This window comes from Petromyzon marinus, unplaced genomic scaffold, assembly GCF_048934315.1.
Source record: "Petromyzon marinus isolate PM22_M1 ecotype Great Lakes invasive population unplaced genomic scaffold, UKy_Petmar_22M1.pri1.0 PM_G_Scaffold_228, whole genome shotgun sequence".
Classification (NCBI taxonomy): domain Eukaryota; kingdom Metazoa; phylum Chordata; class Hyperoartia; order Petromyzontiformes; family Petromyzontidae; genus Petromyzon; species Petromyzon marinus.
This window is the reverse complement of record NW_027422793.1, coordinates 2,501-138,626: the sequence shown is the minus strand read 5'-3', so window position 1 is coordinate 138,626 and position 136,126 is coordinate 2,501. Positions and strand designations below refer to the sequence as shown.

Below are 136,126 nucleotides of genomic sequence, written 5' to 3'. Positions count from 1 at the left end.
TAATGTTCCACCTCCTGATGGTCCCACTTCCCCTCTTAATGTCACCTGATGATGTCACTTCCCTCGTATTCAATGCAAACATGTCCAGGGCCCCCGAGCCCTCCACCTCCGTCTGAAATGTCCAATGTGCCCATCGCAGAAAGCTGGTGCTACACACAGGTAACTTGTTCCCCTGTTGTGGCCAATCACATTCAACGGGTCTCCCGTCTTGTGCCGATCAAAGTATGCGCATGGCTAATGTATTTAACTTTTTACACGTTTTTTGTTTCATCGCGCAAAGCCATCCAAAATGGTTTCATAATTATGTGTAAGTGCAATTATGGATTATCATTGTACAGGCTATTTTTGTACATCAGATTGCAAAGTTCATAGAATTGCACTAACAACATTATACTAGATAATTGTCTCTGATTTTGACTGGTAGTGTATTTTTACAAAAGGGGCAGCAGTTTTTATCAAATAAAAAAATAAAAAGGCCTTTTATTGCACACTCTAATCTATGACATGTTGAGACTTGTTGTGTTAACGCTGTGCAGTAATGAACATGCAAGGTAATCCCAGAACACTAATAAGACCCTTTCATTTACAGTAATGTTTCTTTCCTTATAGACAGTTTGTGTTTTTTGAGCACAATATTCAGATGTGTGGGTGAAATGCTTGAGGGTTTGTCAATGGTCATGTATTTATGGTAATGCATGAGCTTTATAGCTGTTATGTGCTCGTGTGTTTCAGGTTAAGGTCGTAAAGTTCTCTTATATGTGGACCATCAACAATTTCAGCTTCTGTCTTGAAGAAATGGGCCAAGTTCTCAAGAGTTCTACATTTTCAGCAGGCACCAATGATACATTGAAATGGTACAGTAAATTCTGGCTATTTTATGACATTAAAAAAAAATCACAATGCTCACGGAGGTGCTTTACTAGAACAATTTTGCATAGTGCATGTTTTAGTTCATACTATATTGTTTTAGTAATGTAGTCTGCGCGTACATACACACCTAATATTAACGACCATGTCTTGTTCATATGTTCAATCAGGTGCCTACGCATAAACCCCGAGGGTTTTGACGAAGAGAGCAAAGATTACCTATCGTTGTCCTTGTTATTGGTCAGCTGTCCCAAGAGTGAAGTCTACGCCAAGTTCAAGATTTCTATTCTTAATGCCAAGGGAGAGGAAACCAAGGCTATGGGTGAAACTACTTGTATTAAAGTATCAATTCACGTCATATGTGTATTTGGTAACAGGATTATATCATAATCAGCCATTATTTATCGACTGCTTGAAACATTTTATAAACCTTACGAACACCATCCCTCATCCTTCACATGAGCTGATCTAATATCTCCTTGTCTACGTTTGACATCGTCTTGGGCATGTACTTTACTTTTCTTCCTATTCGACCACTAGTCTCATCCATCAACCATCCCATTTAGCGATGTGTCCTGTCCAAGCCCAATCTATATTTACAACAGTGAATATGATGTCTCTAATTTGCCGTTTTGATTTGACCAACGTGTTCCTCTTTCAGTTTCTCACTGTAATTCTCAACATACTTCTCTCCACGCTTTGTGTACTTTGTAGTTTTATTCCATTTGTCAGTGTTTCTATTTGTAATCAGTGTTTCATAGTAGGTAATATGCACTAGATTGGAATCTTTCATCCTGTAGCACATTGCAACTTTTCATTATCAAATTCATATTCCAAAAGTGATCTTGATCCTGTTCCACCTTCAGGAGTTTCCATTATGCATATTTTTGTGTTTTCCATGATATTGACCCTCCAATAATAATTTTATTTTGCTTAGTGTACCTGGACATTGTCATTCACGGACATTTCTTTTCCTAGTTTTACAATCTTCACCATGTGTTATTCCATTGTAATTTATCAAGTGACGGCTTTATTTTTTCTGCTTGCACTCACTGTTTATTACAACTTCATTATTTTTGTTTGTATTCTCATCCATTTTTTTATTCATTTCTGGTGGTTTTACAAAGGTTGGCATTTTCATCCCATTTCACACTTCTCCTTTACCTTGCTTTAGTGGTTCATATTGTTTGTTTTATAATTGCCTTATTACTTTCAGGATACTCTTTCAATGCGCGATAACTATTTTAAGTGATGACATCCATACATTTACTGTGCTTTGCTAAGGCTATTAACATTTCTCTGAGAGTCTAAATCTATCTTTTTGTTTTAAACTTTCATGTTTTTTTCTTAGTATTTGCTTTGGTGTTGTCTTTGGTAATGTTAACATGTAACTCACGTCACACAACCATGTTTACAAAGACAAGCATTATTAATACACAAACACATTCACCTAATCCATATGAACTATATCTTCATACACTTAAATCCAGGTCTGATTTTCATCTACCTTGAAGTTAAAAGCTAAACTGAACTATTTTTATTTTACCAGGCAAGGCCCACTGAGCTACAGTGTGGGAAAAAAGTATTTGATGCCCTGCTGATTTTATACGTTTGCCCACTAACAAAGAAGTGATCAGTCTATAATTTTCATGGTAGGTTTATTTGAACAGTGAGAGACAGAATAACAACAACAAAATCCAGAAAAACGCATGTCAAAAATTGTATAAATTGATTGGCATTTTAATGAGGGAAATAAGTATTTGACTCCCTCTCAATCAGAAAGATTTCTGGCTCCCAGGTGTCTTTTATACAGGTAACGAGCTGAGATTAGGAGCACACTCTTAAAGGGAGTGCTCCTAATCTCAGCTTACCTGTATAACAGACACCTTTCCACAGAAGCAATCAATCAGATTCCAAACTCTCCACCATGGCCAAGACCAAAGAGCTCTCCAAGGATGGCAGGGACAAGATTGTAGACCTACACATGGCTGGAATGGGCTACAAGACCATTGCCAAGCAGCTTGGTGAGAAGGTGACAACAGTTGGTGCGATTATTCGCAAATGGAAGAAACACAAAAGAACTGTCAATCTCCCTCGGTCTGGGGCCCCATGCAAGATCTCACCTCGTGGGGTTGCAATGATCATGAGAACGGTGAGGAATCAGCCCAGAACTACACAGGAGGATCTTGTCAATGATCTCAATGCAGCTGGGACCATAGCCACCAAGAAAACAATTGGTAACACACTACGCCGTGAAGGACTGAAATCCTGCAGCGCCCGCAAGGTCCCCCTGCTCAAGAAAGCACATATACATGCCCGTCTGAAGCTTGCCAATGAACATCTGAGTGATTCAGAGGACAACTGGGTGAAAGTGTTGTGGTCAGATGAGACCAAAATGGACCTCTTTGGCATCAACTCAACTCGCCGTGTTTGGAGGAGGAGGAATGCTGCCTATGACGCCAAAAACACCATCCCCACTGTCAAACATGGAGGTGGAAACATTATGCTTTGGGGGTGTTTTTCTGCTAAGGGGACGGGACAACTTCACCGCATCAAAGGGAAAATGGACGGGGCCATGTGAGAACCTCCTTCCCTCAGCCAGGGCATTGAAAATGGGTCGTGTATGGGTATTCCAGCATGACAATAACCCAAAACACACGGCCAAGGCAACAAAGGAGTGGCTCAAGAAAAAGCACATTAAGGTCCTGGAGTGGCCTAGCCAGTCTCCAGACCTTAATCCCATAGAAAATATGTGGAGGGAGCTGAAGGTTCGAGTTGCCAAACGTCAGCCTCGAAACCTTAATGACTTGGAGAAGATCTGCAAAGAGGAGTGGGACAAAATCCCTCCTGAGATGTGTGCAAACCAGGTGGCCAACTACAAGAAACGTCTGACCTCTGTGATTGCCAACAAGGGTTTTGCCACCAAGTACTAGGTCATGTTTTGCAGAGGGGTAAAATATTTATTTCCCTCATTAAAATACAAATCAATTTATAACATTTTTGACATGCGTTTTTCTGGATTTTGTTGTTATTCTGTCTCTCACTGTTCAAATAAACCTATCATTAAAATGATAGACTGATCATTTCTTTGTCAGTGGGCAAACGTACAAAATCAGCAGGGGATCAAATACTTTTTTTTCCTCACTGTACATAGCTCTTTTTCAGAAGTGCCCTGGCCACAAACAATAGCCTAACGAGATGGCTTATTGTGTGGAAATGCATAGCAGCCAAATACTCTGGATTTTTATAAATATGGAGGGAAAAACCGGAAGACCTGGATAAAAATACATGCAAGCACAAGGAGAACATGCAGACTCCAAATATACAGGCATCAGGGTTGAGATCGAACCCATGACCTATATACCAGGCGAGGTAGTTGACTGCCACCGTGGCGCAGGGCTTTAGAATACATTGCTATCTTTACATTTTGAAAATATAATGAAGTTTTTTTTTTCCCATTACATGAAATTACCACAGTTTATTGTAAGAACTGGTGAGTATTGTTTGAAACCTATTTTTTTACAGAGACCCCGCGAGCATACCGCTTTGTCCAAGGAAAAGACTGGGGATTTAAAAAATTCATTCGAAGAGATTTTTTGCTTGATGAATCTAATAGCTTGCTTCCAGATAACAAACTGACACTCTTTGGTGAAGTAAGTATGACATGCTGCGGCTATTGTGTAATTTTCTATTTTATTCATTACAATTGCACAGTTGGAGTCAATATTCTACTTAATTGAAGATTGTAATAATTACTTTCCCTGTTCCATACAAGGAAATTGTTAACATGAGTTTTCCAAGCACTTTTTTCCTCCACTGGTGCTAGAGTTAACATAGCACAACAATTAAATAATCAAGCTTAATTTTTTTTAGGTTTTCTCCCTCTGGATAGTGTTTATATTTAAACCTTGACATTTTTATAAACTAGAATGTCAGGTATTACATAATGTGTTTTGTTTAAATGTCGCCACATGAATTCCTTTTCCTATTCTCGGACATCAGCCAGTTTGATGTAAATGTTTATTGTCCTTGGGGGGGTCCTTTTAATCACCAGATTAAATTTTTTTACCTTTAAAATCCTTTACAAAATACAAGCATTTTTGATAATGAAAGGAAGCACATCAAGGAGGGCTGTTCACTTCCTCTGTTGCTGTGCAGAACCCATAATTAGGGGCCTCACTACCTGTTGAAACTGTTTATACAGTGTAAAATAACTTGACAAAAATATAGAATGAAAATTGATTAATATGAAAAACATTTCACGGACCACTATTTTGGCATTATTCACAACACTTGTTCTGATATAGGATGTTTGTGCAGATTTGCTTGCTTGATTGAACCAAAGCCTACATCTTCATGCAAAATGTGAAGTTAAGTGAGGATTTGTATAAAAAAATCATCAAATGCCTTCTCAAAGCTGGTTGATGTTTATGCAGGTTAGTGTGGGGCAGGATTCCGTGAACATTTCTGGTCAATCCAGCATGTTTAACCACCCAAGATGGCGCCGATGATGGCAGCCTCGGCCGGTTGGTGCGCCCTGTTTTGTCCAGTTTTGTCTTGTTTTGTCTTGAGAGGGGCTTGCTGTTCAACACACTCGTGCTGGTGAGAGAGGCCTGCTGTTCATCACACCCGTGCTGGTGAGAGAGGCCTGCTGTTTTGGGGCCTGCTGTTCATCACACCCGTGCTGGTGAGAGAGGCCTGCTGTTCAGTACACCCGTGTTGAGGGGCCTGCTGTTCAGCACACCCTTGCTGGTGAGAGAGGCCTGCTGTTCAACACACTGCTTTTCAGCACACCCGTGCTGGTGAGAGGGGCCTGCTGTTCAGCACACCCGTGCTGGTGAGAGAGGCCTGCTGTTCAGCTCACACGTGTTGAGGGGCCTGCTGTTCAGCACACCCGTGCTGGTGAGAGGGGCCTGCTGTTCATCACATCCGTGTTGGTGAGAGGGGCCTGCTGTTCAGCACACCGGTGCTGGTGAGAGAGGCCTGCTGTTCAGCACACCCGTGTTGAGGGGCCTGCTGTTCAGCACACCCGTGCTGGTGAGAGGGGCCTGCTGTTGAGGGGCCTACTGTTCAGCACACCCGTGTTGGTGAGAGTGGCCTGCTGTTCAGCACACCCGTGTTGAGGGGCCTACTGTTCAGCACACCCGTGCTGGTGAGAGGGGCCTGCTGTTCAACAGACCCGTGCTGGTGAGAGGGGCCTACTGTTCAGCACACCCGTGCTGGTGAGAGGGGCCTGCTGTTCAACACACCCGTGCTGGTGAGAGGGGCCTGCTGTTCAACACACCCGTGCTGGTGAGAGGGGCCTGCTGTTCAACACACCCGTGCTGGTGAGAGGGGCCTGCTGTTCATCACACCCGTGCTGGTGAGAGAGGCCTACTATTCATCACACCCGTGCTGGTGTGAGGGGCGTGCTGTTCATCACCCCCGTGTTGGTGAGAGGGGCCTGCTGTTCACTCCCATGCTGGTGAGAGAGGCCTACTGTTCATCACACCCGTGTTGGTGAGAGGGGCCTGCTGTTCACCACTGCCATGCTGGTGAGAGGGGCCTACTGTTCAACACACCAGTGCTGGTGAGAGAGTCCTGCTGTTCAGCACACCCGTGCTGGTGCGAAGATGGCGCTGATGATGGTAGCCTCAGCCGGTCGGTGCGCCCTGTTTTGTCTTGTTTTGTCTGTCAATTCAGTGTTTTGCCAAGATTTTCGGAGTTCTCTAACAAGAGATGAACTTTTAAATATCAGGGAAACAACTCCTGTGGATTTAATTCCTACTTTTCTGCTTCCAGCGGCAGAATTAGTAGGCATTCTAGTCAATGCCGCGCTAGGCTTTGCTCAAGCAACGAAACGCCGCCCAAGGGGTAAACGGTCGGGGGCTCTAGTACGGCTACGCAGACGCGGGATCCGAACAGTGCTTCCGAGCTTTTTCCTCTCCAACGTACGTTCACTGTACAACAAAATGGATGAACTTCAGCTACTGATGGTAAAAAACAAAGACTTTCTTTCAGCTTCTGCATTGTGCTTCACGGAAACATGGCTGTGTGATTTGATTCCGGACACTTCGCTACAACTAGCAGGATTCCATCTTGTAAGATCGGATCGTGACATAGCACTCTCCGGCAAGACGAAAGGCGGTGGTATTTGTTTTTACATTAACAGTGGCTGGTGTGTAGATGTCACAGTGATTCTGCAACATTGTTCTCCACTCCTTGAATCAATTTTTATAACCTGTAAACCGTTTTACTCGCCTCGCGAGTTCGCGTCGCTCATTTTGGTCGGAGTTTATTTGCCGCCTTGTCCTCAGGTTAAAGAGGCCCAACGCATGCTCGCCGATCAGATTCTGAGTGTGGAGCGAGCAAATCCAGATTCGTTGGTTATCGTACTTGGCGACTTTAACAAAGGTAATCTCAGCCACGAACTCCCCAAATACATACAATTCATTAAATGCCCAACCAGAGAAGGGAACACTCTGGATCACTGCTACACTACAGTCAGTAGAGCCTACCACGCCGTCCCCCGAGCAGCACTAGGACACTCTGACCATGCCATGGTCCACCTGATTCCTGCATACAGGCAGAAACTAAAACTCTGTAAACCTGCTGTGAGGACATCTAAACAGTGGACCAGTCAGGCTGTGGAAGATTTGCGGGCGTGCTTAGACTGTACTGACTGGGATATGTTCACGACTGCTACCAATAGTCTGGATGAACTCACAGAGGCTGTGACGTCCTACATCAGCTTCTGTGAGGACTGCTGTATCCCAACACGTACCAGGGTGAACTTTAACAACAATAAGCCCTGGTTCTCAGCAAAGCTCAGAAGGTTGAGGTTGGAGAAGGAGGAAGCGTTTAGGAGTGGAGATAGAGACAGATTCAAGGAGTCGAAGAACAGGTTTAGCAAAGCGGTGAGAGAGGCTAAACGACTGTACTCAGAGAGACTAAAACACCAGTTCTCTACAAACGACGCTGCTTCTGTCTGGAGAGGGCTCAGGCAGATCACCAACTACAAACCCAGAGCCCCCCACACCACTAACGACTCCCGCCTAGCCAACGACCTGAACGAGTTCTACTGTAGATTTGAAAGACAATTGGACTGTCCTGAACCACCCCTTCCAACCCAAGAGGCCCCATCCCCCACCAATACTACAGAGACGACTATCTCCTTTCAGGAGGGAGAAGTTAATAGACTTTTCAAGAGGCAGAATCCACGCAAAGCAGCCGGGCCGGACTCTGTCTCTCCAGCCACCCTCAGGCACTGCGCTGACCAGCTGTCTCCGGTGTTCACCAACATCTTTAACACCTCCCTGGAGACATGCCATGTACCAGCCTGTCTCAAGTCCTCCACCATCATCCCTGTGCCCAAAAAACTAAGGCCAACAGGACTAAATGATTACAGACCGGTCGCCCTTACATCTGTGGTAATGAAGTCTTTTGAGCGCCTGGTCCTGGCACACCTCAAAGCCATCACAGACCCTCTCCTGGACCCCCTTCAGTTTGCCTACAGAGCCAACAGGTCTGTGGACGATGCAGTTAACATGGCCCTCCACTTCACCCTACAGCATCTGGACGCCCCAGCATCCTACGCCAGGATCCTGTTTGTGGACTTCAGCTCTGCCTTCAACACCATCATCCCTGCCCTGCTTCAGGACAAGCTCTACCAGCTGAACGTGCCATACACCACCGGTAAATGGATCACAGACTTCCTGACTGACAGGAGGCAGTGCGTTAAGCTGGGAACACAAGTCTCTGGCTCCAGGTCCATCAGCACCGGAACTCCTCAGGGCTGCGTCCTTTCCCCTCTGCTCTTCTCCCTGTATACCAACAGCTGCACCTCCAATCATCTGTCCGTCAAACTATTGAAGTTTGCGGATGACACCACCCTCATTGGGCTGATCTCTGGTGGGGATGAGTCTGACTATAGGTGGGAAGCTGACAATCTGGTGACCTGGTGTAGCCAGAACAACTTAGAGCTAAATGCTCTAAAGACAGTTGAGATGGTTGTGGACTTCAGGAAGAATACAGCACCACTCACCCCCATCACCCTGTTAGACTCCCCAGTCAAAATTGTAGAGTCCTTCCGCTTCCTGGGCACTATTCTCTCCCGGGACCTCAAGTGGGAATTGAACATCAGCTCCCTCACCAAGAAAGCTCAACAGAGGATGTACTTTCTACGGCAGCTGAAGAAATTCAACCTGCCAAAGACAATGATGGTGCAATTCTATACAGCGATCATTGAATCCATCCTCACCTCCTCCATAACCGTCTGGTACGCTGCTGCCACTGCCAAGGACAAGAGCAGACTGCAGCGTATCATCCACACTGCTGAGAAGGTAATTGCCTGCAATCTACCGACCCTCGAGGACCTGCACACGACAAGGTCTATGAGGCGAGCGAGGAAGATTATGGCCGATTTCTCCCACCCTGGACACTCTCTGTTTCAGCTACTCCCCTCCGGCAGAAGGCTTCGGTCCATCAGGACCAAAACCTCACGCCATAAAAACAGTTTCTTCCCATCTGCTGCTGGCCTGTTAAACAAGGCCAAGGGCTAACACTGTTTTTAACATTTGATCTACATAACGACACGTTGCTGATATTAACTATGTTTCCCTATTTGTATTTTTAAATTATATCTTAAAGCTATTTTATATTCGATATTTATTTAATTTTATATATTTCAGCCCCTTAATGTTAGACTTTTAACCCTTATTATAGTAAGACTTGTTTAAAACTTATTTAAGATTTTAGATTCCTATATGTTGAATGTATGCACCATCCTGCCAAAGTAAATTCCGTGTCGGTGTGAACTTACATGGCGAATAAAACCCTTTCTGATTCTGATTCTGATGAGTACATTCAAAGTACCAGATTGCCGGCTGGCAGTTGACTTCGGGGAGATCTGGGACAATTCCCGCTTCACTGACTGCCTGCTTCGTGTTGGTGGCCAGGAGTTTAAAGCCCACAAGGCCGTATTGGCAGGTCTGTGCCACAACAAGCAACACATGCGTCGTTTAGTGTACAATAGAACCATATAATTAATGATACTGTAATTAGTTTGGGGTAATCAACTACAGCCATTTCCTGTTTTACACTGAATTTAATTAACTAACACTGGCAAATGCTTACGTCAATTTGTAATGCTTTTTGTTAAAGGATACATCAGTAAATATGTGTAATGAATTCAACTGAGTCACAGACGCACTTCTTCAACCAACACACGGGGTACTACCCCTTAACACATGAACAACCTATGGTGGTGGACCACCAGGCTATCTACACTAATTACACGGGGTCCGGGTCCACGTGTTGGTGACTCTTGTAGGACGTAGATTCTTAAGGATGAACAACAGCAGCCGGTCCCTCTCAGGGACCCGGCTTTTATCCTCTGTGGCGGGGGTGGCTCCGCCCTTAGCCACGACCATCTTCTGGAATCCTCTAGCGGGTTCCCGGCCCTGACACGTGACCACCCCTAGCCCCCACCTGGGGGCCCTGTGTACACTTTACCGGTCACGTGTCCTTCGGGGTCAAGTGCCATGGCCCTTGGTAACCCCATTCCCATGGCCAGCACTCTCACACCCTATCCTGTAGGGGTCGGCACCGCACGCAGAGCGTGGTGCCACTCAGCACTGTCAGACAGCGCTCACCATGCCCCTCTCGGGCCGGTACTGCACCCACATCCACGTGGTGCCCTCGATGTTAATACGATGTTAATACATCGCACGCCGTGCCTCTCTATAGCCGGCATTACACAATGACATTCGCGATGTCACTACATATATATAAATGTAATATTGTATTATGTGAGAGATAAACATATTTAATAATCCTGTTGCTAAAGTTTTTATTCCGTTTTTATTTACTTCACTATATCATCGTTGTGCAGGAATTCATTTTACACAATGCAATTATGGTGTAGGTTTTGAGCCTCTAATTTGGACATTTATTTGCGTCCATGTTTGACAAATCTGTAATGGATATGCCATATGAAATAAAATATGGATCTGGATTGTACCTCTTTTGTATCTAGATTATTTGATCTCTAGATATAACATCTAAATGTGTCTGTACCACATTCCGGTGTTTTTCCAATTAACTGTACAGTAAAACCTTGAATTGCGAGTAAGTTCGTCTGCAAGTGTTTTGCAAGACGAGCCAAATTTTTTAATAAATATTAATTTGATAAACGAGTGAGGTTTTGCAATACGAGTAGTACGTATACGCTTTGTCTGCCGAGCGTCACGTGATCACAACTGATATACGAGTGCTTTGATATACGAGTGCTTTGGATTACAAACACGTTTCCGGAACAAATTATTCTCGCAATCGAAGGTTTCACTGTATTTGTTAACAGTTGCTTTACCTTTTTCAGGTCGGTCACTTGTTTTTAATGCTATGTTTGAACATGAAATGGAAGAGAGCAAAAAGGTATCTTTAAATGCAATCTTAATACAGCACATTAATACTGTGATCATACATTTCCAAGGTGCATTTGTCACAATGGATCGGTTGATAAGTATCTCTTGAGAGTGCTGTCAAATGTTGAACTATTACCCTAGTAACTCTTTTGGCGCATTGCACATTTATTATCAAAAAGTATTCATTCCGAGGGAATGTTAGATTGTATTTTATAGCTATTTTTTATATAACATTTCACAGAAGGCCATTGCATGTGTGTCAAGAATGGATTTATTACGCGCAATAAATAGTCATCGGCAAGTTGAATACAACTTTAATGGAGCCACTTTACATGTGTTGTGTAGATATAACGGATGTTTATTTTATTTAATTGAATGCTATATTTTCGTCTCCCAATATATGCCGAAGTTAATTTGAATATATTGTGTTGCTACCTTGCAGAATCGAGTGGAGATTAATGATGTGGAGCCTGACGTGTTCAAGGAAATGATGCGTTTTGTCTATACGGGAAGGGCTCCAAACCTCGAGAAGATGGCCGATGACCTGCTGGCCGCTGCTGACAAGGTTACACGCTTAAAATGTTAACATGAGATCGCACCACCTTGTGATGTATCGGTATGCAGTTGTAGGTCGCAAGTGAAATTAAAACAGCATTTAGGTATTTTCTAAAGCTCATGTCACAAATAATATGAATAGCAAATGTATATGATGCAGACGTTCACATTAGTGCTTTCAGGTTTTGGAATTGATGTCCTGGGAGATGATTGAATTTTCAACAAAAAATATAAATTGTCATGCAATTTCACAATGGAATTGAATGTCAAACTGGTATTAGTCCATGCTAGAGGCTAGTACGTGTGCATTGAAGTGCATTCACATGCAGCATTTTTATCCTAAGTGCAACCATTTGGCTGTGTGTTCTTGTATTGAGGGTTTTTTGTTAATCACATTAACAATTGATACAATTAGTAATAAAATAAAGGGAAGTGTTTTAAAAGATTGTTTGATGTGGCATGGCTGTATAGAAATAAATTGGAACAAATATACTTTTATTAAGGAAACGGATATCCTGCTGTTCCTGAAGATCTGCCAGATAATCAGTTAAGAGTCATTACTCTCCCTTCTGGAACATCATATTCAATAGTTCCTAAAGCGATTGTAATAAAATAAGAATACAAATCGTATAAAGTCGCATGTTTAAGCTTTGTTCATTAAAGTTTCATATTCTGCTAGAGTTGAAATATGGTGGCTTGCAGTTGCATTGTTTATCAGCTTAACAACCAAACTCTTTAAGCTCTTGGAAAACAACATCTCACCTCCTTTGTAATTTGCATGACTTTGTAACCAATATAATCAAGTTTAGGACAAGGACCCCTAATTATAGTAGAGATCAATAAATACATGACTTAAAACATAAATATGCTGAAAGGTTGATGCCATGTTTTAAGAAAATTATCAAACATTTGACTGCTGTATACTGCGTTTATAAAGTAGTTGATGGGGTGAGGGAATATTAAACAAGCGAAATAGGTAGAGAAAATAGTGTTCTTAATACTGAAATTGCACTTTATTTTTACTTTTCTCAAGTATGCATTAGAGAGGTTGAAGGTGATGTGCGAGAATGCACTATGCACAAACTTGTCGGTGGAAAATGTTGCGGAGACTTTGATCTTGGCCGATTTGCACAGTGCAGAGCAGTTGAAGGCCCGGGCCATTGACTTCATAATAAACAGGCAAGTCTAGTGAGAGTGTGACTGTCACTGAGCTGCGTAACATTGATGATGCTTACATGGCAATTTGCATTACAGTCCCTTTTAATGGAGACTAACCGTTTGCCCCAATCCTTATAGACACTGCTTATTAGGAGCTCGCTTAACCCTGACTTGTACTTGCAGTCATGCGATGGACGTAATGGAGACGGCGGGCTGGAAGTCCATGGTTCTGTCTCGCCCTCACCTGGTTGCGGATGCTTTCCGTGCCTTGGCCACGGCCCAGTCTCCACAGCTGGGACCTCCATGCAAGCGTCTCAAACAGACTTAACGGTGGCAGGCAAAGAACATCTATGACCAAGAAAACTTGGGCTGCACGGTGCGGTTATTTACCTGTGGCCTCCATGCAAACAACCGTGAAGACTTTGCATCAGACTACCAACTTTCCTCTGCTTTGAAAATAATGTTAATTTAAGCAAATTTATTTACTTTCACAAAAAGGTGGCCAAATTCACTTTACCATGTAATATAGTGCTACATCTATACATCTACAACTCTATAAACAAGTACATATGTAGAAAAAATGGAAAACTACAGCCTAATAAACACCACGACATATCCCAATTGAGAGAGTGTAAAATAAAACGTTCGATGTGATTGTCCCTAGGTGGCAGGACAATTTGGTTCAATTGTTTAGTTAAGTAAAAACAGAATGGTCTAAAACCCTGCAATGTCTACCTTAACATGAAGGATGAGTATTCGTCCAGTGTCTGTGTACTCAAGGTTACAGATAGTGGCATAGAGAACAACCAGTTCTGAAAGATAAGAATGTGCCAAGCCATATAAGGCCTTAATTCAAGAGGTAAACTTTTCAGATTGATTTTTCATTGCACAGACAGCTTATGCATTGACTAGAACAGGAGTACTATGATTGCCGAGTTTGAAGACTGACAAAGATAATATTGCAGTCGTGTATCCTGCGTATAACAAAGCATGGATGGAGTACTCGGTGTAAGAAAAGGCAAGGCACAGCATCAATTTGGCCATGTTACGCAGTTCATAACATTTCACTTTTTTGCTTGTATGGGCTTTCATGTATGACCCAAAGATTTTTGACTTACAACAAAAGTAAATCTTATTTCCATCAATTTAGTAGTTTGTATTCACGGAAACAAGATGTGCTGTGTTTCTAAGTTTTGTTTCGTATTATATTGTAATGATTTGTTTTTATTATGAATTTCATCTATTACCAACTCGTAGCATCATGTCAACCCAGAGTTTTACGTGATTGGAAGGACCATAATTTTTGCATCAGCGCTGTTTTACGTAACCTCTCACTTAAAATTAAATTGTACATAAAATTGCATAAGCTTTGAAGGATTACACACATAGATTTGGAAGCACAGATTTAAATAATATTCAAAGCTGCAGGATATAATATGAAAGTACAACAAATGAGCAGTGTCATGGATTTGAGTCGATTTGAAGAATATTACAATCTAATGCAATGTGTTGGGATATGAACAAATGCAAACGACGAGAATGTTGGAGGTTTTTTTACGTGTTAAACGTACAAAACAAGTTGGATAATACATGCAAAATTAAGGATAGCCAGTGTTGTAAGCAGTCTATTTATTTTGTTATTTGTTTAATATTTTAGTTTCGTCCTTATATATATTTGATGCTAAAGATGTATATGGTACATTGCACTCTACCTATTCAATTAAAAACTGATTAGGTGATTCGGGGAAGTTATTTGTTGTCATGGTGAGAGTTAAAGCATTGAAATCTGATTGGGGTTCTAATCTGCAGCAAGTCTATGCTGTCGTAAGTGAGTGTGACAAAAACTCTTAGCAGAGTGCAGCCAGTGCGGTGGACTAATTGAACCCTGAAATGTATCAGGCAGTTACCGATAATGTACTCTTCAAATTGTTGCCTTGTATGACTTCCGAAATTGAAAATACTTTGCGCCAAATGTAAATGTTTATTGGAAAATGGATATACTGTAACTGCCAAAAAAATATATATAATTGCAGAAATAATAATGTGGTCTTTGTAAAAAGTGTGTGTTTTGAAAAAGTGTGATTGCATGCAAGACAGTTTTGGGTTCTTCCCACGAGTTTTTATGCATATTCAGAGATGAAAATATGTTAATTGGTTTAATTAAAAAATGTTGCTACAATTGTAATACAAAAATATAAACTTGAAGCTAGTAATGCGGTATAGTGCCCCAATGTTTGACCTTTTATCTTTTTCCATTACAGATAATACTGTTTTGGATGTAATATAAATGTTTTGTAAGGCCCTTTTACAATGAATTGTCAGCAGATGATTGGAATTGCAAAATGAACCATTCTTTGTATATTACGTGTTTTCTAAATTGATTTGCATTATAAATGGCAATATAAACCCTTTTCATATGGTAAATATATTACTGTTATCTGATCTCTTCTAGAAATCAGTATTTGGATATAAGAAAAAAAGCTGCTTTTAGCTCTGCACCACTTATTCCACATTTTTTTCATTAAAATTGTTTTTGATAATGTTAATATTTTCATTTATGACATTTTGCAGTGTTACACTTTTTTCGGTAAAGTCTCGTCGAAAGAAATTACTACACGACTTTACCCGAAAGAACCAAAGAGTCATTCCTGCAGTCACGAAAGCTTTGAATCTATTTTGCAGTGTATTTAAAAGTTGAATAAACATGAATGTACCTGGAAATATGTCCAGTTTAAGTTGTCATGTTCTTTACTCTGGGAATGTTACAGATATGTGGATATGTAAAATTTCAATTGACACCCAACAGCAACATTTTAACAAGTTGTATTTTGGAGCCAAAGGTAAACTTAAGTGTATATTTCCTTGCCACTTTTAAAGGCATGTTTACCATGTGTTGATAAACAGTTCACTGGAGAATTGTAATGTGTTCACTGTTCATCATTTACAGCGTTTTGTCAACCCACTGCTTAAACGAAGGCCTCACCACACCATGTCGGTCATTCTTCACCCACTGATGTTAACTGTGGCTGGGAATTGAACTGGTTGTTTCGTCAGTTTCCTAGTGCCACCACTCCATTCAATTACATCCTGTTTAATGTGTATAATTATAAGTGGCATTCTTACTCTTTGGTTCTATTCGGTAAAGTCACGTAGGTAAAAAAATTAAAACAACAAAAATCACGACGTTTCGGCCACAACACAAGCGGCCTTCATCAGGTGAAGGGACCAACCTGTCCAGCGGGCAGCGTTGGAGTGAAGAAAGCCAAGCGCTGGTCGCCTCCCTTTAAGCTGTGAGGGGGCAAACAGCAAACGCTCTGACAAAGGAAATTAGCATGAAACGCACCACTGACAAAGCTTGGAATTAGCACAAGATGATAATACACCACCCTGGGAGTTTGGAATACCACTATGCATGTTGTTGTTGTTGCAACGCAACAACAACATGCATAAATACAAACTGACAATTTCATCCTTGCAGTCACGAAAGCTTCAAATCTAGAAGTCGCATTCTATTTTTGGTGGTCATACGTTCAGTATTTTCTGCTGAACTGAGTGTTGGATTTATTCATTTTAAATGTACTTTTTGCTTGGTTACATTTTGCTCAGGTAACAGCTCGCATTTGCGGTAATTGGTGCCATACATCAATGTCTTGTCTGGCATTAGACACGTCTGTACGAACAGTGTTTTCATTAGCCTCCATTTATCAGTTAGGGGAACAACTAAGCTCGAAGGGGCAGTACGTGTCGTTCTGGTCACTCAACACGACGTGTACTGTTCACGGACCACTGAGAAAACGCGTTGCAACAACAACATGCATAAATACAAACTGACAATTTCAGCCAGTGCAGCAGCTTTATATAGCATGACCACATCGATTCAAGTTTCACAAACATCTTATTCGTATGTGCAGACGTGTAGCAACTACAATAATGTTTCTTTGAGGTGGTAGAGCCGGATGACTGCGTCAGCTGTAGCAGATTGTATCACTGTAATGCCTCCATTATGTTTGTGAATCGGGCATTGAATTGTTATATGTTCCATGGTTCTGGGTGAGCCCAGTCGCACACTGGAGAGTTTTTTCTATTTTCCTTTTTTGTGCATCGACCGGATGTTGTTTAAGGTAGCCCGTAAGCTTTACGGAAGATCGAAGCCAGGTACCTTTTACATCGGGTCTTTCATGAGGTGTTTGTGTCTTATGGACTTCATTCGGATTTCCAAGAATCACGTTTGAATGTTGACTTAAAGCTTTCGTGACTGCAGGAATTCACATTATTGGGTCTTTCGGTAAAGTCACGTAGATAGGTTCAAAGAAAATAACAAAAAAACTACGACGTTTCGATCACAGCACAAGCAATCGTCATCAGGAGAGCAATCTTATTATCCCTGAGATCAGGGCTAGGCCAGCCCTGAACAAGATCCGTTTACCATTGGGAGAAGTGACAACAGCAGATGTCAGTGTGAAGGCAATCGGTATTACCTTAGTGTTGCGGCATCTCTTCAGAAATGTGAGTCACTTGATCGAGTCGACGGATCTTGTTCAGGGCTGGCCTAGCCCTGATCTCAGAGATAATGAGATTGCTCTCCTGATGACGATTGCTTGTGCTGTGATCGAAACGTCGTAGTTTTTTTGTTATTTTCTTTGAACCTATCTACGTGACTTTACCGAAAGACCCAAGAATATCACGTTTGAAGTTACATTGTTGAAGGTTAAGCGCGTGGGTCCAAAAAGGCTTGCGCGACTCGAGTGCTGGCGAGGGACTGTATTGAGATCCGAGTGGATGGGGAGACGTTCGTTTTTCCACGATTTGCTGTGCTTCCCGGACAGTTGCAGTATTGAGGCAAATGGATGGGGAAGTGATGCGTGGCAACTCGAGAAGCCAGGATTGTGGATCCTGCTTTAAGGTTCAAGTGCCACCGCATTGCATCGTTCAATTGGACATCAACAAGCCGGGTGTGTGCCGAGCTATTTATGGTCCATGCCATTGCACAGAATACACAAGGACCATGGCTTATACCATAGCACCGGTGATAAATAAGAATTATCAAACAAGAACATGGAACAAAAGCTGAAAAGTATTTAGGAAAAAAGCGTGGAGCGGTGCATGCTGAGAGTTACTCCGGGATGGAAAGAGGAATGCAGATGTACTGACATCGCAGACGTCGCTGTGTAATGCCGGCGGTAGAGGGGCACGGTGTGCGATGTACTCACATCGTGGACACCACGTATATAGTGACATCGTGGATGTCACTGTGTAATGCAGGCCCTAGAGAGGCACGGCGTGCGATGTACTCACATCGTGGACACCACTTGTATGCGGGTGTCGTGCTGGCCCTAGAGGGGGCTCTGTGAGCGCTGAGTCATAGCGCTGAGTGACACCACGCTCAGGTGTGCATTGCCGACCCCTACAGGATGGGGTGTGAGAGTGTCAGCCATGGAATCGGGTTACTTTAGGCCATGGCACTCTGGTTGACCCCGGAGAACACGTGACTGGTAAAGTCTACACAGGGTCCCCAAGTGGGGGGCTAGGGGTGGTCACGTGTCGGGGCGAGATCCTGCTCGAGGATTCTAGAAGGTGGTCGTGGCCAAGGGTGCGGCCAGCCACGACCACGGAGGATATAAGCTGGGTCCCCAGAATTGCTGTTGTCATCCTGAAGATCTACATTCGACGTCCGTGAAGAGTCACCAACACGTGGACCTGGACCCAAGCTGGGGTCCTGTCCGTTGTAGCTACTCCCAGTGTAGTTACGGTGTAATTAGTGTAGTTAGCCTGGTGGTCACGTAGCTAGTTACGGTGTAATTAGTGTAGTTAGCCTGGTGGTTATGTAGCTAGTTACGGTGTAATTAGTGTCATTAGCCTGGTGGTCACGTAGCTAGTTACGGTGTAATTAGTGTAGTTAGCCTGGTGGTTACGTAGCTAGTTACGGTGTAATTAGTGTAGTTAGCCTGGTGGTCACGTAGCTAGTTACGGTGTAATTATTGTAGTTAGCCTGGTGGTTACGTAGCTAGGTACGGTGTAATTAGTGTAGTTAGCCTGGTGGTTATGTAGCTAGTTACGTTGTAATTAGTGTAGTTAGCCTGGTGGACACGTAGCTAGTTATGGTGTAATTAGTGTCGTGATTCATAATAAAGGTTTTTGGGTTAGATCGCGTTAGGTATAAATGTGTCGTAACCCTCCACCACCCGACACGGCCAATCAGCAAAAAAGTGTCACGTTGACAAAAGACAAAAGAGTTCACTACATCAGCCCACCGCTGTGTTGAAGGGTGAATCCACAACATTTACAGTTTGAATACGACGTTTCGCTGGTAATTACATCCAGCATCATCGGGCAATTCGCCAGAATGGTAAAGCCCTCACTTGCTCCCGGTCTTAAATAGAGCAGCAGTAGGGTGACGTCTTCATTTAACTCATTCAGGTGCAGTAATTATATAATCGATTGGTGATCAGTGACAGCACCGTGACTACACGGGATGTCGCGCTTGGCCTGAGCAAAAGGCAGACGGCACAAAGAATGAAGACGCACAATATGACACTGTGAACTTGCGAGACAATTTCGTTTTGCGCGTGCGACACTCACCGCCATTCTGCTGGGTAAAATGTGTAGTACTCTTTGGTTCTATTGGGTAAAGTCACGTAGGTGAAAATAACATAACAAAAAATCACGACGTTTCGGCCACAACAAAAGCGGCCTTCATCAGGTGAAGGGACGAGACTGTCTGGAGGACAGCGCTGACTTTACCCAATAGAACCAAAGAGTATGGATCCTAGCAGTCACGAAAGCTTTAAATCTAGAATTAAAATGTGTAGTCCAATCACTTGGCACTAAACATTTTATTTAAATGTGAAGACCTTTGTCGATCCACTGCTGGATAAATTCCTCCACCACGATGTTTCTGCCATGGGGGTTGTTTGACCATCATTCACCACATTGGTCAGTGTGGATTGGTGGACAGGTAGGTGCCCAGAATTAGTTCAGATATCACTCGCTAGTGATGTCATCCATGATCAGTAATCAAACTTGAGTCGCTGCTGGGTTCATAGTGCATTGCGCTAACAATTGCACCGCTACTACACCTTAAACATTGAATGTCATCATTGACCACGATCAATCCACAGCTGGATGAAGACCTCCCGGTGCTATCCGTGTATCTGCTTGAGTCCCGAGTGGTTGGGGTCATCTGAGTGGAAGTGGTGTGTGGTTATCCACGTCGGGTGAGTTTTCTCACCAACCTGCATTGACCAGGGTATAATGACTAACGGTCACATATCTTTCCCACAATTTTAACGCATCTTGATACATTAACCAGAATCTGAAAATATGAAATATTCATCATTACGAGGAAATAAAACAGGAAGGAGACAGACTCCTAAACATGGATTTCTCTTTTTCTTAGTTCTTTCGGTAAAGTCACGTTGAAGGGAAACAATAAAATAATCAAATATATATATAAAACAATAAAAATTCTTACGACGTTTCGACCATAACACAAACGGTCGTCATCAGGTGTGTCGGTTTGCATATATTTATTTTTAAACGGTGTATTTATTTATAAAAACGTTAGCGCCACACGCAGTGATTTGGCAGTATATTTAGAAGGACTAGTCCATCTATGTTCTGAAAAGAGGAGGGGGGAGACGAAAAATTTTAATGTATGCTGTCTGAAAGCCACTGTAAGCGTGAACAATCAATTAAGACCTGAAATGGTTTATCAAATCTTTCCAATGATTGCTAAGCCAGAATCCATCTTCTCGGTTGAAATTGTCTCTGTGCTTGTATATGTGGATAGCCTCATGAACGAATCTCTCATGGTAGCCAGATGGCTTACAAAGAACCTCTGTCTTGAAAAAGTCAATGTCATGTGAGCCTACTGAATTATAACAATGATCTGCCACGGCCGAGGTGTTGGTCCTACCGTGTTTAAGGTCTGCTTTGTGTTCACGAATGCGGTCCGAGACATGGCGTTTGGTTTCTCCAATGTAACTACTACCACAGAGGCAACTTAGTTTGTAGACACCGGGGTATTGTATGTCCGGAATCACATCTTTTACAGACGGAACCAGATCACGGATTTTATGTAATGTGTTGAAATGGACCTGGATCTTGTGTTTATTCAAGATTTTGGACATCTATTTTGTGATCCCCGCAATGTAGGGTAAAGTGATGGTTTTGAAAGGCTCCTCAAGTGGGTCCTTCTTCATGGTTTGAGTGATAGCTATGCGGATTGTATAGTCGGAGTAACCATTAGCCTTAAGAGGTTGGTGTACGTGCTTGAGTTCACTGTCTATGTGTTCCTGGTCGGATATGCATTGGACTCTTTGATACAGAGTCTTGATGAGAGAATTCTTCGGTGATGGATGGTGGTGGGAATCCGGCTTCAGATAAGCATCCGTATGGGTAGCTTTCCTGTAGACAGAGTGGCTCATTGAACCATCAGGTCTCTTTTTAATTAGGACATCCAAAAAAGGTAGCTTGCCATCTTTTTCGACTTCCATGGTAAATCTGATGGCTGGGTGTATGGAATTGATGTGGTCGAAGAATTGGTCTAGAGCAGGCCGGCCATGTGGCCAGATGACAAAAGTGTCATCCACGTACCTCTTCCATAAGGTTGGGCGCAGAGTGGCAGTCTGGATGGCGTCAGTCTCAAATTTCTCCATGAAAATGTTAGCTATAACCGGAGATAGGGGGGAGCCCATTGGGGTGCCCTCAGTTTGTTTGTAGAAAGTTCCATTCCAAGTGAAGTATGTATTGGTTAAACAGTGTCTCACCAGGGGGGGTACCTCAGTGTTTAGTCCTTGATGAACCAAGTCTTCAATGATTGCGATGGTGTCAGGTACAGAAACCTTGGTGAATAAGGAAACTACATCAAAACTGACAAGCAGGTCGTCTGGGGACAGGGAAATACCCTTGATTGTCGATACCAGGTGAGTAGAATTTTGTACCGCAGAGGTGGTTTTTCCAGTGAAAGGATGCAGGATTTCAGACAAAAAACGAGCCAGTTTGTAGGTGGGGGAGTTGATAGTAGAGACGATGGGACGAAGGGGTGTATCTACTTTATGTATTTTTGTTAAGCCGTATAATCTTAGTGGCCTGGCAGCAGAAGGTTTCGACGAAAACTGTTTAGATTGATCAATTAATGCGGTTGAATCAGAAATTATTTTGTTGGTTTGTGTGACGAGGCTGTTGGTGGGATCTCTTTTTATTTTTGTATAACTACCATCGTCGAGTAATTCTTTAATTTTGTTGTTGTATTCTATTTTATCCATGATGACAGTAGCATTGCCCTTGTCAGCTGAGAGGACTACAATATCATCCCTCTTTTTTAATTTATATAATTCAAAACGCTCATCTTTGCTGAGGTTGCTAGCTGGCATCTTAGCGTTTTTGAAGGTTGCAGCGATTTCAGATATTTTTGGCATTGCCTTTGTCGGCTGAGAGAACGACGTTCTCTCAGCCGACAAAGGCATTGCCACTGTCATCATGGACAAAACAGAATATAACAACAAAATTCAAGAACTACTCAACGATGGCAGCTATACAAAAATAAAAAGAGATCCCACCAACAGCCTGGTCACCAAAACGAACAAAATTATCTCTGATTCAACAGCATTAATTGATGAGAACAAACAGTTCTCGTTGAAACCCTCTGCTGCCAGACCACTAAGATTATATGGCCTTCCAAAGATACACAAAGAAGATACACCCCTTCGTCCCATCGTCTCTACTATCAGCTCCCCCACCTACAAACTGGCACGTTTTCTGGCTGATATACTGCGACCTTTCACTGGAAAAACCACCTCTGCGGTACTAAATTCTACTCACCTGGTATCGACAATCAAAGACATTTCCCTGTCCCCAAACGACCTGCTTGTCAGTTTTGATGTGGTGTCCTTGTTCACTAAAGTCCCGGTACCTGACACCATCGCTATCATTGAAGACCTGGTTCATCAAGGACTGCATACTGATGTACCCCCCCTGGTGAGACATTGCTTAACCAACACATACTTCACCTGGAATGGAACTTTCTACAAACAAACTGAGGGCACCCCAATGGGCTCCCCCCTATCTCCGGTTGTAGCCAACGTATTCATGGAAAAATTTGAAACTGACGCCATCCAGACTGCCACTCTACGCCCGACCTTATGGAAGAGGTACGTTGATGACACCTTTGTCATCTGGCCACATGGCCAGCCTGCTCTAGACCAATTCCGCGACCACATCAATTCCATACACCCAGCCATCAGATTTACCATGGAGGTCGAAAAAGATGGCAAACTACCCTTTCTGGATGTCTTAATTAAAAGGAGACATGATGGTTCAATGAGCCACTCTGTCTACAGGAAAGCTACCCATACAGATGCTTACTTGAAACCGGATTCCCACCACCATCCATCCCAGAAGAACTGCCTCATCAAGACTCCATACCATAGAGCCCAATGCATTTCCGACCAGGAACACATTACCAGTGAACTCAAGCACGTACACCAGGCTCTCAGGGCTAATGGCTACTCCGACTACACAATCCGCAAAGCCATCACTCCAGTCATGAAGAAGGATCCTCTTGTGGAGCCACTCAAAACCATCACCTTACCCTACATTGCAGGGGTCACTAAAAAGATCTCCAAAATCCTGAATAAACACAAGATCCAGGTCCGATTCAACACAGTACATAAAATCCGTGATTTAGTTCCATCTGTAAAAGATGCTGTTCCAGACATACAGTACCCGGGCGTTTACAAACTAAAGTGCCTCTGTGGTAGTAGCTACATTGGAGAAACCAAAAGACATATCTCGGACCGCATCCGTGAACATAAAGCAGACTTGAAACACGGTAAGACGAACTCCTCTGCCGTGGCAGATCACTGTTACAATTCAGTGGGCTCACATGACATTGAGGTTCTTTGCAAACCAACTGGCTACCATGAGAGATTCGTTCATGAGGCCATTCACATATACAAGCACAGAGACAATTTTAACCGAGAAGATGGATTCAGGCTTAGTAACCACTGGAAAGATGTGTTAAATCATTTCTGTTCTTAATTAATTGTAATTTTACGATGACCTTCAGACCGCAGCTCTTTCGCCAGCATTGCCTCTTAATACCTCTCACACCACGGTTAATGGTATGGTTTACAACATGGAGTATACTAGGGCTTCGCAGCTGTCTCTCTCCCCCTCCTCTGTTCCGACCATGGACGAACTCGTCCGTCTGAACGGGGCCCGTAGCTATCCGTGGTACGGAAATTTGAGGGTAAGAATCCACCCATTTTTTCACCATATAGCATTGTGATATATAACGACTTATGGTTGGTAGCTTAGCTGATTGGAGAATATAGAGTTTATTGATAACATGAAGGTAATTTATATTTTAGTTTTTATTGGTTCACTATATAGTACTGTGAATAGCTCAGATGTGTAGTCATTTCTGTGACCAGTCACTAGCAAATCACCCAGTTATTTCAATGCTAAATTCGCCTAGTTATTTCAATGCTAAATTCTCCTGTTTGATTTGTACTAAGTGCCTCGGTGAATGTGTATGCTCTGACTTCAACGTAACTATTTCTGTAGCAGTTACAAGCGAATCACTCAGCCATTTTAATGCTAAATTCTATGCTAATCCCATTATCAAGGGGTGCCTCTGCGGATGTGTATGCCTTAATTTAGCTATTTCAATGCTAAATTCTATGCTAATTCCTTTTAACAATGGGTGCCTCTGCGGATGTGTATGCTTTAACTTTTAACATAGCTATTTCTGTGACCAGTCACAAGCTAATCATTCAGCCATTTCAATGCTAAATTTTATGCTAATTCCTTCGTCAAGGCTCTTTGTTCCTCTCACACAGCTTAAAAGCCGTGATCTGAACGTGGCTCTCTCACTCCAGCGCTGTCCTACCAGACAGTCTCGCCCCCTTCACCTGATGAAGGCCGCTTGTGTTGTGGCCGAAACGTCGTGAGAATATTATTGTGTTATTTTATTTTATCAATTTATTATTTTATTCTCATTCTACGTGACTTTACCGAAAGAACCAAAGAAGATAGATGGACTAGTCCTTCTAAATAAACTGCCAAATCGCTACGCACGGCGCTAACGTTTTTATAAATAAATAAATACACCGTTTTAAAAAAAAAATGTATGCAAACCGACACACCTGATGACGACCGTTTGTGTTATGGTCGAAACGTCGTGAGAATTTTTATTGTTTTATATATATTTTATTATTTTATTGTTTCCCTTCAACGTGACTTTACCAAAAGAACTAAGAATATGAATTACTCCAGTCACGAAAGCTTTAAATCAAAATGGATTTCTCTGTTAGATGCAGTCATTTGATGCCACTATTTGTGATATCTCAGGGAACACGATGTGACAAATCAAGCATACCAGCTTATATGGAAGAATGTCTCGATTCCAGCTCTCAAATCAACAGATAGACACGATGCTTATATAAATAACCACATTGTACAGCTTACCGACCTGCCAAGGAGTTAACCAGTTCTTTCGATGTCCTCTAGTACACAGGTAACTATAGGCTACAACAGGTGTTTCGTAAAGCCAGTAGATACACCTTTCTGCGGCCCACTTTTCAACTCCCACAAAATCAGCAGCCTGCAATACAATGCAGCGATACGGTCCAATTAACACTTCAATGGCGACTAATGGGAGATGCGAATGGACCGTGGAAGACTGGCCCACAAACTTCAGTTTGAGAATGCAGAGGACTAGAGGGAAAAATGCCAAGGAAATCCCAATCGGATACCCCCCCCCCCAATTTCTCTCTACGAAGAGTTGACGGCGGGGATTTGAGAGGCGGCAGCAGCAGCAGCAGATGGTGGCCGTACGCTTGTGGCAGCGAAGCCCCGAGTAGCCGTCCCTGCAGGTGCACACGCCAGGGAGCCGCGCAGCGCCCGCCGTTGACGCAGCCATCTCGGCACAGCGCTGTTCGGGGGGCATCGCCAGAGGCGCACGGGAGGAGGAGCCTTTATCCGTCGGCAGAATCCTTGCATCGGGTAGAGCTGCCCCAGACATCGTCGTCGTCGTTGTCGTCGGCCGCCAAGTGATCGGAGTGGCGATGATGACGCATTGGCGAATGTTCGTGCGTGTGTATGTGGTCACAACGGTGACTTCCTGGGCCTCAATTATGTCGGCGCAGACTTAAATGAGTACCTGGTGTGCTGTGGATACAACGTCAGCATTGGGGCGACAAAAGCGGCTTTGGGGCCGTCCATAAATGACGTCACGCGATTTTGGACGATTTTTGACCCCCCCCCCTCGTCATTGTCACAAATGTCTGACCCCCCCCCCCAAAAAAAAAGATAAAACATCTTCTTTGGTCTGGTAGGACAGCACTCCAGCGCTGTCCTACCAGACAGTCTCGTCCCTTCACCTGATGAAGGCCGCTTGTGTTGTGGCCGAAACGTCGTGAGAATATTATTGTGTTATTTTATTTTATCAATTTATTATTTTATTCTCATTCTACGTGACTTTACCGAAAGAACCAAAGAAGATGAATCATTGCAGTCACGAAAGCTTTAAATCGAAAGATAAAACATGCTTCAAATCGCTTTAAACTATTGTCATTGTAGTGCGTATTTATTGTGCCGCTGCACTCTGATGTTGTAGGAGAAAACATTTATTAACAAGTCTATTTAATTAAGTGGAACGTGTTGTCTATATTTATTTAAAGTTGCGCATTTTGATGTGACGTCACATTTATCACCCCCCCCCCCTCGTCACGCATCGTCACAAATGTCTGACACCCCCCCCCCCCAGGTGCGTGACGTCATTTATGGACGGCCCCTTTGGCGTGGTGTTGGCCACACCACCTACTCGATACAAGACGTACACAAGCTGAAGAATCAGACTGGCGAACGAGAGGCACAATTGAAATAAATACATCGTGACACGGTTGGCATAGATGAGGTGAGAAGGAAAGGAGAGCACCCCATACCTCTGAAGAGTGGCATAACCTTTCCTATCATAGGGGCACAGCTGACAGTAATTCTAGAGGAATGGGATTATATTATTGCTGTCTCTGAGAATCGCGCTTCGTGTTTGATCGCTCTCATCGGATAGGGCGACCTGAAAAACTGGCGGTGTACTTTCGGGTTACCAGAGCACAGAATGCAAGCTCACATTCACTCGGGTAAGATGGGCTGCAAGCACAGTGGCCAGATGTTAACTATCTCGCCTGGTATACAGGAGGTCGTTGGTTCGATCTCGACTGATGCCTGCTGCTGTATATTTGGATGTTCTCCCCTTGATCGTGTGGCTTTTTCTCCGAGTCCTCCGGTTTTTCCCTCCCAATTCAGAAGCATGCGTTTGGAGTATTTGGCTGCTAGAAATTTTCACACGATAAGCCACTTCGTTGAGCTATAATTTGTGGCCAGGTCGCTTCTAAAAAAAAAGAGCTTTATAGCTCAGTGGGCCCCGGTAAAATAAAAAATAGTTTTAATTTAGTATGAGAACGCAACATTCTCGTCGGCAATGGCATAAGACAGGAGGCGGCAGTGTATACGTGGTGCATCTGCATTCGAGGCTTAGCCAATTTTCACAGCCTCAGATCAATCCACTGCTGGATGATGCCTTTCCCCATATTATATGGGTTGCTTCACCATACTGCACCACACTGGTCAATGCGGTTTGTTTGAAGGGGTCCAGATATCACTTCCAATTCATGTTATAGTCATTCCCTGTAATCGAACTTACAGTGAGGGAAAAAAGTATTTGATCCCCTGCTGATTTTGTACGTTTGCCCACTGACAAAGAAATGATCAGTCTAAAATTTTCATGGTAGGTTTATTTGAACAGTGAGAGACAGAATAACAACAACAAAAATCCAGAAAAACGCATGTCAAAAATGTTATAAATTGATTTGCATTTTAATGAGGGAAATAAGTATTTGACCCCTCTGCAAAACATGACTTAGTACTTGGTGGCAAAACCCAGGAGTGTCCCACTTTTGTAGAGGAAACCTTTACAGCAAAATCATCAAACACCCACCACCCCCACCACACTACCGTTCCCAAAGTCCGCCGAGTGGAAGGTCATGGCAACGCAAGAAAGTCGACTGATCTTTCACGAGGCCAGGACTCCCCACGCCCGTGTCTGAGGGTTCTAAGGTCAACTGTAGTTTAGATTAACAAAAATATCTGAATGCAACTGCAACTCACAAAATAACAAAATTAACCCAGAATGCACCAAATCTCGTCAGATCTTTGAAGCTCAACCGGGGAAGAGCCTGGGTTTAGTGCTTAATTTGAAGACTGTCTGGGAAAAGCAGACGTTTTATGCCTTGCGCTGCAAGTTGGCCAACAGATGTCGGTGTACGGTGACGCTTTTTATATTCTTGGTTCTTTCTGTAAAGTCACGTAGCAGGGAAACAATAAAATAATAAAAATATAAAACATCTATGCAGTTGTCGAGTGTTACCCCCCCCACCACCTTTCGTATGCACAGGTAATCTCCGAGTTACTCCGGTTTCCTCTCACGAGCCAAACAAGCTACAAAGGAATTGGTCGAACATCTGAACGCTGGAACTTCATGAATACAAAATCTCAGAAACAGTCAGGATTTCCTGAGTAAATGAACGGGAAAAAAATATTCTGACAGTATTATTATTATTATCACCCACGGATGCGCATGTGAATGCCGTTTTGTCAACAGCGCTGGATGCAGCAACAATACGTTCCTAACCTGAAGCTACGAAAAACCTCCCCTATGCATTAAGTGCCTGGCATGAGCAATTCACATTTTTCAGATTCCGTATTCAAAGATCGCACGTGTCCAAAACCAACGGCGCCACGTTCAAGTTGAAACCGGTTCCTTGCGAAGCCTCGGGAGGTACCGATGGGGCGAGTGGGAGGACGTGTCTCACGGTGGGCCCCCCCCGACCCCAAACTCCCCCTTCTCTCTCCTCGCCGTCCGTCTCGATTTCCACCGCGGTTCTAGTTTCTGTACCGTGCCGCAATATCGGACCACAGCCTCTGCATGTCCTCCAGGCCCCTGGTCCAGAGCTCGCGTAGCTTCACCCAGCCGGTGCGCGCCGTTATCAGCAGGTAGTCGGCGTTCTGCGGGTATCGCAGGATCGTGTAGCGGGCCATGACCAGCGACTGGCAGAACCTGCGGGGAAAAGTAGACCATGTTGTTGTTGTCGCCGTTGCTGTCGTGACGGTTAATATCGTTTGTTATTCAAGAGGGTTTTTGCTGCCGACTTGTTGATCGGCTGGGATTTTAGCGTCCAGGAATTTCAGCCATAGTTGGATCAAGTCTCGTGGTCAGCAGCAGAAGTGCCAGCAGAAGGAAAGTCGCTGTCTTCATCTTCCTCGTCTCCAGCAGCAGCAGCAGTGTGATCAGCAACATGATCGTAAACAACATCGCTATGAGTGTCTTTTCTATAATCATCATCACCGTCATCAGCAGCATCCGTAAAAGTGCTGTTAGCAACATCATGGTAATCAGCATTATTATGTCTTAACTGTTACTGATCCCCCCCGTTCACCAACACACATTAACCAGCATGGTGAAGTATGGTCAACTACCGCGACGATCGACATGGCATTGGCAAGACCTTCATTCATCATTGGTCTGATGAAGAGCTTTAAATAAATAATAAAGCACGTTTCGATTTAAAGCTTTCGTGACTGCAATGATTCATCTTCTTTGGACTGTCCTACCAGACAGTCTCGTCCCTTCACCTGATGAAGGCCGCTTGTGTTGTGGCCGAAACGTCGTGAGAATATTATTGTTATTTTATCAATTTATTATTTTATTCTCATTCTACGTGACTTTACCGAAAGAACCAAAGAAAATAAAGCACTTTTTTTTTGCCGCACAATCATCGAGTTTATCGGATTCTCGCCAGACCTGGATTAATTCTCGTTACGCAACCGCCACAGGTTTTTGAAGCCAACGTTTCCCGATGCGGCCAACGGCGATCCGGGCAGACCCGACCCGAACTGCCCCGGCCCCCCTCCGCTCTTACCTGCACGCCACCAGGAAGTAAACGGCCCTCCTCTCGTCCTCGGTGAGGGCCTGCACGCTCTCGTAGCCGGCCAGGACGTGACCCCCGGCCTCCATCGCCTCGCCGCTCTCCACCATCATGTACATGATGGCTATGGCCAGGTCGTACACGTGGTAGCCGAACATCATCGAGTTGAGGTCCACAATGCCAGAGACGCGGTGCCGCGGCGCTCCCTCCGCCGACTTGGGCCCCTGCTGCTGCTGCTGCTGCTCGCTTCCTGCGGCCACCTCCTGCACCAGGATGTTGTCGTCATTGAAGTCACCATGGATTATGCCTGCGGCGAGGGGGGAAAACGTCGAATTTGATTTCGTCCGTTGTCTTTTATTGTTGACCGTCCTCCCCTCGTCGCCGTCGTCATCGTTCGTGCCCGTGACGTTTTTATTCCGGCTGCACGATTGGGGTTGCGCAAGCCGCGTGTGCGAGTCTAAGAATGGCCCCCGCAGAGTCTCAGTGAATCACCAACTTCTTCTCCTGCCTTCAAAGGCACAGAATTACAATAACCCACCAGCGTCGTACAACCCTGCACGGGGGCGAGATATGGAGCGGTGTGTAGTGGTATGCACACCGCATCACGAGCCCTTGATTCCCGGCCATGGAGAACATCACTGATATCTGAACCAGTCCTGGGATCCTACCTACATCCTCACCGACCAGCATGGTGAAGGTGGCAAAACAACCCCCATGACCCTACACAGCCTGGGAAAGCCTTCGTCCAGATAGTGCATTGACAAAGGGCTGTACATTATTATTAAGAGTATATGTGTAACAAAAACTGTTGAACACAATTTAGCATGCATTGAAAAATGATTTGGTAGTCTGAATGTAATAACCCTGTCATTTGATTTCACCTGTGATCAGTGTCTGTGCGAGTGTTCCCCATTACATGCATGCCTTGTAATGCATCTGTGTATGCTGGGTAAAAGTAATCACGTAAAGCACATTGCAAAGAAAATGCTTGCCACAAATGAATCACAATACCTTGCTGATCTCGTCAAGCAGCATAAACCATCATGCGAACTCGGGTGATCCTCGCAGCGGCTTTTGGCTAACCATCGAACAAACAAAGACGGTCACCGCATCGCGCGCTTTCAGATGCACTTCTGCGGCCGTCTGAAAAGCTCTTCTTTCCGATATTAGGAAGGCACTGGAGCTATGCACTTTTAAACCTAGATTGAACACTAATTTATTTTTGAACTGATTTTTTGTGTTTAGTTTGTTGTCCTTCCCCCGCACCTCCGATTAGCACGGTTGGCTACGTACGGTGCAAAAGAAGTTCAACGTACACACGTACGCGGCACCCGTCGTGGCTTCAAGGCCTCGTCGGTGGCCTGAAGCGCCCCTCGCCCCCTGAGGCATGGAGCTACGTCCCGGGTGAAGCTGCGAGGCGAGCGTACATCTGGTAAACTTGTGCAGGTTGGGTTGGATCTCCTCGCGGAACTTGGCGATGACCTCCCTGACCAGACCCTGGTTGGGGTCGCCGTCCAGAGTGAAGAGGTAGGACTCGAGCAGGTGGGTGTTTGATAGGTTCCAGATGAAATCGTCTCGTTGCAGGGAGTGCAGGAACGGGTGCTCAAACTATGCAGATGTTTAAAAACGAAGGCGGTAAGATGACAAAAAATGCAATACGAGATTAACATAGCATTGGCCAGTTGAGTACACATGTAAGTTAAAGGCAGCAAAACGTCAAGCTAGCAAAGGATAGTCTTCGTTTCAGAAAAGATGTTCTCCTTGACTTATTATTTTCTCTTCGGTTTTTTTCGGTAAAGTCACGTAGGTAAAACTATAAAATAAAAGAATAAATGAAAAAACTACATTTTTTTTCATTCTATCATTTTATAGTTTTACCTACGTGACTTTACCGAAAAAACCAAAGAGTATGAATCCTTGCAGTCACGAAAGCTAAAAATCTAGACTTATTATGCAGCTGAGGGTGGGGCTGCCCAAGTCCTGCGTGCGGCTGGCAAATGTTTGATTGGTATTTGTGAATAACAGGACACTTGAATGGATCTGAGAAGTAGTTTTGTGAGATCACCTTCTGTGGGCCATTCTCTAACCAGAGGTGATGCACAGAATGAGATGTTTTTTTCCATCTCATGACATGGCACCAATTAGCACAACTCATACAGCCCTTATCAAGGCACTGCCGTATTCAGTGTTGGTCATGTAGGGTGTTTGACCATACTTCGCCAAACTGGTCAGTGTAGGTTGGTGAAGGATAGAGGACAAGGGGGGGTGGGGGGGGGGCAGGACTGGTTCAGATATCACTTGCCACGAATGTTAGCCGTGGCCGGAAATAAAACTCAGGTGGCCGGGTTCGTAGCGCAGTGTGCGCACAACTGCGCCACCGCTCCACCCCGACGCTTGGAATAAAATTTGGGGGGGAAACAACAAAAATACGTTGTTCATAATAAAGGTTTATGGGTTAGATCGCGTTTATTTATAAATGTGTCGTAACCCTCCACCACCCGACACGGCCAATCAGCAAAAAAAAGTGTCACGTTGACAAAAAGACAAATAATTCACTACTTTAGCCCACCGGTGTGTTGAAGAGTGAATCCACATTTACAGTTTGAGTACGACGTTTCGCTGGTAAATACATCCAGCATCATCGGGCAATTAGCCAGAATGGTAAAGCCCTCGCTTGCTCCCGGTTTTATATAGAGCAGCAGGGTGACGTCATCACTTAACTCATATCAGGTGCAGTGATTAGAGGCGGAGGGGGGGGTATTGTAATTATATAATCGATTAGTAATCAGTCATTGGTTATGATTAGTAATGAGTTGTAGATTAGTAATTCTTTAAATCAAAATGTAATGTGTATTATTTAATAATACGCTTCCAGGCCGCACTAAGCCTGTAGCTGTCAGAGCGATTAAAGTTATTCTTGTTCCTCTCAATTTCAATGGATTCTCTAATTAGTCTTTGCCAGTAATAATTAGTTTTACACACCACTGCAACATTGTCAAAATCAATTGAGTGTCCTTGTTGACAAGCATGTTCTGCCACTGCCGACAGTTGTGTTTGAGATAATTTAATATTTCTCTGATGTTCTTTTAGTCTTACGCTGATGTTACGTCCCGTCTGCCCAATGTAGCAGCTGCCACATAAACAATTAATCCGATATACACCTTCTGTTGATAGTTAGGTAATGCGTCTTTAGTGCAAGATACTAGTTTTTGAATTTTGTGTATTGTACCAAATCTTACTGTAATGTTTTGCTTTTGCAAAACACGGGCTAATTTGTCAGTTACTCCTGAGATATATGGAATTTTTATTGTTTTAACAATCTGGTCGCTTTCAGCAGTATTGCTTTGCAATCGTGATTTGGCATTTAGTGCTCTGTTAATTTGAGCATTATTGTAGCCATTCTGTCGTAGTGCGTCTTTAACGTGTTTAATCTCTCTCACTAGACTCTCACCATCTGACACTGTTTTAGCCCGATGTATGAGCATCTTGATAAGAGAGGATTTCTGAGCTGGATGATGTGATTCTGCATTCAGATAGGCATCAGTGTGCATTTGATTTCTGTAAACGCTGTGTTATTTTGTGTTTTGCAAAAGCAAAACATTACAGTAAGATTTGGTACAGTACACAAAATTCAAAAACTAGTATCTTGCACTAAAGACGCATTACCTAACTATCAACAGAAGGTGTATATCGGATTAATTGTTTATGTGGCAGCTGCTACATTGGGCAGACGGGACGTAACATCAGCGTAAGACTAAAAGAACATCAGAGAAATATTAAATTATCTCAAACACAACTGTCGGCAGTGGCAGAACATGCTTGTCAACAAGGACAGTCAAATGATTTTGACAATGTTGCAGTGGTGTGTAAAACTAATTATTACTGGCAAAGACTAATTAGAGAATCCATTGAAATTGAGAGGAACAAGAATAACTTTAATCGCTCTGACAGCTACAGGCTTAGTGCGGCCTGGAAGCGTATTATTAAATAATACACATTACATTTTGATTTAAAGAATTACTAATCTACAACTCATTACTAATCATAACCAATGACTGATTACTAATCGATTATATAATTACAATACCCCCCCCTCCGCCTCTAATCACTGCACCTGATATGAGTTAAGTGATGACGTCACCCTGCTGCTCTATATAAAACCGGGAGCAAGCGAGGGCTTTACCATTCTGGCGAATTGCCCGATGATGCTGGATGTATTTACCAGCGAAACGTCGTACTCAAACTGTAAATGTGGATTCACTCTTCAACACACCGGTGGGCTAAAGTAGTGAATTATTTGTCTTTTTGTCAACGTGACACTTTTTTTGCTGATTGGCCGTGTCCGGTGGTGGAGGGTTACGACACATTTATAAATAAACGCGATCTAACCCAAAAACCTTTATTATGAATAATATTGGTCGCGAAAGCCTACATGTTAAACTGACTAACTTCTATGGGGAGGATACTTTTCTTAAAACCAGAAAATTGGAGAAGCTCCGCATTAAGCGGATGAAATTGATATCTTCACTGGCGTTCCTCAAAAGGTGCAGAGATTCAAAGGTAATACCAAACGCAGTTAAAATAACACATCACATAAAGTCTTCTAAAGCTAACCAAATACTACACAAAGCTAGCGAATTATTATTAATAGAGAGAATACAGCACAATAGGAGTGAATTATCTTACATTTCGGAATCGCTAAAGCAGTTACACTTAGATATAAGCAATAGTGTATCTATGCATTATTGGAATATAATCGATAACATAACACAACAATCGGCTCATAATGTGTTTAAACTAACAAAAACTAACCAAATTAATACATTTTCTAGACTACATAATAAACAAATCCCTACTGAAAACCAAAAATTTAAAAACAAAACCGTACTGAACTTGACTAACACTGTATTAACCGGTGACATGGTCTCTATCCTTTCTAAAGGCCTTAACTTTGCCGTTACCCCACACACAATTCCAGTGGATGAGATAATTGCTGAGGTAGAATCAGCAGTTAGACTCCTTCCACATAATGAGGCAGAGATGACTAGACATGAGATTGCTAAAATAATTGAGAATAGCAAAGTTCCAAAAGTAAATATTAGCTCTAACGAGGCAAAAGCCTTAAGAGAGCTGCGTGTAAACAAGGATATCCAAATCCTAGCAGCTGATAAAGGCCGCACTACTGTAGTGATGTCACGAGCCGATTATGATAATAAAATTAGAAATTTACTAGAGGAAAGTACCTACATTAAAATTAAACGAGATCCAACTAATACTTTAGAACGTAAGACCACTGCAATAATTGCAAATTCATTAATCCCTAAAAATGAGCAATACCAAATTAAGCCAAGGGCCTCAAAACCACCTAGAATCTATGGGCTACCAAAGATTCATAAAATCGGCATCCCATTACGACCCATAGTCAGTACAATTGGCTCTGCCACATATCAATTAGCAAAATATATAACCCAACAAATACAGCCCTACATCGGTAGGACATCTTCATTCATAAAAAAATAAATTCAGAACATCTTGTGAATGTGCTTAAAGATATTAAACTTACTCCTGATGATATTCTGGTAAGTTTTGATGTGATTTCTCTATTCACTAAGGTTCCAGTGGACGAATCGCTTAAATTACTTGATACACTAGTAAAGAATACCGGTTTACCAAAAGATATTCCGAAACTTGCTGGCCATTGTTTAAATAACACTTACTTCTTATGGAGAGGGAATTTCTTTAAACAAAAGGAATGAGCAGCAATGGGTTCTTCTTTATCCCCTGCTACAGCAAATTTGTACATGGAAAACTTTGAAATAAGAGCACTTGCCTCGAGCACATTAAAACCATCCTTTTGGTTTAGATATGTGGGTGACACTTTGGTTGTCTGGCCACATGCTAAAGATACACTGAATGATTTTCTAAATCATCTCAATGCACAAAACCCGGCCATCCAATTCACCATGGAAATGGAGGTGAATAACACACTCCCATTCCTAGATATTTTGCTTGGACATGGCCTAAACGGTAAAATAACACACAGCGTTTACAGAAAGCAAACGCACACTGATACCTATCTGAATGCAGAATCACATCATCATCCAGCTCAGAAATCCTCTCTTATCAAGACGCTCATACATCGGGCTAAAACAGTGTCAGATGGTGAGAGTCTAGTGAGAGAGGTTAACCACGTTAAAGACGCACTATGACAGAATGGCTACAATAATGCTCAAATTAACAGAGCACTGAATGCCAAATCACGATTGCAAAGCAATACTGCTGAAAGCGACCAGATTGTTAAAACAATAAAAAATCCATATATCTCGGGAGTAACTGACAAATTAGCCCGTGTTTTGCAAAAGCAAGATTTGGTACAGTACACAAAATAAAAAAAAACTAGCATCTGGGACTAAAGACGCATTACCTAAATTATCAACAGAAGGTGTATATCGGATTCATTGTTTATGTGGCAGCTGCTACATTGGACAGACGGGACGTAACATCAGCGTAAGACTAAAAGAACATCAGAGAAATATTAAATTATCTCAAACACAACTGTCGGCAGTGGCAGAACATGCTTGTCAACAAGGACACTGAATTGACTTTGACAACGTTGCAGTGGTGTGTAAAACTAATTATTACTGGCAAAGACTAATTTGAGAATCCATTGAAATTGAGAGGAACAAGAATAACTTTAATCGCTCTGACAGCTACAGGCTTAGTGCGGCCTGGAAGCATATTATTAAATAATACACATTACATTTTGATGGAAAGAATTACTAATCTACAACTCATTACTAATCATAACCAATGACTGATTACTAATCGATTATATAATTACAATACCCCCCCCTCCGCCTCTAATCACTGAAGCTGATATGAGTTAAGTGATGACGTCACCCTGCTGCTCTATATAAAACCGGGAGCAAGCGAGGGCTTTACCATTCTGGAGAATTGCCCGATGATGCTGGATGTAATTACCAGTGAAACGTCGTACTCAAACTGTAAATGTGGATTCACTCTTCAACACACCGGTGGGCTAAAGTAGTGAATTATTTGTCTTTTTGTCAACGTGACACTTTTTTTGCTGATTGGCCGTGTCGGGTAGTGGAGGGTTACGACACATTTATAAATAAACGCGATCTAACCCAAAAACCTTTATTATGAATAATATTGGTCTCGAAAGCCTACATGTTAAACCAAAAATACGCCGCTTGAAAACCAGTCATTCGATCACTTGGAAGGACTCTCACGTTGCTAATTATGAACAGCTGCGTACGTTCCGAGCAAGTGGGCTCGTTACGTCACATTACACTTGCTTACCGAGAGAAAAGGCTCGCCGAAACTCAAGAGTTTTTTTTTAAGATTGTCGCAGTAAGGGGTTGGGGAAACTATCGCTCCGCATTTCCCAATGAAGTAATTTGCGAGTTATTTCTTTTTTGGCTTTTTACTTTGGCGAATATTCTCATATTCTTGTTTCTTTCGGTAAAGTCACGTAGAAGGGAAACAATAAAATAAAACAAATATAAACAATAGAATTTTCACGTTTCGACTGCAACACAAGCAATCATCATCAGGCGTGAAAACCACAGCAATAATTTTTTTTTTCAAATTTCCTTGTTGTGGTTTTCACACCTGATGACGATTGCTTGTGTTGCAGTCGAAACGTCGTGAGAATTTTATTGTTTTATATTTTTTATTATTTTATTGTTTCCCCCTCTACGTGGTGACTTTACCGAAAGCAACAAGAATATGAATCCCTGCAGTCTCACGTCACCTGTCAAGAGGCGCTCGTGCGCTCGTACCTGCTGCAGGGCTTGGTGGATGCTCGCTGCCAGCTTGCCCACCTGGTAGTACAGGCTGCCATCCACCAGCACCCTGGACAGCAGCACGCCGGGCAGGTTCGTGAGCAGCCGCACGTTGAACTCCTTCTCTCCTTCGCCGCAGTCTGAGAATTCACAGCAGGAGTCGCCACCGAGGTCAAGAGGTCACCACGGTTAGTGAAATCTCACCGTCGCTTCCTTTTGCTGGAACATAAAAAGCTGTTCGGAAGCTGATATCGGAACCTCCAAGGTCTGGCCAAAGTGTCAACTCACCACTTTGCGCCCTGTGTTCATTACCCACGTGCTATACTACACAGGGTCTCTAATGAATTGCTCAACTGATAGCCAAGGCTACTATTCTTTTTTTAGGAAATTAAGCGACAATTTGCTGCTCAGCATTAAATGGTTAATAACAATAATGAACGTGCCAAGTCCGATATATAACGCACATAAAATTCGTGTAGTCTTTAAAACGCCAATCTCTCAAGCAACTTGAAACGAGTATTTCTGTTCCCCCCCCCCCCCCCAAAAAAAATAGTAAATTGGAGTGATTTTTTTCTCATGACTTTCTTTCACGGTACTATTAACGCAGAAATTAATAACACGAACGCATTCCGAAATTCGCATTCCTATATGGCCTTGTTGTCTAAACCGCTATAGCTAAATAAAGCATTTGAGAGGAATAATACCTCGCCACACCCATGCGTAAGGCATCGGCCAAAGTTGCAACGTGGCATGCAACCCTCGTGCCTTAGCGCACGCTGACCGGAACCGCGGGCAATTCGCCCAGGTTCGGGCCAGAATGGATACGTCAGCACACGAGTCTAGCTGAATTCCCTGGGTTCAGCTTGAGCAAATTACTTAGGAGCAGGGTGAATGGGGGCCCATCTGCATCAGGAGGCGACTTTTATCGCTCGTTCCATCACGTAAATATAAGGGTCAGCGGCTTTCCGTGATCTTCGCATTCCAAACACGGCGTTGGGCGGTGATGTCAGCTCACGCGATGAACCCCGAGCCTGGGTTTAAAGGAGCGCTGCTAGCCCAGGCATTATAATCAGAATATGTACTTTTACTGGAGGAATCTGATGAGCTATGAAGCACTTTGCTTTACAAATGTTTAGCAGCCCAGTGTTGTCCCAACTACAGCCCGTGGGCCAAGCCCGAACCACCAAAATTAATTCATTCTGGTCTACAGGACAACTATCCCGCCACGCCTTACAGGAACTAATTAAGTACATGTCTCAGTCAGCAATACTCACTTGAAATTACACACGACAACCGTCGCCCCCACGCCCGCCCCCCAACTGAAAAGTTTGACAAGACCCTCCCGATATTCAGTGAGGCTCTGCTGTGAAAACAAGTGTAACGATGATGATTACAATAATAATAATATTAATAGAAGTGATGCGATGCAGGTCGAAGTGGGTGTGGGGGAGAGATAAGCTCTGTATCGACATGTTTGCATTTCTCTAAATCTCTCCTCTTGCGGATAGATCTTTCTCCTATCTCTTCCATATAAATATCATATTTCTGATTAAATCTCTCTCTGAATGAGTTAAATGATGACATGACCCTGCTGCTCTATTTAAGACCAGGAGCAAGTGAGGGCTTCACCATTCTGGCGAATTGCCTGATGATGCTGGATGTAATTACCAGCGAAACGTCGTATTCAAATATTGTAAATGTTGTGGATTCACTCTTCATCACACCGGTGGGCTAAAGTAGTGAACTATTTTGTCTGTTGTCAACGTGACACATTTTTTTACTGTTTGGCTATGTCGGGTGGTGGAGGGTTATGACACATTTATAAATAACGCGATCTCACCCAAAAACCTTTATCATGAATAAATCTCTCTCATATCTCTACAATATATCGCTTGTGACATATCTTTCCCGTCTATGCTTGTTCATGTAATACATGGTTTTGGTTTGACGTGTTCCCCTTGTCAGCCAATCCGGAACTCGATGCAAAGAGTTTGACGTTTGCTTCTCAGGGTCTCGTGGGAAGATAAGCAGAAACAAAAATTACGATTTAGGTTTTGTAAGTATGTTGAAATTCTTTCGCACCATACGTACGTAGCCAACCGTGCTCATCGGAGGTGTGGGGAGGTGGAACACACTGTGCAGTTGGCGAATGGCGGCGTCGGTGAACTGTACAAACATTATATCTACCAACCTGCAGGTCAGTAGATGAGAAAACAGCAAGTGTGCTTCTGATCTCTCACCACAGATGTTATCGTCTCGTCCGTGTGGCTTTGCTGTGAGCAGTCATTCCAGTTTCATCCCACACACCAAACATTGTTTTTTTAATATATATGAAGAATTTACAAAATATCACAATGTGGACCTTGGGCCAGTACCAACAAGCAGTGCGTTACATCCACCAACCTCACAAAAACTAAAAAGTATGATCCTTTTACATCACTTATCGTCAGTGGAGTGCGACCCAGTATTATACCACCGCCTCATGCTCGGATATTGATCGTTGTCTTTGCAAGTATAAACCAATGCTGTGTTCGTATGATTACTATCAGCCTATGACTAAATCACCTGGAATGTGCCCTATCATAAGATCTGAAAGCTAAGCAGGTTGAGCCTGGATTAGGGCTTCTATGGGTGACAATCGTGCATTAAACAGGCATCACAGGCTGCTGCGTGGTGCTATGTTGTGGGGGCCAGAGTTCAGTTGCAGCAAAATCAATTGTACTGCACTGTACATCTATTAAACTTGATTTGTCACTTTCGTGACTGCAGGAATGACTCTTTGGTTTTTTTCAGTAAAGTCACGTAGAAATAAGAAATAATAATAAAATTACATAATAGCATACGACGTTTCGATTGCAACGCAAGCAATCATCATCAGGCATAGAAGAGCTAAATTTAAGAGAGAGAGAGGAAACATAGAACCGCAGATATATATACAGACACCTAAGTAGAAGGGAGTTCACACAGAGACACAAAGAGAGACACAACGTACGGAGCACAGAGAGATAGGGTCTCTGTGCCGAGGCCTTAGCATGTAGGGGGAGACAAAGAGAGATGGAGACGCACATCAAATCGAACAAGATTTAGTATAATGTACATCTCTTCTCCAATGTCTCTGCTCCCGGGACCCACGCAGGCGCAGCTCACCGATGCTCTCGAGCGACATGATCTTCCCGCTGATGTTGTCCACCACCTCCTGCATGGGAAGCCCCTCTCCCGCAGGAACCTCATCATAGCCATCTGCACCTCGAGCATCTGCGGCCGCTGGCTGTCCCACGTGTTGGTGACCTTGAGCACGAACTGGCGACCGTCGCGCGCCAGCACGCGGTAGTTCTGGTCGACGTAGCTCGCCAGCGGGCTCACCCCCGCCACGCTCACCCCGTAGAGGCGCTCCACCAGCTCCGCCGCGCGGGACTCGCTGAGGCACGGCTTCTCGTGCTCGCGGCCATCGTCCTGCGGCGCGGCTTGCATCGTCTTCAACGGACAAAACGAGGGCAATCAAAAAGCTTTTGGGTTTTGCGAGTGCACGTTGGCGTTCGCTCCATTCGTGCAGCGCAAGGCGCCTCCGATGAGCACGGTTGGCTACGTACGGTGCGAAACAAGCTCAGAGTACACACGAGGCTACACCCTGGAGGCGCTACGCTTCACGGACAGCCCACAGTAGTTGTCGCATTTACAGAGTTGTGCCGACACACGTGGCATACTACTTATTTAAATTACATCTCCGAGATCTTTAGCATCCGACTGTGAAGCAGACAGTGCGCAATATTTACAGTTCATACACCCACAGCGTTAACCGGGGCGGTCGTGGGACTCGTACCACAAACATCTGCAACGCGCTACCGCTTGGCCATGAAGTCAATCGATCGATCAGCGATCAATAAACACGTCTCTTTGCTCGCATCACATTTAATAGCAACACATTTCACCGAACAGAAAAGCACCACTTAAACATGTCAGATATAAGATTCGTAATAACAGAGAATTCTCCTTGTGTATTTCAGTGGAAATACAGCCAGTGCCTGATAAAGTAGCATTACTGTAACTGGAATTATAACAAGAACCATGGGTTTATGCAGCATTGGGGAGCTGCAGCTATGGCCCACCGAGTAAACACCTTGTCCCGTAAGCACAAAATCACGTGTTCAAATTCCACTGGATGTGTAATTGTGTGAATAATAATCAGGGCTTAATCTGTCACTGAATATTTTCCGGGTCGCTGGTGCGAAGTGGAGTGGGCAGCACAGCCCCGGTAGCCACGGCGATAGCGAAAGGTACACACGGGACGTGGTGTGCCGGGTGTCAGCAGGTTTTTCAGAGTCGCTGACACAGGGCAGCCCTGGCCGAAATTATCTCCATACATATGTAAAAGGCAAAGTTGTGATTATGTGTGTCTGTTAAAAATGTTTAGCGTACTTCCCGACATGCAACAAACTTGAAATTTGCCATGTGGGTACTTTCCAGACTGTACACCACGCAAAAAATATTAAAATACACTTTTGTGTTTTTTCTGGGGGGAGGAGGGGGGGGGGGAGCTCAATAATGCATTTTTTTGCACGGCAAGTGAGCTGTGACGTCAAATCTGTCACGTGATCCACGCATGTGGAAGCGTAACGAATTAGTGTAGTGGTTAGCGCACTGCGCTACGAACCCGGCAACCCGAGTTCAATTCCCGCTCACTGCCACCACCGATGACGATTATTTCAACCGCTCCTGGGCCTCCCCTAGATCGACTCAGCCTAAAACGAGTAATTGCTGTGGTGTGTGAACATCGCCACTGGGGACACAAAGGCGGCCGGGCGTGGTGCTGTCACCCACCCCTTCGTCTGTATATATAAAAGGGAAATTTGTGATTATGTGTGTCTGTTCGAAATGTTTAGCATACTTCCCGACATGCAACAACTTTAAATTTCCCATGTGGGTAGCTTCCAGACTGTAAACAATGCAAAAAGTATAAAATATACTCTTTGGTTCTATTGGGTAAAGTCACGTAGGTGAAAATAAAATAACAAAAAATCACGACGTTTCGGCCACAACACAAGCGGCCTTCATCAGGTGAAGGGACGAGACTGTCTGGAGGACAGCGCTGGAGTGAGAGAAGCCACGCTTAGATCACGACCTTTAAGCTGTGTGAGAAGAAAAACACAAAGCGCCTTGACAAAGGAATTCGCATATAATTTAGCATTGAAATGGCTCATTGAAATAGCTAAGTTAAAGTATACACATCTGCAGAGGTACCCCTTGACAAAGGAATTAGCATAGAATTTAGCATTGAAATAGCTGAGTGATTAGCTTGTAACTGGTCACAGAAATAGCTATGTTAAAGTCAGAGCATATTTCACGTAAACAAAACGTGCCAATTAGTTACTGCTTCAGCACACTGGTGTATTGGATAGTAAACCCAGAACATTTACCATTAGAGTATGACGTTTCACTGATTATTACAACCAGCTTCATCAGGCGATTTGCCATAATTGTGAAGAAGTATTCCTGTTTCCGTCTTTGAAGTCAACTCAGCCTTAAATGAGTACTTGGTGCAGGGTGTGAACATCGCCACTTGGGAGACAAATGCGGCCGGGCGTGGTGTTTGGCCACCCACCCCATCGTGTGCTGGGCCGGCCTTCATAGGTGTTGGCTCCCAGCCATTGCCCCGAGTCTGTTGAGGCTATACGGGGGTCTTTGTCTTTGTGTGTGTGTATGAGATGCATGCGAGTGTGTGTGTGTATGAGATGCGTGTGTGTGTATGAGATGTGTGTGTGTGTATGAGATGCATGTGTGTATGAGATGTGTGTGTGTGTGTATGAGATGTGTGTGTGTGTATGAGATGCGTGTGTGTGTATGAGATGTGTGTGTGTATGAGATGTGTGTGTGTATGAGATGTGTGTGTGTGTGTATGAGATGCACTGCTGTATAATAATGAACTACTCACTACTGAGTACACAGACAGTCCCCACTGTGTTCACAGCTACCACCCCAGCGCACGCATAAACTCAACTCAGTCATTAAAAATGTTAAGTTATGTTTAGCAAACAATAGTCATTGCAACGTTATACTTGAATCTAATAACAAGTTTAAGGCACTGCTGTATAATAATGTACTACTCACTACTAACCACAGTCCCCACTGTGTTCACAGCTACCACCCCAACGCACACAAACTCAACACACACTCACACAGTGAGCTAACCACTGCACCACCGCTCCCCACACACACACAGTGTGCTAACCACTGCACCACCGCTCCCCACACTCACTCACACAGTGCACTAACCACTGCACCACCGCACCCCACACACACGCAGTGCGCTAACCACTGCACCACCGCTCCACACACACACAGTGTGCTAACCACTGCACCACCGCTCCCCACACACACGCAGTGTGCTAACCACTGCACCACCGCTCCCCACACTCACTCACAAAGTGCGCTAACCACTGTACCACCGCTCCCCACACACACGGTGCGCTAAACACTGCACCACCGCTCCCCACATACACACAGTGTGCTAACCACTGCACCACCGCTCCCCACACACACACAGTGCGTTAACCACTGCACCACCGCTCCCCACACACACACAGTGCGCTAACCACTGCACCACCGCTCCCCACACACACACAGTGCGCTAACCACTGCACCACCGCTCCCCACTACACACACAGTGCGCTAACCACTGCACCACCGCTCCCCACACACACACGGTGCGCTAACCACTGCACCACCGCTCCCCACACACACACAGTGCGCCAACCACTGCACCACCGCTCCCCACACACACACAGTGCGCTAACCACTGCACCACCGCTCCCCACTACACACACAGTGCGCTAACCACTGCACCACCGCTCTCCACTACACACACAGTGCGTTAACCACTGCACCACCGCTCCACACACACACAGTGCGCTAACCACTGCACCACCGCTCCCCACACACACACAGTGCGCTAACCACTGCACCACCGCTCCCCACGTCCACCACAACCTGGCACCCGATGTCGATCGGCTCGGCTCACCGTGGCTGCTGCACCACGTGACGAGGCTGCTGCACCACGTGACGAGGCTGCTTCACCACGTGACGAGGTGCAGGACGAAGAGTTCCGCATCCCCATTCACTCCACGCCAAGTCACCTGCAGAGAAAATCGATTTAAATTTCGATTAACTATACTCGTGCCGATTCCTAATGGGATAACATTAGGAATCGATTATAGTAGAGTTACGGATGTATGAGTCGATTTCCTTTGGGATAACATTGGAATCGATTAATTGTGGCTTAGGCTAAAAAAAATCGATTTGTATTGGGATAACATGGGAATCAACAGTGGTCTAAAATGAACCTTCATTAATCGATTCCGACTGTGTAGACGTGGGAATCGACCACGTTAGACGATCACGTGTGTGGGCGTGGTCTCTCAACGTCAATCAACCAGGTAGGGCGTTGACTGGTGGGGAGTTTGGGATCTGATTGATTGATTGCTTCTGTGGACAGGTGTCTTTTATACAGGTGTAGGGGTGCTATGGGGAATAAACACATGGCACGGGAAGGTGTGGTTCACCCACACCTTGGTGGCTACAACAACGTCCGCTAAGGCTCCAGTGGGTATAAAGTGCGGGGAGCCAGGGAGCTCGGGGCAGAGTGTGGGGCCCGAGGCTGAAGCAACCAGTGAAGAAAGAAGGCCAGCTAGGTGAGACCCTGGAACTCCTGTGACCGCTGCCCTTTTCAGGGCCGGCACAGCAAGCCAGTGGTGCGGCCCCAGAGCCCCAGAGTCAGAGTCCTTCTAAGGGCCGGTCTGGTCGGCGGGGTGCCGAGATCTGTGCCTAACCAGGGCCGGATCTGATAGCCTCCCTTAGAGCCCTACCAGAAGGAACTGGGAGCCTAGAGCTTAGGCTAGAGAGCCTGGGGTGTGTTCCTGAGTTATACGGGTGGAGGGGCCGCTACCCCTTCTAGTGTAACCCTTGTTAAGGTTTAAATAAATAGTGCTGCTTCTATTCTGCCGTGTCCTGGAACCCACTACAACTGGTGTCAGAAGTAGTCTTAAAATGAACACAAGGAGTACAAACCGATCACAGGCACCCCAGGAGGAGGACGGCTCGCCTGGGATTGCGCCAGAGGCCGCGGCCGACGATCCTGGGATGCCCCAGACGCCCCAACAGCAGCCGCCGCTGGAGGAGTGGCCGCCGATGGAGGACGGGTTGCAGGCAGCTCACTCTCGACTGGCTGAGCTGCTGTATGCCGCGGCTTCCACGCTGGAGGAAATCAACCGCGCGGAGCTGCGGGCGCAAAGGCGGCAGAGAGACGAACGCCGTTCAACGGCCATTCCCGCCGAAACACAGCCACCAGATTTCGGATTTGCCGCCATGACAGTGTCCGCCACGGCGATTGGAGGGTCGCAGCTCGACGTGGACGCTGTGGGCCAATCAGCGGTGGTGACGTCATCACCAACGGACGCCCGCTGTCAGGACCAAAAGGCGGGCGCATCGTCATCACCTGCGCGACCGCCGATGGGTGTCCCCAGCCCCTCCAACACCGGCGGGGAGGCCGGAGATGGCGCGCGGCACCTCTCAGAGACGAAGCCATCATTTCAACAACGCCTGCCGGTGTTGAAGGAGTTCGTTTCAGACGGCGGCGACTGGGGGGGCCTTTCAACGCCGCTTTCTCGCTCATCAAGAGATGGCCGGCTGGATGGACAACGAGACGTTGAGTGCGCTACCGGCCATGCTGGACGATGACGCCCTTGCTACGCTCATCACAGCTCCCAGATCAACGCGATCTACGCTACAGTCGGCGCTCCAGGTCCTCACCATAGCCTACGGGCCATCGTCGGACTGCCGCAAACTCTTCCACGAGCGGTGCAGGGGCCAAAAGGAGCCACCGCTGGCGTATCGCACGGCTCTCCTGGCCCTCGCAAAAGCGGCTTTCCCGCGGATGGACGGCGAAGGGGTGGACGCGATGGTGACGGAGACGCTCCTGGCGTTGGCCCAGGAGCTACAGATCGTCATCGTCGCAGAGGACGACGCGGACATGTGCTACTTGCGGGCAGCAAGACACATCCACGCGCACCTGATAGCGCAGCGTCGATCACCTCTCGTCCCCAAGGGCGCAGCTGCGGTGTGCGCTGGGACGCCGACCATCCCCCCCTCCGAGGAGGTCTTCGCGGCGGGTCGCCCGGTGGAGTGGAGATCCGGAGGGAGGCCGGCTGGGACAACACTGGATCGCCAGGAGCACCCCAAGGTGCTCATCACGTGCTACAACTGTGGCCGCAAGGGCCACGTGGCTGCGGAATGCCAGGCGCCTCGTCAACGACAGCCGGGACGGTCGGACGGCGCTCCAGCCTACAGGCCTCCGCATCGCAACCCGGCAAGTCGCGGCACCCCACATGCTCAGCCTGTGCACACACCTGTCCCCACCTCGCGCGTTTCGGTGTACGGGCCTCGGGGTACGCCCATTGGTTAGTTGGGTGGCGGCGGGGTCGAGAGGGTGCTCGGGCCAGGGCAGTGGACGGAATTGGCCCACCGCATTGTTGCTGCGTTGGCAGGCTCGTCCGTGGTCGCGGGTCGCATTGACGGGGTCGAGGTGCGTATCCTCGTCGATACGGGAGCTTCGGCGACCATTGTGTCAGACTTGATTTATAATATTCTTCCCGTTCAAAGCCGCCCCTTGCTCCCAGTCACCGTTCCGTGTTACGCAGCGAACGGGGGTTCGCTGGGTATCATAGGCCAAATTCGAGCACAAATTTGCATTGGCGATATCAAACTCTCCGGGCCGATATTAGTCTCGTCCTCGCTGGCGGTTCCGTGCTTGTTGGGGACGGACTTTTTGGGCAAAATGCCGATTAAAATTCTAATTGATCAGGGTTGCATCGAGCTTCCCTCGGGCCAACGGGTAACATTCCTGCCTTCCCCTGTCACCTCAAGGGCAGCGTGCGCGTCGATACAAGCGTTCGTCACTCGGACGGTGCGTGTACCTCCCGGGGCGCAAATGCTCGTGCCCCTTCGCTTGCGTCGGCCTTTCGTGCCTGGTGTTCTGGACGAGGGAATTCTATTAGGGCCCTCGAGGGCTGGGGAAAACGGGCTGGATCTGGTGGCCGCTTAAACGCTCGTTAAGGGGAGCGATGACCCGTTTATCCTCGTCCTTAACGTTGGCGTACAGACGGCCGTCGTTCCTCAGGGAACTGTGCTCACGCACGCGACGCCGGTCCCCGTGGTAGACACGGTTATGGGTAATGTGGGGACCGATCCTCTGGCTCAACCGCATTCTGAGGGGGACGATAGTTGGATGGACGCACTATGTTCGGGCACAAGTGATCTGTCCGACTCCCAGCGTGCCGGCCTACGCACCCTTCTGACGGAATTTTCCGATGTCTTTAGTAAACACAAATATGACATTGGGTGCACGAAATTGTTGCATCACCACATTGACACGGGTGACAATGCCCCGGTACGCCAGAATCCTTTTCGGTTAAGTCCGGCCGAAAAAGATCATGTCAAATCGGCAGTGGATGACATGCTGGCTGCAGACATTATAGCCCCTTCCACCAGTCCATGGGGAGCACCCATAGTGCTTGTCAAAAAGCGCGATGGGTCCTTGTGATTCTGTGTGGATTTTCGCCGCCTTAATAAGATCTCCGTGGCCGACGCGTATCCACTTCCCCGGATGGACGAATCTCTGGATGCTCTGGCTGGCGCACGTTTTTTTTCTACGTTGGACTTGTTATCCGGATTCTGGCAACTCCCATTGGATGATGAGTCCAAGCCAAAGACTGCGTTTCGCACACCACATGGCCTATTCCAATTTAACTGGTTACCTATGGGATTACACTCCGCTCCGGGGACATTTCAGCGCCTTATGGAACTGGTTTTGGCTGGCTTACAGTGGAACGTCTGTTTGATCTATCTGGATGACGTCATCGTGTTCAACAAAACATTTGACGAACACCTTTTGCGCTTGCGCGCCGTGTTCCTCAAAATGCGTGCTGCGAATTTGAAATTTAAGCCACAAAAGTGCCACCTGCTACGGGAATCCGTACGCTATTTGGGGCACATCGTCAGCCGCTCGGGCATATCCACCGATCCCGCAAAGACGCAGTGTGTCAGCTCCTGGCCAACCCCCACCTCGGTGGCTGAGGTCAGGAGTTTCATTGAATTTGCGTCTTATTACCGGCGGTTCGTCGCGGATTTTGCGACCATTGCTAAGCCCTTACACGCTCTGACGGCGAAGGGAGTGAAATTTCACTGGGGCCAGGAGGAGGAGGTCGCTTTTTGTTCCCTTCGCGACGCTCTCGTGCGGGCCCCTCCATTGAGCTACCCCGATTTTTCGGAACCCTTCCTGCTCGATACAGACGCCAGCAATACGGGCATTGGGGGTGTGCTCTCACAGGTGATCTGTAGTGTGGAACGCGTCGTGGCTTATGGCAGTAGGGTTTTGTCTCCGGTGGAACAGAGATACTGCGTCACGCGTCGGGAACTCTTGGCTATTGTATTTTTTATGCAACAGTATCGCCCATACCTGTACGGTCGGCATTTCACTGTCCGTACGGACCATGCGGCATTACAATATGCCTTGCGGGTGACGCAGCCTTCGGGGCAATTGTCCCGATGGCTCGAAATCCTTCAGGATTATGATTTCACGACCACATATCGGAAGGGTGCTCGGCACACTAATGCGGATGCGCTGTCTCGCCTGCCGCCCGCCTCAGATTGCGCTTGTCTCAGGGGATCGGGGCGTTGTAAGCCGCAAGAGGATAGCTCCCCCTTAGATATCCCGGTTCTCGCTGCTGCCACTGAGGACCCCTTGCCTGAGGGTCCTGTCGGGGAGGGAGGTGCGGACTCCTTGCTGGGGTTGTCCATTGCGGAATGGGGGCGCCTCCAGATGGAGGACGCATCCCTCCTCGCGTTGCGTCGTCGCGCAGGGGGTTCCGTGCGGGGGGTCGCGGGGATTGATTCGTACGGGCTGCTCCAGGGGCTCCTAATGCATTGGGATGGGAGGGCCTGCCGTCACAGGCTTGTGGTGCCATCCGCTTTGCGGGGTAAGGCCGTTTGGACCGCACACGAGCGGCTTTTGCACCTGGAGACCCACAAGACCCTTGCCGTGCTCCAGCTGGATTTCTTCTGGCCGGGTATGGCAAGGGATGTGGATGACCTCCTGGGTGCATGCACTCAGTGCGCCCAACGAAAACCACCAGCGAAAGGCGCCTGCCCACCGCTACAATCTATCACGGTCTCTCGGGTTAACGAACTCGTCACACTCGATATATTGGGGCCCATCCCTGCGACCCCTAGGGGTAACAAGTACCTGCAGGTTGGCGTGGAATATTTCACCCGATGGCCTATGGCATGGCCTCTCGCTAACCAGTCAGCAGCAGCCGTTGCCGAGGCCTTTGTCCAGGGCTATGTCCTCGACAAGGGTGCTCCCGAACGGCTGCTGACTGACCAAGGGAAGAACTTCTCTGGCGTCCTTCTGCACGAGGTGTGTGCGTTTCTTGGTACGAAAAAGATTCGCACTTCCCCCTATCACCCACAAACCGATGGCATGGTGGAGCGGCTGCATAGGATGCTTACATCTATGTTGTGTCACCAGGTGTGTGACTCCCAAACCGATTGGGACCTTCACATTCCGGGGGTTTTGGCCGCCTATAGAATGGCTCCTCACGCGGCAACCGGCTTCTCGCCGTTCTTTTTGATGTACGGTCGCGACGTTGACCCACCAATTGCAACTCAGCTCCGCGTCTCAGAAACCAGCAGAAAATCTAAATTGGCCGACCACGTTAAATTTAATATCCTGAGGTTGACCGAGGCGCGGGAGGCAGTGGCCCAAAACTCTTCCTCTCGGCAGAAGGCCAACGAGAGGTTGCGATCGCGCCAATCACGCACACATGCGTGGAAACCAGGCGATCAAGCCTGGCTGCACTGCCCTCAGGTGCCGTTGGCGACCTCGGCGAAATTGTTGCGGCCTTGGAGGGGCCCTGTGGTTATTGTGAAGGTTATGCGGCCGCAGTGCGTTCGTATCCAGTGGGGGAAACGCCGCTGGTACGTACACCCCTCGCGTCTGAAGCCGTTTGTGGTGCCGCGCGTCCCTCCACCACATTACACGGGCCGAGCATGTGATGTGTCCGCTGACTCCCGGACGGCGTCTTCGTCACCTGCCCTTGATGCTTCGCTAACTGTTCCACCTTCAGGCGCCTCAAGAATGACGGCTTCCAGCGCGCCTGCGCCACCCGGTGGGGACGGAGTTTGCCCTTCCTGGGTGACGGAAGACGGTGCACCTGCACAGCCGGTGCCCACTGCCGGGCCGACCCGACCCTCCCCCTACGATGGACCCGCAAAACGGACTCGTGCCAAAATGCGCCGCTTGTTGTAATAATGGTTCTTGTTACTCTTGTTGTTCACTGTTAAGTTTTCTTGCTGCGTTGATGGGGGGGTACAATGTATATGTGTATATAGTGTAATTTTGTATAGGTGGGTTGGGTTATTTATTGGGGTGTTCGTTCTTATGAGGCACGCACGGGTGGGGGTTTGTTGTGTTTATTGTTCGAGTATTGTTGCAGCCGGGACGGCTGCGGGTTACACGGGAGGGGGTGATGTAGGGGTGCTATGGGGAATAAACACATGGCACGGGAAGGTGTGGTTCACCCACACCTTGGTGGCTACAACAACGTCCGCTAAGGCTCCAGTGGGTATAATGTGCGGGGAGCCAGGGAGCTCGGGGCAGAGTGTGGGGCCCGAGGCTGAAGCAACCAGTGAAGAAAGAAGGCCAGCTAGGTGAGACCCTGGAACTTCTGTGACCGCTGCCCTTTTCAGGGCCGGCACAGCAAGCCAGTGGTGCAGCCCCAGAGCCCCAGAGTCAGAGTCCTTCTAAGGGCCGGTCTGGTCGGCGGGGTGCCGAGATCTGTGCCTAACCAGGGCCGGATCTGATAGCCTCCCTTAGAGCCCTACCAGGAGGAACTGGGAGCCTAGAGCTTAGGCTAGAGAGCCTGGGGTGTGTTCCTGAGTTATACGGGTGGAGGGGCCGCTACCCCTTATAGTGTAACCCTTGTTAAGGTTTAAATAAATAGTGCTGCTTCTATTCTGCCGTCTCCGTGTCCTGGAACCCACTACACAGGTAACGAGCTGAGATTAGGAGCACTCCCTTTAAGAGTGTGCTCCTAATCTCAGCTCGTTACCTGTATAAAAGACACCTGGGAGCCAGAAATCTTTCTGATTGAGAGGGGGTCAAATACGTATTTCCCTCATTAAAATGCAAATCAACTTATAGCATTTTTGACATGCATTTTTCTGGATTTTGTTGTTGTTATTCTATCTCTTACTGTTCAAATAAACCTACCATTAAAATTATATTTCTTAAAATTATATTTCTTTGTCAGTGGGCAAACGTACAAAATCAGCAGGGGATCAAATACTTTTTTTCCCTCACTGTAAACCCCAATGATCCGATCGAAATGAGGGATCTTGATCGGATCATTGGGGGGCCACGTGCCACCACTACCCCCCCCCCCAAACAGTCATGAGCAGCACCTCCCCACACGCCCTGCCACCGAGAAAAATGTTTCACGTAAGAGAGTGAAACTGATATTTTCATTCTCAGCTGGAATTTAGCCAAATGCAATACGCTTGAGAAACCTGGTTTAAAATCACAAGCAAGTTGCCTGAATTTCAAACCCATGGTCTCAGCGGTACAGCTCGGTGCTCTTGGCAGGCTGAGCCAACCGGTCACTTCATCGCAAGCAACCGGAAGCATCAAGGTTGTCAATGCCGTGTGCGTCGTCCTAATGGGGAGCGGCAGTGTGGTGGCTTGCAACGCTGTGTTGCGAACCCAGTGAACAGAGTTCAATTCCTCCCCACTCACAACCAATAACGGTGCCGAATATTTAAACCGCTTTCCATGGGTCGGCATAGCTTTAAATGAGTACCTGGTGCAGTGTGATCGTGGTGGTGGTTGTGATGGTGGTGATGATCATGGTTGTGATGATGGTTGTGGTGATGGTGTCTCTATTGGTCTCTGTGAGTCCCTGAGCCTCTATGGGTGTCTACGAGTCTCAGTCACTCTGGGTCTATATGGGTCTCTATGAGTCTCTACGGGTCTCTACGGGTCTCTGTGTGTCCCTGTGGGTCTCTGTGAGTGTCTGTGTGTCTGTTGGTCTCTGTATGTCTCTGTGGGTGTCTCTGGGTCTCTGTGTGTCTCTGTCGGTCTCTGTGAGTCTCTGTGGGTCTCTGTGTGTCTCTGTCGGTCTCTGTGTGTCCCTGTGGGTCTCTGGTGGCCGGGCCTGCTGTTGGCCACGCACTGCTCGTGTGCTGTGCCAGCCTTCATAGACGCTGCTACTCGCCAACAGCAATTGCCTCAACAGTCTGTTATTTCAAGTTTCATTTCAAGTTTTCATGTATTAGGTATAGCCCTGTGACATGGGAATCAAGTGGTCACCCACCTAAGTTCATTATAAATGTGGGAGCGTTATACGCATTAGTTCGCTATCACGACATACAGTACCCTGGTGTCTACAAACTAAGTTGCCTCTGTGGTAGTAGTTACATTGGAGAAACCAAACGCCATGTCTCGGACCGCATTCGTGAACACAAAGCAGACCTTAAACACAGTAGGACCAACACCTCGGCCATGGCAGATCACTGTTATAATTCAGTAGGCTCACATGACATTGAATTCTCCAAGACAGAGGTTCTTTGCAATCCATCTGGCTACCATGAGAGATTTGTTCATGAGGCTATCCACATATACAAACACAGAGACAATTTAAACCGAGAAGATGGACTCTGGCTTAGCAATCATTGGAAGGATTTGATAAACCATTTCAAGTCTTAATTGATTATTCACGCTTACGGTGGCTTTCAGACAGCATAAATTAATTTTTCGTCTCCCCCCTCCTCTTTTCAGAACATAGATGGACTCTTGATTTAAAGCTTTCGTGACTGCAGTAATTCATATTCTTAGCTCTTTCGGTAAAGTCACATTGAAGGGAAACAATAAAATATATATTGTGTTTTATATATATTTTATTGTTTCCCTTCAACGTTACTTTACCGAAAGAGCTAAGAATATGAATTACTGCAGTAAGGAAAGCTTTAAATCAAAACATCAACAGGCTGATGTGCCACATCTCCTCCTTCAAGAAGTCTCACAGCCCTGCGATGTTGTGTCCACACAACCCAAACTACGGAGTGCCTGGTGGTAAACCGCTGTGCTGTAGCCTGCGCCCCTCCAGTGGAGGAGGAACAGTAAAACCTCGCTGATGCTCTCCTGAAGCACTCCTGTGCGCAACAATCATTTAGACTAGTTGCACGTGCATCGATTGTAAAACCCCGTTCCGTTTCAGGTGGGGACAGTTGGTGCCGTGTGCTCGTTTCACGTCGGGGTGCCACTAAAGGCGCAGGTCCCACTTCTGAGTGATCGGTTACGCGACTCTCTTTTGCACGCAACACAATCTCTTGTGATTCTATTTAATTATTTAAATATTTCGTGACTGCAGCGATTCATATTATTTGTTCTTTCGGTAAAGTCACCACGTAGAAGGGAAACAATAAAATAATAAAAACATAAAACAATAAAATTCTTAAGACGTTTCGACCGCAACACAAGCAATCACCGTCAGGTGTGAAAACCACAGCAAGAACATTTAACTCGTAATCTCGTAGTCACTTACATGTTAATATCGCCTGATGATGTCACTTACATGTTAATATCGCCTGATGATGTCACTTCCCTCTTAATGTCGCCTGACGATGTCACTTCCCTCTTAATGTCACCTGATGATGTCACTTCCCTCTTAATATCGCCTGATGATGTCACTTCCCTTTTAATGTCGCCTGATGATGTCACTTCCTTCTTAATGTCACCTGATGATGTCACTTCCCTCTTAATGTCGCCTGATGATGTCACTTCCCTTTTAATGTCGCCTGATGATGTCACTTCCCTTTTAATGTCGCTTGATGATGTCACTTCACTCTTAATGTCGCCTGATGATGTCACTTCCTTCTTAATGTCACCTGTTGAAGATGTCACTTCCCTGTTAATATCGCCTGATGATGTCACTTCCCTTTTAATGTCGCCTGATGATGTCACTTCTCTTTTAATGTCACCTGATGTCACTTCCCTGTTAACGTCGCCTGATGATGTCACTTCCCTTTTAATGTCGCCTGATGATGTCACTTCCCTGTTAATGTCGCCTGATGATGTCACTTCCTTCTTAATGTCGCCTGATGATGTCACTTCCCTTTTAATGTCGCTTGATGATGTCACTTCCCTTTTAATGTCGCCTGATGTCACTTCCCTGTTAATATCGCCTGATGATGTAACTTCCCTTTTAATGTCGCCTGAAAATGTCACTTCCCTTTTAATGTCGCCTGATGATGTCACTTTACTCTTAATGTCGCCTGACGATGTCACTTCCTTCTTAATGTCACCTGATAATGTCACTTCCTGCTTAATGTCGCCATGAGCAGCAGCATCAGTGAGTGTGGCACTGAAGAGAGAACCCCGTGGGTGAGGCTGATGGAGCGCCGCGTGATGCTGCTGCTGCTGCTGGCGGTGGCGGCGGTGGCGCTGATCACAGAGCAACAGTCTCAGGTAACGGGGGTCCCCCCCCCTCTCATTCACCGCTCTGGGGCCCCTCTCATTCACCCCCCTGGGGTCCCGTCTCATTCACCCCCTGGCGTCCCCTCTCATTCACCCCCCAGGGTCCCCTCTCATTCACCCCCCTGGGGTCCCCTCTCATTCACCCCCCTGGGTCCCCACCCCCTCTCATTCACCCCCCTGGGGTCCCCTCTCATTCACCCCCTGGGGTCCCCTCTCATTCACCCCCTGGGGTCCCCTCTCATTCACCCCCCTGGGGTCCCCTCTCATTCACCCCCTGGGGTCCCCTCTCATTCACCCCCCTGGGGTCCCCTCTCATTCACCCCCTGGGGTCCCCTCTCATTCACCCCCTGGGGTCCCCTCTCATTCACCCCCCTGGGGTCCCCTCTCATTCACCCCCTGGGGTCCCCTCTCATTCACCCCCCTGGGGTCCCCACCCCCTCTCATTCACCCCCTGGAGTCCCCTCTCATTCACCCCCCTGGGGTCCCCTCTCATTCACCCCCCTGGGGTCCCCACCCCCTCTCATTCACCCCCTGGGTTCCCCCTCTCATTCACCCCCTGGGGCCCCCCTCTCATTCACCCCCCTGTGCCCCCCCCCTCTCTCTCGGTGGTGGTGGTGTTTGGGGAGTTTGTCTCCCGCTCGCGACTCAACCCACACCCAGTGACGGCCGTTATCTGAACCGGTCCTGGGCCTCCCCCAGTTCGACTCAGCCGCAAATAAGTAGCCGGTGTAGCGGTGTAGTAGAGCGGTGCACATCGCTAGCACTGGGGGAGACAAAGGCGGCCGGGCCTGGTGCTGGCCACCCGCCCCCTCGTGTGCCACAGTGCCGGTAGCCTTCATAGGTGCTGCTACTCGCTAACAGCACTTAACAGCACTTGCCCCTGTCGCACCTCAAGGTGTACAGGGAATGGCTCTGACTCCCGGCCACGTAGTTTACCCGGGCCCGCTCACCATCATGAAGGTCCTTAATGATCGTGAGCAGAGGGTCAGGTACTCCAAAAGCACGAAGAACGACCCAGAGCCCAGGCCTACTGATGGTATCATAGGCCTTGACCAGGTCAATAAAGCAGAAATGTAGGTCTTGTTGGAATTCCCTACATCTCTGCTGTAGCAGACGGACAGAAAATATGGCATCTGTGCAGGACCGCCCTTTCCTGAAGCCGCATTGGGGCTCCGCAAGCCTCTCCTCAGCGTGCCTGGCAAGGCGATGCTGAATAATCCTTGCCAGGACCTTTCCCGGCACACTGAGGATTGAGATGCCCCTGTAGTTGTTACAGTCTGTGCGGTCCCCCTTCTTAAAGAGGGGGACCACCAGGGAATCCTTCCAATCCTGCGGAACCCGTCCAGTGGTCCAGACTGTTGTTATGATGTCATATAGGGCAGTCTGTGCACAAACGCCACCCTCCCTCAGCATTTCACTTGGGAGATCATCTCTGCCTGCTGCCTTTACTGGTCTCAGACTCCGGATCGCCCTCAGTACTTCCTCAACAGATGGCACCTCAGCCAGCCACTCACAGGGGGTGACTTCTTCCAATATTTGAGGCACCGCAGCCTTAGCAGGGTCATCCTCACTTTGTGCCACGATGTTTTCCTGGCTGAGGTATTTTCCCTCCCCCAGGACCTCACAGAAATGCTCAGCAAATCTGCAAACCTGTTCCTGGGGGTCGGAGATTGGATCACCGTTTTTTCCCCTAATGATGGTAATAGGTGTGGTGCTGCAGGTTACTTTTTTGATGGAGTTAAATAGAGATTTGTGATCACGGGCCACTGAGGCAGACTCCATCTCCTCAGCAACCCGCGACCACCACCCATCCTTGCAGCGCCTCACGGCTCTCCGAACCTCCGAGCGAAGGCTGCGGTAAGCCTCATTCTCTGACGTGGGATTCTGTAGCCGATGACAGTGGGCCTGTCGCTTTTTCTCAACCATCCTGAACACCTCCTCTGTCAGCCAGGATCTCTGGGGAGGTCTGGACCGCGTACCCAAAGCAGCCATTGCAGCTGCATGAGTCACAGTCCTAAACCTCGCCCATTTACCCTCGATATCAGGAGGAGTCGGGAACGATGCCAATCCCAGCCGCAAGCGATGATGAAATTCTCGCTTGCAACTTTCATCAGATAACTGAGACCAGGCCACTTTAGGTCGGAATTGGGTCCTGGGTGTACACCCACCTCCGGAGTGGTAGAATGGCAGGCGCATCTTACAGATGACTAGTCGATGGTCAGAGGGCAGATCAGCTCCACGGTAGGTCCTGGTGTCAAGGACATGGGCTCGCATCCGCTCGTCCGTCACTATGTAGTCCAGCAGCTGTTCTTGCTTGGACCCGGCATGCATCCATGATGTTGTGTGGATGCGCCGATGCCGGAACAGCGTGTTGGTAATTACAAGCCCATGGGCTGCACAAAAATCTAGCAGCCTCCTACCGTTGCTATTGAGCTGATCTGGCCCATGCCCTCCACTCACTCCAGACCAGGTGCCAGTATCATGACCAACTCGGGCATTAAAGTCACAGACACAACAGACACAACACACACAGAGACACACACACAGAGACACACAACACACACAGACACACACACACTGAGACACGCACAGAGAGACAGACATAACACAAATGTCTCCCCGTGTAGTCTCCCTGACGGGCTGCGCGAGGCTTACAGACACACACACACAGACACACACACAGAGACACACACACAGACACAACACACACACACAGACACACACACAGAGACACACACAGAGACTCACACAGATACACACACAGACACAGAGACACACACACAGAGACACACACACACAGAGACACACACACAGAGACACACACAGACAGACACAACACAAATGTCTCCCCGTGTAGTCTCCCTGACGGGCTGCGTGAGGCTTACACACACAGAGACACACACACAGAGACACACACAGAGACACACACACAGAGACACACACACAGAGACACACACACACAGAGACACACACACACAGAGACTCACACAGATACACACAGACACACACACAGACACAACACACACAGACAGACACAACACAAATGTCTCCCCGTGTAGTCTCCCTGACGGGCTGCGTGAGGCTTACAGAGACACACAGAGAGACACACACAGAGACACACACACAGAGACACACACACACAGACACACACACAGAGACACACACACACAGAGACACACACAGAGACACACACACAGAGACACACACAGAGACACACACAGAGACACACACACACAGAGACACACACAGAGACACACACAGAGACACACAGACACACACACAGAGACACACACACAGAGACACACACACAGACACACACACAGAGACACAACACAGAGACACACACACCCACACACAGAGACACACACACAGAGACACACACAGAGACACACACACAGAGACACACACAGAGACACACACACAGAGAGACACACACAGAGACACACACAGAGACACAGACACAACACAAATGTCTCCCCGTGTAGTCTCCCTGACGGGCTGCGTGAGGCTGACAGAGCCCGCGCGTCTTTGTGGGCCTCAGGCTGTGAGGGCGAGAGGTCGGCTCCACTCTCTCACTCACCGCCCTCGTTGTTGTGTCGCCCGCTCTCGTTCACGTTTTTGTTTTATTATAGTCGTAGTAGTTGTTGATATTACAGTATTAGTTATTATAGCAGTTCATGTTTTTACTATTGTAATTGTTTATATTATTGCTGTTGTAAGTTGTTGATGTTATTATTAGTGTTATAGTTATGATTGTAGATGTTGTTATTATAGTAGTAGTTATACTTACGATTATAGATGTTGTGGTGATGGTGGTGCTGGTTGTTAGTCTCCTCAGAACACACAGCCGCCTTCTCCCGCCAAAACGCGACTCTTCGGTGGTGGAGGGAGAGGGTCGTGGGCGAAACCAACGCGAGCAGCGGGCGATGGAGGGGTGAATGCCACCGGCGAACTTAAATTGTTTTAATTTAGGGGGGTACACAGCAAACTCCACCTTTCACTAACGCCAGTGAGCCCCTCTTGCTTCTTGTCGCTATGGATGAAATAATTAAACATCAAACAAATTCGCTACATTTATTCAGCGCGTCTTGAGTTTTGATGCTTTTCATCCCCCTCTTCCGGGCTATGCTTGGTATAATCTGAAACGCAGCAGCGCCTTATCTAGTCTATGCTATTTACCATGGGCCTTACTCCGGGCTATGAAATAAAGTTCAATGTCACGTGCAATGGAGCTGACCAATTAAAAAACACCCACAAAATTTCAACACCACGTGACTCGTGGTGGGAGGGGGGTTGCCATCTTGGTAAGGGAGAATCCACCACACACCCCCCCCTACCTAAGATGACCGCCCACACGTTGTTTGACTGGTTGTTGGGGAGAACCTCTGATAGCCAATAGCGACTATTAGGCGACTATTCACACTCGACTATTGCGGAGCTGTAGAAGCCCATCACGCTTTTACCCCGTCGTGGTCTTTGCGCAGGCAAAGTGAGTTCTCAGGCCCGTACGGGCGTACAGCCGTTTCAATACGGGCAAACAACAATAAAAATCTGTGTCGATTTGTTTGTGTTTCTTCCTTGTGATGGGACTTTGTAGGATTAACGTTGAGATTTATAAGGGGCACGGGGTGATCAGTAAGGTCTGAATTGGTCTGTAATAAGGTAGGGCACTGATAAGGGGTTGACAGCTGTGTAGTGTATAGTGTAGTATAATGTATAGGATGAACGTTGAGATTTATAAGGGGCACGGGGTGATCAGTAAGGTCTGAATTGGTCTGTAATAAGGTAGGGCACTGATAAGGGGTTGACAGCTGTGTAGTGTATAGTGTAGTATAATGTATAGGATGAACATTGAGATTTATAAGGGGCACGGGGTGATCAGTAAGGTCTGAATTGGTCTGTAATAAGGTAGGGCACTGATAAGGGGTTGACAGCTGTGTAGTGTATAGTGTAGTATAATGTATAGGATGCACGTTGAGATTTATAAGGGGCACGGGGTGATCAGTAAGGTCTGAAATTGGTCTGTAATAAGGTAGGGCACTGATAAGGGGTTGACAGCTGTGTAGTGTATAGTGTAGTATAATGTATAGGATGAACGTTGAGATTTATAAGGGGCACGGGGTGATCGACAAGGTCTGAATTGGTCTGTAATAAGGCAGAGCGCCGATAAGGGGTTGACAGCTGTGTAGTGTATAGTGTAGTATAATGTATAGGATGAACGTTGAGATTTATAAGGGCCACGGGGTGATCAGTAAGGTCTGAGTTGGTCTGTAATAAGGTAGGGCACTGATAAGTGGTTGAGAGTTATGCTACTGACACTAACGGTGTGACTATGCATACGTAGCCGTTCAGAGTGTTCAACGTCGGCCTGGGTGCTGCGGTCGTCCAGGCGGGCACCGTTCTGGCCCACGCAGTGGCCGCGTGTCGTGGGGAGGCCGGCAAGGCGACCACAGATGTCTCGTGGCCATGGTGAAGTGGAGGAGCGAGCCGGACGAATCATGGATGGACGCGCTGCGCTGCAAGAATTCCGATTTTATCCGGCGAGCGGCGGGGCGAATTTTCAAAACATTTTCAGTCAGGGTAAATATGACACTTTGGGCGCACGTCCCTAATGGCAGCACCGCATTGACACGGGCAACGCCGCTTCCGTACGCCAGAATTCACACGGGCTCAGTCGTCAGGAGGAGGACCACGTTCGCCACTGCGGTCGACGAGGGGAGCTCTCGTTGTTCCCGTTAAGAAACACGATGGGAGTCTGCGGCTTCGCGTGGATTTCCACCAATTGAACAGGGTCTCCGTGGCAGATGCACACCCGCTCCCACGGATGGACGATTCATTGGATGCCCTGTCGGCCGTGTGGGTTTTCTACCACACTTGACTTGTCGTCGGGGTGTTGGCAGTTGCCTCTTGATGAGAGCTCTAAACCAAATCCTGCGTTCTGAACACCTCGGGCTCTATTCCAGTTTAATTGTCTCCCGATGGGACTCCACTCGGCTCCGGTCACGTTCCAGCGACTCACGCAGCTGGTCCTAGCAGGCCTCCAATGGGACTCGTGCCTTATTTATTTGGTCTTCGGATGCATGTTCCAGGAGCAGCTGCAGCGGTCGCGATCGGTGTTTGTTAAACGTTCGGGCGGCCAATCTTACGTTTAAACCACAGGAGTGTCATCTCTTGCAGACATCGGTTCGCTACTTGGGGCACATCATCAGCGAGTCCGGGATAGCCACGGACCCCAACAAAACTGCGTGCGTGCGCAACATGGCCAACCCCCACGTCGGTGGGTGACGTTTGCAGCTTTGTCGCGCTGTGGGACGGCCTCGTGACTGCTTTGTGACGTCATACACCAACGTGCATTGAGGCCCTTATAAGGACTGCTTTGTGACGTCATACACCAACGTGCATTGAGGCCCTTATAAGGACTGCTTTGTGACGTCATACACCAACGTGCATTGAGGCCCTTATAAGGACTGCTTTGTGACGTCATACACCAACGTGCATTGAGGCCCTTGTAAGGACTGCTTTGTGACGTCCTACACCAACGTGCATTGAGGCCCTTATAAGGACTGCTTTGTGACGTCATACACTAACGTGCATTGAGGCCCATATAAGGACTGCTTTGCGACATCATACACCAACGTGCATTGAGGCCCTTGTAAGGACTGCTTTGTGACGTCATACACCAACGTGCATTGAGGCCCTTATAAGGACTGCTCTGTGACGTCATACACCATTTGCCATGACGTCCAAGCCATTAAACACCGGAACAACGAACGTGCCATTCAAGTGCATCTTGAAACCCATTATCTGAAGTAGTTTGTATTAAATAACTAAATAATAGAAACACGTTTACAATATTGAGCGAAGTTATAGTCACGGACTTTTTCCAACTTTAGCTCAACAGGACCACAAAAGCTCAAATATGTGGTTCATAATAAATGAATCAATCTGATTGCAATCATGAACTGGCCAAACACTTTTCGATTTCAACATCACTTTATAAAATAACATTTTAAATATAAGCGCACAACTTTATCTATCTGTGATGAGCGCTGCACTTTCCGTTGTTTTCATGCAGGGGGCGCTGCAAACTTACACACCCCCTGCATGGACGACGGAGGCACAGGGACAGACGTTCGATTACGTTGGAATCGATCTGCAGACGGCGGTCTTCTCGCACGGCCAGCAGCTCGATGTCGTCTTATCTCGATCCCGCAATCCCAAACAGGTGAAAGTCCGCATCGAACCGAACCCCCGGCAAGGCCATCTACTTAATGACGAGAGAAAATTCACACGAAATGTCCTTTTCAATGAAGTCTTCCAGATGTAAATTGATACAACCTTTTAATGAAGAAGTAAAATCATCCAATTCAAAACACAACACAATTCAAAGATGCTTCATTTTAAAACTTCAAAACGGAGCATGGGGTACTTGCGTGAATGCGTCCTTCATGTGCAAATGTTGTGACTTTCCTGGCCTGAAGGCCGTCAACGTGTTGGACCATTATTGGTGCACAGCGTCTCAACAACAGCAGTGGGGTTTGCTTCAACCGATAGGTACGAACATCCAGACGTCAATCAGCAAGGAGCATTTCTAGTCCTAGTTAGACAAAATCTACGACAACACGTAAGACAAAACTACAATTCGTGTTGTAGAGAATGTACCTCCTCCTATACGTGTAACTTTTAAGGGGTATGCCTTGTAACTGATTAATGATCCGAGCGTGCTACCTATGTCAAAGACAATGAGTTGCTCCAGATGCTTCGTGAAACACAAAAGTACCCTTTGACCTGTATCACAAGAACAACGGGTCTCACCTGAGTTCTCTGTACAGGTTACTTCCAAACACACACACACACACACTTTGTCCTAACATCACTTATTCAATGTGTGCCCTCATACAAAATGTTACATGCACGCGCACAATCAGACAAGTATTCATTCTAAACCATTGACGGGCATATTAACATCGAATTACTGCAGCGAAATTGAATGCATCACGTTACATCGTATTAACAAGAAGCTATTTTACAAATGCGCACCGTCTGCTTAACAGTGTATGTACAACGTACTATTGTTGCGTTATTCAAAACGAGTAGGCCGTTGCATGCTGGCGTCTGGGTCAAAATGTAGCAAATTTAAAACATTACGCTACAAATAATAGATCACGGCGTTTCGATGGCAAAACAAGCAATCGTCATTAGGTGGGACAAGCACAGCAGCAAGAAGAAGAAACTGCTGCAGTAGGCGCCTACTACTTCAGCAGTTTCTCTTGCTGTGGTTGTCCCACCTGATGACGATTGCTTGTGTTGCCATCGAAACGCCGTAATCTGTTATGTTTCTACCCACGTGGTGACTTTACCGAAATAACTCAAGAGTGTGGATTCCTGCTGTCACGAAAGCTTCGAATCAAGATTGCCTACAAACTACACAACTGAGATGACGCATCAATCATCGCCCCCTACTGACAGGCTCTTGTCCACATGCAGGCTGGTGCAGGGCCACCACCTTGTGCCACACAGGGGCAGCTGCTACTTGGGGATGCTCTTCAAGTGTTTCAGACGAGGTACGACACAAAACTCCGAGTTGCTGAGACGATTAAGCAAGCACGGTGTAAATTCAATTATTATAACATAGTGAATCATTGGGGGCTTATTGTCTCTCGCTCCTGGTTAAATATCTACCCAACCCACAGGTCCACAAAGACTTGCCACTCTTACTCTGCAGGATGAACCTAGAAACTGAGTGTCCAACTTCACATTCTTGTCATTAAAGGCCTGTGACAAAGGTGCATCTATTGTAGCGACCGTCTCAAGCTTACACATCTACCGGGTCTCCATTTGACTTTGTATTGTCTCGGAGGAAGTCCACCCACACCTCGACTTCCATAAACTGCTGGGAGTTGCCTCGCTCTGCCTCACAGTCAGAATTCTCCTCCTGCTTCACGTTGCCTCCATCGATGTGAAGGTCCCATTTTGGAGTTGAATCTTCATCTTCACATTTCACCTTCACTTCTTCCCTCTTCACAATCACCTCTTCCCTCTTCACCATCACTTCTTCCCTCTTCACCATCACCTCTTCATATTTCACCTCGATAACTTTAAAAGTGTCCAAGCTGGGATTTTCTTCCGGTTCTTGTTTCATGAGGGATGGGCTTATTGTGGCACTTTGACTTTCACAAGCTGATTTCAGACTCCACTCCTTGTGGATCTTCTGATGCTTCTGTGTTCTCTGGTGTACTTGAAGATGTGGTTGCTGTGCAAACGCCTTCCCGCACGGAGTGCACCTGAAGGGTTTCTCTCCCGTGTGTGTTCTCTGGTGAATTACAAGAGGAGATGACTGTGCAAACGCCTTCCCACACACACTGCACTTGAAGGGTTTCTATCCCGTGTGTTCTCTGGTGTATTACAAGAGCAGGTGACCGTGAAAATGCTTTCCCACACACACTGCACCTGAAGGGTTTCTCTCCCGTGTGTGTTTTCTGGTGTTCTACAAGAGTAGATGATTGTGCAAACGCCTTCCCACACACACTGCACCTGAAGGGTTTCTCTCCTGTGTGTGTTCTCTGGTGTTCTACAAGATTAGATGACTGTGCAAACGCCTTCCCACACACAATGCACTTGAAGGGTTTCTCTCCCGTGTGTGTTCTCTGGTGTGCTAGAAGAGCAGATGAATGTGCAAACGCTTTCCCACACACACGGCACTTGAAGGGTTTCTCTCCTGTGTGTGTTCTCTGGTGTTCTACAAGATTATATGAATGTGCAAACGCCTTCCCACACACACTGCACTTGAAGGGTTTCTCTCCTGTGTGAGTTCTCTGGTGCCGTGTCAAATCTCCTGTACGATCCGTGCTGTATGCACACTGGTCGCATTGTTGACTTGTCATACCGAGCTGCGCTGAGTGCCTTTGCTCCATCAGACCAATTCTGCAGAGGAAGCGTCAGAGGAAGCGTCAGCGGCAGACAGAAAAAAATAATATCCACACCATCTACACGTCAGTATCGAGGCACAGAGGAATGCATATAGTCACACGTGACTTACATGTCTATACTTATTCATATATTCATTATGTAATAAAAACGTTTCCCAAATTAATCACACGGGCTGTTATGGCACACAATGAGAGGGCAAATGGTTATAAACATGCCTGCAAGCCCTCGTATCTTCAAAATGAATGTTAACACAAAACTCCGAGCAAACAATTTCAGCTGTCTGGCTACAAAAGGAATATTTATGAGAGCTAAATTCAGCTGACATAGCAGAGGGTGTTGAAAACAATACTTCATAAATTAATGTTCAATCGCAACTTAGAGGTGTGAATCCAGGCTCAGATGTCCTTGAATGCTGGGATGAACAGTTCCGACTTCAGCTGCATGTGCGTACTGTGTTAACTTCCTGTTTCCATTCTTATAAAGAGTTCCAGAGGAAAACAAAAGTAAACTATTGTTACGCTATAACCTCCGTGTTCAACAGAGTTAATAGACGTTACTGCAAACACAAACTGTACACTGTCACTGGGTAAACAGGCGGTGGCGTGTCTAGAATCACGCCTGGCCACCTTCATCTGCTTGGCATGAATGCTTCCTCACTCCACCAAGTAATTAATTGAGGATCAATGAACATAGCTGAGGCTAACTGGAGTTTGCGTGTCTCTCTCCGTGGTGAGATGTTAACTACCTCACCTGGTATACAGGAAGTCGTGGGTTCGATTCCGACCCTGACGCCTGCTGTATATTTGGAGTTTGCGCGTCTCTCCGTATAGCGTCTTTGACCGATAGACATTGACACACGTATTCTTGTTTCTTTCGGTAAAGTTACGTAGATAGAAGATAACAATAACAGATAATACAATTACATTAAATAAAGAGCACTTGTGTTGCGATCAAAACGACGTGACTTTTTTTGCTTTATTTACATTCATTTTTATTGTTATTTTCATTTAATTTTCTATCTACGTGACTTTACCGAAAGAACCAAGAATATTAATACCTACAGTCACCAAAGTTTTAAGTCAAAACATTCACACACGTTGACAAAGCCTCACCTTGTGTTGTTGTGGGCAGGTCGCTTCTGATAACAAGAGCGGTATAGCAGCTCAAGCGGGCTTGGCCTGGTAACAAAAGAAAATAAAAACTGCGTGAATATTTACAATAAAAAAAGTTACAAAGTGGCGAGCCGGGTGAAGACAAATTAAACTTAAGCGAGATAATTAAAGTGAACGCAACCAGGCGAGGGCAGGAGGCAAGGCCCCGCGTGGCTAGGCCCCGCGTTGTAAAGTTCCAACCTGGACATCGATTCCCATGCTCACTGCTACTCAACCGACATCCCTACGAGAGAGAGGCTCTACCTTGGTAAACAACAACCACAACCACCACAACAACCACCACCACAAGAACAATGACCACCACCACAACGATGAGAATTTCTCACCTCGGATTTCAGTGCAAGAGCGCACACGGCAGCTTCCTGTTACCTTGCGACAGCAGGAAGTAGCATGACGTCAGTGCCCTTCCACGAGCAGCTCTCTAACTGAATAAATTATGTTAATCAGGCCGGCCCACACGTAGAGGGACGGGGGCGTGGGCGCTGAACCCGTCGCAACAAACTCGCGACGGCTTTAACGGTCACATTATGTTAATGAGCCACCGGTCACTGGGCGTAGCTTTGCCCAAATAAGGATTGCCACTGGACCGATATCGGCGGTAACCCGATCGGAGGTGACGTCACGCTCAAGAGCGCGGTGGACGGGGGGAGGGGTGAATACCTTGGTGACATAACGTCACTAGCGAGGTACACCTCACCCTGGCGTTTCACGCCGATGAGGTAATTAAGAGTGGTGACGTTACAGAGTTGGAGTTTAAGTTGATTTAGATTCATTTTCCATTGCTCCCTCCCTTGGGTGTGTGAGCTCAGCAACAACGTGGACATTATTGTGTATACACTGTGTGTGTGTACACTGTGTACACTGTGTGTGTACACTATGTGTGTACACTGTGTATACACTGTGTGTGTACAATGTGTGTGTACATTGTGTGTACACTGTGTGTATACACTGTGTATGCTGTGTGTGTACACTGTGTGTGTACACTGTGTGTATGTGTGTACACTGTGTGTGTACACTGTGTGTATACACTGTGTGTGTGCACTGTGTGTGTGTACACTGTGTGTGTACATTGTGTGTGTACACTGTGTGTGTACACTGTGTGTGTGTACACTGTGTGTGTACATTGTGTGTGTGTACACTGTTTGTGTCCGCATTGAACCGAACCATCTACTTAATGACGAGAGAAAATTCACACGAAATGTCCTTTTCAATGAAGTCTTCCAGATGTAAATTGATATAAGCTTTTAATGAAGAAATAAAATCATCTAACTCAAAACACAACACAATTCAAAGATGTTTCATTTTAAAACTTCAAAACGGAGCATGGGGTACTTGCGTGAATGCGTCCTTCGTGTGCAAATGTTGTGACTTTCCTGGCCTGAGGGCCATCAATGTGTTGGACCCTTATTGGTGCACAGCGACTCAACAACAGCAGTGGGGTTTGCTTCAACCGATGGTTACGAACATCCAGACGTGAATCAGCAAGGAGCATTTCTAGTCCTTGTTAGACAAAATCTACGTCAACACGTAAGACAAAACTACAATTCGTGTTGTATAGAATGTACCTCCTCCTATACGTGTAACTTTCAAGTGGTATGCCTTGTAACTGATGAATGATCCGAGCGTGCTCCCTATTTCAAAGACAATGAGTTGCTCCAGATGCTTCATGGAACACAAAAACACCGTTTGACCTGTATCACAAGAACAACGGGTCTCACCTGAGTTCTCTGTACAGGTTACTTTCAAATACACACACACACACACTTTGTCCTAACATCACTTGTTCAATGTTTGACCCTTACAGATCAAATGTTAGAAGTATGCACAAAACCAGACAAGTATTAATTCTAAATTATTGACAGGCATATTAACAAAATTGGATTAAATTTCGATTTAAAGCTTTCGTGACTGCAATGATTCATCTTCTTTGGTTCTTTCGGTAAAGTCATGTAGAATGAGAATAAAATAATAAATTGATAAAATAAAATAATACAATAATATTCTCACGACGTTTCGGCCACAACACAAGCGGCCTTCATCAGGTGAAGGGACGAGACTGTCTGGTAGGACAGCGCAGGAGTGAAAGAGCCATGTTCAGATCACGACCTTTAAGCTGTGTGAGAGGAAACAAAGCGCCTTGTCAAAGGAATTAGCATATAATTTAGCATTGAAATGGCTGAGTGATTAGCTTGTGACAGGTCACAGAAATAGCTATGTTAAAAGTTAAAGCATACACATCCGCAGAGGCACCCCTTGACAATGGAATTAGCATAAAATTTTGCATTGAAATAGCTAAGTTAAAGCATACACATCCGCAGAGGCACCCTTGACAAAGGAATTAGCATGGAATTTAGCATTGAAATAGCTGAGTGATTAGCTTGTGACTGGTCACAGAAATAGCTATGTTAAAGTCAGAGCATACACATTCACCGAGGCACTTAGTACAAATCAAACAGAATTTAGCATTGAAATAACTAGGCCAATTTAGCATTGAAATAACTGAGTGATTAGCTAGTGACTGGTCACAGAAATGACTATGTTGAAGTCAAGGCCTACACATGAGCTATTCACAGTACTATATAGTGAACCAATAAAAAACTAAAATATAAATTACCTTAATGTTATCAATAAACTCTATATTCTCCAATCAGCTAAGCTACCAACAATAAGTTGTTATATATCACAATGCTATATGGCGAAAAAAATGGGTGGATTCTTACCCTCAACTTTAGCACCACGGATAGCTACGGGCCCCGTTCAGACGGACGAGTTCATCCATGGTCGGAACAGAGGAGGGGGAGAGAGACAACTGCGAGGCGCTATTATACTCCATGTTGTAAACCATTTCTGTTCTTAATTAATTGTATTTTACGATGACCTTCAGACCGCAGCTCTTTCGCCAGCATTGACTCTTAATACCTCTCACACCACGGTTAATGGTATGGTTTACAACATGGAGTATAATAGCGCCTCGCAGCTGTCTCTCTCCCCCTCCTCTGTTCCGACCATGGATGAACTCGTCCGTCTGAACGGGGCCCGTAGCTATCCGTGGTGCTAAAGTTGAGGGTAAGAATCCACCCATTTTTTTCGCCATATAGCATTGTGATATATAACGACTTATTGTTGGTAGCTTAGCTGATTGGAGAATATAGAGTTTATTGATAACATTAAGGTCATTTATATTTTAGTTTTTCATTGGTTCACTATATAGTACTGTGAATAGCTCAGATGTGTAGGCCTTGACTTCAACATAGTAATTTCTGTGACCAGTCACTAGCTAATCACTCAGTTATTTCAATGCTAAATTCGCTTAGTTATTTCAATGCTAAATTCTCCTGTTTGATTTGTACTAAGTGCCTCGGTGAATGTGTATGCTCTGACTTCAACGTAGCTATTTCTGTGACCAGTTACAAGCTAATCACTCAGCTATTTCAATGCTAAATTCTATGCTAATTCCTTTGTCAAGGGTGCCTCTGCGGATGTGTATGCTTTAACTTAGCTATTTCAATGCTAAATTTTATGCTAATTCCATTGTCAAGGGGTGCCTCTGCAGATGTGTATGCTTTAACTTTTAACAGCTATTTCTGTGACCAGTCACAAGCTAATCACTCAGCCATTTCAATGCTAAATTATATTCGAATTCTTTTGTCAAGGCGCTTTGTTTCCTCTCACACAGCTTAAAGGTCGTGATCTGAACGTGGCTCTTTCACTCCAGCGCTGTCCTACCAGTCTCGTCCCTTCACCTGATGAAGGCCGCTTGTGTTGTGGCCGAAACGTCGTGAGAATATTATTGTGTTATTTTATTTTATCAATTTATTATTTTATTCTCATTCTACATGACTTTACCGAAAGAACAAAAGAAAAATTGGATTACTGCAGTGAAATATACTGCATCACGTTACATCGTATTAACAAGAAGCTTTTAAAAAAAAGTTGCACAGTCTGCTTCACAGTGTATGTAAAACATACTATTGTGTCATTCAAAACGAGTAGGCCATTGCATGCTGGCGTCTGAGTGAAAATGTAGCAAATTCTAAACATTACGTACAAACTACACAACTGAGATGACGCATCAATCATCGCCCCCTATTGACAGGCTCTTTTTTCGATTTAAAGCTTTCGTGACTGCAATGATTCATCTTCTTTGGTTCTTTCGGTAAAGTCACGTAGAATGAGAATAAAATAATAAATTGATAAAATAAAATAACACAATAATATTCTCACGACGTTTCGGCCACAACACAAGCGGCCTTCATGAAGGCCGCTATTTTATTTTATCAATTTATTATTTTATTCTCATTCTACGTGACTTTACCGAAAGAACCAAAGAGGCTCTTTTTTTCGATTTAAAGCTTTCGTGACTGCAAGGATTCATCTTCTTTGGTTCTTTCGGTAAAGTCACGTAGAATCTTAGCAGCGTTCATTGCAGCTCTGTCGTCCCGACAGGTTTGTTCCTTTCACCTGAAGGCCACTTGTGTTGTGGCCGAAACGTCGTGATAATTTTTTGTGTTATTTAATTGTTTTATTTTATTATTTTATTCTCATTCTACGTGACTTTACCGAAAGAACCAAAGAAGATGACAGGCTCTTGTCCACATGCAGGCCGGTGCAGGGCCACCACCTTGTACCACACAGGGGCAGCTGCTACTTGGGGATGCTCTTCGAGCGTTTGAGATGAGATACAAAACTCCGAGTTGCTGATACGATTAAGCAAGCACCATGTAAAAGCAATTATTCTGATAACAGTGAATGCTTGGGAGCTTATTCGCTCTTGCTCCTGGTTAGAGATCTACCCAACCCACGGGCCCACAAAGACTGGCCGCTCTTACTCTGCAGGATGAACCTAGAAACTGATGTTCAACTTCACGTTCTTGTCATTAAAGGCCTGTGACAAAGGTGTATCTATTGTAGCGACATCGTCTCGGGCTTACACATCTACCGGGTCTCCACTTGACTTTGTATTGTCTAGGAGCAAGTCCACCCACACCTCCACTTCCACAAACTGCTGGGAGTTGCCTCACTCTGACTCAGTCAGAATTCTCCTCCTGCTTCACGATGTGAAGGTCCCATTTTGGAGTTGAATCTTCATCTTCACATTTTACCTTCACTTCTTCGCTCATCACTTCTTCACATTTCACCTTCACCTCTTCATATTTCACCTCGATACCTTTAAAAGTGTCCAAGCTGGGATTTTCTTCCGGTTCTTGTTTCATGAGGGATGGGCTCATTGCGGCACTTTGACTTTCACAAGCTGATTTCATACTCCGACTCCGCTCCTTGTGGATCTTCCGATGCTTTTGTGTTCTCTGGTGTTTTCGAAGATTTGATGAATCTGCAAACGGCTTCCTGCACAGAGTGCACCTGAAGGGTTTCTCTCCTGTGTGTGTTCTCTGGTGTTTTACAAGATCAGATGAATGTGCAAACGCCTTCACGCACACACTGCACTTGAAGGGTTTCTCTCCCGTGTGTGTTCTCTGGTGTGTTACAAGATTACCTGACTGTGTAAACGCCATCCCGCACATCGTGCACCTGAATGGTTTCTCTCCCGTGTGTGTTCTCTGGTGTGTTACAAGATTACATGAATCTGAAAATGTCTTCCCACACACACTGCACTTGAAGGGTTTCTCTCCCGTGTGTGTTCTCTGGTGTACTTTAAGATGTGGTGACTGTGCAAACGCCTTCCCGCACACAGTGCACTTGAAGGGTTTCTCTCCCGTGTGTGTTCTCTGGTGTGTTTTAAGAGTAGATGAATCTGAAAATGTCTTCCCACACACACTGCACTTGAAGGGTTTCTCTCCCGTATGTGTTCTCTGGTGTGTTTTAAGAGTAGATGAATCTGAAAATGTCTTCCCACACACACTGCACCTGAAGGGTTTCTCTCCTGTGTGTGTTCTCTGGTGTGTTTTAAGAGTAGATGACCATGAAAATGCCTTCCCACACACAGTGCACTTGAAGGGTTTCTCTCCTGTGTGTGTTCTCTGGTGGGTCTCAAGAACTGATGACCATGCAAATGCCTTCCCACACACAGTACATTTGAAGGGTTTCTCTCCTGTTTGAGTTCTCTGTTGCCGTGTTTAGTTTCCAGTCCGGTCCGTGCTGTATGCACGCTGGTTTCATTGTTGACTTGTCGTACGGAGCTGCTGCCTTTGCTCCATGAAACCAATTCTGCATAGGAAGCGTCAGAGGAAGCGTCAGCTGTAGACAGAAAATAAGAATATCAGTTTCGAGGCACAGAGGAATGCATATATACACAGTGACTTACACGTCTATACTTATTACTATATTCATGATGTAGTGAAAACGTTTCCCAAATTCATCACGAGAGGGGAAATGTCATAAATATGCCTGGAAGCCCTCATATCTGCAAAATGAATGTTAACCCAAAACTCCGAGCACACAATTTCGGCTGTCTGACTACAAAGGAATATTTATGAAAGCTAAATTCGGCTGACATAGCAAAGGGTGTTGAAAAAATACTATTTCTGTTGTGCAAAAATGCATTAATTAACGTTCAATTGCAACTCAGGTGTGAATTCAGGCTCATATGTCCTTGAATGCTGGGGATGAACAGTTCCGACTTCAGCTGCATGTGTGTGCTGTATTCACCTCCTGTTTCCATTCTTATAAAGAGTTCCAGCGGAAAACAAAAATAAACTATTGTTTTGATATAACCTCCGTGTTCAATAGAGTTAATAGACTTTACTGCAAACACAAACTTGACACTGTCACACACTGCCATGAGTAAACAGGTGGTGGTGTGACCAGAACCATGCCTGGCCACCTTCATCTGCTCAGCATTAATTCTTCCTCACTCCACCAAGTAATGAATCGAGGATCAATCAACATAGCCGAGGCTATCCGTGTCTCTGTCTCTCTCTCCCCGTGGTGAAGGTGTTCCCCTCCACACATTCAGAGTCAACAGCGGCACGCGCTTAGCGTCTTTGACCGATAGACATTGACGCACGTATTGTTGGTTCTTTCAGTAAAGTCACGGAGATAGAAAATACAAATAACAGATTAAATTTAATAAGATAAAGACCACTTGTGTTGCGATCGAAACGTCGTCGGTTTATTACTTTATTTTTCATTTAATTTATAATGTTATTTTCATTTAATTTTCTATCTATGTGACTTTACCGAAAGAACCAAGAATATTAATTCCTGCAGTCACCAAAGTTTTAAGTCAAAACATTCACACACGTTGACAAAGCCTCACCTTGTGTTGTTGTGGGCAGGTCGCTTCTGATAACAAGAGCGGTATAGCAGCTCAAGCGGGCTTGGCCTGCTAACAAAAGAAAATAAAAACTGCGTGAATATTGACAATAAAACAAAGTTACAAAGTGGCGAGCCGGGTGAAGACAAATTAAACTTAAGCGAGATAATTAAAGTAAACGCAATCAGGCGAGGGCAGGAGGCAAGGCCCCGCGTGGCTAGGCCCCGCGTTGTAAAGTTCCAACCTGGACATCGATTCCCATGCTCGCTGCTACTCAACCGACATCCCTACGAGAGAGAGGCTCTACCTTGGTAAACAACAACAACCACCACCACAACGACCACCACCACAACGATGAGAATTTGTCACCTCGGATTTCAGTGCAAGCGCACACACGGCAGCTTCCTGTTGCCTAGCGACAGCAGGAAGTAGTATGACGTCACTTCCCTCCCACGAGCGGCTCTGTAACCGAATAAATTATGTTAATGAGGCCGGCCCATATGTCAGCGATGGGGGCGTGGGCGCTGAACCCGTCGCAATAAACTCGCGACGGCTTTAACGAATACATTATGTTAATGAGCCACCAGTCACTGGGCGTAGTTTTGCCCAAATAAGGATTGCCACTGGAACGATATCGGCAGCGACCCAGGCGGAGGTGACGTCACGCTCAAGAACGCGGTGGACTGAATATCTTGGTGACATGACGTCACTACGGAGGGAAACCTCCCCCTGGCGTTTCACGCCGATGAGGTAATGCAGAGTGGTGACGTCACAAAGGTGGAGTTTAAGTTGATTTAGATTCATTTTCCATTGCTCCCTCCCTTGGGTGTGTGAGCTCAGCTACAACACCGTGGACATTATTGTGTATACACTGTGTGTGTGTGCACTGTGTATGTACACTATGTGTATACAATGTGTGTGTCACTGTGTGTCGCTGTGTGTCACTGTGTGTCACTGTGTGTGTGTACACTGTGTATACCCTGTCTGTCTACACTGTGTGTCACTGTGTGTGTGTACACTGTGTGTGTATATATACACTGTGTGTGTACCGTGTGTGTACACTGTGTATATACTGTATGTACAATGTGTGTGTACACTGTGTGTGTACAATGTGTGTGTACATTGTGTACACACTGTATGTACACTGTGTGTGTGTACACTGTGTATACACTGTGTGTACACTGTGTGTGTGTACACTGTGTGTGTACACTGTGTATGTGTACACTGTGTGTATACACTGTGTGTGTACGCTGTGTGTACACTGTGTGTGTGTACACTGTGTGTGTGTACACTGTTTGTGTCCGCATTGAACCGAACCCCCAGCAAGGCCATCTACTTAATGACGAGAGAAAATTCACACGAAATGTCCTTTTCAATGAAGTCTTCCACATGTAAATTGATACAAGCTTTTAATGAAGAAATAAAATCATCTAATTCAAAACACAACACAATTCAAAGATGTTTCATTTTAAAGACTTCAAAACGGAGCATGGGGTACTTGCGTGAATGCGTCCTTCATGTGCAAATGTTGTGACTTTCCTGGCCTGAAGGCCGTCAATGTGTTGGACCCTTATTGGTGCACAGCGTCTCAACAACAGCAGTGGGGTTTGCTTCAACCGATAGGTACGAACATCCAGACGTGAATCAGCAAGGAGCATTTCTAGTCCCAGTTAGACAAAATCTACATCAACACATAAGACAAAACTACAATTCGTGTTGTAGAGAATGTACCTCCTCCTAAACGTGTAACTTTCAAGTGGTATGCCTTGTAACTGATGAATGATCCGAGCGTGCTCCCTATTTCAAAGACGATGAGTTGCTTCAGAGGCAGACGCTTCGTGAAACACAAAAGTACCCTTTGACCTGTATCACAAGAACAACGGGTCTCACCTGAGTTCTCTGCACAGGTTACTTCCAAACACACACACACACTTTGTCCTAACATCACTTATTCAATGTGTGACCCTCAGATAAAATGTTACATGTACGCGCACAATCAGACAAGTATTAATTCTAAATTATTGACGGGCATATTGACGGGCATATTAACATTGAATTACTGCAGCGAAATTGACTGCATCACGTTACATCGTATTAACAAGAAGCTATTTTACAAATACGCACCGTCTGCTTAACAGTGTATGTACAACGTACTATTGTTGCGTCATTCAAAACGAGTAGGCCGTTGCATGCTGGCGTCTGGGTCAAAATGTAGCAAATTCTAAACATTACGCTACAAATAATAGATCACGGCGTTTCGATGGCAACACAAGCAATCGTCATCAGGTGGGACAAGCACAGCAGCAAGAAGAAGAAACTGCTGGAGTAGGCGCCTACTACTTCAGCAGTTTCTCTTGCTGTGGTTGTCCCACCTGATGACGATTGCTTGTGTTGTGATCTAAACGCCGTGATCTGTTATGTTTCTACCCACGTGGTGACTTTACCGAAAGAACTCAAGAGTGTGGATTCCTGCAGTTACGAAAGCTTCGAATCAAGATTGCCTACAAACTACACAACTGAGATGACGCATCAATCATCGCCCCCTACTGACAGGCTCTTGTCCACATGCAGGCCGGTGCAGGGCCACCACCTTGTGCCACACAGGGGCAGCTGCTACTTGGGGATGCTCTTCGAGTGTTTCAGACGAGGTACGACAGGAAACTTCGAGTTGCTGAGGCGGTTAAGCAAGCACCGTGTAAATGCAATTATTATAACATAGTGAATGCTTGGGGGCTTATTGTCTCTCGCTCCTGGTTAGAGATCTACCCAACCCACAGGTCCACAAAGACTGGCCGCTCGCCCTTACTCTGCAGATAGAACCTAGAAACTGAGTGTTCAACTTCACATTCTTGTCATTAAAGGCCTGTGACAAAGGTGCATCTATTGTAGCGACATCGTCTCAAGCTTACACATCTACCGGTTCTCCACTTGACTTTGTATTGTCTCGGAGGAAGTCCACCCACACCTCCACTTCCACAAACTGCTGGGAGTTGCCTCGCTCTGCCTCACAGTCAGAATTCTCCTCCTGCTTCACGTTGCCTCCATTGATGTGAAGGTCCCATTTTGGATTTGAATCTTCATCTTCACATTTCACCTTCACTTCTTCGCTCTTCACCATCACTTCTTCCCTCTTCACCATCACCTCTTCATATTTCACCTCGATACCTCTAAAAGTGTCCACGCTGGGATTTTCTTCCGGTTCGTGTTTCATGAGGGATGGGCTCATGGTGGCACTTTGACTTTCACAAGCTGATTTCAGACTGCACTCCTTGTGGATCTTCTGATGCTTCGGTGTTCTCTGGTGTACTTTAAGATGTGACTGTGCAAACGCCATCCCACACAGAGTGCACCTGAAGGGTTTCCCTCCTGTGTGTGTACTCCGGTGTCTTTGCAGATGTGATGACTGTGCAAACGCCTTCCCGCACATCGTGCACTTGAAGGGTTTCTCTCCCGTGTGTGTTCTCTGGTGTTTTTTAACAACAAATGACCGTGAAAACGCCTTCCAACACACAGTGCACTTGAAGGGTTTCTCTCCCGTGTGAGTTCTCTTGTGCCGTGTGAAATCTCCAGTCCGATCCGTGCTGTATGCACACCGGTCGCATTGGAGCCTTGTCCTACCGAGCTGCGCTGAGCGCATTTGCTCCATCAGACCAATTCTGCGGAGGAAGCGTCAGAGGAAGCGTCAGCTGCAGACAGAAAAAAATAATATCCACACCATCTACACGTCAGTATCGAGGCACAGAGGAATGCATATATAGTCACATGTGACTTACACGTCTACATTCATATATTCATGATGTAGTAAAAACGTTTCCCAAATTCATCACAGGGCTGTTATGGCACACAATGAGAGGGCAAATGGTCATAAACATGCCTGGAAGCCCTCGTATCTTCAAAATGAATGTTCACCAAAAACTCCAACCACACAATTTCAGCTGTCTGGCTTCAAAAGGAATATTTATGAGAGCTAAATTCAGCTGACACAGCAAAGGGTGTTGAAAACAATACTATTTGTGTTGTGCAGAAATTCATAAATTAACGTTCAATCGCAACTTAGAGGTGTGAATCCAGGCTCAGATGTCCTTAAATGCTGGGATGAACAGTTCCGACTTCAGCTGCATGTGTGCTGTGTTAACTTCCTGTTTCCATTCTTATAAAGAGTTCCAGAGGAAAACAAAAGTAAACTATTGTTATGATATAACCTCCGTGTTCAACAGAGTTAATAGACTTTACTGCAAACACAAACTGTACACTGTCACTGGGTAAACAGGCGGTGGCGTGTCTAGAATCATGCCTGGCCACCTTCATCTGCTTGGAATGAATGCTTCCTCACTCCACCAAGTAATTGAGGATCAACGAACATAGCCGAGGCTAACTGGAGTTTGCGTGTCTCTCGCCGTGGTGAGATGTTAACTACCTCACCTGGTATACAGGAAGTCGTGGGTTCGATCCCGACCCTGACGCCTGCTTATATTTGGAGTTTGCGCGTCACTCCGTTTAGCGTCTTTGACCGATAGACATTGACACACGTATTCTTGTTGATTTCGGTAAAGTTACGTAAATAGAAAATAAGAATAACAGATAATACAATTACATTAAATAAAGACCACTTGTGTTGCGATCAAAACGTGAGTTTTTTTGCTTTATTTACAATTTATTTTATTTATTTTTATTTTATTTTCTATCTACGTGACTTTACCGAAAGAACCAAGAATATTAATTCCTGCAGTCACCAAAGCTTTAAGTCAAAACATTCACACACGTTGACAAAGCCTCACCTTATGTTGTTGTGGGCAGCTCGCTTCTGATAACAAGAGCGGTATAGCAGCTCAAGCGGGCTTGGCCTGCTAACAAAAGAAAATAAAAACTGCGTGAATATTGACAATAAAACAAAGTTACAAAGTGGCGAGCCGGGTGAAGACAAATTAAACTTAAGCGAGATAATTAAAGTAAATGCAATCAGGCGAGGGCAGGAGGCAAGGCCCCGCGTGGCTAGGCCCCACGTTGTAAAGTTCCAACCTGGACATCGATTCCCATGCTCGTTGCTACTCAATTGACATCCCTACGAGAGAGAGCGAGGCTCTACCTTGGTAAACAACAACAACAACAACCACCACCACCACGACCACCACCACAACGATGAGAATTTCTCATCTCGGATTTCAGTGCAAGCGCGCACACGGCAGCTTCCTGTTACCTCGCGACAGCAGGAAGTAGTATGACGTCACTTTCCTCCCAAGAGCTGCTCTGTAACTGAATAAATTATGTTTGTGAGCACGGCCCATATGTGGAGGGATGGGGGCGTGGGCGCTGAACCCGTCGCAATAAACTCGCGACGGCTTTAACGGACACATTATGTTAATGAGCCACCAGTCACTGGGCGTAGCTTTGCCCAAATTAGGATTGGCACTGGACCGATATCGGCAGTGACCCAGGCGGAGGTGACGTCACGCTCAAGAGCGCGGTGGACGGGGGAGGGGTGAATACCTTGGTGACATGATGTCACTAGCGAGGTACACCTCCCCCTGGCGTTTCACGCCGATGAGGTAATGCTGGGTGGTGACGTCACAGAGTTGGAGTTTAAGTTGATTTAGATTAATTTTCCATTGCTCCCTCCCTTGGGTGTGTGAGCTCAGCAACGTGGACATTATTGTGTATACACCGTGTGTGTGTGTACACTATGTGTATACACTGTGTGTGTCACTGTGTGTCACTGAGTACCTGGTGCGGTGTGTAAATATCGCCACTAGGGAGACAAAGGCGGTCGGGCGTGGTGCTGGCCACCCACCCCCTCGTGTACCGTTCCGGCCTTCATAGGTGCTCGCTAACAGAACTTGCCCCTACAGTCTGTTAAGGCTACACGGGGGATCTTTGTCTTTGTGTGTCACTGTGTGTGTACACTGTGTATACACTGTGTGTGTGTACACTGTCTGTGTACACTGTGTGTGTGTACATTGTGTATACACTGTGTATAAACTGTGTGTACACTGTGTGTATACTGTGTGTACACTGTGTGTGCACACTGTGTGTGTGTACACTGTGTGTGTGTACAGTGTGTATACATTGTGTGTGTACACTGTGTGTGTGTGTACACTGTGTGTGTACACTGTTTGTGTCCGAACCCCCGGCAAGGCCATCTACTTAATGACGAGAGAAAATTCACACGAAATGTCCTTTTCAATGAAGTCTTCCAGATGTAAATTGATACAAGCTTTTAATGAAGAAATAAACTCATCCAATTCAAAACACAACACAATTCAAAGATGCTTCATTTTAAAACTTCAAAATGGAGCATGGGGTACTTGCGTGAATGCGTCCTTCGTGTGCAAATGTTGTGACTTTCCTGGCCTGAAGGCCGTCAATGTGTTGGACCCCAACAGCAGTGGGGTTTGCTTCAACCGATAGGTACGAACATCCAGACGTCAATCAGCAAGGAGCATTTCTAGTCCCAGTTAGACAAACTCTACGTCAACACGTAAGACAAAACTACAATTCGTGTTGTAGAGAATGTACCTCCTCCTATACGTGTAACTTTCAAGTGGTATGCCTTGTAACTGATGAATGATCCGAGCGTGCTCCCTATTTCAAAGACGATGACTTGCTCCAGAGGCAGACGCTTCGTGAAACACAAAAGTACCCTTTGACCTGTATCACAAGAACAACGGGTCTCACCTGAGTTCTCTGTACAGGTTACTTCCAAACACACACACACACTTTGTCCTAACATCACTTATTCAATGTGTGACCCTCAGACAAAATGTTACATGTACGCGCACAATCAGACAAGTATTAATTCTAATTAACATTGATTACTGCAGCGAAATTGACTGCATGTAAGCAGGTAACATGACATCACTTCCGGGGTAAGAGACACGCCCCTCCCATAATAAGCGGCTCGGCAACTGAATAAATTATGTTAATATAAACTGGCCATATGTCGAGGGATGGGGCGTGGCTGCTGAACTCGACGGCTTCAACGGACACATTATGTTAATGAACCGCCAGTCACTGGGCGTAGCTTTGCCCAAATAAGGATTGGCACTGGATTGACATCGGCAGTGACCCAAGCGGAGGTGACGTCACGCTCAAGAGCGCTGTGGACGGGGTTGGCAGTGTGAATACCTTGGTGACATGACGTCGCTAGCAAAGTACACCTCCCGATGGCACTTCATGCCGATGAGGTCATGCTGAGTGGTGACGTCGCAGAGCGGGGATGGAGTTTAAGTTGATTTAGCTTCATTTTCCATTGCCCCCTCCCTTGGGTGCGTGAACGCAGCAACAACAACGTGGACATTGTGTGTGTACATACACACACACTGTGTGTGTATGTACACACTGTATGTGTGTACGTACACATACAGTGTGTACATACACACTGTGTGTGTGTGTGTGGGTAGTGGGGGGCAAAGGTGGTGTATTAGCCAGTCATCTGAGTCAGTCGACCCATGGCATCTTATCATCAATTTATTTTAATTTTTTTATTATTTTTATTCATTCATATTTTTAAAATTTTATTTTTATTTTATTTATTTTTTGTATTCTATCTACGTGACTTTACCGAAAGAACCAGGAATATGGTAGCGCATTCTCTATTTGTTGCAGAGGTTCAAAGTTCAAATCCGACAGGCACACCTGGCCACCCCAGTAACATTCACCACAATATGCGCTGTTCTGCTTCACGGCGGATGTAAAACAGAGTATTGTGTCACTCACAACGCACAGGTCATTGCATGTTGGTGTCACGGTCAAAATTGTGGTAATTCCAAAACATTATCCAGAAACTCAACAACGGAAATGTTTGGCTATGTACGGTTTGAAAGAAGTGTTAGTCAAACAGAATGTGTATTTACGTGCGCGTGTTTAAACGTATCTTTGTACGAGCGGTAGGGCAGCGGTTAGCGCTACGCTGCGCTACGAACCCAGAGACCCGGAGTCGTTTCCCGCTCACGGCCAACACCGCCAGTGATGATTATCTGAACCGGTCCTGGGCCTTCCCTAGGTCGACTCAGCCTAAAAATGAGTACCCAGTGTGATGTGAGCATCACCACTCGGGATACAAAGGCGGCCGGGCGCGGTGCTGGCTACCCACCCCCTCGTGTGCCGTGCAATCCTTCATAGGTGCTCGCTAACAGCACTTGCCCCAGCAGTCTGTTGAAGGCTGTACGGGGGATCTTTGTGTGTGTGTGTGAGTGTGTGAGTGTTTGTGTGCAATAAGATCAGGCAATGACTGGCAGAGAAAATTGCTTGAGATTATTTTAAAAGCATGGGTTTAGAAAAGTGAACAAAGCATGTCTCTATTATGTGCATTACCATTGAAGGGTGCTTTGGGTTCAAAGCCATCCGCATAGCCTCAAATCTGCATTAATGCCAATTTGTCTCCGTATCTGGTAAGATCATAGTATTACAGGAGGTCCTCTCACGCGCTAACCCAGACTGATGTGAGTGCACGATCTCTGTATTAGTTTTTTTATTGTCCTTAACTAAAATCAATCAATATGCAGTTCAGGTCAAATAAGACATTCCTTTTTAACGCTTTCCAACCAAGGTTGAGATGTTAATGCATTAGCTCTGTTCGTTCATATCTGCCCATCTGTCTGTAGCATGGCATTTCGATAACCCTCTTAAAGATGTATGGACTGATGCTGTACAAGAAGGATGTGGAGCTGAGTGGGCTTGCCGATGACTGGTACCAGCGGTGTCAAGATCGGCCTCTGTGGAGGAGGCTCGTGAAGCACGTTGCTGGGCAGTTGGAGGCAGTCGCCCTCCAGTAACAACGGAGGGCGGATGAGCGACGCTCACGACAACGAGCGGAGCGTCGGCCACACCAAGTCGGTGCAGTGGTGCCTCTGTCAGTCATCTTATTGAGCACATGGCAACTTGGGTCTGTCCTGAGCTGGCAGAGAGCCTTCGACACATCACGTGGCCTCACCACGTAAGACAAAACTACAATTCGTGTTGTAGAGAATGTACCTCCTCCTATACGTGTAACTTTTAAGTGGTATGCCTTGTAACTGATGAATGATCCGAGTGTGCCACCTATTTCAAAGACAATGAGTTGCTCCAGATGCTTCGTGGAACACAACACCGTTTGACCTGTATCACAAGAACGGGTCACACCTGAGTTCTCCGTACAGGTTACTTTCAAACACACACGCACTTTGTCCTAACATCACTTATTCAATGTTTGACCCTTACAGATCAAATGTTACAAGTATGCACAAAACCAGACAAGTATACATTCTAAATTGACAGGCATATTAACAAAATTGGATTACTGCAGTGAAATATACTGCATCACGTTACATCGTATTAACAAGAAACTTTTAAAAAAAGTTGCAGTCTGCTTCAGAGTGTATGTAAAACATACTATTGTGTCATTCAAAACGAGTAGGCCATTGCATGCTGGCGTCTAAGTGAAAATTTAGCAAATTCTAAACATTACCTACAAACTACACAACTGAGATGACACATCAATCATCGCCCCCTACGGACAGGCTCTTGTCCACATGCAGGCCGGTGCAGGGCCACCACCTTATGCCACACAGGGGCAGCTACTTGGGGATGCTCTTCGAGTGTTTCAGACGAGATACGGCACAAAACTCCGAGTTGCTGAGGCGGTTAAGCAAGCACCGTGTAAATGCAATTATGATTACATAGTGAATGCTTGGGAGCTTATTGGCTCTTGCTCCTGGTTAGAGATCTACCCAACCCACGGGCCCACAAAGTGTTCAACTTCACATTCTTGTCATTAAAGGCCTGTGACAAAGGTGCATCTATTGTAGCGACAGCGTCTCTGGCTTACACATCTACCGGGTCTCCACTTGACTTTGAATTGTCTAGGAGCAAGTCCACCCACACCTCCACTTCCACAAACTGCTGGGAGTTGCCTCGCTCTGCCTCAGTCAGAATTCTCCTCCTGCTTTACGATGTGAAGGTCCCATTTTGGAGTTGAATCTTTATCTTCACATTTTACCTTCACTTCTTCGCTCATCACTTCTTCACATTTCACCATCACCTCTTCATATTCTACCTTTATACCTTTAAAAGTGTCCAAGCTGGGATTTTCGTCCGGTTCTTGTTTCATGAGGGATAGGCTCATTGCAGCACTTTGACTTTCACAAGCTGTTCTCTGGTGTCTTCGAAGAGTTGATGAATCTGCAAACGGCTTCCCGCACAGAGCACACTTGAAGGGTTTCTCTCCTGTGTGTGTTCTCTGGTGTTTTACAAGATTAGATGACTGTGTAAATGCCTTCACGCACACACTGCACTTAAAGGGTTTCTCTCGCGTGTGTGTTCTCTGGTGTACTTTAAGATGTGGTGACTGTGCAAACGCCATCCGGCACACAGTGCACTTGAAGGGTTTCTCTCCCGTGTGTGTTCTCTGGTGTGTTACAAGATGCCATGAATCTGAAAACGCCTTGACGCACAGAGTACACTTGAAGGGTTTCTCTCCCGTGTGTGTTCTCTGGTGTTTTTTAAGAGCAGATGACCATGAAAATGCCTTCCCACAAACACTGCACTTGAAGGGTTTTTCTCCCGTGTGTGTTCTCTGGTGTGTTTTAAGAACAAATGAACCTGAAAATGTCTTCCCACAAACACTGCACTTGAAGGGTTTCTCTCCCGTGTGTGTTCTCTGGTGTGTAACAAGATTACATGACTGTGTAAACGCAATCCCGCACATCGTGCACCTGAAGGGTTTCTCTCCCGTGTGTGTTCTCTGGTGGGTCTGAAGAACTGATGGCCATGCAAATGCCTTCCCACACACAGTGCACTTGAAGGGTTTCTCTCCTGTGTGAGTTCTCTGGTGCCGTGTCAAATTTCCAGTCTGATCCGTGCTGTATGCACGCTGGTCGCATTGTTGACTTGTCGTACCGAGCTGCGCTGAGTGCCTTTGCTCCATCAGACCAATTCTGCAGAGGAAGCGTCAGCTGCAAACAGAAACAAAGAATATCCACACCATCTACACGTCAGGTACAGAGGAATGCACACGAGACTTACACATCTATACTTATTAATATATTCATGATGTAATGAAACGTTTCCCAAATTCATCAGATTTGATGAACGTGCAAACGCCTTCCCGCACAGAGTGCACCTGAAGGGTTTCTCTCCACGGGCTGTTATGGCACACAATGAGAGGGAAAATGTCATTAATATGCCTGGAAGCCTTCATATCTTCCAAGATGAATGTTAACTCAAAACTCTAAGCACACAATTTCGGCTGTCTGACTAAAAAAGGAATAAATATGAAAGCTAAATTCAGCTGACATAGCAAAGGGTGTTGAAAACAATACTATTTGTGTTATGCAGAAATGCATAAATTAATGTTCAATCGCAACTTAGAGGTGTGAATCCAGGCTCAGATGTCCTTGAATGCTGGGATGAACAGTTCCGACTTCAGCTGAATGTGTGTGCTGTGTTCACCTCCTGTTTCCATTCTTATAAAGAGTTCCAGAGGAAAACAAAAATAAACTATTGTTTTGATATAACCTCCGTGTTCAACAGAGTTAATAGACTTTACTGCAAACACAAACTTGACACTGTCACACACTGCCATGAGTAAACTGGTGGTGGAGTGACCAGAACCATGCCTGGCCACCTTCATCTGCTCAGCATTAATTCTTCATCACTCCACCAAGTAATGAATCGAGGATCAATCAACATAGCCAAGGCTATCCGTGTCTCTGTCTCTCTCTCCCCGTGGTGAAGGTGTTCCCCTCCACACATTCAGAGTCAACAGCGGCACGCGCTTAGCGTCTTTGACCGATATACATTGACGCACGTATTGTTGGTTCTTTCAGTAAAGTCACGTAGATAGAAAATAAAAATAACAAATTAAATTCAATAAGATAAAGACCACTTGTGTTGCGATTGAAACGTCGTGGGTTTTTTGCTTCACTTTAATTTTTTTATTTTTCATTTAATTTTATTATTGTTATTTTTATTTTATTTTCTATCTACGTGGCTTTACCTAATAAACCAAGAATATTAATTCCTGCAGTCACCAAAGTTTTAAGTCAAAACATTCACACACGTTGACAAAGCCTCACCTTGTGTTGTTGTGGGCTGGTCGCTTCTGGTAACAAGAGCGGTATAGCAGCTCAAGCGGGCTTGGCCTGGTAACAAAAGAAAATAAAAACTGCGTGAATATTTACACTAAAACAAAGTTACAAAGTGGCGAGCCGGGTGAAGACAAATTAAACTTAAGCGAGATAATTAAAGTGAATGCAATCAGGCGAGGGCAGGAGGCAAGGCCCCGCGTGGCTAGGCCCCGCGCTGTAAAGTTCCAACCTGGACATCGATTCCCATGCTCGCTGCTACTCAACTGACATCCCTGAGAGAGAGAGCGAGGCTCTACCTTGGTAAACAACAACAACGACCACAATCACCACCACCACAACAACCACAATCGCAATGAGACTTTCTCACCTCGGATTTCAGTGCATATCGCTTCCTGTTACCTCGTGACGTCTCGCGGCAGCAGGTGACGTGACGTCACGTCCGGGGTACGAGACACGCTCCTCCCACAATGAACGGCTCCGTAACTAAATAAACTAGAGAGTGAATAAATTATGTTAATGTGGCTGGCCGTTATGTCGTGAGTGCTGAACCCGTCGCAATAAACTCGCGACGGCTTTAACGAATACATTATGTTAATGAGCCGCCAGTCACTGGGCGTAGCTTTGCCCAAATAAGGATTGGCCCTGGAACGATATTGGCAGTGACCCAAGCGGAGGTGACATCACGCTCAAGAGCGCAGCGGAATACCTTGGTGACATGCCGTCACTAGCGAGGTACACCTCCCCCTGGCGTTTCACGCCGATGAAGTAATACTGAATGGTGGCGTCACAGAGCGGGATTGGAGTTTAAGTTGATGTAGATTCATTTTCATTGCTCCCTCCCTTGGGTGCGTGGGCTCAGCTACAACAACAACGTGGACATTATTGTGTGTACACTGTGTGTGTGTACACTGTGTGTATATACTGTGTGTGTACACTGTGTGTGTGTACACTGTGTGTGTGTACACAGTGTGTGTACACTGTGTGTGTGTGCACACTGTGTGTACACTGTGTGTGTGTACACAATGTGTGTGTGTACACTGTGTGTACACTGTGTGTGTGTACACTATGTGTGTATACACTGTGTGTGTACGCAATGTGTCTGTGTGTACACTGTGTGTGTACGCAATGTGTCTGTGTGTACACTGTGTGTGTGTACACTGTGTGTGTGTACACTGTGTGTGTGTGTACACTGTGTGTATAATCTGTGTGTGTGTACACTGTGTGTGTGTACACTGTGTGTGTGTACACTGTGTGTGCACAGTGTGTACACTGTGTACACTGTGTGTGTACACAATGTGTGTGTGTACATAATGTGTGTGTGTAAACAATGTGTGTGTACACTGTGTGTGTGTACACAATGCGTGTGTGTGTACACTGTGTGTGTACACTCTGTGTGTGTACACTGTGTGTGTTTACACTGTGTGTTTACACTGTGTGTGTTTACTCTGTGTGTGTTTACACTGTGTGTGTACACTCTGTGTGTTTACACTGTGTGTGTGTGTACACTCTGTGTGTGTTTATACTGTGTGTTTACAGTGTGTGTACACTGTGTGTGTACACTGTGTGTGTTTACACTGTGTGTGTACACTGTGTGTGTGTACACTGTGTGTGTACACTCTATGTGTGTTTACACTGTGTGTGTGTACACTGTCTGTGTACAGTGTGAGTGTGTGTACACTGTGTGTGTGTGTGTACACTGTGTGTGTACACTGTGTGTGTACAATCTGTGTGTGTGTACAATGTGTGTGTGTGTACACTGTGTGTGTTTACACTGTGTCTGTGTGTACACACACAGACACAGTGTAAACACACACACAACCTCTACCGTCAGCAGTGGATGGGTGTAGCGAGGTGCAATGCCCCCCCCCCCATCTCTGTGATTAAAACACACAAACACCACTAGCCTATAATAATAAAGTGACCAAAAAGGACAAAGAGTACGTTTGACCTGTCAACTGATATAAATTCCACATTTATATGGCGTAGCCCAGTCTCTCCATTGGATGACTCCTGTTAACCTCACACAGAGTAGTACTCAATTTATTGAGCTCTGATGCCCAAACTGTATTTTGAAATTGCAACCTTTAAAACTGCGAGACAAACGTTTTAACCACATCACTTTCCAGCCAGAAATCTCTGCCCAAGTTGGAGCACTCTACCAATGAATCCAGTCATCTGAAATTAACGTGATTGTAACATGCATTCGGAATTCCTTTGGTCGCCCAAATGAGCCTCCGCACCTTGGCATGGAAAGCGAGTCCTGCACTCACGTCAGAAGCAATAACGTCCAGCTATTTTATTTCAGCATGGCAGATTTTAAGCCACGTTGACTTGGAATAAACCTCCCCAGGTACTTGGTCCGATTGAAACTGTAAAAATAAAATTGTACCCTTAGGGGTTAGCCTGAATTGAACCCATGAGATCGGATCCAAGCGTAATGCATCAAAGCAGCACTCCCATCTCACTGGATTTGTACAAAATATCTGTGCTATACACCATACTACTTTACAGTAATATACTGCTATACTTTAGCTGGAATGTAGCATGTTTATGGTAGAGTGTATTATTTGTAAATTTTGATTGAAAATCTGAAGTGTCTTCAGTTATAAGACTCCGTCATTCTTCAAGCTGCATACCAATGTTGAACAAACATTTACATTGCTAAAGGACATTTGCAGATGATACATTATTAATGTTTGAGACAGAGGGACATGCCAATGCACGTGAATGTTTTTTCAATAAAACATATCAAAACTATACAGTTGCAATGATATTAAAATTTAATCCAAGCAACATTACCATTTTCCCTGCTCCTTCAGTTTGTGCTCAATACTTTAACGTGTACAGGGCCATGGCGGTGTGGGGGCCGACGTCCACCCCACCGCCCTCGCTAGGCAGGTGGGGCGCGACGTCCGCCCCTTCCGCCGCCTCCTCCACCGCGTCGGTCGGCTCCCGCCGGGCCCCCGCCAACCGAGCGATCGGGCCCCCCGCGCTAGCGCCCTCTCCGAGGGACAGACTCGTGCTGCTGGCTCACGGCCGCACGGAGTAAACCCACGCACCCCCGCGCGCACCGCGGCTATCGCTAACGCAGCGGACAGCGGCACGCTGGCGCCTACACCGGCGAGCGATTACCTCCACGAGCATCGGCGCGCACCGCAGCCGTCGTTAACACGGGGCCCGAACGGTCTCGCACCTGCGGGCGATTATCTCAACACGCGTCCGTGCACGCCGCGCGCCCACTACGGCTGACGCAGCACGCGGCGGCCCACTCGGGTCCACGCCGACGAGCGATGATCTCAACGCGCGAGCTCCGGCCGCGGCTCCGCCCTCGCTCTCGCCGCGCATCCGCCCACGCAGCCGCTCCGCACGGGAATCACACGCGCACCACACCGATGCTCTCTGCTAACTTTTATTCGTGGCGCAAACCCCGCACCGCCCGGAGGGAATATTCTACGAGCGGAGCCTAGGCCTACCGCTACCCAAGTCCGCAAATGCTCGCAGGCCCCATCACGTACCTCGCGGCCGTGCTCACGGCGTCTCGCGGACGCCGTGAGAGTCGGAGGGACGAAGACGAAAGGGAACTTTGCCTATCGCCGCCTCGTAGCGGCGCTCGCCGGCGTCGCACGGATGCCGCGAGCGGCTCGAGAAGGCGGGGAGCGTCGCGCGCGACTCGTCGCCGCCGACCCGGCGAACCTTCGCGCGCCCAAACAATTTGAAGCCAACTCAGGGGCGCCGCAATGTGACTCGCTCTGCGAGGGTCGGCCATTCTCCTGGCACCGGGAAACCGCGGGACTTTCATCCCAGAGACCCTTCGGATGAAAACCCGTCGTGACGGGCAAACCCCCGCCAGGACGCTACGTGTGCGCGCTGCAGGTGCGTGCTCGGTGTGGGGGGCCACGGGGGAGTCGAGGCGATGGCGGAGTTGCTCCGAGACCGTGGCACCACAACGGATCGGGAATTGCGTTGAAATCCGGCTCACGCAAAAGCACAAAAGGGGCGACCCAACGGGACCTGAAATCAAATCGATTCGCCGAGTCGACAAATGTGCACATTGCCCCGGGGATGGCAACTGACAGTCGAGTATGGAAAATCGTGATGTGAACAGATTCTGTTTATGTGCGACACAACTTCACGCCACATGGTCGCACGGGGAAAGACGGTGGCATAAGTAAATACAAAAACGAACCAGTAAACCATTGGTGATTGAATTTAGATTTAAAGCTTTCGTGACTGCAGGGATTCATATTCTTGGTTCTTTCGGTAAAGTCACATATAAGGAAAACAATAAAATAATAAAAATATAAAACAATAAAATTCTCACGACGTTTCGACTGCAACACAAGCAATCATCATCAGGTGTGAAAACCACAGCAAGAAAATTTGAAAAAAAATTGGTAATGGATCAAAGCTATGAAGGTGATGATCCAGGAAAATTATATTATGATGCTGTGGGAAAAGGTAATAAGTTACTCTAAAGTGCCTGGCCATGGAAACGTTGGTAATGATTAGGAAAAAGTCTTAAATATGTTGACGTGTAAATCAGCAAATCAAATTAAATCCACAGAGGAGGGAAAGAAGGATCCCAAGCATGCGACACTCAGAACCAAAAGTGGCAGAGACTCGGCCGAGAGAGTGGAGAGAGAGGAAGAGACTTTTCAGGACTTTATTTCCACTAAAAAATGTACAAAAAAACATTACAGGAAAAAAACACCTAAATTGAAAATCAATAAAACATCAAACTCTTAACAGCGGTATGTGCATGAAATACAAATGGCACCGGGATAGAAGCTGTGGAAACGAGGCGGTGCACGGACATCTCCGTGTGCAGCAAAGTTGTTCAAGGGTTTTTCAATTTTATAAAGAATCAAATGTTTTGACATCAGAATGCGATGTGAACAATATATATTTTTCTCCCGTACAAAACGAAATGTCAAACACCTGAATTCGTTTTTTCTTCAAGGATTCTGTTGTCGTAGTTATGTATGCAGTCTGCAAGTTTTTTTAATGTGGGCACGTGCAAATATTGTCTGGGTACATTAAAATATATCTTTGAAAATGTGTCCTAGACACTATATTTGAAAGTTAATAAAAGTAGAATTGAAACATTAGCACAATGTAGATTTGTATATTGTAGGGTAGAAATATATTTATCATAGCGATGATCTAACATTGGTTTAATACAATTTATATTTTTACTTAGAATACTTTAGCCATGCAATAGACTAAATATAATGCTTGTGTTTTAAAAGAACAAAAATATATTTACCAGGATTAAAGTTGCGCGAAAGATTTTATAAAATCTGAGGCTTGGAGAATTGCATGCTGGGAATTAAATTGAGACAGAAAGGGGTTAATGCATGCCTTGCAGAGCAGGCGCACGTTACAGAGATTATTGACAAAACAGAATGCGATGTGAACAAAATATATTTTTCTCCGCTACATTTTCAAAACGAAATGGCGTCGACATGTCAAACACCTGAATTAGTTTTTTCTTCAAGGATTCTGTTGTCGGTTTTCATTAAAGTGTAATGACAGGGTGACACCTGCTGACATCACAGGGTGACACCTGCTGACATCACAGGGTGACACCTGCTGACATCACAGGGTGACACCTGCTGACATCACAGGGTGACACCTGCTGACATCACAGGGTGACACCTGCTGACATCACAGGGTGACACCTGCTGACATGACAGGGTGACACCTGCTGACATCACAAGGTGACACCTGCTGACATCACAGGGTGACACCTGCTGGCCTGGCAAGGGCTTAACAGGTACGGCCACAGAGGTAACAACCAATCAGGGAAGGAGGCGCATCTGGGGCAAAGGCAACAGGTGGGGCTAGCCGAGTTACTCCGGTAACCTGCTCGAAAGGTTCCACGAGAGGGCGTGGCCGGAGGCGGGGGATTCGCATTGTTGAAGATGTTGTAGGCAAGCTGACACGCCACTTCCCGTGCTCCCTCCTCGCTGGAGCTCAGAAATTCGGGGAAGATGCCGGCGCCTCCTCCCACCCCAGGAATCGACATCTTATAGAGGAGGCCCACGGGTATCCCGGGCTCCGAGTAAGCGTGCAGCTCGAAGATTGGGTAGCTGACGCCGGCGGTCTGGCACAGCATCCGCAGCCGCACCTCCCACGACAGCATGGCCGCCTCCGGCAGTGCCTCGAGAGCAATGGGCATGGGCCGCAGGTGGAGAGGTACCCACCACAGCTGCATGCGTGCCCCCCAGCCCCCAAATTGGCTTTGTGCGGCTTTGCCGGTGCCCGTGCACTCCGGCTGCAGCAGGTCTGGCACGGCCGCCTCCATCTCCACCGCCGCGGCCGCAGCCACCCGCTCCGAGATGGCCCAGTCCACCTTGATGGTCCGGCCCCATAGCTGCAAGGTGATTCGAAGGAGCTTCTTCCTGGCCATGGCGGCCGCGCGATGGCTCCCGTACTCGATGAACGCGTAGCCTCGGTTGAGAGTTTTGTCCCAGCGACAGACGCTCATCTTGACGTCCACCACGCCCTCCGTGGCACCGCTCATCGCCATCATCACCTCCGCTCGCTTCTTGTCCTCTGGCAGCCCCCCAATGAAGAGGCGGCGATTGTCCACGCTAAAGTGGACTCCAATGCGGTGTCCGGGACGGATCTCTAATTTGTTGAGTTTCTTGACGGCATCCGTGGCTTCGACGAGCGTCGCGTAGGTAGCGAACGCATAGCCGCGGTTCTCTCCGCTAATCTCCATCATGAGGCGGAGCTGGTAGAGCTTCCCCACCGTCTCCAGCACGGGCACCAGCTCATCCTCGTAGAGGTCGCGCGGGATCCTCCCCAGAAACACCTCGTAGCCACGGGCGGGAGGGGGCCCCTGCCAGTCGGGCGGTGGTCCGATCTTCCTCTGTCCGTTCTCCTGGACGATGTTGTACCCCGTGCGCAACATGCGGTCCAGCAGGACCTTCATACAGGCCATGCCGAGCGCCGATGGTTTGGCTACTACGGTGGTGCCGGGGCGGCGCCTTGGGGCCCGGTGGAGCCCTTGACACTCCGCGCAGTCGCCTCGTGCCGACAAAGCCACGGGGGGAATCAGCTCCTGAAGAGCCAAATCCCCGGCAGGAACTCGCTCGGCCCAAACCTACAGGCCAGCAGTGGAGAGAGGAAGAGAGAGAGAGTGGAGACGGATGGAGAAAGAGAGCCGCGTTTGTTCGGTCCATGGGCCTAAATGTGACGTTAGCGTAGCCTGTGCAGTATGCATACAGCGCTTTTGTCAATCCACTGCTGGATGAAGCCCTCCCGCACATTGCGCAGAGGAAACAAGAAACACAAACTCACACGGTTCCCGGCATGCGTTTGTTTGTCCTCGGAAATGTTCACCGAGCGATGATTTTGCGTTTCGAGCGGCGCTCACGAGGCGGCGTTTGACTTCGCGCGGTGAACTTCGCCCGTGATGACGTCACTGGGCACGACAGGAGAGGTCGGCGCTGACTTTTAGCGCCGGTTTTTTTCTCCCCATCCAATAGTCCATGAGACGCTTCAAAATGAGACCGTTTTGCCGGTATCAAAGTATGACAATATAAGAAGAGATTTGATCCTTTTTTGGCAATAAAACAGGTGTTTAGATGTTCAAACACCAAACAGAAACCTTCTTCAATGAATCTTAAGATCTGTTTTATTGCCAGAAAGGATACAACCTATTCTTATTTTTTCATAGCCCATGAGATGTCTCCTTTGTCGGTACCACGTGAGGTGGCCTACATTGAGCAGTTTCAATTTCTCTATGTGGCCAGTGATAAACAAATGCAATGAGTGAGACTATCAAGTAATTTACTTTCATTTTCCATCCAAATAAATGGGTACGACTGAAGTTTTGCTACCTTAGGTGGTACCGAGTTCTGCTCTGGACCATGAGTGGGCCGTTTAATCAATTTTGGCCAGTTTTCAACATTGTTAGGTCCCTAATAGCAACGTGAGCTGTTGTACTACAATTGTGTTCATATTGGATCATCTTTACAACAGAGCAGACATGCAGACAGAGCTAATGCTTAATGCTTTCAAACCCTCATTGTTGAAATGTGAGTTTACTTGCAAATGGAATCACAGTCCCAAATCATGACCGCAGAATGGTTGGAGCGAGTTGTTGGGGAGGGTGGTGGGTCGGGGGTTGAATTGCCATCATCAAAGCAGCACACGCCCCACCTTATGAACCACACAGAGTAATCACGTGAGACAGACGTTGTATAGAAATGAGTATTGTTGTTGTAGCGTTCACCAAAACGATCCAGGATATCTTCTTTGGTTCTTTCGGTAAAGTCACGTAGAATGAGAATAAAATAATAAATTGATAAAATAAAATAACACAAAAAATCCTCACGACGTTTCGGCCACAACACAAGCGGCCTTCATCAGGTGAAGGGACGAGACTGTCTGGAGGACAGCGCTGGAGCGAACAAAGCCAAGCTCAGATCGCGACCTTTAAGCTGTGTGAGAAGAAACAAAGCGCCTTGACAAAGGAATTAGCTTGGAATTTAGCATTGAAACGGCTGAGTGATTAGCTTGTGACTGGTCACAGAAATGGCTATGTTAAAGTCAGCATACACATTCACAGAGGCATCTATTACAAATCAAACAGGAGAATTTAGCATTGAAATAACTAGGAGAATTTAGCATTGAAATAGCTGAGTGATTAGCTTGTGACTGGTCACAGAAATGGCTATCTTGAAGTCAAAGCCTACACATCTGAGCTATTCATAGTAACTGGGTATACACTACACTATATAATGAATACTATATAGTGAACCAATAAAAAACTAAAATATAAATTACCTCAATGTTATCAATAAACTCTATATATTCTCCAATCAGCTAAGCTACCAACAATAAGTCGTTATATATCACAATTCTATATGGCGAAAAAATGGGTGGATTCTTACCCTCAACTTTAGCACGTACACCAGGCTCTCAGCCTCTCAGGGCTAATGGTTACTCCGACTACACAATCCGCAAAGCCATCACTCCAGTCATGAAGGATCCTCTTGTGGATCCACTCAAAACCATCACCTTATCCTACATTGCAGGGGTCACTAAAAAGATCTCCAAAATCCTGAATAAATACAAGATCCAGGTCCGATGCAACACAGTACATAAAATACGTGATCTGATTCCATCTGTAAAAGATGCTGTTCCAGACATACAGTACCTGGGCGTTTACAAACTAAAGTGCCTCTGTGGTAGTAGCTACATTGGAGAAACCAAACGACATATCTCGGACCGCATCCGCGAACATAAAGCAGACTTGAAACATGGTAGAACGAACTCCTCTGCCGTGGCAGATCACTGTTATAATTCAGTGGGCTCACATGACATTGACTTCTCCAAGACGGAGGTTCTTTGCAAACCAACCGACTACCATGAGAGATTTGTTCATGAGGCCATTCACATATACAAGCACAGAGACAATTTCAACCGAGAAGATAGATTCTGGCTTAGTAACCATTGGAAAGATGTTTCAAACCATTTCCGTTCTTAATTTTGGTACCGCCAAAGGTGGTCTAATGATGTAGATGACTTCCCCACGCTCAGATTTTAATCTGGCTGAAAGAAAAAAATCATCCAATCCAAATCGATGTTATATCTGCCGAGTTTCCAAATCCAGAGGAAGACCCAAAATCTGTTTGCAGTAGTGACCGCAAATATGATTCATGGACCATGCGGAAACCTTAATGTCAATGCAGCAGCATGTATGAAGGACATAGAGAGCAGCAAGAAATATCTGAGACAATTTATTAAAGACACACAAACTGGAGATGATGGATATCTTCGCTATAGAAGGTGAGCTCCAGCAGACGGTGGATACACAGCAAGACTGAAGATTAGAGGCAACACGGAAATCGAAATGGACAACAGGTGGGTTGTTCCGTATTCTCCGCTTCTTTCTAAAATGTTTCAGGCGTAGATGTGTTGACCACGCTCCACCTCCTCCAGTCAGTGTGTGTATCATGGTGTGTCAGTGTGTGTGTCAGTGTGTGTCCGGCAAAACAACCCCCTACCTCCTCGCGGTGCCGGACGGGCAACTCTGTCGTGGACAGTGCTGTGGGGGGAGATCCAATTTTGATTGGCTCCTCCCCTCATGGCATATGTGTCCACCACAGGGGCTAAACGGGGGCTCTGGACGGGTGCGAGGGGCTGGTAACCCCTCCACCTTCAATTAATTACCACGAAACCACGAATTAAACTGAAATATGTAACTAATAAGCTTGTGCCGGAGGCCCCGGGGGGCCAGGCGTCTATGACGTCTCCTGGCCAAACCCCAATTGGCGGAGCCAGGAGATTGAATACCTACCCTCGGGGCTACTCCAGAAACAACGAAAAGCCACTACGGGTGGCCACGTGGAATGTTCGAACGCTCACTGCAGAGGAGAGGCTGCCACTCCTCTGTCGGGAGCTGGACCGGTACCGCCTGGATCTATGCGGCATTCAGGAGGTCCGGTGGACCGGCTCTGGCTCCTGCCACCATGAGGGGTGGACAGTCCTCTACTCGGGGCAGCAGACTGCCAAACAACAGGGTGTGGGTCTTCTTTTGAACAAAAGAATGAAGGGGGCGTGGGAGCGTGGCGGTGAGGTGTGGGAAGCTGTAAGCCCCAGGCTACTTTGGGCTCGCCTTCCCATCAACCGGAGGCGAGGAATGGTGGTCGTGGTTACTTATGCCCCCACCGAAGATGAACATCCGTGGAGGGATGCAGGCAAAGCCGATGAGTCAGATGCCTTCTATGACCTCCTGTCACAGGTGCTGGCTAAAGTGGCCCCTCGGGATAGAGTCATCATGTTGGGTGACTTCAATGCCCGAGTTGGTCATGATACTGGCACCTGGTCTGGAGTGATTGGAGGGCATGGGCCAGATCAGCCCAATAACAACGGTAGGAGGCTGCAAGATTTTTGTGCAGCCCATGGGCTTGTAATTACCAACACGCTGTTCCGGCATCGGCGCATCCACACAACATCATGGATGCATGCCGGGTCCAAGCAAGAACATCTGCTGGACTACATAGTGACGGACCAGCGAATGCGAGCCCATGTCCTTGACACCAGGACCTACCGTGGAGCTGATCTGCCCTCTGACCATCGACTAGTCATCTGTAAGATGCGCCTGCCATTCTTCCACTCCGGTGGTGGGTGTACACCCAGGACCCCATTCCAACATAAAGTGGCCTGGTCTCAGTTATCTGATGAAAGTTGCAAGCGAGAATTTCATCATCGCTTGCGGCTGGGATTGGCATCGTCCCCGACTCCTCCTGATGTCGAGGGTAAATGGGCGAGGTTTAGGACTGTGACTCATGCAGCTGCAATGGCTGCTTTGGGTACGCGGTCCAGACCTCCCCAGAGACCCTGGCTGACAGAGGAGGTGTTCAGGATGGTTGAGAAAAAGCGACAGGCCCACTGTCATCGGCTACAGAATCCCACGTCAGAGAATGAGGAGGCTTACCGCAGCCTTCGCTCGGAGGTTCGGAGAGCCGTGAGGCGCTGCAAGGATGGGTGGTGGTCGCGGGTTGCTGAGGAGATGGAGTCTGCCTCAGTGGCCCGTGATCACAAATCTCTATTTAACTCCATCAAAAAAGTAACCTGCAGCGCCACACCTATTACCATCATTAGGGGAAAAAATGGTGATCCAATCTCCGACCCCCAGGAACAGGTTCGCAGATTTGCTGAGCATTTCTGTGAGGTCCTGGGGGAGGGAAAATCCCTCAGCCAGGAAAACATCGTGGCACAAAGTGAGGATGACCCTGCTGAGGCTGCGGTGCCTCAAATATTGGAAGAAGTCACCCCTGTGAGTGGCTGGCTGAGGTGCCATCCGTTGAGGACAGCAAGTTGGCACAGTAGGGGGCACAGGTGGTGCATCAGCCAGTCGTCTCAGTCAGTCGACCTGTCGCATCTGGGTCTGCCCCGTGACCTCCTGCCAGCGGGCGTTCGACAATTCACGTGGCCTCAAGGTGCACATCGCCTGGCACAAGCGTCGTGGTGATGTCACCGCCACTTAGTGGCGAACTGCGGTTGTTGTTGTTGATAGTGGAGCTGCTGGTAGTATATTTGGAGTGTGCGTGTCTCTGCCTCGTGGTTGCATGGATTTGTTTCTGGTTCCTCCAGTTTCCCCCCCTCCAGATTTAGAATTAACGTCACGCATTTAAAATATTTAACTGCGATACATTTCCACACGATGAAGTCACTTTGTGTTGAGCTTTCATTCGTGATGGCCAGGTCGCTTGTGAAAAAAAGCTACATAGCTCAGTGGGCCTTACCTTGTACAATAAAATAGAAAAACTAGTTTATAGTTTAAGAGAGATTAGTTGGATCTGTCACGTGGGTTATTTTAAAAAAATGTTATTCGTTTCATCAGGTCATGTGCACAGATTACAAAAACATTTGGAGGGAAAAAAAAACATGCTGGCCGTTATGTGACTTCACCGAAAAAGCCAAAGAGTACGTTATGGTCAAGTTTTATCAAAACATTTTTTTTAGGATATTTGCTCTTAATGTGCTTACTTTCCCCCAGCACATTCACTGCATTGTCTTGGTGAATGCGAGGCATCGCGTGGTCATAACCCACCGGGTTATTTTCCCCTTAAGTGTCAAGAGATTGACATTCTCAATGGAAATCATTTCAGGTATTCACTGAAAGTGTCAGAGCTGAATGTTCAGGATAAAACTGAACATTCGTGCTAAAGATTGGTGCCATATTGTACGATTATAATTGTGCAAAATGCAACCAAAACACAATTAGCACGGTTAGCTACGTACCGCTACAGTCTACATTATAGACTGCCAGTACACTCACTCAGCTTAATAACCATTGCTACAGTCAACATTATAGACTGTCAGTACACTCACCATACTTAATAACCATTACTACAGTCTACATTATAGACTGTCAGTACACTCATTCAGCTTAATAACCATTACTACAGTCTACATTATAGACTGTCAGTACACTCACCATACTTAATAACCAGGCTACAGTCTACATTATAGACTGTCAGTACAAACACCATACTTAATAACCAGGCTACAGTCTACATTATAGACTGTCAGTACACTCACCCAGCTTAATAACCATTACTACAGTCTACATTATAGACTGTAGTACACTCACCATACTTAATAACCAGGCTACAGTCTACATTATAGACTGTCAGTACACTCACCCAGCTGAATAAGCAGGCTACAGTCTACATTATAGACTGTCAGTAAACTCACCATACTTAAAAACCGTTACTACAGTCTACACTATAGACTGTCAGTACACTCACCATACTTAATAACCATTACTACAGTCTACACTATAGACTGTCAGTAGACTCACCATACTTAATAACCAGGCTACAGTCTACATTATAGACTGTAGTACACTCACCATACTTAATAACCATTACTACAGTCTACATTATAGACTGTCAGTACACTCACTCAGGTTAATAACCATTACTACAGTCTATATTATAGACTGTCAGTACACTCACCATACTTAATAACCAGGCTACAGTCTACATTATAGACTGTCAGTACACTCACCATACTTAATAACCATTACTACAGTCTACATTATATACTGTCAGTACACTCACCCAGCTTAATAACCATTACTACAGTCTACATTATAGACTGTCAGTACACTCACCATACTTAATAACCAGGCTACAGTCTACATTATAGACTGTCAGTACACTCACCATACTTAATAACCATTACTACAGTCTACATTATAGACTGTAGTACACTCACCATACTTAATAATCATTACTACAGTCTACATTATAGACTGTCAGTACACTCACTCAGGTTAATAACCATTACTACAGTCTACATTATAGACTGTCAGTACACTCACCATACTTAATAACCAGGCTACAGTCTACATTATAGACTGTCAGTACACTCACCATACTTAATAACCATTACTACAGTCTACATTATATACTGTCAGTACACTCACCCAGCTTAATAACCATTACTACAGTCTACATTATAGACTGTAGTACACTCACCATACTTAATAACCAGGCTACAGTCTACATTATAGACTGTCAGTACACTCACCCAGCTGAATAAGCAGGCTACAGTCTACATTATAGACTGTCAGTAAACTCACCATACTTAAAAACCGTTACTACAGTCTACACTATAGACTGTCAGTACACTCACCATACTTAATAACCATTACTACAGTCTACACTATAGACTGTCAGTAGACTCACCATACTTAATAACCAGGCTACAGTCTACATTATAGACTGTAGTACACTCACCATACTTAATAACCATTACTACAGTCTACATTATAGACTGTCAGTACACTCACTCAGGTTAATAACCATTACTACAGTCTATATTATAGACTGTCAGTACACTCACCATACTTAATAACCAGGCTACAGTCTACATTATAGACTGTCAGTACACTCACCATACTTAATAACCATTACTACAGTCTACATTATATACTGTCAGTACACTCACCCAGCTTAATAACCATTACTACAGTCTACATTATAGACTGTCAGTACACTCACCATACTTAATAACCAGGCTACAGTCTACATTATAGACTGTCAGTACACTCACCATACTTAATAACCATTACTACAGTCTACATTATAGACTGTCAGTACACTCACCATACTTAATAACCATTACTACAGTCTACATTATATACTGTCAGTACACTCACCCAGCTTAATAACCATTACTACAGTCTACATTATAGACTGTCAGTACACTCACCATACTTAATAACCATTACTACATTCTACATTATAGACTGTAGTACACTCACCATACTTAATAATCATTACTACAGTCTACATTATAGACTGTCAGTACACTCACTCAGGTTAATAACCATTACTACAGTCTACATTATAGACTGTCAGTACACTCACCATACTTAATAACCATTACTACAGTCTACATTATAGACTGTCAGTACACTCACTCAGGTTAATAACCATTACTACAGTCTACATTATAGACTGTCAGTACACTCACCATACTTAATAACCATTACTACAGTCTACATTATAGACTGTCAGTACACTCACTCAGGTTAATAACCATTACTACAGTCTACATTATAGACTGTCAGTACACTCACCATACTTAATAACCATTACTACAGTCTACATTATAGACTGTAGTACACTCACCATACTTAATAACCATTACTACAGTCTACATTATAGACTGTAGTACACTCACCATACTTAATAACCATTACTACAGTCTACATTATAGACTGTCAGTACACTCACTCAGCTTAATAACCATTACTACAGTCTACATTATAGACTGTAGTACACTCACCATACTTAATAACCATTACTACAGTCTACATTATAGACTGTCAGTACACTCACCATACTTAATAACCAGGCTACAGTCTACATTATAGACTGTCAGTACACTCACCATACTTAATAACCATTACTACAGTCTACATTATAGACTGTCAGTACACTCACCATACTTAATAACCATTACTACAGTCTACATTATAGACTGTCAGTACACTCACCATACTTAATAACCATTACTACAGTCTACATTATAGACTGTCAGTACACTCACCATACTTAATAACCAGGCTACAGTCTACATTATAGACTGTCAGTACACTCACCATACTTAATAACCAGGCTACAGTCTACATTATAGACTGTCTACATTATAGACTGTCAGTACACTCACCATACTTAATAACCATTACTACAGTCTACATTATAGACTGTAGTACACTCACCAAACTTAATAACCATTACTACAGTCTACATTATAGACTGTCAGTACACTCACCATACTTAATAACCAGGCTACATTATTATTCACAAATTAAATCGTTTGTATTTGGTCAATGTCCCATAGCCTCAACACTGCCCCATAGACCCAACACTGCCCATAAATTCAACAGTGCATATTTAAACTATCTGCGAATCACGGGCTGGACATTTGAGGCCACTTTTTACCTCACGTTTTCCCTCACGAGAGGCGATCTCGCACCCCTGGGGGGTCGTCATCGTCGTTAATTTCTGCTCCGAAATAAAAAAAAATTCAAATCCGCACCTCACGACTCTCAAAATGGCGCCTGGCCGAGGAGGAGTCTCAAAAATTTGGCGGGAAAAAAAATCCCGCGTCACGTGGCTAGGGAGGAACCAAATCTGATTGGCTCCAAGTCGCCGCTTGGACCAATCAGAGAGCTCCAAGCGCCTCGCCTCACAGCAGCTCCGTTCCTGCACTGATAGATCACTGCAGAAGGTCTCTCGTCTATAGTTGAATAGTGTAATAGTGTGTGTGTGTGTATCTGTGTGTGTCTGTGTGTGTATCTGTGTGTATATGTGTGTATCTGTGTCTCTGTGTGTATATCTGTGTGTACGTATGTGTGTGTGATGTGTGTGTCTCTGTGTGTGTGTCTCTGTGTGTGTGTCTCTGTTTGATGTGTGTGTGTCTGTGTGTCTCTGTGTGTGTCTCTGTGTGTGTGTGTCTCTGTGTGTCTCCGTGTGTGTGTCTCTGTGTGAGTGTCTCCGTGTGTGTGTGTACGTGTGTGTCTCTGTGTGTGGTGTGTGTCTCTGTGTGCGTGTCTCTGTGTGTATCTCTGTGTGTGTGTCTCTGTGTGATGTGTGTGTCTCCGTGTGTGATGTGTGTGTCTCTGTGTGTGTGTCTCTGGGTGTGTCTCTGTGTGTGATGTGTGTGTCTCTGTGTGTGTCTGTGTGTGTGTATGTGGGGAGCGGTAGTGTAGTGGTTAGCGCTACGCCGCGCTACGATTCTCTGAACCGGTCCTGGGCCTCCCCTAGGTCGACTCAGCCTCAAATGAGTACCTGGTGTAGTGGTGTGTAGTAAACATCACCACTGGGGGAGATAAAGGCGGTCGGGCGTGGTGTTGGCCACCCACCCCCTCGTGTGCCGTGCCGGCCCTTATAGGTGCTGCTACTCGCTTACAGCACTCGCCCCTACAGATTGTTAAGGCTGTACGGGGGGTCTTTGTGTGTGATGTCTGTGTGTGTCTTGTGTGTGTGATGTCTGTGTGTGTGTGATGTCTGTGTGTGTGTGATGTCTGTGTGTGTCTTGTGTGTGTGATGTCTGTGTGTGTGTGATGTCTGTGTGTGTGTGATGTCTGTGTGTGTGTGATGTCTCTGTGTGTGTGATGTCTCTGTGTGTGTCGTGTGTGTGTGATGTCTGTGTGTGATGTCTGTGTGTGTGTCGTGTGTGTGTGATGTCTTTGTGTGTGATGTCTGTGTGTGTCTTGTGTGTGTGTGTGATGTCTGTGTGTGTCTTGTGTGTGTGATGTCTGTGTGTGTCTTGTGTGTGTGTGTGTGATGTCTGTGTGTGATGTCTGTGTGTGTGTGATGTCTCTGTGTGTGTGATGTCTCTGTGTGTGTGATGTCTCTGTGTGTGTCGTGTGTGTGTGATGTCTGTGTGTGATGTCTGTGTGTGTGTCGTGTGTGTGTGATGTCTTTGTGTGTGTGTGATGTCTGTGTGTCTTGTGTGTGTGTTGTGTGTGTGATGTCTGTGTGTGTCTTGTGTGTGTGATGTGTGTGTGATGTCTGTGTGTGTCTTGTGTGTGTGTGTGATGGCTGTGTGTGTCTTGTGTGTGTTTGTGTGTGTGTGATGTGTGTGTGTGTCTTGTGTGCGTGTGTCTTGTGTGTGTGTGTGATGGCTGTGTGCATGTGATGTCTGTGTGTGTCTTGTGTGTGTCTGTGTGTGATGTCTGTGTGAGTCTTTTGTGTGTGTGTGATGTCTGTGTGTGTGTCTGTGTGTGTGTCTGTGTGTGATGTCTGTGTGTGTGATGTGTGTGTGATGTCTGTGTGTGTATTTTGTGTGTGTGTGTGATGGCTGTGTGTGTGATGTCTGTGTGTCTTGTGTGTGTCTGTGTGTGTGTGATGTCTGTGTGTGTCTTGTGTGTGTGTGTGTGATGTCTGTGTGTGTGTGATGTCTGTGTGTGTGTGATGTCTGTGTGTGATGTCTGTGTGTGTGTCGTGTGTGTGTGATGTCTTTGTGTGTGATGTCTGTGTGTGTCTTGTGTGTGTGTGTGTGATGTCTGTGTGTGTCTTGTGTGTGTGATGTCTGTGTGTGTCTTGTGTGTGTGTGTGTGATGTCTGTGTGTGTGTGATGTCTGTGTGTGTGTGATGTCTCTGTGTGTGTGATGTCTCTGTGTGTGTGATGTCTCTGTGTGTGTCGTGTGTGTGTGATGTCTGTGTGTGATGTCTGTGTGTGTGTCGTGTGTGTGTGATGTCTTTGTGTGTGTGTGATGTCTGTGTGTCTTGTGTGTGTGTTGTGTGTGTGATGTCTGTGTGTGTCTTGTGTGTGTGATGTGTGTGTGATGTCTGTGTGTGTCTTGTGTGTGTGTGTGATGGCTGTGTGTGTCTTGTGTGTGTTTGTGTGTGTGTGATGTGTGTGTGTGTCTTGTGTGCGTGTGTCTTGTGTGTGTGTGTGATGGCTGTGTGCATGTGATGTCTGTGTGTGTCTTGTGTGTGTCTGTGTGTGATGTCTGTGTGAGTCTTTTGTGTGTGTGTGATGTCTGTGTGTGTGTCTGTGTGTGTGTCTGTGTGTGATGTCTGTGTGTGTGATGTGTGTGTGATGTCTGTGTGTGTATTTTGTGTGTGTGTGTGATGGCTGTGTGTGTGATGTCTGTGTGTCTTGTGTGTGTCTGTGTGTGTGTGTGATGTCTGTGTGTGTCTTGTGTGATGTGTGTGTGTGTCTTGTGTGTGTGATGTCTGTGTGTGTCTTGTGTGTGTGTGTGATGTCTGTGTGTGTCTCTGTGTGTGATGTGTGTGTCTCTGTGTGTGTCTGTGTGTGTGTATGTGGGGAGCGGTAGTGTAGTGGTTAGCGCTACGCCGCGCTACGATTTTCTGAACCGGTCCTGGGCCTCCCCTAGGTCGACTCAGCCTCAAATGAGTACCTGGTGTAGTGGTGTGTAGTAAACATCACCACTGGGGGAGACAAAGGCGGTCGGGCGTGGTGTTGGCCACCCACCCCCTCGTGTGCCGTGCCGGCCCTTATAGGTGCTGCTACTCGCTTACAGCACTCGCCCCTACAGATTGTTAAGGCTGTACGGGGGGTCTTTGTGTGTGATGTCTGTGTGTGTCTTGTGTGTGTGATGTCTGTGTGTGTGTGATGTCTCTGTGTGTGTGATGTCTCTGTGTGTGTCGTGTGTGTGTGATGTCTGTGTGTGATGTCTGTGTGTGTGTCGTGTGTGTGATGTCTTTGTGTGTGATGTCTGTGTGTGTCTTGTGTGTGTGTGTGATGTCTGTGTGTGTCTTGTGTGTGTGATGTGTGTGTGTGTCTTGTGTGTGTGTGTGATGTCTGTGTGTGTGTGATGTCTGTGTGTGTGATGTCTCTGTGTGTGTGATGTCTCTGTGTGTGTGATGTCTCTGTGTGTGTCGTGTGTGTGTGATGTCTGTGTGTGTCTTGTGTGTGTCTGTGTGTGTGTGATGTGTGTGTGTGTGTCTTGTGTGTGTGTGTCTTGTGTGTGTGTGTGTCTTGTGTGTGTGTGTCTTGTGTGTGTGTGTGATGGCTGTGTGTGTCTTGTGTGTGTCTGTGTGTGTGTGATGTGTGTGTGTGTGTCTTGTGTGTGTGTGTCTTGTGTGTGTGTGTGATGGCTGTGTGCGTGTGATGTCTGTGTGTGTCTTGTGTGTGTCTGTGTGTGATGTCTGTGTGAGTCTTTTGTGTGTGTGTGTGTGATGTCTGTGTGTGTGTCTGTGTGTGTGTCTGTGTGTGATGTCTGTGTGTGTGATGTGTGTGTGATGTCTGTGTGTGTCTTGTGTGTGTGTGTGATGTCTGTGTGTGTCTTGTGTGTGTCTGTGTGTGTGTGATGTGTGTGTGTGTGTCTTGTGTGTGTGTGTCTTGTGTGTGTGTGTGTCTTGTGTGTGTGTGTCTTGTGTGTGTGTGTGATGGCTGTGTGTGTCTTGTGTGTGTCTGTGTGTGTGTGATGTGTGTGTGTGTGTCTTGTGTGTGTGTGTCTTGTGTGTGTGTGTGATGGCTGTGTGCGTGTGATGTCTGTGTGTGTCTTGTGTGTGTCTGTGTGTGATGTCTGTGTGAGTCTTTTGTGTGTGTGTGTGTGATGTCTGTGTGTGTGTCTTGTGTGTGTGTGTGATGGCTGTGTGTGTCTTGTGTGTGTCTGTGTGTGTGTGATGTGTGTGTGTGTGTCTTGTGTGTGTGTGTCTTGTGTGTGTGTGTGATGGCTGTGTGCGTGTGATGTCTGTGTGTGTCTTGTGTGTGTGTGTGATGTCTGTGTGTGTGTGATGTCTGTGTGTGTGATGTCTCTGTGTGTGTGATGTCTCTGTGTGTGTGATGTCTCTGTGTGTGTCGTGTGTGTGTGATGTCTGTGTGTGTCTTGTGTGTGTCTGTGTGTGTGTGATGTGTGTGTGTGTGTCTTGTGTGTGTGTGTCTTGTGTGTGTGTGTGTCTTGTGTGTGTGTGTCTTGTGTGTGTGTGTGATGGCTGTGTGTGTCTTGTGTGTGTCTGTGTGTGTGTGATGTGTGTGTGTGTGTCTTGTGTGTGTGTGTCTTGTGTGTGTGTGTGATGGCTGTGTGCGTGTGATGTCTGTGTGTGTCTTGTGTGTGTCTGTGTGTGATGTCTGTGTGAGTCTTTTGTGTGTGTGTGTGTGATGTCTGTGTGTGTGTCTGTGTGTGTGTCTGTGTGTGATGTCTGTGTGTGTGATGTGTGTGTGATGTCTGTGTGTGTATTGTGTGTGTGTGTGATGGCTGTGTGTGTGATGTCTGTGTGTGTCTTGTGTGTGTCTGTGTGTGTGTGATGTCTGTGTGTGTCTTGTGTGATGTGTGTGTGTGTCTTGTGTGTGTGTGTGATGTCTGTGTGTGTCTTGTGTGTGTGTGTGATGTCTGTGTGTGTGTCTGACAGGTGATCCGCTCTTTTGAAATCGGATGAGGTAATCTCGCAGATCCTCATCGTTTGAGCAGCGTTAAGCCCCTCGCACAGATTTGAATATTCCCCAAGCTTCCTAATCACTGCCAGGCTCAGGCGTTAACATCTCCTAGCCACCGTGATGATGATGATGGTGGTGGAACACACGACCTCTTGCTGTATACCAGGTGAGGTAGTCAACATCTCGCTCACCCCCAGGCTTGGTTGCAGGATGTCCACGAAGGGTCCCAAGTACTCGTTTGGCCTACTGCTGGATTCTCCTCCCCGGCGCACAAAGACCAGAGCCAAGCTACACAGCACCACCGCCTCCACCTCCTCCGCCTCCTCGTCTTTGCTCAGCTCCACGCCCGCGGCACGCCACTCCAGGATGCAAGGTCAGAGAGAGTGCAGGAGGGCAATCAGCGGCGGAGCCAGGGGGCGGGGGGGGGTGACAGGGTTAGACAATTGTCACCCCCGAAAAAAAAATAAAAAATCGAAAAATCTGAAACATTGTGCGTGTAAGTGCACGACACTCGGTCCGGCGGACTTCGTGTAACTGCACCATCAGAGCGTGTCGCCAAACCGATGGCGTCTGGTTCAAGCCTGACTCTCTAATCATCTTCTTTGGTTCTTTCGGTAAAGTCACCACCACGTAGAATGAGAATAAAATAATAAAATAAAACAATAAACTTATCACGACGTTTCGGCCGCAACGCAGGTGGCCTTCTTCAGGCCACCTGTCGTCCCAACAGGTCTGTCCCTTTAAACCTGAAGAAGGCCACTTGTGTTGTGGCCGAAACGTCGTGAGACTTTTATTGTTTTATTATTTTATTCTCATTCTACGTGGTGACTTTACCGCAAGAACCAAAGAAGATGAATCCTTGCAGTCATGAAAGCTTTAAATCGAAATCTCTAATCATTCTTGAAGTTAACATTTGTTGAATGTCACCCCGGGCTGAAAATCCTGGCTCCGTCCCTGAGGGGGATGACGCCTCTCCGCGGATTATTTTGATGTTGACGGATTACCGTACTTTGGCTCCTCTTGCTCCTTATCCTTTGGTTCTTTTGGTGAGGTCACGTGGACTGCTCCTACGTCAGCTCCTACGTCGGCGGTCCACCTGCTGTGTTCGTTTCACACCTGGTGACGGTTGCTTGTGTCGCGATCCAAACGTCGTGATCCATTAAAATGTTTTCGTACCTACGTGAGTTTTTGCCGAAATAACTCAACAACATGAATTCCTGCGGTCACGGCAGGTTTAAGGAACAGATTGCATCTCGCTGCTCTCCGCTCCCTGCGGAGCATTAAGGCCCCGACAAGCCCACGGCTTTCCATTCCGGGCACCGTTCTGTGATGTTGCGTCGAGCGAATGTGTGGCCCTACGCAGCCTCTCCCCCCCCTCCCTTTAGAAAATCAGCTCGCTCCCTCCACTAGGGTCTTGTAAAGGGGAGCACAATTAATCCTGCCAAACAGGATTTCGCACAAGACCTCGCTGGGGTTGGTGGGCGGTGGGGGGGGGGAGACGAGAGGGAGGCGTCGTTCCTCGCCAGCTGTCGAAGTATGCAAGCTCTCTCGCTTCTGTTTTTGGTGAAGCCTCTCTCTTGAACGATGTCGGCCTTCTGGTGCCATCGCGCTCCCCCCGTGCCGCGTTGGAACAGGGCCGTGAGCGCGAGGAGCCCCGAAGAAAACGGACCGCTTTAATTAAGTCTCCGTCCGCCCCCCCCCCCCCCCCCGTTTCTCTTGTTCCCAGAGTCGGGATTGGCCGACCGGAGCGGCAACGCCGACACCGCCACAACCACCAGCGGCGGCGGCAGGGCCCGCGGCGGTGGTGGCGGTGGCGGCTGCGGTGATGCTCCCACCGTGGTGATGCCAGGCTTCTCCTCCTGGGCCCCGCGGGCGCCCCTCCCCTCTTCCCGGTTCCGTGCGGCGCCAGGCGGCTCGCGGCGGCAACGCCAGCGGCATGCGCCCGGCAGCAGCAGCAGGGCCACCACGTCCACCGGTAGACTCGCACAGAGACCCGTAGACTCACACAGAGACCCGTAGACTCACACAGAAACCCATAGACTCGCACAGAGACCCGTAGACTCACCACCCTTCATAGACTCATACAGAGACCCATAGACTCACCACCCTTCATAGACTCACACAGAGACCCGTAGACTCGCACAGAGACCCATAGACTCACACAGAGACCCATAGACTCACACAGAAACCCATAGACTCACACAGGACCCATAGACTCACACAGAGACCCATAGACTCACACAGAAACCCATAGACTCACACAGAGACCCATAGACTCGCACAGAGACTCGTAGACTCACACAGAAACCCATAGACTCACACAGAGACCCGTAGACTAACACTGAAACCCATAGACTCACACAGAGACCCATAGACTCGCCACCCTTCATAGACTCACACAGAGACCCGTAGACTCGCACAGAGACCCATAGACTCACACAGATACCCATTGACTCACACAGAGACCCGTAGACTCACACAGAGACCCGTAGACTCACACAGAGACCCGTAGACTCACACAGAGATCCGTAGACTCACATAGAGACCCGTAGACTCACACAGAGACCCGTAGACTCACACAGAGACCCATAGACTCACACAGAGACCCATAGACTGACACAAAAACCCATAGACTCAGACAGAGACCCATAGACTCACACAGAGACCCGTAGACTCACACAGAGACCCGTAGACTCACACAGAGACCCATAGACTCACACAGAGACCCATAGACTCACACAGAGACCCGTAGACTCACCACCGTTCATCGACTCACGACAGGAGGCAGCACCCCGTCTCTCTTGTGGCCCCGCAGCGACCTCGTTCTCCACGACTGACGACGCCGACGCCGGCGACGAGGAGGAGGAGGAGGAAGTGGAGGCGAGGTCGGTGGTGGTGGCGTTGGCAGAGGGCCGAGGTATCGCTCGGGGCGAGGTCGGCCTGGCCAGCATCGACCTGCGCTGCCCCGAGCTGGTGCTGTGTCAGTTCCCCGACAGCCAGCCCTACGTCAAGGTCAGCCTCCGCCCCTCCTTCTCTCTCCGTGCACGAACACAAAGGGCCCCCCCCCTCCTGTGCAGTGCGTGTTATGAACCGGGCCCTGAATTAAAAACTAAAACACGCACATTCTTCACCTGCGCGGTAAAGCGATTGTCATTTTTGTCACTTGCTGTACGGCCGGATAATGCGACACATCTCTAACCTAAGTTTTCTTTGTGGTTGTGGTTGTTTTGATTTGAAGCTTTCGTGACTGCAGCAGTAATTCATATTCTTAGCTCTTTCGGTAAAGTCACCACGTTGAAGGGAAACAATAAAATACTAAAATATATATAAAACTATAAAAATTCTCACGACGTTTCAACCATAACACAAACGGTCATCATCAGATGTCAAAACCAACGGCAAGAAACATTTGAAAGAAGTGGCGGTTCACATTAATTTATTTATTTATAATCGGTGCATTTATTTATTTATAAAAATACGTTGGCGCCACGATTTGTCAGTTTATTTAGAATGACGAGTCCATCTATGTTCTGAAAAGAGGAGGGGGGAGACGAAAAATTAATGTATGCTGTCTGAAAGCCACCGTAAGCGTGAACAATCAATTAAGACCTGAAATAGTTTATCAAATCCTTACAATGATTGCTAAGCCAGAATACATCTTCTCGGTTTAAATTGTCTCTGTGCTTATTATTTTATTGTTTCCCTTCAACGTGACTTTACCGAAAGAGCTGAGAATATGAATCACTGCAGTCACGAAAGCTTTAAGTCAAAATTTGATGCTTTTCTTGGTCGTGTTTTTGTTGGTTTGTTGGTTTGTTGCGGTTGCACTCCGATTCAAGAGCCGGATGGCTCACAGGGCTATACCCAAAATAAACTGAAAACTGAAACTGAACCTTCAACACACTCGGCCGTTCGTAAAAGCTGAAGGGTGGTTTCGTACTCTGGTAAGAGAGCAGAATCACCGAACCGGAATTGATCGCTTGAAAGCGTTTAGCGCGGGGCCCTTGAAAGTGCGGGACCCAGTAGCCACGTAAGTAGCTACGTGCCAATGTGTGCGTGTCGTTATTCTGCAGGTATGCAGTATATTTATATACATTGACAGGTTAAGTTAGTATTAAACTATTAAACACTAGTTTTTTAATTTTACCTTACCTCATGCACCTAGCTTGGCACAGCAGTCAACCCACTGCACCTGGGTCTGTCCCGTGACCTCCTCCTGGTGCACCTAGCCTGGCACAGCAGTCAACCCATTGCACCTGGGTCTGTCCTGTGACCTCCTCCTGGTGCACCTAGCCTGGCACAGCAGTCAACGCACTGCACCTGGGTCTGTCCCGTGACCTCCTCCTGCTGCACCTCAGCCTGTTATTCTCGTTGCTGGCGCTGCTGCTGCTGCTGCTGTTGCTGCTGCTGCTTGTTCAGGCGATCACCAAGCTGCAGGTGCTACGCCCGCTGGAGGTGGTGATGCCCCAAACGGCCTGCAACCCAAACGCCAGCAAAATGTTCACCCTGCTGAGGGACTACTTCCCTGTGAGCACGCACGGAGGGCATCGCCACTACTCACCACGCGGAGACTCCTAGACTCATCACACAGAGAGCCATAGACTCACCACGCAGAGACCCATAGACTCATCACACAGAGACCCATAGACTCATCACACAGAGACCCACAGACTCATCACGCAGAGACTCCTAGACTCATCACACAGAGACCCACAGACTCACCACACAGAGACCCATAGACTCATCACACAGAGACCCATAGACTCATCACATACAGAGACCCATAGACTCACCACACAGAGACTCCTAGACTCATCACACAGAGACCCACAGACTCACCACACAGAGACCCATAGACTCATCGCACAGAGACCCAAAGACTCACCATACAGAGACCCATAGACTCACCACACAGAGACCCACAGACTCACCAGAGACCCACAGACGCACCACAGTGGGTGCTGCCACCTCGTGGTGAGTGCGTGTGCAGGAGGCCCACGTGACCACGGTGCTGAGGAAATATTTCAACGAGGAGCGGGGCATGGACGCCGTGCGAAGGCTCTGCGTGCCCCACATGGCCACCGTACTCATGGACGTGCAGGGGAAGTGAGTGGGTGTGTGTAGGTGTGTGTGTGGATGTGTGTGTGGGTGGGTGAGTGGGTGGGTGAGTGGGTGAGTGAGTGTGTGGGTGAGTGTGTGGGTGAGCGGGTGAGGAGCTCACCGGTGAGCTCCTCCGGCAGGCAAGGCTGCGTTGGCTGGGCCATGTAGCCCGCATGCCCAGCCACCGCATGCCCAAACAGCTTTTGTTCGGCCGCATCGAGGGGGCTAAACGGGCACGGTACGGGCTAGAGAAGAGATGGAGTGGTTAGGGTTAGGGTTACCCACTCACTCACCCACCCACCCATCCACTCACCCATCCATTCATCCACCCACTCACCCACCCCCCTCTCACCCTCCCCCCTGCCGACCACCCCCAGATACTACTGCCTGGCTTCGCCGGCGGCGCTGCTGCAGTATGTGGAGTTCATCCAGGGCGTGGTGCTCGCCCCGGCCTCCGTGCGCGTCTCCTTCTGCGGCAGTGAGCGCACCGCCATGATCGACGGCACAACGGCCGCCAACCTGGAGCTGCTGCGCAACTCCCACGACCCCCGGTAGACGATGCCTCCTCTTCCCTCGCTAGCGGGGATAGCCGCTCCCCCTTCTGTGTGTTGGTGTGTGTGTGTTGGTGTGTGTGTTGGTGTGTGTGGTGTGTGGGTGTGTGTGGTGTGTGTGGTTGTGTGTGGAGCCAGGAGATTGAATATCTACCCTCGGGGCTCCTCCAGAAACAACGAAAAACCACTACGGGTGGCCACGTGGAATGTTCGAACGCTCACTGCGGAGGAGAGGCTGCCACTCCTCTGTCGGGAGCTGGACCGGTACCGCCTGGATCTATGTGGCATTCAGGAGGTCCGGTGGACTGGCTCTGGCTCCTGCCACCATGAGGGGTGGACAGTCCTCTACTCGGGACAGCAGACTGCCAAAAAACAGGGAGTGGTTCTTCTTTTGAACAAAAGAATGAAGGGGGCGTGGGAGCGTGGCGGTGAGGTGTGGGAAGCTGTAAGCCCCAGGCTACTTTGGGCTCGCCTTCCCATCAACCCGAGGCGAGGAATGGTGGTCGTGGTTACTTATGCCCCCACCGAAGATGAACATCCGTGGAGGGATGCAGGCAAAGCCGATGAGTCAGATGCCTTCTATGACCTCCTGTCGCAGGTGCTGGCTAAAGTGGCCCCTCGGGATAGAGTGGCCCCTCGGATAGGTCATGTAACCCGCATGCCCAGCCACCGCATGCCGAAACAGCTTTTGTTCGGCCGGATTGAGGGGGCTAAGCGGGTGCGGCACGGGCTAGAGAAGAGATGGAGTGATGTGGTACAGGAGGACGTGGAGCTGAGTGGACTTGCCGATGACTGGTACCAGCGGTGTCAAGATCGGCCTCTGTGGAGGAGGCTCATGAAGGACGCTACTGGGCAGTTGGAGGCAGTCGCCCTCCAACAACAATGGAGGGCAGAGGAGCGACGCTCACAACAACGAGCGGAGCGCCGGGTGGCTAAAGCACAGCAGGTTGCCACAGTAGGGGGCACAGGTGGTGCATCAGCCAGTCATCTCAGTCAGTCGACCCGTGGCACCTGGGTCTGCCCCGTGACCTCCTGCCAGCGGGCGTTCGACACTTCACGTAGCCTCAGGGTGCACATAGCCTGGCACAAGCGTCGTGGTGATGTCACCGCCACTTAGTGGCGAATGGTGGTTGTTGTTGTTTTGTGGTTTGTGTTGGTGTGTGTGTGTTGGTGTGTGTGTTGGTGTGTGTTGGTGTGTGTGGGGGTGTGTGTGGGTGCAAGTGTGGTAGTGTGTGTGTGTTGGTGTGTGTGCGTGTATGTGTGGGTGCGAGTGTGGTGTGAGTGTGTGTGGGTGTGTGTTGGTGTGTGTGTGACCCTCCTCCACCCGTGTGTGTGTGTGTGTGCGTGCGAGCGTGCACCCAGGAGCTCCCACTCGCTATTCGGGGTGCTCAACTACACGAGGACGCGTGGAGGAGCGCGCCGGCTCAGAGCCAACATCCACGAGCCGCTGGTGGACGAAGAGACGCTCAGAGGCCGTCTCGACTGTGTGGATGAGCTGATGCAGGAAGACAACTTCTATAGAGTGCAGGCCGGTGGGTGGGTGGGTTGGTGGGTGGGTGGCTGAGTGGGTGGGTGGGTATGTGGGTGGGTGAGTGGGTGAGTGAGTGGGTGGGTGGGTGAGTGGGTGAGTGAGTGGTTGGGTGGGTGGGTGAGTGGGTATGTGGGTGATGGGGCAGTTGTGGAGAGAGTGGAGAGTTTCCCATACCTGGGCAATGTGCTCATGACCGGCTCCGGTTTAACAGCAGAGGTCTCACTCCAAATCAGTCGAGCGGCATTATCTTTTAATCGGTTGCGTAACGCTGTGTGGAAGTTACCTGGTCTGTCGCTCCGCACGAAGCTTCGGGTCTTCCCTCCCTTCTCTACGCTTGTGAAACGTGTACCCCCCTAATGGAACATCTTCGCCGGTTAGAAATATTTAGGCTGGCCTGCCTACGATCAATCCTGGGTTTAACCAGGCTGGATTGTGTAAGGAGCTCACAAATCCTCGAAAAATTTGGACAAAGTCCCATCGGTGAGCTCCTCCGGCAGGCAAGACTGCGTTGGCTGGGCCATGTAGCCCGCATGCCCAATCACCACATGCCCAAATAGATTTTGTTCGGCCGGATTGAGGGGGCTAAACGGGCGCGGCACGGGCTAGAGAAGAGATGGAGTGATGTGGTACAGGAGGACGTGGAGCTGAGTGGACTTGCCGATGACTGGTACCAGCGGTGTCAAGATCGGCCTCTGTGGAGGAGGCTCGTGAAGGACGCTACTGGGCAGTTGGAGGCAGTCGCCCTCCAACAACAACGGAGGGCGGAGGAGCGACGCTCACAACGACGAGCGGAGCGCCGGCTGGCTAAAGCACAGCAAGTTGGCACAGTAGGGGGCACAGGTGGTGCATCAGCCAGTCATCTCAGTCATCTTAGTCAGTCGACCCGTGGCACCTGGGTCTGCCCCGTGACCACCTGCCGGTGGGCGTTCGACACTTCATGTGGCCTCAAGGTGCACATGGCCTGGCACAAGCGTCGTGGTGACGTCACCGCCACTTAGTGGCGAATGGCGGTTGTTGTTGTTGTGTATGTCTGTGTGTGTGTGTCTGTGTGTATATGTGTGATGTCTGTGTGTATGTGTGTGCAGCTATCAGTCAGTTTCTGGATGTAGACCACCTGCTCTCAATGCTGATTCAAATCCCTAAGACAGAGACGGTGAGATGATCACTTTAATCATCATCAGCATCACCTCGCTCAGCACCACACAGTACCCCTTCATCACGTTAAACAGGGGTGGGGAACGTCCGGTCTCTGGCCCTGCCAAGGCAACCGCAGGCAGGACTCGAAATTCAATAAATCTAGGTAGAGCAAACCTGGAAGAGCAGTTGCGAGTAGCAACAACATCGTCAATACCGGCTAACATCACCAAACGCTTCGCCAAAGAGAAGCAGTTCCAGCCCATCGCATTAGGGGCGAGTTAATTAAACGTTTGACCGGATATAACGGGCTAATTTTTAAGTTGATCAATTTTGTATGGCCCGCGAATGATGTTGTAAATATCCAAATGGCCCTTGGTAGAAAAAAGGTTCCCCACCCGTGATGTAGAGAGAGAGGCTATTTAGTGATCTATTTATTTGTCTATATTTATCTCTACATGTATCTATCTATATTCGGTAAAGTCACGTAGAAGGGAAATAATATAAATATAAAACAATACAATTTTCTTGCTGTGGTTTTCACACCTTGATGATGATTACTTGTGTTGCAGTCGAAACTTCGTGATAATTTTATTGTTTTATATTTTTATTATTTTATAGTTTCCCTTTCTACGTGGTGACTTTACCGAAAGAACCAAGAATATGAATCCCTGCGGTCACGAAAGCTTTAAATCAAAATGTATCTATCTATGTATCTGTCTATCCATCCACCCTGTTCCAGTTGAGAACTTCTGAGTCTAAGATCAACTACGCCATCCACCTCAAGCATGTCCTGGAGTTGGTGTCTCCACTGCAGGTTACATCGCCTGCCCAAGATCACTGTCATCACTAATTATTGTTAATCACTACCATCACTAATTATCATTAATCACTGTCATCACTAATTATTGTTCATCGCTATGATCACTAATTATCATTAATCACTGTCATCACTAATTATTGTTAATCACTACCATCACTAATTATCATTAATCACTATCATCACTAATTATTGTTAATCACTATCATCACTAATTATTATTGATCACTGTCATCACTAATTATTGTTAATCACTATCATCACTAATTATTGTTAATCACTATCATCACTACTTATTGTTAATCACTATCATCACTAATTATTGTTAATCACTGTCATCACTAATTATTATTGATCACTGTCATCACTAATTATTGTTAATCACTGTCATCACTAATTATTATTGATCACTATCATCACTAATTATTGTTAATCACTGTCATCACTAATTATTATTGATCACTATCATCACTAATTATTGTTAATCACCATCATCACTAATTATTGTTAATCACCATCATCACTAATTATTGTTAATCCCTGTCATCACTAATTATTGTTAATCACTGTCATCACTAATTATTGTTAATCACTGTCATCACTAATTATTGTTAATCACTATCATCACTAATTATCGTTAATCACTGTCATCACTAATTATTGTTAATCACTATCATCACTAATTATTGTTAATCACTATCATCACTAATTATTGTTAATCACTGTCATCACTAATTATTATTGATCACTATCACCACTAATTATTGTTCATCACTGTCATCACTAATTATTATTGATCACTATCACCACTAATTATTGTTAATCACCATCATCACTAATCATCGTTAATCACTATCATCACTAATTATTATTAATCACTATCATCACTAATTATTGTTAATCACTATCATCACTAATTATTGTTAATCACTGTCATCACTAATTATTATTGATCACTATCACCACTAATTATTGTTCATCACTGTCATCACTAATTATTATTGATCACTATCACCACTAATTATTGTTAATCACTGTCATCACTAATTATTATTGATCACTATCATCACTAATTATTGTTAATCACTGTCATCACTAATTATTATTGATCACTATCATCACTAATTATTATTGATCACTATCATTATCATTAAGCTGCCACTGGGGGTGCCCCTAGGCCACAGCAGACTCACACACAGAGACAGCTGCCACTGGGGGTACCCCTAGGCTACAGCAGACTCACACACAGAGACAGCTGCCACTGGGGGTGCCCCTAGGCTACAGCAGACTCACCCACAGAGACAGCTGCCACTGGGGGTGCCCCTAGGCAACAGCAGACTCACACACAGAGACAGCTGCCACTGGGGGTGCCCCTAGGCAACAGCAGACTCACACACAGAGACAGCTGCCCCTGGGGGTGCCCCTAGACCACAGCAGACTCACACACAGAGACAGCTGCCACTGGGGGTGCCCCTAGGCAACAGCAGACTCACACACAGAGACAGCTGCCACTGGGGGTGCCCCTAGGCAACAGCAGACTCACACACAGAGACAGCTGCCACTGGGGGTGCCTCCACAACACCCACAGGTAGGGTGAGTGGCAGGTGAGGTGAGTGGTGAGGTGAGGGGTTGGTGAGGGGTGGGTGAGTGTTGAGTGAAGGGTGAGGTGAGTTGAGTGGTGAGGTGGTGAGTGGTGAGGTGGTGAGTGGTGAGTGACAGGTGCAGGTGTCACCCTCACCTATCTCTCCCCTGCTGTGTTCCCAGCGAGCGCTCAGCCCCTGCAAGACTCCACTGCTGACAGCCTACCAGAGCTCCCTGTTGGACTGCAGGTGACGAGGAGACCAGGCTGGTGGTGGTGGTGGAGGTGGTGACTGTGGTGACGGTGGTGGGGGTGATGGTGGTGGAGGAGGTGGTGGTGGTGGGGGTGGTGGTGGGGGTGGTGGTGGGGGTGGTGGTGGTGGGGGTGATGGTGGTCGAGGAGGTGGTGGTGGTGGTGGTGTGGGTGGGGGTGGTGGAGGAGGTGGTGGTGATGGTGGGGGTGGTGACGGTGGTGGTGGTGGTGGTGGGGGTGGAGGTGTGGGTGGTGGTGGGGGTGATGGTGGTGACGGTGGTAGTGGTGGTGGTGGTGGTGGTAGTGGGGGTGGTGGTGTGGGTGGTGGTGGTGATGGTGGTGATGGTGGTGACGGTGGTGAGGGTGATGGTGGTGATGGTGAGGGTTGTGACGGTGGCAAAAACAACCCCCTACCTCCTCGTTGGTACCGGATGGCAACGCTGTGGTGGGCAGTGCCATGGGGGGAGGGCCTATTTAGATTTTTGGCTTTTCCCTTAATGACGTTTGTAGCCACCACAGCAGCCAATTGGGGGCTCTGCATGGGTGCGAGGGGCTGGTAACCCATCTACGTTCAATTAATTATCACCAAACCATGAATGAAAAATGTAATTAATAAGCTTGTGCCGGAGGCCCCGGGGGGATAGGCATTTATGACGTCTCCTGGCCAAACCCCATTTGGCGGAGCCAGGAGACTGAATCCTTCCCCTCGGGGCTCCTCCTTTAACAACGAAAAGCCACTACGGATGGCCTCGTAGAATGTTCGAATGCTCACTGCGGAGGAGAGGTTGCCACTTCTCTGTCGGGAGCTGGACCGGTACCGCCTGGATCTCTGTGGTAATCAGGAGGTCCGGTGGACCGGCTCTGGCTCCTGCCACCGTGAGGGGTGGACAGTCTTCTACTCAGGGGAGGAGACTACCAAACAACAGGGAGTGGCTCTTCTTCTAAACAAAAGAATGAAGGGGGCGTGGGAGCGTGGTGGTGAGGTGTGGGAAGCTGTAAGCCCCAGGCTACTTTTTGGGCTCGCCTTCCCATCAACCAGAGGTGAGGAGTGGTGGTCATGGTTAGTTATGCCCCCACCGAAGATGAACATCCGTGGAAGGATGCAGGCATAAGTCAGATGCCTCCTATAACCTCCTGTCACAGGTGCTAGCTAAAGTGGACCCTCGGGATAGAGTCATCTTGTTGGGTGACTTCAATGCCCGAGTTGGTCATGATGCTGACACCTGGTCTGGAGTGATTGGAAGGCATGAGCCAGATCAGCTCAATAACAACGGCAGGAGGTTGCTAGATTTGTGTGCAGCCCATGGGCTTATAATTACCAACACGCTGTTCCGGCATCGGCGCATCCACACAACATCATGGATGCATGCCGGGTCTAAGCAAGGCCATCTACTGGATGTCATAGTGACGGAACAGCGAATGCGGGCCCATGTCCTTGACACCAGGACCTACCGTGGTACTGATCTGCCCACTGACCATCGACTAGTCATCTGTAAGATGCGCCTGCCATTCTTCCACTCCGGTGGTGGGTGTACACCCAGGACCCCATTTAAACCCATAGTGGCCTGGTCTCAGTGTGGCTGGGGTTGGCATCGTCCCCCACTCCTCCTAATGTCGAGGGACAATGGGCGAGATTTAGGACTGTGGCTCATGCAGCTGCAATGGCTGCTTTGGGTACACGGTCCAGACCTCCCCAGAGACCTTGGCTGACAGTGGAGGTGCTCAGGCTGGCTGAGAAAAGCGACAGGCCCACTCTCATAGCCTACAGCATCCCGCGTCGGAGAATGAGGAGGCTTACCGTAACCTTTGCTCGGAAGTATGGAGAGCCGTGAGGTGCTGCAAGGATGGGTGGTGGTCGCGGGTTGCTGAGGAGATGGAGTCTGCCTCAATGGCCCGCGATCACAAATCGCTCTTTAACTCCATAAAAAAATATAACCTGCAGCGCCACACCTATTACCATCATTAGGGGAAAGAACAGTGACCAAATCTCCGACCCCGAGGAACAGGTTTGCATATTTGCTGAGCATTTCTGTGAGGTCCTGGGGGAGGAAAAATCCCTCAACCTGGAAAACATTGTGGGCCAAAGTGGGGATGACACTACTGAGGCTGCGGTGCCTCAAATATTGGAAGAAGTCACCCCCTGTGAGTGGCTGGCTGAGGTGCCATCTGTTGAGGAAGTACTGAAGGCAATCCAGAGTCTGAGACCAGGAAAGGCACCGGGTAGAGACGATCTCCCATGCAAAATGCTGAGGAAGGGTGGCGTTTGTGCACAAACTGTCCTACATGACATCATAACAACAGTCTGGACCACTGGATGGGTTCCGCAGGATTGGAAGAATGCCCTGGTGGTCCCCTCTTTAAGAAGGGGGACCGTACAGACTGTAACAACTACAGGGGTATCTCACTCCTCAGTGTGCCGGGAAAGGTCCTGGCAAGGATTATTCAACATCGCCGTGCAAGGCACGCTTAGAAGAGGCATGCGGAACCCCAATGCGGTTTCAGGAAAAGGCGTTCCTGCACATGTCATATTTTCTGTCTGTCTGCTACAGTATAGGTATAGGGAATTCCAACAAGACCTACATCTCTGCTTTATTGACCTGACCAAGGCCTATGACACCATCAGTAGGCCTGGGCTCTGGGTTGTTCTTCGTGCTTTCGAAGTCCCTGACCCTCTGCTCATGATCATTAAGGACCTTCATGATAGTGAGCGGGCCCAGGCAAATCTACGTGGCCGGGAGTCGGAGCCATTCCCTGTACACCTTGGGGTGCGGCAGGGATGTCCTCTGGCTCCCACATTATTAAACATCTATTTTGACCACGTAGTTCGTGAAGTCTTCAGTAGCTGTACCGGAGGAATTCCCATCTGGTACAGATAGAATGGGAGGCTGATCGATGCCCGGGTGCGGTCAAGGGATGGCTCCCGATTGTTCAACCATGTAATGTATGCCGATGATCTGGGAATTGCTGCTCACTCAAAGGAGGAGTTGGAGGCACTGCTGCTGAACCTGGAGCTTGCCACTAAGAGGTGGAGCCTTACCCACTGAAACTAAGCACTTGCCTGGGTATTTTGTGCCATCGGACACTCCACCCCCACAACTTCCAATTGGTGATGGGATAGTTGTGGGGAGAGTGGAGAGTTTCCCATACCTGGGCAGTGTGCTCATGACCGGCTCCGGTTTAACAGCACTCGGAATCGGTCAAGCGGCATTATCTTTTCATCGGTTGCGTAATGCTGTGTGGAAGCTACTTGGTCTGTCGCTCCGCACTAAGCTTCAGGTCTTCTCGGCCACAGTCATTCCCTCCCTTCTCTATGCCTGTGAAACGTGGACCCCCCTAAGGGAACATCTTTGCTGGTTAGAAACATTTAGGCTGGCCTGTCTACGATCCATCCTGGGTTTAACCTGGCTGGATTGTGTGAGGAGCTCACAAATCCTTGAAAGATCTGGGCAAGGTCCCATCGGTGAGCTCCTCCGGCAGGCAACACTGCGTTGGCTGGGCCATGTAGCCCGCATGCCCAGCCATCACATGCCGAAACAGCTTTTGTTCAGCCGGATCGAGGGGGCTAGAGAAGATGGAGTGACGTGGTACAGGAGGACGTGGAGCTGAGTGGACTTGCCGATGACTGGTACCAGCGGTGTCGAGATCGGACTCAGTGGAGGAGGCTCGTGAAGGATGCTACTGGGCAGTTGGAGGTAGTCGCCCTCCAACAACAACGGAGGGCGGTGGAGCGACGCTCACAACAACGAGCGGAGCGCCGGGTGGCTAAAGCACAGCGGGTTGGCACAGTAGGGGGCACAGGTGGTGCATCAGCCACTCATCTCAGTCAGTCCCCCCCTGGCACCTGGGTCTGCCCCGTGACCTTCGTGCCAGCGTGCGTTCAACACTTCACGTGGCCTTGAAGTGCACATGGCCTGGCACAAGCGTCGTGGTGACGTCATCGCCACTTAGTGGCGAACGGCGGTTGTCGTCGTCGTTGTTGTTGTCGGCGACGGTGGCGGCGTCGATGGCGGCGGCGACACCACAACCCCCACCGCGTCTCCTCCCCCGCTGTCCCCGTGCCAGGTTCCCTGCGATCCTGGGCAAGCTGCGCACGGTGCTGACCGACGATTTGCCCTTCCGCAAGGGCAACCTCCTCTCGGCCAGGACACGGCGCTGCCACGTCGTGCGCCCCGGCCTCAACGGCTTCCTGGACCTCGCTCGGCGCATCCTCTCCGAGGCTGTCGGAGACATCGAAGGCACGGCACGGCTCACCCACCCGTAGCCCTCCCCGGCCGTCTTTGTATCTCTCTCTTCCTCTCTCTCTCTACCGCCTGCTGCTGTACGTTTGGAGTTTGCGTGTCTCTCTCATCATCGTCATCATCACGGTGGCTGCGAGATGTCAAGTACCTCGCCTGGTACGCAGGAGGTCGTGGGTTCCACCATCATCTCCCCCCCCCCTCTCCTCCTTTCTCCCCCACTCTTCCCCCTCTCTCCCCTGCCCATTCTCTCTCTCAGAGATCATCAAACAGCTCTCCGTGATTCACAGCCTGCCCATTCTCTCTCCCAGAGACCATCACACAGCTCTCCGAGATTCAGAACCTGCCCATTCTCTCTCTCCCAGAGATCATCAAACAGCTCTCCGTGATTCACAACCTGCCCATTCTCTCTCTCCCAGAGATCATCAAACAGCTCTCCGAGATTCACAACCTGCCCATTCTCTCTCTCCCAGAGATCATCAAACAGCTCTCCGAGATTCACAACCTGCCCATTCTCTCTCTCTCAGAGATCATCAAACAGCTCTCCGTGATTCACAACCTGCCCATTCTCTCTCTCCCAGAGACCATTACACAGCTCTCTGAGATTCAGAACCTGCCCATTCTCTCTCTCCCAGAGATCATCAAACAGCTCTCCGTGATTCACAACCTGCCCATTCTCTCTCTCCCAGAGATCATCAAACAGCTCTCCGAGATTCACAACCTGCCCATTCTCTCTCTCCCAGAGATCATCAAACAGCTCTCCGTGATTCACAACCTGCCCATTCTCTCTCTCCCAGAGATCATCAAACAGCTCTCCGAGATTCACAACCTGCCCATTCTCTCTCTCCCAGAGATCATCAAACAGCTCTCCGTGATTCACAACCTGCCCATTTTCTCTCTCTCCCAGAGATCATCAAACAGCTCTCCGAGATTCACAACCTGCCCATGTCCATGAGCTACAGCGCCCTGCGTGGCTTTTACATCCAGACGTCCGCTCACTCCCTGCAGCCCGAACAGCGTCTGCCAGAGGTCTTCATCAAGGTCAACGCACAGAGACTCACAGACTCATCACACAGAGACTCACAGACTCACCACACAGACTCATAGACTCATCGCACAGAGACCCATAGACTCATCGCACAGAGACCCACAGACTCACCACACAGAGACTCATAGACTCATCACATAGAGACTCACAGACTCATCGCACAGAGACCCATAGACTCATCGCACAGAGACCCACAGACTCACCACACAGAGACCCATAGACTCACCACACAGACTCATAGACTCATCGCACAGAGACTCACAGACTCATCACACAGAGACTCACAGACTCACCACACAGACTCATAGACTCATCGCACAGAGACCCATAGACTCATCGCACAGAGACCCACAGACTCACCACACAGAGACTCATAGACTCATCACATAGAGACTCATAGACTCATCGCACAGAGACCCATAGACTCATCGCACAGAGACCCACAGACTCACCACACAGAGACCCATAGACTCACCACACAGACTCATAGACTCATCGCACAGAGACTCACAGACTCATCACACAGAGACTCACAGACTCACCACACAGACTCATAGACTCATCACACAGAGACCCATAGACTCATCGCACAGAGACCCACAGACTCACCACACAGAGACCCACAGACTCACCACACAGAGACTCATAGACTCACACAGAGCCCATAGACTCATCACATAGAGACCCATAGACTCATCACACAGAGACCCATAGACTCACCACACAGAGACCCATAGACTCATCACATAGAGACCCACAGACTCACCACACAGAGACCCATAGACTCACCACACAGAGACCCATAGACTCACCACGCAGAGACGCATAGACTCATCACACAGAGACTCAGACTCACCACTCACAGACTCACCACTCATAGACTCACCACTCACAGACTCACCACTCATAGACCCAGAGTCTATGTGTGAGTTTATGTGTCTAGGTGTGAGACTATGTGTGAGTCTGTGTCTATCTGTGAGTCTATGTGTCTTTGTGTGAGTCTATGTGTCTATGTGTGAACTATGTGTGAGTCTATGTGTCTACGTGTGAGTCTGTGTCTATGTGTGATTCTATGTGTCTATGTGTGAGTCTATGTGTCTATGTGTGTGTCTACGTGTGAGTCTATGAGTCTATGTGTGAGTCTATGTGTCTATGTGTGAGTCTATGTGTGAGTCTATGTGTCTATGTGTGAGTCTATGTGTCTATGTGTGAGTCTCACCCCTCACCCCACCACTCACCACACCCCTCACTCACCACCCCTCACTCACCACTCAGCGCACCACTCACCACACCCCTCACTCACCCCTCACCACCCCTCACTCACCACTCACCACCCTCACTCACCACTCACCACCCCTCACTCACCACTCACCACCCCTCACTCACCACCACTCACCACCCCTCACTCACCACTCACCACCCCTCACTCACCACCCCTCACTCACCACTCACCACCACTCACTCACCACCACTCACTCACCACTCACCACCCCTCACTCACCACTCACCACCACTCACTCACCACCACTCACTCACCACTCACCACCCCTCACTCACCCCTCACTCACCACTCACCACCCCTCACTCACCACTCACCACCACTCACCCCATCACTCACCACTCTCACTCACCACTCACCACCCTCACTCACCACTCACCACCCTCACTCACCACTCCCCACCACTCACTCACCACTCACCATCCTCACTCACCACTCACCACCACTCACTCACCACTCACCACTCTCACTCACCACTCACCACCCTCACTCACCACTCACTCACCCCTCACTCACCCCTCACTCACCACTCACCACCCCTCACTCACCACTCACCACACCCCTCACTCACCACTCACCACCCTCACTCACCACTCACCACCCCTCACTCACCACTCACCACCACTCACTCACCACTCACCACCCCTCACTCACCACTCACTCACCCCTCACTCACCCCTCACTCACCACTCACTCACCACCCCTCACTCACCACTCACCACACCCCTCACTCACCACTCACCACCCCTCACTCACCCCTCACCACACCTCACTCACCACTCACCACCCTCACTCACCTCTCACTCACCACTCACCACCCCTCACTCACCCCTCACCACACCTCACTCACCACTCACCACCCTCACTCACCCCTCACTCACCACTCACTCACCACCCCTCACTCACCACTCACCACCCCTCACTCACCACTCACCACCACTCACCCCACCACTCACCACCCTTCACTCACCACCCCTCACTCACCACCCCTCACTCACCACTCACCACCCCTCACTCACCACTCACCACCCCTCACTCACCACCCCTCACTCACCACTCACCACACCCCTCACTCACCACTCACCACCCCTCACTCACCACTCACCACCCCTCACTCACCAGGTGAGCAAACGTGGGAACCTTCTCAGCTACACCACCATGGACCTCATGAGGCTGAACTGCCGCAGCCAGGAGGCCGTGGAGGAGATTTACCTCATGTCCAACGTGTGAGAGAACACCCCTACCCCAGGCAGAGTGTGGTGGACTAATCTCCATCTGTTCCTCCACTCACTGCCCCGTCTACCTGTGGGGGTTGCAGAGGAACCCCCTGGCTATGCCCTGCACTACTATACACTACACTATACACTACACTATACACTACACTATACACTACACTATACACTACTATACACTACACTATACACTATACACTACACTATACACCACAATATACACTACACTATACACTACACTATACACTACACTATACACTACAATATACACTACACTATACACTACACTATACACTACACTATACACTACACTATACACTACTATACACTACAATATACACTATACTATACCCTACACTATACACTACTATACACTACACTATACCCTACACTATACATTACTATACACTACACTATACACTACACTACTATACACTACACTATACACTACACTATACACTACTATACACTGCACTATACACTACAATATACACTACACTATACACTACACTATACACTACTATACACTACACTATACACTACACTATGCACTACTATACACTACACTATACACTACTATACACTACACTATACACTACTATACACTACACTATACACTACACTATACTACTATACACTACACTATACACTACTGTACACTGTACATTACACTATGCACTACACTATACACTACTATACACTACACTATACACTACTATACACTACACAATACACTACACTATACACTACTACACTATACACTACATTATACACTACTATACACTACACTATACACTACACTATACACTACTGTACACTATACACTACACTATACACTACTGTACACTATACACTACACTATGCACTACACTATACACTACACTATACACTACTGTACACTACACTATACATTACTATACACTACTACACTACACTATGCACTACACTATACACTACACTATACTCTACTGTACACTACACTATGCACTACACTATACACTACTGTACACTACTCTTTACACAACACCCTTTGGGGAGGGGAGGGTGACCCCCGCTCTGTCTCCGTGCCCAGGGTGTTGTCCAAGCTGTTTGCGGAGATCCGGGAGGACATTGTGTGTCTCTACAAGCTTGCTGACGCAGTGTCCATGGTGGACATGCTGCTGGCATTCGCTCACCGCACCACGCTCACCAAGTCCGGTACGCGGTGGGTGGGTGGGTGAGTGGGTGGGTGAGTGAGTGGGTGGGTGGGTGGGTGAGTGGGTGGCTGAGTGGGTGGGTGAGTGAGTGAGGGAGTGAGTGGGTGAGTGAGTGGGTGAGTGAGTCGGTGGGTGGGTGGATGAGTGAGTGGGTGAGTGAGTGGGTGAGTGAGTGGGTGAGTGAGTGGGTGGGTGAGTGAGTGAGGGAGTGAGTGGGTGAGTGAGTGGGTGAGTGAGTCGGTGGGTGGGTGAGTGAGTGGGTGAGTGAGTGGGTGAGTGGGTGGGTGATTGAGTGGGTGAGTGGGTGAGTGAGGGAGTGAGTGAGTGAGTGGGTGGGTGAGTGGGTGGGTGGGTGAGTGAGTGGCCTTCACCCCCCGTGACCTCCCCCCGTGATCGTCACCCCCGTGACCTCCCCCCGTGACCTCCGCCCCCGTGACCTTCACCCCCCGTGACCTCCGCTCCCGTGACCTCCCTCCTGTGACCTCCCCCCCTGTGACCTCCTCCCCCCCCGTGACCTCCCCCTCCGTGACCTCCCCCCCGTGACCTCCCCCCCGCTGTCTGTGGTGAGCTGCAGTCCGTCCGGAATTCTCTGACACGCTGGCCCTCAAGGGGGCTCGCCACCCCATCCTGGAGCGGGTGCTGGGCTGGCCGCTGGTGCCTAACGACGTCTTCCTGTCGGACGCCTCAAACTTCCTCGTTGTCACGGGGCCCAACAACAGCGGCAAGTCCACGCTGCTGAGACAGGTGGCACTCTGCCAGGTGATGGCACAGATCGGTGAGTGGGTGGGGGGGGGTGAGTTGGTGAGTGAGTGAGTGGGTGGGTGAGTGAGTGAGTGAGTTGGTGAGTGGGTGAGTGAGTTGGTGAGTGAGTGAGTGGGTGAGTGAGTGAGTTGGTGAGTGGGTGGGTGAGTTGGTGAGTGAGTGAGTGAGTGGGTGGGTGAGTGAGTGAGTTGGTGAGTGGGTGGGTGAGTTGGTGAGTGAGTGAGTCGGTGGGTGAGTGAGTTGGTGAATGGGTGGGTGAGTTGGTGAGTGAGTTGGTTGGTGAGTGGGTGGGTGAGTTGGTGAATGAGTGAGTTGGTGAGTGAGTGAGTGGGTGAGTGGGTGAGTGATTGGGTGAGTGAGTCAGTGAGTTGGTGAGTGAGTGGGTGAGTGATTGAGTGGGTGAGTCAGTGAGTGAGTGAGTGAGTGGGTGGGTGAGTGACTGTTTGAGTGAGTGGGTGAGTGAGTGATTGAGTGGGTGGGTGGGTGAGTGAGTGGGTGAGTGATTGAGTGGGTGGGTGAGTGAGTGGGTGAGTGATTGAGTGGGTGAGTAAGTGGGTGAGTGATTGAGTGGGTGAGTGAGTGGGTGAGTGAGTGAGTGGGTGAGTGAGTGAGTGAGTAGGTGAGTGAGTAGGTGAGTGAGTGAGTGGGTGATTGAGTGAGTAGGTGAGTGAGTGGGTGAGTAAGTGAGTGAGTGGGTGATTGAGTAGGTGAGTAAGTGAGTAGGTGAGTGTTTGAGTGAGTGAGTAGGTGAGTAAGTAAGTGAGTGAGTGTTTGGGTGAGTGAGTGAGTAGGTGAGTAAGTAAATGAGTGAGTGTTTGAGTGAGTGAGTGAGTAGGTGAGTAAGTAAGTGAGTGAGTGTTTGAGTGAGTGAGTGAGTAGGTGAGTAAGTAAGTGAGTGAGTGTTTGAGTGAGTGAGTAGGTGAGTAAGAAAGTGAGTGAGTGTTTGAGTGAGTGAGTAGGTGAGTAAGTAAGTGAGTGAGTGTTTGAGTGAGTGAGTGAGTAGGTGAGTAAGTAAGTGAGTGAGTGTTTGGGTGCTACCACTGCTTCAGGTTGTTTCGTACCAGCCGACTTTGCCTGCGTGAGGATCGCTGATCAGATCTTCACTCGCATCGGTGTGGACGACGACATCCAGCCACTCTCCTCCACCTTCACCATCGAGATGAGAGAGGTGGGTGGGGAGTGAGAGGGTGGGTGAGTGGGTGGGTGGGTGAGTGGATTGGTGAGTGGGTTGGTGGGTGAGTGTGTGAGTGGGTGGGTGAGTGTGTGAGTGGGTTGGTGAGTGGGTGGGTGAGTGGTTGGGTAGGTGGGTGAGTGGGTTGGTGAGTGGGTGTGTGAGTGGGTGGGTGAGTGGATGTGTGAGTGGGTGGGTGAGTGGGTGGGTGAGTGGTTGGGTAGGTGGGTGATTGGGTTGGTGATTGGGTGTGTGAGTGGGTGGGTGAGTGAGTGAGTGAGTTGGTGAGTGGGTGGGTGTGTAGGTGGGTGAGTGGGTGGGTGACCCCCGGTGACCCCCATGACCCCAGGTGAACTACATAGTTCGCACAGCCACCGACCGCTCTCTGGTGATCATCGACGAGCTCGGGAGGGGCACCGGGGTCCACGAGGCCCTGGGGATCTGTCACTCGGTCTGTGAGTGTCTCCTGCAGCGCAAGGTGGTGACCACTCACACTCACCACAAACACTCACCACTCACACTCACCACACTCACCACTCACACTCACCACTCACCACTCACCACCCTCACCACCCTCACCACCCCTGTGTGTCTCCCCCCCCTCCCCCAGACGTTCACCATCTTCGCCACCCACCACCTGGAGCTGAGCCACCTCTCCACCCTCTACCCCAACGTCTCCAACAGCCACTTCCTGGTGGAGTCGCGCAATCAGCAGCAGCAGCAGCTGCCCTGGGCCGGCCGTCGTGACGGTAAAGCCGCTGGTGCCGACGACTCGCGGACGGTGCCACGTGTGACGTGCACGTACAAGCTGGTGCAGGGGCACACGCCGGACACGCACTACGGTACTACGCGTGTGTGTGTGTACGTGTGTGTGTGTGTACGTGTGTGTGTACGTGTGTGTGTGTGTGGTCCGGAAAAACAACCCCCTACCTCCTCGCGGTGCCGGATGGGCAACTCTGTCGTGGACAGTGCTTTGGGGCGAGATCCAATTTTGATTGGCTCCTCCCCTCATGGCAAATGCATCCACCACAGGGGCTAAACGGGGGCTCTGGACAGGTGCGAGGGGCTGGTAACCCTTCCACCTTCAATTAATTACCACGAAACCACGAGTTAAACTGAAATATGTAACTAATAAGCTTGTGCCGGAGGCCCCGGGGGGACAGGCGTCTATGACGTCTCCTGACCAAACCCCATTTGGCGGAGCCAGAAGACTGAATATCTACCCTCGGGGCTCCTCCAGAAACAACGAAAAACCACTACGGGTGGCCACGTGGAATGTTCGAACGCTCACTGCGGAGGAGAGGCTGCCACTCCTCTGTCGGGAGCTGGACCGGTACCGCCTGGATCTCTGTGGTATTCAGGAGGTCCGGTGGACCGGCTCTGGCTCCTACCACCATGAGGGGTGAACAGTCCTCTTCTCACGGCAGGAGACTGCCAAACAACAGGGAGTGGCTCTTCTTCTAAACAAAAGAATGAAGGGGGCGTGGGAGCGTGGCGGTGAGGTTTGGGAAGCTGTAAGCTCCAGGCTACTTTGGGCTCGCCTTCCCAACAACCGGAGGTGAGGAGTGGTGGTCGTGGTTACTTATGCCCCCACCGAAGACGAACATCCGTGGAGGGATCCAGGCAAGGCCGATGAGTCAGATGCCTTCTATGACCTCCTGTCACAGGTGCGAGCTAAAGTGGCCCCTCGGGATAGTCATCTTGTTGGGTGAATGCCCGAGTTGGTCATGATGCACCTGGTCTGGAGTGATTGGAAGGCATGGGCCAGACCAGCTCAATAACAACGGCAGGAGGCTGCTACATTTTTGTGCAGCCCATGGGCTTGTAAATACCAACACGCTGTTCCGGCATCGCCGCATCCACACAACATCATGGATGCATGCCGGGTCCAAGCAAGAACATCTGCTGGACTACATAGTGACGGACCAGCGGATGCGAGCCCATGTCCTTGACACCAGGACCTACCGTGGAGCTGATCTGCCCACTGACCATCGACTTGTAATCTGTAAGATGCACCTGCAATTCTTTCACTCCGGTGGTGGGTGTACATCCAGGACCCCATTCAAACCCTTAGTGGCATGCTCTGCCGGCTGGGATTGGCATCGTCCCCCACTCCTCCTGATGTCGAGGGTAAATGGGCGAGGTTTAGGACTGTGACTCATGCAGCTGAAATGGCTGCTTTGGGTACGCGGTCCAGACCTCCCCAGAGACCCTGGCTGACAAGAGGAGGTGTTCAGGATGGCGACAGGCCCACTGTCATCGGCTACAGAATCCCACGTCGGAGAATGAGGAGGCTTACCGCAGCCCTCGCTCGGAGGTTCGGAGAGCCGCGAGGCGCCGCAAGGATGGGTGGCGGTCGCGGGTTGCCGAGGAGATGGAGTCTGCATCAGTGGCCCGCGATCACAAATCTCTATTTAACTCCCATCAAGAAAGTAACCTGCGGCGCCACAACCGATTACCATCATTGGGGGAAAGAACGGTGACCCGATCTCCGATCCCCAGGGAACAGGTTTTCAGATTTGCCGAGCATTTCCACGAGGTCCCGGTAGTGGGAGGGGGGAAACCCCTCGGCCCGGAAAAACGCATCGCGGCACAGAGCGGGGATGGCCCTGCCGAGGCCGCCGGCGCCTCAAACATCGTGAAGAAGAAGCCGTCGCCTTCCCCCCCCCCTCCTCCTCCCTCTCCCCCTCCTCCTCCCCCTCCCCCTCCCCCCCCGCGTGCCCCGCGTCCAGGTCTGGAAATGGCCACGCTGTCATCGCTGCCGCCCTCCCTGCTGCGCGACGCCACGGGGCTGCTGGCGCGGATCGGCGGCAAGAGCTGGGTAACGACGCTGACCCCCGCTGACACCCCCGCCGCGACCCCCCCGAGACCCGCCCGTGACCCCCCGCCGCCCGTGACCCCTCCGCGACCCCCCCCAGATGGAGCGTCAGGCCGACTCCGCGCCCGTGCTGCACCGAGCGGCCGTCCACCGCCTCGCGACGAGGCTGGGCCAGGCGGCGCGACACTCGCGGCTGGACGGAGCCGGCCTGGCCTCGTACCTGGGGTCGCTGAGACAGCGGTACCTCGACGAGCTGGAGCACATCGCTGACGCCACCGCTAACACCCACTGAACAACACCACCACGAACACCACCACCGCTAACACCCACTGAACGACACCACCACCACCACCACCGCTAACACACACTGAACAACACCACCAACACCACCACCACCGCTAACACCCACTGAACAACACCACCAACTTCACCACCACCACCGCTAACACCCACTGAACGACACCACCACCAACACCACCACCGCTAACACCCACTGAACGACACCACCACCAACACCACCACCGCTAACACCCACTGAACGACACCACCACCACCACCGCTAACACCCACTGAACGACACCACCACCACCACCGCTAACACCCACTGAACGACACCAACACCACCACCGCTAACACCCACTGAACGACAACACCACCAACACCACCACCACCGCTAACACCCACTGAACGACACCACCACCAACACCACCACCGCTAACACCCACTGAACGACACCACCACCAACACCACCACCGCTAACACCCACTGAACGACACCACTACCAACACCACCGCTAACACCCACTGAACGACACCACCACCAACACCACCACCACTAACACCCACTGAACGACACCACCACCAACACCAACACCGCTAACACCCACTGAACGACACCAACACCGCTAACACCCACTAAACGACACCAGCACCAACACCACCACCGCTAACACCCACTGAACAACACCACCACCAACACCAACACCGCTAACACCCACTGAACGACACCACCACCGCTAACACCCACTGAACGACACCACCACCAACACCACCACCGCTAACACCCACTGAACGACAGCACCACCACCACCGCTAACACCCACCCACTGAACGACACCACCACCAACACCACCACCACCAACTGAACACCACCACCAACACCACTAACACACACTGAACGACACCACCACCACCACCACCACCGCTAACACCCACTGAACACCACCGCCATGATGCACCAGCAACACCACCACCAATGCCACCACCACCAGCAACACCACCACCAATGCCACCACCACCACCAACAACACCACCAACAACGCCACCACCACCAAGAATGCTACCACCACTGCCACCAGCTAAACACCACCACCACCACGATCCACCACAAACACCACCACTACCGCCGCCACCAACTGAACACCACCACCACGATCCACCACCAACACCACCAACAACGCCACCACCACCATGATGCACCAGCAACACCACCAACAACGCCACACCATCAATGCTGCCATCACCACCGCCACCACCACCACCAAGAATGCTACCACCACCACCGCCACCAACTGAACACCACCACCACCACCACGATCCAACACCACCAATGCTACCACCACCAATTCCACCACCACCACCACCACGGTGGAGGGGTAAGCGTGTGGGTACCATTGTGTGGTGTGGGGTAGGCTGACGGAGGTCCCGATTAGCCAGACGATGATGTTATTTCGTGCTGTGTTGTTGGATATATAAACAAAAAGTTTACTGTCAAACTGGCTCAGTGATTGAGTAATTTAGTGAGCAAGCGACTGAGTGAGCAGCTGAGCTCCTGAGTGAGTGACTGGCTGAGTGAGTGAGTGACTGGCTGAGTGAGTGACTGGCTGAGTGAGTGAGTGACTGGCTGAGTGAGTGAGTCACTGGCTGAGTGAGTCACTGGCTGAGTGAGTGAGTGAGTGACTGGCAGAGTGAGTGACTGGCTGAGTGAGTGACTGGCTGAGTGAGTGGCTGGCTGAGTGAGTGACTGGCAGAGTGAGTGACTGGCTGAGTGATTGAGTGACTGGCTGAGTGAGTGAGTGACTGGCTGAGTGAGTGAGTGACTGGCTGAGTGAGTGACTGGCTGAGTGAGTGACTGGCTGAGTGAGTGAGTGACTGGCTGAGTGAGTGAGTGACTGGTAGAGTGAGTGACTGGCTGAGTGAGTGAGTGACTGGCTGAGTGAGTGACTGGCTGAGTGAGTGAGTGACTGTCTGAGTGAGTCACTGGCTGAGTGAGTCACTGGCTGAGTGGGTGACTGGCTGAGTGAGTGACTGGCTGAGTGAGTGACTGGCTGAGTGAGTCACTGGCTGAGTGAGTGAGTGACTGGCTGAGTGAGTGACTGGCTGAGTGAGTGAGTGACTGGCTGAGTGAGTGAGTGACTGGCTGAGTGAGTGAGTGACTGGCTGAGTGAGTGACTGGCTGAGTGAGTGAGTGACTGGCTGAGTGAGTGAGTGACTGGTAGAGTGAGTGACTGGCTGAGTGAGTGAGTGACTGGCTGAGTGAGTGACTGGCTGAGTGAGTGAGTGACTGGCTGAGTGAGTGACTGTCTGAGTGAGTCACTGGCTGAGTGAGTCACTGGCTGAGTGGGTGACTGGCTGAGTGAGTGACTGGCTGAGTGAGTGACTGGCTGAGTGAGTCACTGGCTGAGTGAGTGAGTGACTGGCTGAGTGAGTGACTGGCTGAGTGAGTGAGTGACTGGCTGAGTGAGTGAGTGACTGGTAGAGTGAGTGACTGGCTGAGTGAGTGAGTGACTGGCTGAGTGAGTGAGTGACTGGTAGAGTGAGTGACTGGCTGAGTGAGTGAGTGACTGGCTGAGTGAGTGACTGGCTGAGTGAGTGAGTGACTGTCTGAGTGAGTCACTGGCTGAGTGAGTCACTGGCTGAGTGGGTGACTGGCTGAGTGAGTGACTGGCTGAGTGAGTGACTGGCTGAGTGAGTCACTGGCTGAGTGAGTGAGTGACTGGCTGAGTGAGTGACTGGCTGAGTGAGTGAGTGACTGGCTGAGTGAGTGAGTGACTGGCTGAGTGAGTGAGTGACTGGCTGAGTGAGTGACTGGCTGAGTGAGTGAGTGACTGGCTGAGTGAGTGAGTGACTGGTAGAGTGAGTGACTGGCTGAGTGAGTGAGTGACTGGCTGAGTGAGTGACTGGCTGAGTGAGTGAGTGACTGGCTGAGTGAGTGACTGTCTGAGTGAGTCACTGGCTGAGTGAGTCACTGGCTGAGTGGGTGACTGGCTGAGTGAGTGACTGGCTGAGTGAGTGACTGGCTGAGTGAGTCACTGGCTGAGTGAGTGAGTGACTGGCTGAGTGAGTGACTGGCTGAGTGAGTGAGTGACTGGCTGAGTGAGTGAGTGACTGGTAGAGTGAGTGACTGGCTGAGTGAGTGAGTGACTGGCTGAGTGAGTGAGTGACTGGCTGAGTGAGTGACTGTCTGAGTGAGTCACTGGCTGAGTGAGTCACTGGCTGAGTGAGTGACTGGCTGAGTGAGTGACTGGCTGAGTGAGTGAGTGACTGGCTGAGTGAGTGACTGGCTGAGTGAGTGAGTGACTGTCTGAGTGAGTCACTGGCTGAGTGAGTCACTGGCTGAGTGGGTGACTGGCTGAGTGAGTGACTGGCTGAGTGAGTCACTGGCTGAGTGAGTGAGTGACTGGCTGAGTGAGTGACTGCTGAGTGAGTGAGTGACTGGCTGAGTGAGTGAGTGACTGGCTGAGTGAGTGAGTGACTGGCTGAGTGAGTGAGTGACTGGTAGAGTGAGTGACTGGCTGAGTGAGTGAGTGACTGGCTGAGTGAGTGACTGGCTGAGTGAGTGAGTGACTGGCTGAGTGAGTGACTGTCTGAGTGAGTCACTGGCTGAGTGAGTCACTGGCTGAGTGGGTGACTGGCTGAGTGAGTGACTGGCTGAGTGAGTCACTGGCTGAGTGAGTGAGTGACTGGCTGAGTGAGTGACTGGCTGAGTGAGTGAGTGACTGGCTGAGTGAGTGAGTGACTGGTAGAGTGAGTGACTGGCTGAGTGAGTGAGTGACTGGCTGAGTGAGTGAGTGACTGGCTGAGTGAGTGACTGTCTGAGTGAGTCACTGGCTGAGTGAGTCACTGGCTGAGTGGGTGACTGGCTGAGTGAGTGACTGGCTGAGTGAGTGACTGGCTGAGTGAGTGAGTGACTGGCTGAGTGAGTGGCCGAGTGAGTGACCTGAGTCCGTAATAGAGGTTTTGTTGGTTTAGATGGCGTAAATATATAAATGTTGTGTCGTTAAAACCAACCAGGCTAGGTGCATGAGGAGGTCACAGAGACAGACCCAGCAGGTGACGTGGGTTGTACTGCTGTGCCAGGCTAGGTGCATGAGGAGGTCACGTGACAGACCCAGCAGGTGCCGTGTGTTGACTGCTGTGCCAGGCTAGGTGCATGAGGAGGTCACAGAGACAGACCCAGCAGGTGACGTGTGTTGACTGCTGTGCCAGGCTAGGTGCATGAGGAGGAAGTCACGTGGACAGACTCAGCAGGTGCTGTGTGTTGACTGCTGTGCCAGGCTAGGTGCATGAGGAGGTCACAGAGACAGACCCAGCAGGTGCTGTGGGTTGTACTGCTGTCCCAGGCTAGGTGCATGAGGAGGTCACGTGACAGGACGCAGCAGGTGCCGTGTGTTGACTGCTGTGCCAGGCTAGGTGCATGAGGTCACAGAAACAGACCCAGAATGTGGCATGTGTGTTGACTGCTGTGCCAGGCTAGGTGCATGATGAAGTCACGGGACAGACCCAGC

The 136,126-nt window shown here is 47.9% G+C and overlaps 5 protein-coding genes across 8 annotated transcripts; 2 read left to right on the top strand and 3 right to left on the bottom strand.

Moving 5' to 3' along the window:
• The first annotated feature begins 97 nt into the window (after positions 1–97).
• On the top strand, positions 98–15,905 carry LOC142913195 (speckle-type POZ protein-like). 2 transcript variants are annotated; one of them, XM_076060787.1, is made up of 11 exons: positions 98–159; positions 733–854; positions 1,038–1,189; positions 4,393–4,520; positions 5,304–5,350; positions 8,576–8,578; positions 9,707–9,834; positions 11,225–11,280; positions 11,713–11,835; positions 12,859–13,004; positions 13,167–15,708. In XM_076060787.1, the coding sequence occupies exons 1-11, from the start codon at positions 118–120 to the stop codon at positions 13,309–13,311; spliced, it is 1,092 nt and encodes a 363-aa protein (XP_075916902.1). In that variant the 5' UTR covers positions 98–117; the 3' UTR covers positions 13,312–15,708. The 2 variants fall into 2 exon arrangements, with proteins under 2 accessions (XP_075916902.1, XP_075916900.1); XM_076060785.1 differs by lacking the exons at positions 98–159; positions 733–854; positions 1,038–1,189; ... (1 more) ...; positions 5,304–5,350; positions 11,225–11,280 and having other exon boundaries at positions 8,018–9,188; positions 9,718–9,834; positions 13,167–15,905.
• An 11,856-nt stretch (positions 15,906–27,761) lies between these two features.
• LOC142913194 (hydroxylysine kinase-like) lies at positions 27,762–59,473 on the bottom strand. Of its 3 annotated transcripts, XM_076060783.1 has the most exons (8): positions 59,151–59,473; positions 55,189–55,327; positions 44,795–44,909; positions 40,927–41,253; positions 37,777–37,919; positions 31,399–31,579; positions 29,966–30,278; positions 27,762–29,103 (listed from the first exon to the last, which is right to left on the bottom strand). In XM_076060783.1, exons 4-8 carry the CDS (start codon positions 40,979–40,981, stop codon positions 28,929–28,931), a joined length of 867 nt encoding a protein of 288 aa, XP_075916898.1. In that variant the 5' UTR covers positions 40,982–41,253; positions 44,795–44,909; positions 55,189–55,327; positions 59,151–59,473; the 3' UTR covers positions 27,762–28,928. The 3 variants fall into 3 exon arrangements, with proteins under 3 accessions (XP_075916898.1, XP_075916897.1, XP_075916899.1); XM_076060782.1 differs by lacking the exon at positions 55,189–55,327; XM_076060784.1 differs by lacking the exons at positions 44,795–44,909; positions 55,189–55,327.
• A 21,653-nt stretch (positions 59,474–81,126) lies between these two features.
• Positions 81,127–86,179, bottom strand: LOC142913192 (uncharacterized). The gene is made up of 3 exons (XM_076060781.1): positions 86,105–86,179; positions 85,726–85,791; positions 81,127–84,603 (listed from the first exon to the last, which is right to left on the bottom strand). The coding sequence occupies exon 3, from the start codon at positions 84,573–84,575 to the stop codon at positions 83,574–83,576; it is 1,002 nt and encodes a 333-aa protein (XP_075916896.1). The 5' UTR covers positions 84,576–84,603; positions 85,726–85,791; positions 86,105–86,179; the 3' UTR covers positions 81,127–83,573.
• A 5,271-nt stretch (positions 86,180–91,450) lies between these two features.
• On the bottom strand, positions 91,451–101,848 carry LOC142913191 (dead end protein homolog 1-like). Its single transcript, XM_076060780.1, has 2 exons — positions 101,721–101,848; positions 91,451–92,848 (listed from the first exon to the last, which is right to left on the bottom strand). Exons 1-2 carry the CDS (start codon positions 101,769–101,771, stop codon positions 91,451–91,453), a joined length of 1,449 nt encoding a protein of 482 aa, XP_075916895.1. The 5' UTR covers positions 101,772–101,848.
• A 3,991-nt stretch (positions 101,849–105,839) lies between these two features.
• Positions 105,840–133,114, top strand: LOC142913196 (mutS protein homolog 4-like). Its single transcript, XM_076060788.1, has 21 exons — positions 105,840–106,635; positions 106,842–107,005; positions 108,359–108,607; positions 109,448–109,644; positions 111,052–111,159; positions 111,623–111,738; positions 112,110–112,283; positions 113,646–113,815; positions 114,900–114,967; positions 115,691–115,765; positions 117,533–117,597; positions 121,662–121,839; positions 122,747–122,875; positions 125,284–125,387; positions 126,466–126,590; positions 127,164–127,364; positions 128,401–128,519; positions 128,872–129,000; positions 129,133–129,364; positions 131,255–131,343; positions 131,441–133,114. Exons 1-21 carry the CDS (start codon positions 106,631–106,633, stop codon positions 131,630–131,632), a joined length of 2,889 nt encoding a protein of 962 aa, XP_075916903.1. The 5' UTR covers positions 105,840–106,630; the 3' UTR covers positions 131,633–133,114.
• Positions 133,115–136,126: the final 3,012 nt, after the last annotated feature.

What these genes read in the sequence shown, in the direction of transcription:
- LOC142913196 (XM_076060788.1), top strand. An exon ending in CACCACGCTCACCAAGTCCG is followed by an intron (nt 126,591 to 127,163) that starts GTACGCGGTGGG and finishes GGTGAGCTGCAG; the next exon opens with TCCGTCCGGAATTCTCTGAC. An exon ending in GGATCGGCGGCAAGAGCTGG is followed by an intron (nt 131,344 to 131,440) that starts GTAACGACGCTG and finishes GACCCCCCCCAG; the next exon opens with ATGGAGCGTCAGGCCGACTC.
- LOC142913195 (XM_076060785.1), top strand. Translation starts at nt 8,280, where the DNA reads ATGAAGTCTTTTGAGCGCCTGGTCCTGGCACACCTCAAAGCCATCACA. An exon ending in TCATCCACACTGCTGAGAAG is followed by an intron (nt 9,189 to 9,717) that starts GTAATTGCCTGC and finishes GTACATTCAAAG; the next exon opens with TACCAGATTGCCGGCTGGCA. An exon ending in CCACAAGGCCGTATTGGCAG is followed by an intron (nt 9,835 to 11,712) that starts GTCTGTGCCACA and finishes GCTACCTTGCAG; the next exon opens with AATCGAGTGGAGATTAATGA.
- LOC142913191 (XM_076060780.1), bottom strand. Translation starts at nt 101,771, where the DNA reads ATGACGACCCCCCAGGGGTGCGAGATCGCCTCTCGTGAGGGAAAACGT. An exon ending in CTCGTGAGGGAAAACGTGAG is followed by an intron (nt 92,849 to 101,720) that starts GTAAAAAGTGGC and finishes GCTGGCCTGTAG; the next exon opens with GTTTGGGCCGAGCGAGTTCC.
- LOC142913194 (XM_076060783.1), bottom strand. Translation starts at nt 40,981, where the DNA reads ATGCAGGAGGTGGTGGACAACATCAGCGGGAAGATCATGTCGCTCGAG. An exon ending in CATGTCGCTCGAGAGCATCG is followed by an intron (nt 37,920 to 40,926) that starts GTGAGCTGCGCC and finishes GTGAATTCTCAG; the next exon opens with ACTGCGGCGAAGGAGAGAAG. An exon ending in TCCACCAAGCCCTGCAGCAG is followed by an intron (nt 31,580 to 37,776) that starts GTACGAGCGCAC and finishes ACATCTGCATAG; the next exon opens with TTTGAGCACCCGTTCCTGCA.
- LOC142913192 (XM_076060781.1), bottom strand. Translation starts at nt 84,575, where the DNA reads ATGGAGCAAAGGCACTCAGCGCAGCTCGGTACGACAAGTCAACAATGC.